This window comes from Lepidochelys kempii, chromosome 1 (genome assembly GCF_965140285.1).
Source record: "Lepidochelys kempii isolate rLepKem1 chromosome 1, rLepKem1.hap1, whole genome shotgun sequence".
Classification (NCBI taxonomy): Eukaryota; Metazoa; Chordata; order Testudines; family Cheloniidae; genus Lepidochelys; species Lepidochelys kempii.
Window position 1 is genome coordinate 221,547,596 of NC_136380.1, and position 144,179 is coordinate 221,691,774.

Sequence of the window (144,179 nt, forward strand, 5' to 3'; positions counted from 1 at the left end):
CTCCACTATGCAACCTGGGGGACTGAGGACTATACTACACAGAAGAGCATAGGAGAAGGGAGGCTGATTATGGAATGTAGAAGGAGCTGTGTTCAGAGCACAGGTGGAGAGAAATTGTACATCAACTAACAGGTAACACTGACAAGGAATATTACTTGTCTGACCATATTCAACTCAATATTAAGTTCAACACACCAAACATGAGGATTTAAAAGCATATTAGCATGTCTTAAGAGAGGACAGGAGCTAGAGTAACAGCAGAGGCGGTCAAAAAAAGCAGAGGGGAGAAATTTTGCAATACTTTTTTTGAAAATTCACCCCTTTTTCTGAAATTTCAAAAATTCACAATTTGAAATATTTTGACCAGTTCTATAGCTGGCTCTAAAACTAAAGTTTTTCATGTAAAAGTAATAAAAACATCTCCCTTTTAAATTAAAAAAAAAAGAGCTGAAATTTAAAACATTTTGACTAACTCTAAGTAATGCCTTTATCCATGCCTCCTTTCCTCTCCCACACATGCAATAAGAATTTCTGTGACAATTTGAAAGACAAGGTAGGTGAGGTAATACCGTTTACTGGACCAACGTCTGTCACAGAGAGAGAGGGAGAGAGAGAGACAAGCTTTTGAGCTTATCAGGAGCCCTTCTTCAGTTCCCAAATATTAAGATGAGCTCTGTGACTCCTCAATGCTTGGAAAATCCTCAGATGCACAGTTAGGTTTACAGCCTCTTTGTGCCACCAGAGCAGTATTGTGGGCAGGATCTGGTCCTAGGTGTTTCAAGTTGAGTTCCCAAAATTGAGATACCAAAACCACTTTTAAAAAAATCAGCTTGGATCATGTGAGTCAGCAATACTGGGCTGGCATTTCACAAAAAGTTCTCTCAAGAAATTCCAAGAACTTCTGATTTTGTCTGGAAATTCTTCAGTCTCTCTTTTAATGTTTCAGAAACCAGAAGTTACTAAATTAGAAATTTCAAATTAGAAATAAGGTATACATTTTTTAACAGTGAGGGAGATTATCCGTTGGAACAAACTAACATGGGAAATGATGGAGTCTCCCTTTCTTGATGTCTTCAAAACCAGACTAGATGCCTTCCTGGAAAATATATATGAGGGGTGGCCAAACTTACTGACCCTCTGAGCCACATACAACAATCTTCAGAAGTTCAAGAATTGGGGCACACCTGCCAGGGCTTAGGGCTCCTTCAGTCCCATTCCTGCTGAAGCCCCGAGCCCCAGCAGGCATGCCTGGCGGGGATGACGCCCCAAATCCCCCTTCCCTGCTGGGCAGAATCCAGAGTCAATGCTTGAGGGGGCAAGTGGAGTCATGTGCCACCCAGATTTTTGCCAGGATTTGCCAGGACCACTCGGTCACATGGTGCTGCCAGGTCCCCTCCCAGAATGGCAGCTGCAAAGCTGGCAAGCTGAGAGCTGTGGCCATGGGGAGAGACAGTGGCAAACACCTGGGAGCTGCAGGAAGGGGCCACTTAGGGTAAGAAGGGAGCTGTGCCTCAAGCTGTTGGGGGGCACGAACTTTTAAATTGTGCCCTCCCAGTCTCAGCAGGCACCAGTCGTCTCTGGCAGAAGCCCCTGGCCCCATTACCCTGCTGCAGGGCAGAAGCCCTGAGCGCCCCTCTCCCCTGCCCCCCATCAGTCTAGTAGGCAGAGAATGGGGGTAGGTGGGAGGGAGGGCTTCATGAGCTGCACTTTAACTGTAAAAGAGCCACCTGTGGATCACAAGCCACAGTTTGGTGACCCCTGACATTTACTATGACAATCTGGGGTGTAATCCAGACCAGTAAAGGGCCTGTGTCACCACTTGCCCTGCAACCTGCAGTGCCTCACAATGCTTTGCTGCTATAGCTCCCAACCTAGGCTCCTCACAAATAGCATGCAAGTCACACCGTGAGAGTGTGTATAGCCACAGCTCTAGTCAAGCAGTTTGGACCCCAGAAACCTGTCAGCAAACATCAGCCACAGTCTGGCTTCCAGCAGCCTTGATTATTACTTGCCGGGTGACCCCAACACACTCCCAGTCCTGGATTCCCCCCCGACCCCCAAACGTGTGTTTTGTACCATCCAGACCTCTCCTGGACAGTCCAGATATATTAGGTCGGTTGCCCCTCTAAGGGGATCAACATAAAACAGTCTGCTACCTTAACTAGAGATACCCAAACAATTCACATCATTGGGTTAGTTTTAATTAAAGAATAAAACAAGTTTAATTACTTACAAAGAGAGATTTTAAGTGAGTACAAGTAATGAGGCATTAAAGGCAGAAATGGCTACAAGAAAAATAAAGATAAAAGCCTTTCTAAACTTAAACTAGACTTGGTTCAAGGTGAAGTCCCTTGCCACATGTTTCCACTAATAATGTTGGCCAAACTTCCAGGGCAGGATCTGCTCCCAGAGTCCGACGACTGTTTTTGTCTTCTTAGGTGAAAAGAAAGAAGTGGATAGGGAGAGATAAAATGGGCCGTTTTTGCCCCTCACTTCTCCTGCCTTTGAGATGTATTTTCCTGCAAAGCAAAGTTTGTTTAATCAGTAAAGAAAGAGACATGGTGTCTGATGGTGAAAGAGGTTCCATGCTGTTTCTACTCATCTCTGTTTGCTGAAATGCAGATTGTCCTGGTTTCTGGTCTTGTCCCTCTCAGTGTCTGAGGACCCTGTTTACAATTTATATGTAAATTAATATAAACACACATTCCTTTGCCTAAGACCTGCTTGACCAGTTCTTCCCCACTGGGGTATGTGGGTTTAAATCTTTGCCAGTAACATCCTTTAAGGGGAATTCATAACTTTACATACAATGTTGCAACACACATTTCACCATGATATTATTGACCAGCAAGCTATTAGTTTTTAAATTATATCTCACAAAGCATATTTTGTACAAAGATGATTACAATAGTGTGCATGGTGTGAATACAGGTGTGCATTCCATCACAATAGTTTAGACAAACACTACTCCCTGGGTAATTCTGTGCCACTGTGGACACTCGGAATTCATGTCCCCCGCAGATTTCTTTGCTTCCCTGAAGAAAAATGACTTTCTTATGGGGAAGCAAAGGGAAGCCACAAGACAGGTCATGAGATCGTCCCCAGCAGTATGTTTCGGATGCCCAGGGCAGCTGGCAGAGAGGTAAATCACTGTGGGGCAGGACTGGGAAAAACCTGGCTGGTGACTCCTACCCTTCACTGGGCTCAGCTGCTAGTCCCAGCTGGGCTGAGGACAGGACAGGACTTCCTCTTCCCCTACACGGCATCCGGGGCTGGGTCAGACCAACCCCCAGGTTTCTCCCCAGACTTCAGGAAGCTCTGCAAGCTCCCCCCACCACCACCAGCACTTCCTGCACCCATCACTACTCAGGTACAGGGAGAGGAATCACTGTACAGGGAGCTGCTCCCCCATTTGCCTAGCCCCCCATGCATCCAGACCCCCGCTCATACCTAGACCGTCCTGCCAAGCCTCACCCCCACATCAAGAACCCTCCCTGCCAAGCCCTACCTGAATCATCCTGATAAGCCACCTGCACCCAGATCCCCACCCCACTGAGCTCCCCACACCCAGACCCCCCTGCCAAGCTCTATCCCCCCTGCAGCTAAACACCCCCACGCTGAGCCCCAACCACCTTCACCTGGACCTACCTGCAGAGACCCATTACCATTTCACCCAGAACCCCGCAACAAGCCCTTGTGCATCACAATCCCCCACACACCTGGATCCCCCACTGAGCTGCCTGCATCCAGATTGCCCCATACAGAACCCTCTCAACTCACACCTGTGTCAAAGTCAGATTCAAGGCTCACAGAATTTGTCAGACCACTCTGTTTATTAGCAAAGCGCTTTGCCAATGCACCCAGATATGTGAGCCTTGAATCTGACTTTGACAATTTGGAGGTCCCACCGAGATGGCAACCATCTTCACTGGGGCCATGTGACTCCTGACCGTTCTTAGGACGGCCGTGGCAAGCCGGCACCTGGGCATTTGGCCCGAGCAGTCCTCCGCCTGAACGGAAGGGTGCATGACCACAGTGAAGTCTACGCCATCAAACCTGTTGGTTCCCACTCTGTTTTGGTAGGGATCCCAGGATCTGACATCAGGAATCTGGTCAGGTAATTATTTCTGTGTTTTGTCCAGACTGAGGACTGTCTTGTCTCTGTGTCTATCCGTCCTCCCTGTGGTGTGTTTGAGTCTGGGCAACGTCTCCGTCCGGGGATCGGCTGACCAAAGGGTTCCTGTCCCCATGGTCTGAGTGAGTGAAATCTGCACAATCGCAGCCACACCGTGCCTTGGGTAAAACCCTTGGTATGAAAGCAAGGGCGATTGAGGCAGTAGCCTGTGGGCTCCTTTTGTGTGTTGCACTGGGCATCGCTCTGATGAACCTGACTTTCCTTCTTGTGTGATTGGTGTGTAAAGTCCTCCTGTATGGGTAACCAGATGTCTAAGTCGGGACAGTTCCCGAAAGGAACGCCGGCTCATTTTATGTATTTTAGGAAGGGTCCGGACTCCTGTAAATTTCTGGAAAAATGATCTAGGCTAACTCAGGAGAATCCCAAAATTCAGTGGCCACTGTTAGGATCTTGGGACAAAGACCGAGTGGACGTCTTAAAAGACAAACTCGGCCAACTTAAAACTAAATTGGCAAAAGGAGAGGTTGATTGTTTCATGCAGTGGTGGGAAGAGGCAAATCATAGGTGGACAGAATCAAAACTTGCCTCTCTCAAAGATTCTGGCTTCTATCCCACCAGATGCAACTCATTTTACTGTTGTTGATTTGTGCTCTGCTTTCTTTTCTGTCCCGGTTCACCCTGACTCCCAGTTCCTGTTTGCCTTTTCTTACAAGGGGCAACAGTACACATGGACCACACTGCTCCAGGGGTAAACTGAAAGCCCGTCATATTTTTCCCAAGCATTAGCCCGAGACCTTGCTGACCTTGTTTTCCCGTCCAGGTCCACACTAGTCCAATATGTAGATGATCTACTCCTCTGTTCCCCTTCATTGTCTGCCTCTGAAACTAACTCTTTAGTGCTCCTTACTGCCCTAGCAAATAAGGGTCACAAAGCTTGTCGCTCTAAACTACAACTCTGTCAAGCTTCTGTCACATACCTTGGCTTTCTCCTCTCCCAGGGTTCCCGTGCACTTTCTCCCACCCGCGTCCAAGCTATCCTTAGCTTTCTCCAACCCCGCTCCCCACGCCAGGTCCGGAAGTTTTTAGGCATGGCTGGATTTTGCAGACAATGGATTCCCCAATATGCCTCCTTTGCAAAACCTCTCCAGGAACTCACTGGATTCTCTGTGCCTGACCCCATGCCATGGCCCCCTGAGGCCAATTCTGCCTTTGTTTCCCTCAAACAGGGTTTGGCTTCTGCCCCTGCCTTAGGGCTGCCTGACTATTCTAAGCCTTTTAGCCTTTTCTGCCACAAACAATCTGGGTGTGCACTTGGAGTTCTCACTCAGATGCATGGAGAAAAGAACCGCCCAGTGGCTTATTTCTCTGCCACTTTAGACCCTGTTTCCCAAGGCTTACCACCGTGCCAGTGTGCTGTGGCTGCTGCAGAGCGCCTAGTCGAAATATCTGATTCCCTTGTTCTCCGCTCTCCTCTGACCCTCCTGGTCCCTCACTCTGTAGAAACTCTCCTGCTACAATGTAACACAGTCCACCTCTCCTCTGCCTGCCTTACCAGGTACGAACTTTTACTACTATCAGCTTCATATATCACAATAAAGCGTTGTTCTCAGTTAAACCCTGCCACTCTCCTTCCTTTGTCTAATGACGGTGATCCCCACGACTGCCTTGCAACTGTCTCCGCTGTCACTGTCCCGCGCTCTGACCTTTCTGATGTCCCTCCCCCTAACTCTGACCTTGTTTTATTTACTGATGGTTCCTGTTTTCCTTTTTTATTTACTGATAAAATAAATGGTTCCTGTTTTCCTTTAAATGGTTCCTTTAAATGGTTTCCTTTAAATGGTTCCTGTTTTCCTTTTTTATTTACTGATGGTTCCTGTTACTGATGGTTCCTGCAGGATATGCTGTAGTTTCACTCTCTGAAACCGTGGAAGCTGCGCCTTTACCTTCTGTAACCTCAGCACAAGTCGCTGAATTAGTTGCCCTCACCCGTGCCTGCTTTTTGGTGGCGGGACGCTCCGCCACCATTTACACTGACTCCCGCTACGCTTTTGGGGTTGTACATGACTTTGGTACCCTCTGGCAAACTCGGGGTTTCCTTACCTCTGCCGGTACCCCTATTAAAAATGGGCCCTACATCGCTGCCCTCCTGTATGCAGTTTTACTTCCATCTGCCCTAGCTATTGTTAAGTGCCCTGACCACTCAATGGCGGATACTAATGTTGCTCAGGATAACGCATCTGCTGATGCCTCTGCTAAACATGCTGCTGCCATAGAACCTTCCCCAGATGCATTTCTAGGTTCCCTTTCTGTTTCTATACCGCCGCCGTCCCTCACTGACCTCACCCTGCTGCAAGACTCTGTCCCAGAAACCGAGAAGGAATCCTGGCTTGCCCAAGGTTGCTCTCTACATCCCAATTCTCTTTGGCGCTCGCCTACTGGCGCCTTTGTAGCCCCCTTTTCGCTCTACCTGTCTCTGGCCGCCCTGCTACACGTGTTTCGCATGTCAGAAAGGAGGGGGTGGTCTCTGCTGTAACTAAGACAGGATGGTGGGCCCCCCATTTTAGCTCTTTTGCAGCCCGCCACTGTGCAGCCTGTACCATTTGCCAAAGCCATAATATTGGTAAACCTGTAAAAGTGGCCCAGGGCTTCCAGGGCCTGCCTCAAGCACCGTTCTTGCATTGGCAACTTGATTTTGTACAAATGCCTACGTGTCAACAATATGAATGTATATTGGTTATGGTATGTTTATTCTCTGGTTGGATTGAAGCCTTTCCTTGTCACAAGGCTGACTCACTGTCTGTTGCCAAATGTTTGTTAAATCATATTATGCCTGCCAAGGGAATTCCTGCTACTCTGTCCAGTGATCGGGGACCACTCTGTTTATTAGCAAAGCGCTTTGCCAATGCACCCAGATATGTGAGCCCCATGCAAAAGCTCAAGCTAACTTATTTATACAGATAAGCCAAAGCTAATTTAACATAAGAGACAAAAGGAAGAGAAACTGACAAATATACATACATATCTTATTTGCATACTAACATCTACCAATCTCCTAGCTCAGTAGGAGCTCTAAGTTAATTAGTTTGAGGACCCATTGTCTCACACTCCTTAATGTTTCTCTTCCTGACAACTATATTTCAACAAACCTTTCAAGCAGCATTTCTTTAATGAATTATAATTTAAATATAATTCATTCTACTTTCACACCTGTATCCCCCCACATTAAGCCCCTCCACACTTGGATCCTGCCAGCTGAGCCTGCCTGCTCACACCTGGTGCACCTGGCACAGACAGGCAGTGCACTGGGATGTTTCTGGGGCAGGCCCTGTCCTTGTGCTGTGTCAGGGTTGGGTGAAGCCTCAACGCTGAGTCTGTGTCCTTGGGCGGGGAGCTGCAGAGTGATCTCCCACCTATGTGCAGCCAGTAGCCTGTGCTCCCCAATGCCATGCTGGAGCCTTCACATTTATTTGACAAATAAAATTTGCAGCATTTTGCAGAATTTTTAATTTTTTGGTGCAGAATTTTCAATAAATGAAAAATAGCCATTTTGCTAAAGATTTTTATACACATTTTAAAAAAATTAAAAAGTCACTATTTTTAAAATAACATATTTTGGCATTTTTAACTTTTTATTTGTAGGAAACTTTTTTGAAAGGCCATTTTTTATTTTATATCTTTTTGATAAACATTTTTTGACCTGCTCTACTTACGGTCCTCCAATAGTCCATCCATCTACCATGCAACACTACCCACTGATATAGCTCCTACTGAAGGATCCAGCAATTCTGGCAGCCTTTCTGCTTCCATCCAGGCCCCCGCTGAGGTCACATTTTGCCCACTGTGGAGTAATATACTCATGGATTTTATTTTCCAAATTAGTTTTTCAGTTCTTAATTGCCAGTTAACCTCTGTCTGTCTTACTGAAATTTACCCTTCACCAATACACACATATAAATCCCAAGGAAATCAGATGGAATAGAGTCTGTTCCACTCTGCATTTTTTACCTCGGGAGAGAAACAAGGAAGCTGTTCTACACCCTTAATCATTTTTGTTATCCTTCGCTGTATCTTTTCCAATTCCAATATATCTTTTTTGAGATTGCCCTACATGCCTCAACTGGAAGGTATATACCCTACATAGCTCTCTACACATCCAAGAAATGCCTCCCCATCCACACTGATATTTTTAGCAGTGTATTGTCCCCGCTTCTGAAGCCTTTCCCTGCCTCATTGAAAGACTCCAGCTGCAGGGAAAAGCCTGGTAGGGGGTAGGCAGCAGGGAAAGGGTCCAGCAGCCAGGAGCAGCCAGAACCTTTCCTCACCGCCTACCCCCTGCCAGAACCTTTCACTGCTACATGTAGCTACACACCACAGAGTGTGTGGATGCAGCCTGCCTTTTTTACCCTACACACTGCTACAGTGTAGACAAAGTCACAGATAAAATATATGATCAAGTAAAATTGAAATCATTTCAGACTTGACTTTAACTACTTCCTTATAATGGAGAAAATCCTAATGCTAGATTGAATGAAACTGCTGGTGGATTAATCTACAATTATATTCTTATAAAGGTAAAATCAAATTTTGGCCATATAGGGCAAGATATTTCAATGGCACTCAGCATCCAACAGCTTCCAGTGTTGCACAATCAGGCCTAATGTGAACATAGTCTGAACAGTGGATAAAACAACCTGTTATCTGAAAATTATTCAGCTGAATTATTTGGTGAATATTTACTGAAAAATATTTCATCAAAATTATGTACTAAAATGTTGATGAAAATGGGAATGGCTATGAATAGCTCTTGACTGCACAGCAAACAAGTTGTTTGAGAAATGGTTTCTTTTTCCCCCCACAAAAATATGTAAAAATTCCATCTAATGACTAAAACTTTGGGGGTGGTTTTGATGAAAATCCCAGACTAATTTTGTTGTTGCTGCTGTTTTCAGCAATTGGGGCGGGGGGGAAGCTGGGATTGTTTTTCAGTTTTTAACCAAAATTGAAACATTTCCAATGTAAATGAAAAACGGCACAAATTTCAGTTTTGTCAAAAAGCTGTTTTCCATTAAAGAAAAAACAGAAAATTTTCCCCCACATCTAAAACAAGATCTAAAATTGTTGAAATTGTGCTTTTAGGAATATTATTCAGCCAGCTTCACAAGACTCCTTTACATTCAAGTAAATTCCTTTAGCTCCAGTCATTGACTGAATGATGTGTAGGGGTATTTAAGTTTGTGTGCACACCAAAGGGCTGGAAGTATCTTTAAATTAAAGTAGGTGTTGGCCTGCTTTCACTTACACATTCTTGGAGCCTTCAGCTAGTTGCTGCCCTTGCAGCAGAGGACTTCTCTGGCCTCTGGGTATATATCCAAGGGAGTCTGAACTGATGTCATGTATATAATGGAGACTTCAATGGGCTTTGGGTCAGGCCAATAATGTGCATTGCCATAATATAAACAATAATTAACAATTAATAATGGAAGAAGGGGGGAATCATTGGCTTAATGAGAAATCTACAGACTTAGGGCCTGATTCTCCCCCTACTTACACCAATTGTACACCTTTGTAACCCCCCCAACTTGAACAGGAAACATCAGACATTCTGACTTTATTGGAATCACTGCTATTTTACATCAGTGCAAGTGAAGACAGAATCAGAACATAGTGTACTTAGATTTCTAGAAAGCCTTTGACAAGGTCCTTCACCAAAGACTCTTACGTAAATTAAGTTGTCATGGACTGAGAACTGGTTAAAAGACAGGGAACAAAGGATAGGAATAAATGGTAAATTTTCTGAATGGAGCGGGGTAAAGAGTGGTAATCCCCAAGGGTCAGTCCTAGAACCAACCCTATTCAACCTATTCATACATGATCTGGAGAAAGGGGTAAACACGGAGGTGGCAAAGTTTGCAGATGACACTAAACTGCTCAAGATAGTTAAGACCAAAGCAGACTGTGAAGAACTTCAAAAAGATCTCTCAGAACTAATTGATTGGGCAACAAAAAGGCAAATGAAATTTAATATGGATAAATGTGAAGTAATGCACACTGGAAAAAATAACCCCAACTATACATACAATATGATGGGGGCTAATTTAGATACAACTAATTAGGAGAAAGATCTTGGCGTCATCGTGGATAGTTCTCTAAAGACATCCAGACAGTGTGCAGCAGCAGTCAAAAAAGCAAACGGGATGTTAGGAATCATTAAAAATGGGATAGAGAATAAGACAGAGAATATCTTATTGCCCTTATATAAATCCATGGTACGCCCACATCTTGAATACTGCATACAGATGTGGGCTCCTCATCTCAAAAAAGATAAACTGGCATTAGAAAAGGTTCAGAAAAGGGCAACTAAAATGATTAGGGGTTTGGAATGGGTCCCATATGAGGAGACATTAAAGAGGCTAGGACTTTTCAGCTTGGAAAAGAGGAGACTAAGGGGGGATATGATAGAGGTATATAAAATCATGAGTGGTGTGGAGAAAGTGAATAAGGAAAAGTTATTTATTTGTTCCCATAATATAAGAACTAGGGCCCACCAAATGAAATTAATGGGTAGCAGGTTTAAAACAAATAAAAGGAAGTTCTTCACTCAGTGCACAGTCAACCTGTGGAACTCCTTGCCTGAGGAGGTTGTGAAGGCTAGGACTATAACAAGGTTTAAAAGAGAACTGGATAAATTCATGAAGGTTAAGTCCATTAATGGCTTTTAGCCAGGATGGGTAAGGAATGGTGTCCCTAGCCTCTGTTTGTCAGAGGGTGGAGATGGATGGCAGGAGAGAGATCACTAGATCATTACCTGTTAGGTTCACTCCCTCTGGGGCATCTGGCATTGACCACTGTCAGTAGACAGGATAGTGGGCTGGATGAACCTTTGGTCTGACCCAGTATGGCCATTCTTATGTTCTTATGTTAGGTTGTGTGTGTGTGTATTCAATACAACACACACTCGGCATTGTTCTGCAGTCCTTTATGTAAGCAAAATTCCCATTGACTTCAGTGTATGAACTGAGACAACCACTAATAAGTTACAAGTTATATGCATTTTTACATAGGAGAAAACTAAGGTGTGGTGCAATTTAACGTTAATCGAAACAGCATGATTGCTGATGGCATGAAAAAATATTTCCATTTCTGAAGAGATTCAATTTACTGAATTCTTCTAAAATTTAAAAGGGAGCTGTTTGGTTTAATTGCTACAAGTTGTTGGGTTTTTTTAATCTGCAGTGGAGTTTATTAAGTACGCTGAACTTGGATTTTTATGCAAGATTTGTAACAAAATGTATGTTAAATGACTGTTATTTAATTGTTCATACAAGTCACTGTTTATTTGCTCTGTGTTACTGTTTCTGTAGCCAGTGAGATTACTTTCTAATCACATAAACTGATGTCTTAAAAACTATGTGGCACAGTAAATGTGATGAATTAAACCGTTTTGTTCCAAAGTAAATTTTGTTGCCTATTCTCAAATACAGTGGACCCAATTCTCCTCTTACACTTGGGTACAAGAAGTGTAAGTATCTCCATTGCTTTTACACTGGTGTAGACAGGGGTAGACTAGCTGCCAGCAACTGGCGCCCTAGGCAAACCATACAATCGGTGCCTCCACCCCCAAGGGCAGATCTAGGCTGAGGTTTTTGGTCAACTGGGAAACATTTTGCCCCTTTTTTCCTTTTAATGTTTTTTAAACAGGTTTTTTTTTTTAAACAGAGGCTTAATTATTCAGTTTGTCTGTCCATCCGTCTGTCCAACCAATGTTTCTGAGATCAGATAAAATAGAGATATGAAATTTTCAGAATAGATTTGTACACAACAGCTAGATGATATTTTAGTCCGATTTCAAATAAAAATGCATTAAAATGTTAATTATAATTATTATTACAAATCCAAAATCATCCATTATGCTATCCTGCTTTAACTGCTGTTACCAGCACATCCAATATAGAAAGAAATAAGAAAACTCTTCAATGAACTTTAACCTGTAGTTACAAAACATTCTGAATAAAAAACACTCTGTACTCTTAAAACATGACTTTTCTTGCTTTAAGTTTTAAAAATTCAGTCACTTGTTCTTTTAGATCCAGTTTTCCAGCTATTTCATGCTCTATTGACATTGTGACAAGTCCAACAAGTCTCTATTGCACCATTGTTGAACGCAGATATGTTTTAATCAATTTTAACTTTGAGAAGCTACGTTCCCCATGAGCAATGGAAACTGGCAAAGTTAAAAGAATGTGTAGAGCTATAAAAATGTTTGGAAAACGGTCTGAGAGTTTATTTTCACAAACAAACTTCAGTACTTCTTCAGGAGTGGAATGTTTCTTAAGTCATCTTGAAAAAGCCTGAAGCTCACTACACAAATCTGTAGTCAATGCCAACTCTGCGTTCGACATGAATTTCCGGCTATGCAACCTTGATGTACATTCGAGTTAGGTGTCACTAGCCTTGAAGCTCTTGCCGCTAGCAGATGTGTTTCATTGTGGCTGAGTTATTGCTTATCAAAATTGCGGAGTGGGTCATCTTGACCCTATGTTGCAAATTGAAAAAAATGTCGCTAAAATATTATTTATTTTGCAGTAAATAAAAGATTTGACATATTAATCTCAGAAATGTAGAGAAATGAATTATAATTCATATTCTCTCCGTACGTGCATGGGAATTGAAATAATGACATCTTCGTTATTTTATTTGTATTTGTATTTTTTTTCCATTTTTTTTATTTTATTTTTTTCCTCGAATTTGGCGCCCCATTTAACTCGGCACCCATACCTAGTTTGCCTATATGGACAGGCCACCCCTGGGTGTAGATCTATTGGACCAGATCCTCAACTGGTATAAATCAGGCTAGTTCTATTGAAGTAAATGGACATACACATGTTTATACCAGCTGAGGATCTAGCACATTTTTGCAACTGAAGTACTGTTGGTTTATTCCAAAGTAAGTGTGAGGAGAATCGGGCCCATTTTCTTCAGTGGAGTTACTCCTGGTTTACATCAGCATACATAAGAGGAGCGAGTCAGACTTGCTGTTTTTATTTAACTGTTTTGTTTGATACAAAAAGGAAAAGGTATACTTTAAGACACTGTCCTGTAACCCTTTCTCACATGAGCAAACCATTATTCATACAAAGAGCCCCACTGATTTAATAGGGCTGTTGCATTCCTTTGAGGAACCCAGGGTGTTGAGGTACCTCACCACCATCTGCATTAGCACGAGGGAGTCTTGTCTGTGCCTGCCATAGATCAGCCCCCGGAAACCACCCGCCTCTGGCAACACACACTGCTGCGCAGCCTCCACAGGCTTCGCTCTCTCTTTGCACAGGATAGCAATAGGCACACACCAGCCACAAGTCCTCCGAGCATTCCCTGTAGTATCCAGCCTCTTATCCACTGAATACTCAGGCCTAGTGTTCCCAAAAGAATAGTACATTCTAGCTTGCAAGATTCAATTCAGGATCACCACTTTGCTTAGCACCACACCACTTAGATATATTTAGAGCAAAAACAAGACGAGGTTTACTATCAACGCAGAGAGATTCAAGTGCTACTAAGAGTATTAGAAACAAATGGTTGCATATAAAACAAAACCACAACGCTTTCTAGAGACTCAGCTCAACTAGCTAACCTAGACTTCTTGTCTAAAGAAGCTTATCTCACCCAAAGTTCTTTCCAATGTTTTAAATCAACCCTGGCTGAGACACCTCTTCCATGGAGTAAACTCACTTTCCATTTACTTCCAAGATAAGGATGACACGGTGTCTTCTTTGTCCCCCAAATACACAAGAGCAAACCTTTGATGTGCACCTCAAGACAGGGTTCAGCCCACTGCTGTTTGCTTCTTCCTGTTACTTTTCTCTTTTTGAAGTTTTTACAATACTTTATTAACTTTCGGTTTAGACTGGTGAGAAAAGCCCCATTCTGAACCAGACAATATTTATATGTAAACAGCCAGATCGATAAACATTTCTTGTATGACCGAAAACCTGCTTTTCACCTTTGCTGGTGACCAGTCCCTAGACACAGATGTTAACATAATTTTGAGTGTATGAACAATACTCCTTGCATAACATTCATACATGCGTTCCACAATGACATTGATGATCAGTGTGACACTGGCTTTTATTTGAAACCTCACATGACACACTTTGGTGAACTAGAATGTACATGCCAGACTCAAGAGATCCCTGTAACCCGTATGCACGCCCCTCTGTGCCCCCTTGCCTGTTGGCACTAAGAGGTTCTAGGGTCACAAAGACTACCGGGTAGATTAAAGTTGTAGATGGTTAAATGTTGAGAGAAAGAGGATATACCTGATGCTGTACAAATATAGGACTCAGTCTCTCAATCCTTATTCATCTAATCATGTGCATAAGGACAATTTGCATGAATAAAGATTGCAGGACTGGTCTAAGAATATAGACAATATATAAAACAATAGACAATTTACATAAAAAAATACGGACAGACAGAGGAATCCATGAGATAGTAATTTAATCAGATCTAAAGAAGGACCTGGATAAGTCTGTTATTTTAATCTGGGCAAAGCTATCACTTTGGCATTCCTTATAAGTGTTCTGGAAGCATTGAAACCTGTATTAAGAAGGGTGCAAAAGAAAGCAAGTGCTGTTTGTCTGTAAACAGGGAAGCATCAAGGGCAATGACAGAGCAAGGGCTGATGCAGCTCAGAATATATAGGAGAGGGAAAGGGGATGATCTCCCTGAATTCCAGAATACAGCTGGATGCCATCAGCTTCCAAGAATCTAAACTGACCTCAGCAGATTGCAGACTTCATCTGTGAGCATCATACTGTTAGTGTAAATAGTTATAAAAAAGTCATATATTGAGATTAAGATCCCTATAAATGACTTGAAACCTTGCTCCTTTTAATAAATATTTATTATTAAGTTTGAATAGCTGAGGTTGGAAGACTGTTTCATTTACAATCTCTGTTTTCACAGACTCATAACTTTCTGAAAAATATATTTTAGGATGAAACTTTCCTTGTCAAGCCTCCATCTGAAGTCGGAGCTGAATTCCTTCAACCATTTTTGTTTGTATGTGAAAAATAAAATTTTCCTGCTGGCAAAAATATATATAGTATTTCCATAGTTTTTTTCACTTCAGTAACTCAAAAATGGCTGAAATTTGAAACCTGAACATGTCACTAGTCCTCACTGAGGTGATCATCCTTCACTAACTTGGAAAATTAATAAAGTTCTGAATGGCTTAGAGTTGTGTATGGCACATGTGCAGCACAATATTTCTCTACAATTGAGGGTTTATGCTTCTAGGTGACAATCATGCACTGACAAGTCAATGGTAAAACTTCCACTGACTTCAGTGGGTGCAGGATCCGAGCTCTCTACAGACAGCATTCTTTTGTTTATTTGCAGAAGTGTGCACATTCAGGAACCAATTCTCCTTAAGCTTATCCTAGGCACTCCTGACCCCAAGTCTCCTTATTTTACCAGAATTAGGCCAATGCTGAGTGCTTAAATCCCAACTGTAGATGCTAAGGAGATTGAGGAAACTGGTAGAATGTGTAGGATGGGAGGACTGCTTTAATGTTCAGCAGGGCTAGACAATAGGCAAACCACAGGCCAAATCTGGACCTCCAAATGCTTTTGAATGGACCCTGAAATCTTTTTATTAATTTAGTATCAGTATTATTTTTTAAATTATTTTCTCTGGAGTCTGCACCTTGACTATACTTTGACCAAGAAATTTGGATCTTGACAAAAGATAATGGACTACCCATGATGTACAGATTCTTACACCTTCCTTTCAGTTGCTTTTCCTATTACTCTTCTCTCTTCTGGCCCTTCAACATGTGACCTAAATGTCCACTGCTTAGAATATTTTACATCTTATTACTATTATTTATTAATAAATAATAAATTAATAATTATTTGTATTATCATAACATCTAGGAGCCCCAACTGTGGACCAGGAACTCACAGTGCTAGGTGCTGTTCAGACACAAAACAAAAAGCCTCTCAGATTCAGATACCAATAGACTCAGTAGACTCAATTAAAACGGAATGGATAAGGGGTATCAATTACACATGTTGAAGTCCAAGGATGACTACATTGGTATTAACACACGTTAATAAGGAGGAAGTACATCAATTTATACTGCCTTTGACTCACCTCTGAATTTGGCCCTAAATGTTTGTACCACCCACTGGTCACTTGCTAGAGGCAGGTGACTGTTTTGCCCAGGTTTATGAAACTAACTGCTGGGCTTGAGCTATTATTCAGAGAAACAAAGGAGCAGCACTGACAAACCAAAGCGAAGGTTCGAAGGAAACCTGTGTTTTTAGAAAAGCAGAGTTATTACTGCCAAAACTAACGGCAAGATTATGTGCTTCACTCACCATTATTTGCCTTCTGGGACTAAAACTAACTGTTAGAGTTTATCTAGAAAACTTGCCTAGGAAGAGAGGTTCCTAAGAGTGATCACAGAAGGCATTTCCTTAGAGATCCTTCAGACAGGGGAGGCTGCAATATTCCCTATCGATGAGGCTGCAGAATATTTGCACTACAGCTAGAGGGAGGTTCCATAGAACACCACATAAGCAATGCTCTCAGCCCCAGGCAATGTACTTAGGGTGACCAGATGTCCTGATTTTATAGAACAATCCTGATTTTTTGGGTCTTTTTCTTATATAGGCTCCTGTTACCTCCCACCCCCTGTTCTGATTTTTCACACTTGCTGTCTGGTCACTCTAAATGTACTGTGTCTTTGGTGGCATTTCTGTGGTGCAGTAATTCAGACTGATTATTGTGTGTATTATAGCCCCACAGTCATGGCTCCATATTTACAACCAAAATTCCATTCTAAACCCTATTTTTGACACATGCAACTCAATCCAATTTCTCTCTCTCTTTTCTTCTTTTGAACAGAGAATTTCTCAATATTAGGCCAGAGGATGGTTTCTGGAAAGTTTAATTTTGGCCCAGGGTGTTTCTGAGTAATTGGGCAATGGAAATGTATCTTGTTGGTAAATTGTGCAAAAACAGTGTAGGTTGTGGATTTTTTCGGCTCATTCATAATTAAAATATGTCTTGGTTTTGCTTCAGGCGTCTCCTGAACTTTGTCCATTATAAGAAAATGACATAAATTTGATTTAAAATAAAAGTGAACGCAATCTGTGGATCAAACCAACTCGTTCTAGTTATGAATCAATTGCTCCAGTGACTAAGTAATTGAATATGACTATGGTGGCAAAGTATGATTCAGTGACTTTGTGACAAATAAGACAGGCAATGTATCAATCTCAAACACATTATGCCTCAGTAGGAAAACCTCCTATTACTGCTAAATAAAGACAAATGTCTTGTGTGACAACACTTCTGTTTGCCAGAGGAGTCATCGATGCACATGGAGCTTGATGTAATAATAGTGATATGCATAATCACTTTTTGCTTTGTTCATTTTACTCTTAACTACTTAAGTAATTTAAAAAAGTTTTAATATTCACTCTACCATAACCTCAGCTAGCATAAATCAGCATAGCCTCATTGGCTTCAACAGAGCTATGCTGAGTTACATCAGCTGAGGATCTAGCCCATCCTTTTTAAACATGTACTTTTAACTTTTTTGTACATGTCTTGTTACTGACAGCTTATGTTTTATTGTACAAACTTAGGGCTACAGTCATAAAGGGACTCAGGTGCCTAAATGCCACTTTAGGTGCCTAAATCCTGGAATCAGGCTCCACTGGGATTCACAAAACTTCCCTCAGCTGCCGCCAAACCCTGTAAGCACCTAAAACTTGCTTGGGACCTGTTTTTGCAGTAAAAGTTTCCTTGGGGCCTGTCCTGAGTGCATCTGGATACCTAACCCTCAGTGTAATGCATGAACCAGGGGGAAATAGGTGTACCCCACCTAACATGCCTGTGGGGCCCGATCTGGTAAGGTACGTTCAGAGGCTTGTTCCTGGATTGGGACTCACACAAAAGAGTGGGGAGGATCACCTCCCTCATAACTTTTAGTCCAGTGGTTAGGGGACTCATGTGGGAGACCCCCAGTCCAAGTCCCCCTTCCACCTGAGGGGGAGAAGGGATTTGAAGTGGGAGCTGCCATGTGTTAGGAGGGTGGGCTATCCAGCAAGCTATGGCCTATTCTGGTATGTGGAGGGAGTCCCTCAATCTCCCCTGTTGACTAACTAAATTGAGACACATTGAAGCGTAGAGACTGGATCTCCCACATCCCGGATGAGAACTCTTACCACCAGGCTAAAGCATTGTTCTCAAGCTTTCTCACTCTCTCTGGACCAGTTACTCTAATTATTTAATCCAGTGGAACATCTTCAATAGCAGAGATTGAAGAACCCCAGCACACATGCCACCTCCAATCAGAATATCTCATAGCGGAGTAGTCATAGCACTCACCTGAGAGGTGGCAAATCCCTGTTCAAATCCCTCCTCACCCTCAAGTAGAGAGCAGACTAAAAAACGGCGTCTACCCCCTAGAATCATAGAAGTATAGGATTGGAAGGGACCTCAATAGGTCATCTAGTCCAGTCCCCTGCACTCAAGGCAGGAGTATGTGAGTACCCAAGCCACTGGACTAAAAATTATGAGGGAGGTCCTTCTCCTTCCACCCCAAAATTGTTGTAGGTGCCTAATCCCAAAATGAGAATCCCAAGCAGAGGGAGCTGCTTCCCTGGAGCCTGGACATGAACTCCCTGAGAGGGGTGGAGCTTAGGACACACTCCTCACCTGGGCATCTCCCATTGACTAGTTTAGGCAGGGGGTGGTCTTGAGTCCTGGCTTTTGTGAATCCCATTCTGAGGTGATTGCATAGGCATTATACAGACAGCCTGAACACTTAGCTCAGGCTTTGTGAAATCCAGGTGGGGTTTTTTATAGGAGCCTAAAAGTTGGGAGTGGCAAAGCTGTACCTCACCATCCTTAAACTCCTGTGAATCTAACCCATAGAACCTCGTCCTTCAAATGCTAATTGCTAAGTATAGTGCTTACCACTCCTAGTAAAATCAATGGAGCTATGCCAATTTACAAATCGCTGCCTCCTACAAACATGGTGTGGATTTGCCTGTGGTGGGTTTATTGCTTTTTGCCTGAGGAACCACGTCTCTTCTGTGCCTGTTGCTACTTTTTTTAATATAAATTATCTGCGTATTGTGAAGGAGAGTAGTGTTATTTTGCAGAGATTTGATTTTGTGTTGTTGTTCAAAGTATGTAGAGTGAAGTACCAAACTTTAGGAGGCCTATAATAGGCCCCAGGCCTGCAAAATAATAACAGTAAATAATAATCTAATACCCAGTATATATATCATGCCTTTCATCTGAGGAAGTCAAACCATTTTACAAACAGTAATGAATTAATGGAGGAATTTGTAGCCACAGGCAAACAAAACAAACAAGAAACCATCCCTTCCCTTCAGCCCACTGTTCTCTGCCGCCTGCCTAACTTCACAAAGAGTGATTCTGTGAGGGAAGTTATACGCAGCTGTTTAGTACTTGTTTCTTAGAGCTTTTGGAAACTTGGATTGTGCAGCTTCTTTAAACACAATATTTCTCTGTGCAAGCAGCAGAGCAGACCACACGGCAGGGCCAGTTCAAGCAAATGTTGGTCCTCTGAAAAGCTATTCAACAGTGCCTCCTCCACAACAGATGGCTTAATTTTCCATTGCCCTTTACCTTATGAAGCCATTTACACCCGTGCAAAGTGGGTGCAAGTCAATATGTTTCTGATTTGTTTCTGTTTTGCTCCCTCTTTGCTCTCACTTTGAATTCAGTGAAAATGGTGAATTGTCATTTTCTGCTGGAAAAAATGTTTAATGAAAAAATTCTCAACCAGCTCTACTTGCTTGTGGTTTGTAGTCCTCCTTATTCCCAGTGCATGTGTGAGAGTATTTCATACCATTGCAAAGGGGCTACCACCACAGAGTCTGTAAATATGCAGCAAAAAGTGGCTTCCAGCTTTAGTTTCTTCCAGTTTTGTGTGGCCAGCTTTAGACATGTTTGATGCTGATTTTCACAACACCTACATCTTCCACTAACTCCCAAAAGAGGCATGGCTGGAGCTGGTTGGGAGATGTATTTTATTTTCCATAAAACATTTGGAAAGAAGCCAAAAAAAATTTCATTTACATCAAAAAATTAGAATTTTCATTAAAAACCATCTTGAAAACTAAACTTTATGTATTTATAGTTGACAATCAAAAACAATTTTCCTTTGTTTTTGGTTGTCAGAAACTGAAAAATATTCAGTGCTGGGGGGACAGATGGGGGTTGTTGTTTTTTAACAAACCAAAACCAAAAAAAAGGAGAAAATCTTTTCACCAGATCAAGTAAAGGATGCTCAGGCACCTGATAAATTCAGTCTCAAGGTGTCAAAGACAGGGCACCCAGATTCAGTAGAACCTTCTGAAAATTTTGCCATGCAACGTTTGAAAATATTTGAAGGAAATGTTCAATATGGCAGTACAGTTTTCACAAAACTGTCACTCCATATCTGACCTCTCACTCCTTATCCTCAAAAGGAAACATGTACAACACCTTCAAAAGACAAGCCGGAGAGCTTACATTTCTATCTTTGCTAGATACTGAAAGCCATGGTTTTAATAAAGACACTGGATTTAGGGCTTATTACAACCATCTGTAACCAACTAACCTTTTCTGTCTTGTGACTGCAGGGTGTTAACAGTCCACTTCATCCTGAATGATCCCTTAGAATGTGTGTTAATTACTTATGCTAAACAATCTGTTCAACCTTGTATTTAGCTGGGACACTGAGTACCTTTCCCGGACCTGAAGAAGAGCTCTGTGTAGCCCAAAGTCACGTCTCTTTCACTAACTGAAGTTGGTCCAATAAAAGATATTATCTCACCCACCTCAATCATAACATGCAGGAGATTGAAGGGGAGTGGACTTTGATTCTGACTTTCACAAAATCCATTTAATTGAGTATTTACATCTATTTTCAGGAAAGCGAAGAATTAAATTAAGCTAACCAGTGGCATTGTCATAACGCCTGTATTTTTCTACCGCTAGGCCAGTACATTCTGTATTTTAATTATTGGTATGAATGCCCAGCACTGGGTAACAAACACTAGCAAAAGAGTGGAACAGGGAAACTCTTCCAAGAACAGGGAAATGCCTCTGGGTTTACTTCATGAGGAATGCCTTTCACCTTCCACACCTGTAATCCTGAGCCATACAGTAAAGGCCTGCATTATCAGCATGAAGAGGGCCACTACTATTGTTGTTAGGTTATACTTCATCACAACAAAAGAGAGGTTAGTCAGGTGAACTACATTGCCTCCGCCAACATCTGCTTTGTGAGCACAGACTTTTTCACCAAAAGATTTTCCTGATCATTTTATTGCTACTGCTGACTCCCTGCCCTGAAACCACTCATCATGCAATGAAAAGATAATGTCATTCTGCCAGCCATCAGTAAGCTGTGTTCAATTTTTTTCCTCCTTCTAAGAACACCGAAGCCTCCTGATTAGAAAGTCGTGTATGTTTCAAGCAAAAAACAGTCTTTAGATCTAAAAGTAAAATGTGTTGACTACCCCTGATCTGTCATTAAAAGGCAGACTGCATAACATGAAGGAAGTCATACCTAAAGGTAACCAAAGATAAAGATAACACTTCTTTAATTCCTCTCAAAAATATTCCTTAAGGCTCTTATTCAGCAAATACTGAAGCACGCTTCTAATGTTAAGCATGTGAGTGATTCCATTGACTGCAATGGGATTATTTGGGTGCTTAAAGTTAAGCATATGCTTGAGTGCTTTGCTGGGCTGAGGCCCCTTCCAAAAGTTTATGAAATGGCATTGTGAATTGCTAGGGAATAAAGCATTCAAACATCTCTTTTCCCCCTAACTAACAAGCCCTATTAACAAACAATGATGTCCCTGACATAATGAATTAACATTCATTCATTGACATTGAACTTGTACTAAAAGTAACAGTGAAACAAGCTGTTACAACATCCAAAGTTTACAGTAAAATTTGATGGAAAATTGTTAAAAATTCAAAATTTGGGGAGCTTTTGACCAGCTCTGGTTTGGGGATTCTCATGCTTCACTGAAAAAGTGAACTGATGAAAAATTATGCACATATTTTCCCAAAAGGTATTTCTCCAAATTCAAAGAGCCCTAACAATCAGCATTATATAAAGTATTGTACATACAAAAATAAATGTGTCTACATACCTACACACATATGCATGCAGATAGATGTATAGATGCATACATATGTGAGTACATAAATTGGCACTATTTGTCAGAAATTATATAAATTACACTCTTTGTCCCATAGGCAGAATACATGCTTTAGCCTCTGCCATCTAGTTCCATAAGCAAAAGTACATCAGAGCTGGACTTAACTGATGCCCAGAAATTGATTAACCAGAGTTTTAGAGACTGTGCTTTTTATTCATCCAGAAGTAAAACATTCTTGTATTGATTTAATTTTATTTTACCAAGCTTCCGTCAACCATATATCAAATGTGGTATTGGATAAATTTCCCTTTCTGATCATGTATCTGTCATCATAAAATTTTTATTAGCACAGCTTAAGTCATCACAATGTAGATGGACAGTGAATATATTTTTATTGCAAGATAAAGTTGTGATACAGGAAATTGCTTCCTCAATAGATAAATTTACTGTTAACAGTGATACTCCAGATTAAGTCCACCATTTTATGAGATATACCCAAGGCATTTAGCAGAGGAACACTCATTGCCATGGCAACTCATTATAACAAATTGGTTAGACAGAAATGTCTGGAACAATTATATTGTAAATTTTAACACCTGGATAAAATCCTCTAAAAACCTATTTAATTAAACAAATAGATATGGAAAGTGAAGTACAAAACTAAGCAGTCACTCCATTTTCCAAAACATGGCTGACATTTTAAAATGCTTGATTAATTTTAATTTTTTTTAATATGCTTGCTTTTATGTGGAAGCAAAAATGAAGGCCCAAAATGGCACCTTAAAAAGTGGAGGTGAGGTCAAGGCTCTTTTAAAAATAAAGGGCCAGATCCTCAGTCCTGGTAAGATCACTATGTGCCATCAAAATGGCACACAATGAGCTTAAAGCTGCCCAGAATGTGTAAGTGACTCATAGGCTGGTGTAAAGGAAGCATAGCCACCTTCATCTCAGCCACTCCTGGCCTCCCCTGTGCAGGGGACACATTGGGACTGGCTCAGGGTGGACAGGGGTGTTCCAAAAGTAGGAGGAAGTGAGGATGGAATATGACATGCTTCACCTGGTTGGCAGAAAGTGTCACGACCAAGGCTTGGATGGTCAGGCCTAGTTGTGGAAGCTGTGGCAATCAAAAGCCAGGAACAGCACCAGAGGTTAGAGTAGGAGTCAGAACCCAGAGTCAAGGATCAGAAACCAGGAGTCAGACCCAATGGTCAGAACTGGAGTCGAGAGCAAGTCAAGAGGTAGGTCCATTACTACAAGAGGCAGGGGAGTCCACCTTGTTACACGGACACTTCCTGGAACTCTTCCTGGTCTTAAATAAGGCACTTGGACCAATCGGAGCCACAAGGGAAGCTGTCAGCCTGGCTTTCTAAGGTGGTACTTCCTGTGGTGTTTATCGCCACAGGGTTTATATAATAATGTACACATAGGTGAGCAGCAGACACCACCAATTTGGTAGACTTAATGTACCTTCTCTACACACATGCAAATCCTGCATTATCTGACAGCTTTATTATGTATACTTCAAGATGAGGTATGATGTGGTGCTGTCAAGTGGTGTCATTATCATATAAATGGGATAAACAATGACACCATCAACATGTTAAAATGGCCAGTTTGAAATAGTTGCATTAACTTCTGTTAGTTTAATGGCTATGCATTATTTCAAGACATAAAATTGGATTTCTTTGTGATCTCAAAGTATCACTACAACAATCTCAAGGGTAAAACAAAATCTAGTCATACATTTGTACAGGGTTCATTGAAATGTAATAGTGCTGGTGCCATTTCCAACATTATCATCCTCATCTTGCTCATCATTACAATCTCTGTTGAGAGTTCGTGGGTTACTACAGTCTTCCTTGCCTTGGCATGCACACAGATCTGTGCAAGGAAGATTGTTCTGACTGCAGACACAGTTGATTGAGCAGGGTCCCCTACTGGTACAGCTACAAAAAAGCAATTGTGGAAGCTCAGATGCCATTGGGCCCTTTCAGAATACAGGAAGTAGTTTATCATCCACATTTTTCCCATCCAGGTTGCAATGGAGATCCAATATCTGGTTTGTCTATGTGTGAAGACATCCAAATATTTCTTTGTCAAGATGCTCTTTTGACATGCTTTTCAAAACTATGCTCATATGGTGTGAGTTCGTCCAGTGACATGTCCTTTCCGATGGCTAGACTGAGGCTCAAGCAAGTTAGGTCTGTGCTGGTCTTTTTTTTTTTTTTTTTTCTTGCTTTGGTTATACAGCACTGCTACTAACGTCCTTGCTGCAGAAATTGTGACTTGTCCATCTCTCTCTCCCAATTTGGCAAGATTTCTGAAGTGGTAAAATCCCTTTGTTTTGACAACATTAAACACAGATTTTTTTTTCCCTATATGAAATAGGGATGACACGGAGTCATATCCTGCTAACACGTGTACAGCAGGAAGTATGTTGCAGAAGTCAGCAGTGAGTGCGTCACAAATCGCACGCAAGGGTCTGAGTGACATTTGTAAGTTTTGCTGGTGTCTTTTTCAATCCACATGTTATCTATGAGTTCCATTTTTGGAAAGTTGTGAACAGCAAGAACCTGTGGTTCCTTAGACAACAAGAGATCCAAAAGCCAGACTGGCACATACTGCATACAGAAGCATCCTTGTGTCCACTTCCTGTGGAGTACTGTTGAAGTCTTGGGCTTCTTCACTAACTCTACTGGTGATGGACTTTGCAACTTCACCATTGGAAAAGCTTCCAGCAAGAAGGAGTGTTTGTGTTGGGTGTGCGCCTACACCCAGATGCATTTTGAACCACTTATTCACAGGGAATTTTACAAATGACTGCTTGTTGGATACCATGTTTAGAAACTTTTTCCCATGGAGGAACAGGGCATGCAAAAATCACCTGATATTTCTTGCATCCAACCATAGATCCTGTCTGGTGCTGTCTTTCTGCAGTTTTCACAGCATTATCTGTCGTATCTGTCAAAGATTTAGATTACAGAATTAACTTTGTCAAATCATTTTAGGATCTGCCTCAAATACTCAGCAGCCAATTCATTGAATGTGTGGAATTTGTTTCCAGCCATCACTAGTATGACAGTCATGATATCTTTGAGGTACACTGTGGTTTCTTTGTTGCATGCTCTTAGCTCATGCATTCTTTCAGTTTAAGATTCCATCTGGTGCCCTAATTCAGTTTTGTCTGTTCTTCTCATTGTTCCATTAGCATGGAAAAGTTACATGGACACAGGTCCTTTTGGGTGACTAAGAACAGTCGCCAAACATCTCTGCATCTTGCTAAGGACAGGGCTCTGCAGAAAACAAACTTCTGGGCTGATAGCTGCTGTGATTGTTCCTCCCTTGCCAGACTGAAATTTGGTCTTCTTGGCCATGTCAGCAAATGTTTTGATGCCAGATTTCTTGACTGTGCTGATGAAGCTATATGTCCTATCAGAATCAAGTGCACCTCTCACGAATCTCTCCATTTGTTCTTCACCAACATCTGCTATTTTCAGTAGAAACTCTTGTATGTTGATATTACATGCAGTCCAGTAAGTATGTCGATAAGCACTTTTGGATGTGATTCAAGGTCAAATGGCTTTGCCATATAGTTTATGACTTGGTTGGTAAGCACTGTAACATGCTCCATCACTTTTCTGTGCCAAGGCAAGGATTTGTTTGTTGACTTTTTCATCGTCACTTCTTCTTAGGCTACTTCTTTCTCTCATAGCTTTTGCATGTTCATTCAGGACATGCCTTGTGAAGGTGCATCTGTCAAGGACTGGCTTTTTTGTCAGTCCTATAATCCCTCTTCTACCCTTTGAGTCTTTGATGACAGTTTTCTCTGTTCTAATTTGTCATGGGGCAAGTGTGCCCCATCCCCTTTTGGGTTCTTATAGCCCCACGGCTAAGTCTGCCCGATCACCCTTAGTCTCTGGGTAGTGTGACCTAGGAGCCAAAGTCAATATAGCTCCCCCCCCCCCCCCGAGAGCTGTGTGGCCCAATGGCCAGAGTCAATAAGGCTGCCCTCCTCAGCAGGGCTGTGTGGCCTAGTGGCAGGAGTCAGGAAAGTGGGCTGCCACCTAGGGATGGATGGCAGCTGGGGTAGGGTGACCCGAGTCCTCCCTACTTCACCAGGTCCCAGATCAGGGCCCTGGCAGTTGCAAGTGTGCTCGCCACTGAGTCAGTGGGGATCCGACTAAAACACGCTGATGTCACCCGGAACAATGACTAGTCCCCCTGGGCTACTTCCTACCCTGTCCCTGATGCAGTGGTCCAGGCATCTCCAGGATCTCTGGGCTCCTCAGTCTGTCCAGCTCATGACAGCTCCAATCCTCCTTGGGCATCCACAGGTGCTTGGGTGCCTCTGGCTTCTGCAGTCTGAGGCTTTAGCAGCTACCAGGCTAAATCCTGCAATGTGCATCCTGCCTCCTTGATGGACAGCCCTGACTGAGCTGAGCTGCTCCCTTTTATACCTGGTTTCTAGCCCGAGCATGCCCAGCAGGGCCGAGGGGGAATGGCCTCCTGGGCCCATAGGATGGAGTTAACCCCTGCAGGATCAGTGTGGGGCAAGTGCACCACATCACACCACGTCACCCCAAATTCCATTGAAATAACCAGAAGTCTGACACACAGCAGATCCCCCAGATGCAGAGACACTGTATACATCTTCAGGAAGATTTAACATTTCAAGAATGTAGATTGGTATGCACTTGGCATAGCTGGGCCTGTTTGCAGTAAAATAGTATGGAAGCAGGTATGCTGTGTGTGCAGGTGGAGTTTCCAATCACCCTCTCACTTTGCATGGATATTTAAAAGTAGTATCTGCATGACCTCAAGAAAATGATCCCTGAACTTGAATATAGGAAGAGGGTATAACCCCATGTCTGAAATTCCTCGCTGCGGTAGCATATGCTGAGTTACAGCATGATCAAGCTCTTTAGTGATATGCTGGAAAGACTCAAATGTCTTCAGACTCAAACACCTTTTGAGTGTTAGCCAACATGTGCCAGACAAATGTTGGAACTACATGAGTACCTCCTCCCTGCTCACCCCATTTAACAAATGAATAAAGTTTCAGTGCACTCTGGGGCTCAAATGCTAGAGTCAAGCCATGTAGAGCACAGTTGAATTGCTTACCAGCAAGCATCTGATCCGCAGTACAAACTGCAAACATATCAGAATCAACAAGAAGGGACACTGGATAGGGAGGGCTCTGAGTTATTACAGAGACTTCTTTCCCAGGTGTCAGAGTAGCAGTCGTGTTAGTCTGTATCCGCAAAAAGAAAAGGAGTACTTGTGGCACCTTAGAGACTAACAAATTTATTTGAGCATAAATTTTCGTGGGCTACAGCTCTCTTCATTGGATGCATGCAGTGGAAAAATACAGTAGGGAGATTTTATATACACAGAGAACATGAAACAATGGGTGTTACCATACACACTGTAATGAGAGTGATCAGGTAAGGTGAGCTATTACCAACAGGAGAGAAAAAACCCTTTTGTAGTGATAATCCTCTCCTGCTGGTAATAGCTCACCTTACCTGATCACTCTCATTACAGCGTGTATGGTAACACCCATTGCTTCATGTTCTCTGTTGTGATGGGGCAAGGCCAGATGGCTATAGAAAAGTAATGGGAGATAGATATATTAGCTCCAGGCTAAACAAATCCCTGATACCAGGATAAGTGAAATGGCAGCTGCTCCAGGTCAATTAAGACACCTGGGGTCAATTAAGAACTTTCCAGAAGGCAGGGAGAAGGCTAGCTTGATTGGGACACCTGAAGCCAATCAGGGGCTGGCTGAAACTAGTTAAAAGCTTCCCAGTCACTCAGGTGAGTGTGCATGTCAGGAGTTGTGGGAGGAAGTTGTGCTGTTGGAGAGACTGAGGAGTACATACCATATCAGGCACAAGGAAGGAGGCCCTGAGGTAAGGGTGAAGTGGAGCTTGAGGAAGTGAGGGCTGCTGTGGGGGAAGTAGCCCAGGGAATTGTACATGTCATGTTTCTAAAAGGTCAGCTACCATAGCTGATGCTATTAGGGTCCCTGGGCTGGAGCCTGGAGTAGAGGGTGGGCCTGGGCTCCCTTCTGCCTTTGCCCCCTGATTAATCACAGAGACTGGGAGACAACAGAGAAGGATGCATGGAAGGATGTGCATGGAAGGATAACTTCTCCTCACCTCCCTCACTGGCTTATGATGAAAATGGCTCAGTAGACTGTGACCCTTGTCTCTAGAGAGAGAAGGGTTATGTGGAGGCTCACAGTGAGCCTCTGAGGCTAGCGAAATCCTCCAGGAAATGTGGGACCCACGGAGGCAAGGACAGAGCTTTGTCACACTGTGTACATAAAATCTCCCTACTGTATTTTCCACTGCATGCATCCAGTGAAGTGAGCTGTAGCTCATGAAAGCTTATGCTCAAATAAATTTGTTAGTCTCTAAGGTGCCACAAGTACTCCTTTTCTTTTTCCCTTGGTATCTGGCTGCTGGGTCTAATCCACATGGTCTAACTGATTGCCATGGCCTGCTATGTGCAGGGGGTCAAACTAAGTGATCATGATGGTCCCTTCTGACGGTAAAGTCTGAGTCTAAGAAGGTCTAGCAAACCTGCATCTCCCAAAATTTCCCAAAATATGCAAACAGCAGAGGGTGTAAAAACCACGCAGGTGAATCACACTGGTACCAAGTTTCAGAGTAACAGCCGTGTTAGTCTGTATTCGCAAAAAGAAAAGGAGGACTTGTGGCACCTTAGAGACTAACCAATTTATTAGAGCATAAGCTTTCGTGAGCTACAGCTCACTTCACTTGATAAGTAACAGCACACAGCCGCTGATCCATGATCTGAACAGCATGCTGCTGTTCTAGAGCTGCAGACATTTCAGCACTGTAGCATAGACTGTGGCCACATCAGCTGATCTGGCATACACAATAAGTGTATATGCAACTGCTGTGTAGGTACTCTTCTTTGTTGCAAGATTGTGATTGAAACCAGTCCAAAATCAAATAATCTGAATGTCAACAATATCAACATCATTTGGTACGGTAGGCCATCACGAGGTAGGAGTCTTAAAAGACATCTGGAGAGATCTCAAACAGAGTTTATTTGTAGACAAGTGTTTACTTTCTCAAGTACTTTTTCCTGGCAAGTCGGTTCTGGACACATCCTAGGTTTGTCAAATCCTGCACATTGCATAAGAGACTCTGATTGCCCAGGGAGAGTAAGTGACTTTTCTTTCTCACACATCAATGATATTTCTTGTGATGCTGGACTAATCTGCAGATTGTTCTTGAAATGCCATTTTAGCCACTGAGGGCCTGTCTTAACTACCATGCTAAATCAGCGCCACTGTGCCAATGTAGCATGTCTGCTGAAAACGCAGTACATTGACGGGAGAGCACTCTCCTGTCGCCATAATTACTCCACCTCAATGAGAGGAAGAAGCTCTCGCTGACATAGCGTGATGTAGACACCACTTTAAGTCGATGTAAGTTACGTCGCTCAGGGAGGTGGTTTTTTCACACCCCTTAGTGACATAACTTACATCGACTGAAGCGGTACAGTAGACAATCCCTGAATGGAAGGTATTCTTTCTATCAGTAGTCTCCTCATTTATGTCTATATTATCATCTCCTTCATGGATGATATTTCCACCAGCATTAAGTAGTGTAATTCCATCTGGAATCAATACACCTCCCTGAGATCATTCTACTTCAGTTTTTGCAGCACTAGTGATGAACTGCTTCAGCTCATCACAACTGATGCAGAATCCATGAAGGTGCAGTATTTCAATTAAACTGCAAGATCCAAACTCATGGTGTACCTGTGCATCAAGGCTTGTGGCGTGCAGCGGTATGATAATTCTGGAACTTTTAAAGACTATGCACTCTGCAATGGAAAGGCAACTTGTCTTCTGAAGGATGATACTCATTGCTGGTTTAATTATATGTCTCTCTATATCTGTCAACCAAAGACACTCCAGCACCAACTGGGGGATAAAAATAGCTGACCTCTGTAAACTACAATAACCTGGCCTTGGATAATATTCTGCGGCTTTTATTTTGCTTATTTCAGACCAAAGGATTGAAGCAGCATTATACACAAGCACTTACTCATTTGAAAGTTGTTCATCAGGTTCACTCACCAAAAGAACAATCACAAAATATTTGGATGACTTAGGTTCCTGCTTCAAATTACTAGCAGCTTGGATAGAGTGACTCTGGGAGCACACAATGCTAATTAGTAGAGGGCCACAACTCACATCAGGATTTACACACTCATTGTCCAAACTTACTGTTGTCATAATCTGTATCTAAAACTTGTCATGTAAAGTACCATATGCAAACTGGTGACGCTGGTCATTAATACTGTGTTATATATGTCTGGGCGATAAGAACATAAGAACAGCCACACTAGGTCAGAACAATAGTCCATCTAGCCCAGTATCCTGTCTTTCGACAGTGGTCAGTGCCAGGTCCCCCTGAGGAAATGAACAGAACAGATAATCATCAAGCAATCCATCCTCTGTTGCCCATTCCCAACTTCTGGCAAACAGAGACTAGGGACATTTCAGAGCATGGTTTTGCATCCCTGCCCAGCTTGAATAGCAGCCACTGATGGACCTATCTTCCATGAGATGTATAAATAATTATAGATGTGTGCTGGAAATATATTAGTAAAATGTATTTGGCAGGAAATGCCTTAGCCCAGCCCACCTTAGACAAAGGAATGTTTTGCCTGTGTCTCCACTTTAAATTAAGGAAGGTGAAGCCAAACACAATGAAAAATACATTTACATGTAAGGTAAACAAAGCCATCAGGCAAGCAAGTGGAGGACATGGCCACTAAACATTCATGAAGGGGGCTGGAGGCTACATTGGCAGGAAGCCTTGCTGCCTCTTGTAACAGGGAGATAGAAACAGAGGCAAAAAGCCATTTTGCTATCCGCGACCGGAAGGACAAAAAAAGAAGCCAGAAGTCTTGAAATCTGAGGATGGTGGATCTTTCAGCCAAGGAGGTTGAAGTCTCTGAGAGCTGACTCCATGTGAGAAATCTGCTTAGACAAAACGGTAATGAGTTGAAGTTATGTTTTAGTACTAGAAAGCGTGTTTTGTTGGTAACCTTTCCTATCTCTTTCACTCTTACTTGAAATCACTTACAACTGTTTTTTGTTAAGAAAAAAATATTCTTGTTTTATTGTAAACCATCTCAGTGCTGTGTATTAAACTGAAGTGCGGGTCTTCAGCTAAACTAACAGGCGTGTGTGTGTTTTGACTCTTTGGAGGCAGAAAACTTGATAACTTCTGTGAGTATCCGAAGAAGGGACTGGACACTGCAGAAAGACATCTCTGGGGAACAGGTGTTCACTGATTGTTACTTGCAAGGCAAGATTTGGACTGACAGAGCCCTGAAGAGTTTGCTGGCAAGGCAGACAAGATGGTGTGTTGGGGAGCTTGCACATTACTTAGCAGCAGTGAAGCCCTCTTCTTGAGGCAGAGCAGAAGCTCACATTTCTGGGTGACCAGAGCAAGACGTCACTCATAGCATCAGCTAATTTTATTGCACTGCATAGGACAATAGTAGACTTGCCTTGTACATGCTATGCATAGAAGGAAATTGCAGAACCCTAGTGTTTTTCTAACCTTACCTATACTTTACTCCTGGAGTAGCCTTCAGTGTCTACATCTGAAGGAATTAGGGCTGTACATCTTTGTAGCAGCTTGGACAGGGAAGGAGCCTTCTTGTGTAAAAAAAATCATTGCCTCTCTCTTCAATCAGCTGACAACATGCAGTGCCAAAGGGTAACTATTGTTGCGATATAACCAGGTGGTTTTGCTAAGGTTCATTTTACACATAGGAAGAAAGGCATGTTGAATGATAAACTGCATCCTTAGCAACCAAGTCTTCCACACATATTCTGCTCCTTTTATATAAGCAGAGTAGTGGTGACATGGAAATGATTTTACGCTCTTTTGTAGAATATAAAGCCATTCCTTTAAATAGCACTTTGGAGGGAGAGGCTAATAAGGAATATAAGCTTTCTATGCACTGATCTCTTTCTCTCTCTCTCTCTAAGTGGATCTTTCCAACACTAAACAAATTCTGGCTGTTACTGGCTAGCTGATAAGGTTAATGGAACATCAAAGCACACAACATGTCCTCAGAGTGTACAACAATAATGTGAGCCAAAAATGCCTCAGTGGCACATATTCAACACCTATTCAAGCTAATGGGAACTACACCCATGCATCAAAAGGCAGAATATGATCATTCCATAGAGGGCATGTTCCACAAACCACTTCCTCTATTGCGTAGGAGGGTTGGCAGAAAGATTCATTACAGCTCTGCAGTGTTTACAGAGCATTTCATTACATTCTTCCCCTCCTTCCCCATTTTAAGATTTGTTTAATCATTTGTATCTGTATCACTAACGGGGATTTAGGTTTCAAAATGGGCTAGAAGCCAGGGATGTAAATGGAGGGTACAATATATTGCTTCCTGAAAGATGACATTGGAGGTAGTAGGGGGATGGGAAATATGTGCTCCTGATATTCAGGCTAATTGAACACCTAGGGAAGAAGATTGATTATCCCCTGGGACAATTAGCAAACTAAGCAGTATTAAGAAAAGAGATCAAAAGAAGAGACCTTCACCAGGGTTAACGTGTCTTAGACAAGGGAGCTGGTTGAGGCTGTTCTGGGTAGGTATGCAGGAGAAGAATGTGACATACAAAGCATACGCTAAATCATATGGCAAGTGTTTGCCGCATGGTGCAGGAGAAGCAGATTGTAGCTGGGTGATGGACAAGCTGAAGCATTTAGGAACTATCAATATGGTGTGCAATTCTAAGGGATGTGTGGATTCCAAGGTGCATGGATCAGTGCGGAACACAGGTTTCTCTGATTGATTCTGCCTGTGATAACGAAACATGTCTGCAAAATATCAGCCAGCTGACAGAAGGCACCAGTCCTATTACTTAGGGAGTTGCCCGGACTCTGGGATCCTGCAGCTAGGCTAGTCTTCATCTCTCCTTATTTTGGATCCCCCTTATTTGTCTTTGTTTGATATTTTAAGAGTGTATCAAAGTCATTTAAACTATATTTACATTTATTTTTATTGTGCTATATAACACCCGAGTGTCTTGGTAGCGGTGCTTTGTAGTTATTGACTTTGTTCTATTAATTCTATTATCCCAGGAGACATGCCTCTGCTAGAGATGGGTTAGAGATATGCCAGGGCTTGGAACAAGTAACCAGCTAGCAGTCCTTCCCAACACAATGGATTCTACGGGTCAGATTCTGATCCCAGCTACAGCAGTGCAAATCCAGACCAACTCCATTGAGGTCAACAAGGCTACCTCAGAATTACACTGAATTGACTGAAAACATAAACAAGCCCTATAATTCTTATAATGGAAGACAGTTTGACAGGACAACCAGCCTAGTGGATGGGAGAAAGCAGTAGAAGCGATATATCAGGACTTTATTAAGGCTTTGACACAGTCCCACATGACAGTTTCATAAGCACATTAGGGAAATATGGTGTGAATGAAATAACTAAAGGATGAGTGCACAACTTATAACATGGGTGTTCCAACCAGCTGTGGTTGGAAAACTGTATCTGTAGGCCTGACTTGACATGACTAAAATTGCTAATTGAACATGGGGGGGTCCCAAGAGCACCAAGTGGAGTCCCGCCAGGATTTGTCATGGGTCTGTTACTATTTCATATTTTCAGTAATGACTTGGGTCATGGAGTTCAGAGTATGCTTATAAAATTTTCAGATAACACCAAGCTGGAAGGGCTTGCAAGCACTTTGGAGGACAGAATTAGAATTCAAAATTATCTGATAAATTGGAGAATTTATCTGATATCAGTAAATTGAAATTCAATAAAGACATACTACACTTACTGAAATTCAATAAAGACAAAGTATTACACTTAGGAAGTAAACATCAAATATACAACTACACAAATGAAGAATAACTGGCTAGTCAGTACTAATGCTGAAAAGTATCTGGGATTATAATGGATCACAAAGTGAATGAGTCAACAATGTGACACAGTTGCTAAAAAGGCAAATATCACTCTGGGATGTATTAACAGGCATGTGATATGTAAGACATGGGAGGTAGTTGTTCCACTGTGTTTGGCCCTGGTGAGGCCTCAGCTGAAGTATTGTATCCAGTTTTGAGCACCACACTTGTGCTGGTGACCAAAATTAGAATGTGACCAGAGGAAAGTAAGAAAAATGATAAGAAGTTTAGAAAACATGACCTATGAGGAAAGGTTGAAAACACTAGGCATGTCTAGTCTAGAGAAGAGAAACCTGCAGAGGGACCGGAGAACATATTTGAGGACTGTTCAGGGCTGTTATAAAGAGGACTGTAATTAATAGTTCTGAGAGTAGGACAAGAAATAATCATCTTAGATTGAAGCACAGGAGATTTAGGGTAAATATGAGGAAAAATGTTCTAACGATAAGGATAGATAAGAGCTGGAACAGGTTACCTGGGGAGGTTGTGAAATCCTTGTCATTGGAGGCTTTTAAGAACTGGTTAGACAAACCCATGAGGGATGGTCTAGGGGTAGGTCTACCCTTAAAACACTGCATGGATGCAGCTGTGTCACTGCAGGGTTTAAATGAAGAAGCTTCTCCCAGCGGCATAGTTAACTCATCTCCCCATGAGGCAGTAGCTGTGTCAACAGAAGAAGATCTCCTATCAACATAGTGTTACTATGTGGATTTTTCACACCCCTAACAATGTAGGTATACCAATATCAGTCAGTAGTGAAGACCTGGCCTCGATATAAGGGGTATGGATTAGATGCCCTCTCACGGTCCATTCCATCCCTACATTTCTATGATTCTATATATTTGTCTAGCAGACTCCAGCTGCTTCTTCCTCCAAGGAATAAAAGACCCCATTTAGCTGGCTATAGATATTTGTTCAGGTAGGTTTGAGCAGTCTAAGTAATTTTAGAGGTTAACTTTTATTACATGTTTTAGGAGCTCAAAAATCCAAGTTACAGTATTGTTGATCTTCTAACACCTGTTTAAAGTCTTCCATGTGTTCAATTACATGATCATTGTTTACATTTCCAATATGTTTTGCATCAGATTTTTCCAGGTTTTTATTGGTTCTGATGACTTATTGCATACAGAAGCCCCCTCCATTTTCTTTCTTCTTGTAGTTACCATCTCCTCAAAAAGTTTTGTACCAAACATTAAAGAAAGAGTGCCCATGCCATTTACCCAGCTGAGGAAATGTAATTCTTGTAGTGGGACAGAGACATGTATGTCTGTTAAAACGCTAATGTGTGGATCAGTGTAAACTCCATAAACATGTTTTAAATGTTGAAAGAGTCACTGTGGTAATATTTCTGAGACACTGATGGCTTATACTAAAATATTACTGTGGCCCCTCCTGTAATAACTCTGTGGAAGCATTTCCCTTTCTGGAACCCAGATGAGAGACATGTTCACCTGAGCTATAGAATTATGTATCAGCAGGTGAACTATGGCATTTAGTTTTCCAGGTTCCAGTGTCTTTCTATAGTTTTCCAATAATAGAGAAGCAGAAGGTAGTAACTTTAGATGTATTTAATTAAATGAAGTCTAATATGCTAGGAGTTCACTAAGATAATAGGGGAAACTCAGATCTCAGGCAAGGATACACACGAGAGTTCTAGACAGTAATGTACAGCTCTTCTGTCCAGTCTCATACAACTGCGATTTCTAAATATCTAAGATTTCCTCCCAATTGTTTTTTGTCCCTTATAAAGTGCTTTGGCCCTAAAAGGTTGGTTTTGTTTTGACAAGCAGTAAAGCTCCTAAGAGCTTTGTCAAACTGAACACCAGGGATAGCTCAGTGGTTTGAGCATTGGCCTGCTAAACCGAGGGTTGTGAGCTCAGTCCTTGAGGTGGCCATTTGGGGATTGGTCCTGCTTTGAGTAGGGGGTTGGACTAGATGACCTCCTGAGGTCCCTTCCAATTCTAGGAAACCAAGTCTAAAAATAAACCCTTGAATTTTCAACCCTTTGACATTTATTTTTGTCCAAATTTGGATAAAATGTTTATACTGACGTAGGCCCATGATGTACCACTGCAGCTCAGTCACAGAAGGAGGACACAGTGCATCAATGGAGATGTAGTTCAACCAGGAAGCAAAGGTGCACATGGGAGAATGGGGTTGTGAGGGACATGGAACTACCATTCACATGAGACATGTGGTAGCCAAGGTGAACAATGAGATAAAGGTCAACCCAACCCACTTCAGTTCAGCTTGTCAACCTGAAGTGTAACATTTTGTTTCAGTTTGACTCAAAACAAAAATATTTTTTCAGATGTTCCCAAGGGAAAATTCTGCCCAAAATCAATATTTTCTGGAAGAAAATTTCAATGTTGACCAAACCCCATTTTCCATGAGGAAAAATGTTTTGTTTGAAACCCTACTCTGAACCTGTTGAGGTTTGCCCATCCTTTGACACATCAAGTGCTCCTCGGAAGGATTCTCTACATTTATCAAGTCCCACTGTGCTCTATGCTCTCTAGGGAGAATGCCAGAATAAAGCTGATATCTAGAAAGCATAGGGAAGGTTGCAACTCACCTCCAACCATCTCATTAGATAGGAAAAACTGCACAAGGAAAGGCTAAGAGATCAGGTACCATACACCTACTCAGAGAGCACAGACCCAGATATTATGTGCCCAGTTCTGCAAACCCTAATCAAGTGAGTAGTCATGTTGATGTCCATCTGACTATTCATGCAAGTAAGGAATACCCTCATCAACAATGGTTTGCAAGTAATTTCACAGATTCTGTGATTCTCTAAACATGTGGTGGATCTCTTAAGAGCACTATTCCTGTTGAAGATCACTCCTTACAGCATAAAGCATTTACTATTGCTATGCTCAGTTTAGTTTTAAAATGTTCTAAGTAATGGAGTTTTCACCATTTCCCAAGACTACTCCAGAGTCAATAGATCTCACTCACTGTAAGAAGCTTTCCCTAATATTTAACCTAAACTTTCCTTCTCTTAGTTCACCTCTACTTATAGCCCCAAGACACCCTAAATTATTTGTTTTAAGGTCTCATGCTCTTCTTCCCTGCTACTTGGGGGATAGGGTGAGAGGGATGGGCTGTTTCCCACAGATCCTGGTTGGAGGCTGCCATGCGGGGCAATGTTTCTTCTGCAGCATGCTCTACCTTCTCCACTAGACTCTAGGCAAGGGTTCTTAAGTCAGGGAGATGACTGGGCCAGGGGATGGCCAGTCTTAGTGGTGCATTTCCCTTGCCCCGGACCAACAGGGGACAAAGCAGCATAAGTTATTGAAGTATGAGTCTATGGACTTAGTACCCCTGGTTCCCTGAGATCACCTCATGTGATGGCAGAGACTAACGGAAGGGGTTAAGAGTTTCCCTGGAGCAGCAAATGTAGGAAAAGATACCTTCAGCTCACCAAATGTCACCTTTGACAATGGTTTGTCCCAAATGGAAGGGACCCAGGGCATCAAAGTGGCATAAGAAGCTCAGTCTGAGATAACTTGAAAATGAAAACCTCCTCTGGGCCACGCCAGCATGGCCAGTGAAGATGGGACCTTGAGGACGGGACTCAGAGTGCCCGGGCAGGAACCTGCTCCTTTAATTGCCAGAAACATGAAGAACTGGGTCCAAGGAATGGAACATTGTATTGTTTAACTTAGTATTCAGTTTTGACTTGGCCTTGAATTACTAACTTACAACGACTTCTTAGAAAGGAAAGTCTTTCCTTCATACTAATATGCAGTAGCATTCCTGGAAGGGAGCCAGTGTGTCAATTTAAGCACCTTCTTGAAGTGCAATGGACTGTGGTATTTCCAAGTCACAATGTTAGTCTGAGTCTTTCAGAAATGTGTGCCAAAGTTTCTTCATTGAAAATAATGCCTCACATTACACATATCATCCTTACATTGGCACTTAGCTCCTTCTGGGGCAATGACATCTCAGTTTTACCCTTCATTCTTGTCTCCCATTTCTGAGCCTCACCAAAAAAAAAAATGCTGTGGAAAAAAACCATCTTGTTTAAAATGTGAAATTCTCATGTTCTACGTTATTAAACAGCAAAAAGACAATGGCACATATCTGGGGAATTTTAATACCAATTTTTCAAAAGCTGGCTTCCATTTTTGTGCATGCAAATTGTAGACATAACTTTTCACCCAAAAGTATTTGTGGTGCAATTTAGATCACATAGCTGTCCAAGGGCCCCGCTCTGCAAATACTTATCCATGCAAGTAACTTTACTTGTTTGAGCAATTCCAATGAAAACAATGGAGGCTTTGGCTGAGTATGACAAAACTAGTTCGGTAGGATTTATTATGAGTAAAGTTACTCAGGTACATAACTGTTTGTAAGATTTGACCCTAAGCTATTGCTTTACACCCACAAATCAGGTACTTAAACATTTAGACAACTACAATGCAACCGCAATTATATCGGTGAATAGCCCAGTGGTTAGCCTAGGAGATGGGAGACCCAAGTTCAATTCCCTGCTTTATCTCAGACTTCCTATGTCACTTAGCTGCTCTGTGAATCAGTACCCCATGTGTAAAACAGGGATAACGATACTGTTACCTGAAATTGGGCCAGCTAGTAAGCTTAGGGAGGACTAATGACCCACCAGAGTTTGGCAGAAAGCAGCACGTTTATTATTCTGATAGCTAAGCTCAAAAGAAAAGGGTGTGGGGGGGTCACACTCACACTCGCATACTCACGCTCCCAGGACAGGCGCGGCACTGGAGATGTCAGGATCCTTCGAGGTAAGTGTTCCACAGCGCAGCAATGGATGTGATGAAGGTAAGTCTTCCCAAGGCACAGTGGAATGCAACGCAGCAGACCACTCGCCAGGTGGTCCGGGCGAAGGGCCTTCACAGGAGGTACAAGCTTATGAGTGCAACTCTTGAGCACATGGCCACTTCCCCTTTTAAGGACCTGCTCCGCACGGCCTGCGACTAGAGATGACTTAGCCGCATCTAGTTGGTCACACGCCACCTCAGGCAGTGTCCATGCATTGGGTGTGTGAGCGCTGCCTAATTAGAGTCCCAGACACCTTGTCTACCTGGGAGCTCTTTTGATCTTCCAGCTGTTCAACCAGCCCATTCATCCCACAAGCATTCCATGAGGGAGGGGGAGGGGAAAAGCCACTTCACAGGTATTCAAAGAGGGAGAGGAGACAAAAGTGTGGGGGGAGTGTAACAGACCTTTTGAGCATAGAGGTTATTCATAGCATAGTCATACAGAGCATACGGATCACTGCTGCTCCTACAACAGATACTTCCCTATCTCCTAGAGCAGTGCTTCTCAAGCTATCTGATGTGGGGGACCGGCAATCTTTTTTTCCAATGTGCGTGCAGACCGGCAGTCGATGGCTCGCAGACCGGCACCGGTCCATGGACCGCCACTTTGAGTAGCACTGTCCTAGGGGCCCTGCAAAGATAAATACATTAAGATCATGAAGTGCTTTGAGAGCTACTGATGAAAAGTGTTATGTCAGAGCCAGGTATTTCATGGGAATAAAAATGTATTAAAATTTTTTAACTCTAATCTAAACCATCCTCACTTTTGGTTCTGTAAAAACAAAGCCTAACTGAAGAGGTTTTAGCAAAACCTAAATCAACACAATCCTTGCTCGCCCAAGACAGAGACAAAGCAAAACAGATCTTTTGTCCTACCCTTCCATCCCAAACTTTGGTGATTATTAAATGGCAAAAAAACTTACATTAAACAGAGAGCTAACGTTGCTTGGTGGTATGTTGATCCCTTGCAGAATACTGAGATGAGCAAAACAAAGTTCTGAAAACCAGGAAATGCACAGTTAAAGTTGCCCATGCAACCTTACTCAAACCTCTTTCAGCAATGCCCCCAACACACCCCATTAACACACATACCTTTACTCTGCCAACCCCACAACTGTTGAAATGTACACGTTCTTCACCCCTTTTATAACCCACTCCTTCTCACCCACAGGATTTCATCTAACACTATAAGGGGACAAAAAAAGGTTGTCCATGCCAGCATCCCTCTACAAGCAATGCCTCAATATGCACAGAACACCTATTCAAACTGGCCCTTGGCAGTGTAACATCCAGGAGATTCCAGATCCTGGTGCATACAGACATACACGTAGCCAATTCCCCAGAAACAATACCATACATGTGCAATTTAAGAATCACATCACAGCCTTTTACAGCTCCCTTACATTTACTCGCAGGATACTATCTCAACCCACACTTTCACTTAATCCTTAAAGCTTTAGAATTCTCTCATATTCCACCTCACTGCTAACAATACCCTGCGTAATAAAGGCCCTATGCCCTGCTACTGACATAACCTACACAATTCTCTGTTGAAATGATACACACTGAATCCTGAAGGTGCATGCAGCTCTTGTCTTTGCTCACACAGACGAGGACACAAAATATGGGTCTCCTAATATCAGAGAAATTGTTACTTACTGTAACTGGTTCTTCGAGACGTGATGCAGACGTGTATTCCACTTCGGTGTGTTTGCACACCCACTACCCCAGCGCCAGAGAAATTTGCCTAAGGCTGCCCATAGAGGGACAGCATATGGGCCTTATGGCTGCAGCCCCTCCCCTGGCTACATGAGGTGGAACCAACCCAAACCCTCCCCAGTTCCTTTGCATTGAATGCCTGGAAATGAGACTTCGATGCAAAGGGGATGTTAACATACATCTGCATTGCATGTCAAAGAATCACAGCTACAGTAATTAATCCGGCCTTAAAGCAGATGCAGTGGTTTATTCCACATAGATGACTGACACGCAGTAACCCCCCAGCCAGGAGGTGGGGGATCAGAGTCAAACAAGGACTGAAGGACCGATCTACCCAACGTTTGCATCCACCCTGGAAGAAGTGCTCATGATGTAATCATTTGTGACCTTGTGTATCCATGACCACATAGCAGCCCCGCAAACGTCCAATATGGAAACGTCTCTGAGGAACACTATGGACATTGCTTGAGCCCTCATAGAAGCAGGTCACATACACTGCAGGGAGTAGCCAAAGCTATTTCATATGCAGTTTTGATGCAGGATGTTATCCATTTGGAGACTGTCTGCAAAGAGACCGTTTGACCCTTCATGCGATCTGGATAGAATACAAATGAGGCAAAGCATGAAACAGTTTAGTCCTGTCTCTATAAAAAGATAGACATTGCCTGATATCTAATGTATGGGGACTCTGTTCCTCTGAAGATGAATGTGGCTTAGGAAAGAACATAGGTAAATAGACTGCATGGTTCAAATGAAACTGAGAAACTACTTTAGACAAAAAATTTGGATGTGGTCAGTCACTTTGTCTTTGGAGAACTGTATATAAGGAGGCTCTGCCATCCGAGCCTATAACTCACCCACTTCCTTTGAGGATGTTCTTGCTACCAGGAACACAGTTTTCTGACATAAAAGTGAAAAGGACAAGATGCCAGGGGCTTGATCAGGGGTCCCATTAAGGTCACTAGGATGGTGTTAAGGTCCCACAGAGGAACTGCCTCTTGAACTGGAGGATTAGATTAAGGAGCCCTTTTCAGAATCTTGCTACCATGGCATTTGAGAAGACTGATCTTCCCTGAATGAGGGGGATGAAATGCCAATATCACTGCCAAATGGATTAAACTCAAACCCCAGTGACTGAAGGTGCAGTGGGTACTCCAAAATGTTCTGGATAGATGCCAGTGTTGGTTGGATTCTGCAGGGTAATGACCACACTGAAAATTGCTTCCGTTTTATTGAATAGGCCATCCTGATGGAGGGTTTTCTCCTGTTTAGGAGGGCTTGGACAGTCACTGAAGATTGCTCTTCATCCTCAATCAGCCATGCAGCAGCCATGTCAGAAGATGCAGGGAGCTGAGAGCAGAATGCAATATGCAGCCTTGGTTTCGAGTGAGTAAGTTGGGATAGGGAGGAAGAGATATGGGAGGATGAACAGACCGTGTAAGAAAGTTAGAAAACCAGCACTGTCTCGGCCAAACCAGGGCAATAAGCATGATTTTAGCCCAATCTGCCTTGAGCTTGAGGATGACCTGAGGATGATCAGGATTGACTGCCAGCTGACGTGGTGAGTGTTGGACAGGGAGCTGGGACTGAGGGCCCCCTTGAGAGGGGAAGAGAGATGACATTTCCTGTTGTCCCTTGAAGCAAACAGGTAAATCATCAGGATGCTACTGAAGGACACTTGAAGATGTCCTTCAAGATGTGAAGATGACCTGGAGGACACTATCTTCAGGGACTATTAATGACTCAGGGAAAAATGCCAGCTGAGATGGTCCACAAGCTTATTCTACCCCCGGGCAAGTGAACCGCTATCGGACTAATGTTGTCCTCGATATAGAACTGCCACAGCCTGATCACCTGTAGGCAGCGCAACCTGGAGCGTTCCTCCCTTGTTTGTGCACATAGTATCTCTCAGTGGTGTTGTCGGTAAGTAAGAGACTCAGTGGTTCACAGATATGGTCCCAAAACGCTTGACGTGCTTTGTAGATGGTCTGAAGCTCCAGCATGTTGATATGAAGCGAGGCCTCCTGCACTGACAACAGTCCCTGTACTTTCAGTGCCCCCAGGTGCACTCCACTATGCATCAGAAAGGCATCAGTAACAACTGACCTGTTTGGCAAGGGCCGGGCAAAGGGAATGCCTTGGCAAACATTCTCTGGACATACCAACCACTGCAAGGAGTCCAGAACCAGTGGAGGAAAACAAACCAGTCTGTCTAGAGGGTGAAGAGTGAGACAGTAAACCATCCTGAGACACATTTGAAGGGGATGAAGGTGCAACCCTGCAAACTGAACCACATGTGTGCAAGCGAACATGTGTCCCAAGAGCCTCAGTCGTGAAAGGCTAAGACTGAGGCAAAGGTGGTGAATTGTCTGAAAATGGTCATGCAGCAGAAACATCTTCGAAATAGTGGAATTTGACAGGGCCCCAGTGAATGTGATTTTCTGAATGGGAGCCAATGTCAACTTCCTGCTATTTAGGTTGAGATCCAGATGGTTGAGCAAGGAAACAGTGGTGCCAACATGACCAAGAACTTCCTTTCTGGATCTGCCCCTCAGTAACCAGTCATCAAGATATGGTAATATGTGAATTCCTTTCTTCCTGAGATACACCATAACAATGACCATGCATTTGGTAAAAACCCGGGAGGCAGAAGAGATTCTGAATGGCAGCACTGTGTACTGAAAGTAGCACTCCACCATGACAAATTGAAGGAATTTCTGTGGCTTGACAAAATTGCCAAATGAAAGTAGGCATCATAGAATCATAGAATATCAGAGTTGGAAGGGACCTCTGGTGGTCATCTAGTCCAAACCCCTGCCCAGCCTGAAGGTCCAAAGCAGCAAACCAGTCGTTCTGAGACAATGCAGGGAGAAGAGTCGATAGAGTGTTCATTTGGAACCTCATGTACCTCAGAGATTTGTTGAGGCCACAAAGGTCAAGGATGGGTCTTAGCCCTCACTTGGATTTGGGTACCAGAAAGTACTGGGAGTAAAAGCCATGACCCCCATGTTCCAGTGGAACCTCCTCCACAGCTTCCAAAGCCAGTAGAGATTGGAGCTGTATCTCATGAGGAGGTCCCTGAAAAGGGATCGGGGGAGAGTGGGGAGGAGGTGTGGAGAGGAACTGGATAGCATAACCTGATCTGATGATGCTTGAGACCCAGCTGTAAGTGGTGACTGAGCCTCAAGCATTCTGAAAGCATGCCAGCCTGTCCTCTAAGGGGGGAATGAGGTGCAATAACAATCAGTGCTTTGGACCAAGGAGTCAAAATGGGCACTTGAGAGATACCAGGGAGAGTGTGTGTAGACTGGCCAAACCCTGAGTCCAACTGTTTTCTTCTGTGGCATCTATGCCACTTTTTAAGTAGTCCCACTGCCTCAGAGGAGGGAAAGACTAGCCAAACATGCACTGTGAACGATACGGTTGCTGATGTTGCTGCTGAACACCACAGTGGTACCTCTGAACTGCCAGTATGTACGCTCCCAAGGACCACAGGTTAGCCCTGGAGTGCTTGAAGGACTGCAGTATCTCATCAGCCTTGTCCGAGAATAGAGTTTGGCCACCGAAGGGCAAATCCTCTATGGTTTGCTGGACATCAGGGGCAATACCAGAATTTTGCAGCCAGAAATCCCTACTCAGGGTGACCACAAGGACCATCACCCAGGCTAAAGTGTCTGCAATGTCTAGCACTGACTGCAAGGACATTTTAGCGACCAAGCATCCCTCAGTGACAAATGCCCGAAATTCATCTTGTGAAGTCTTGGGCAACTGGTCTGCAAACTTTGACATAGTTGTCCAGTTAACAAAAGTTGTACTCGGACAGCAAGGCTTGCTGGTTAGCAATTCATATGGGTAAGGAAGAGGAGGTGTAAACTTTCCTGCCCATGAGGTTTAATCATTTAGAGTCCCTATCCTTTGGGGTGGACTTTAACCTGATCTGCCAGGCTCATTCACCACAGTTACAACAAGGGAATTTGGGGTCAGAGGGGAGTAAAACCCCTCAAAATCCCTGCATGGGAATGAAATAGCTCTTTCCTATGTGCTTAGCCACAGGAGGCACCGAAGCCAGCATGGTCCAGAGGGCCTTAGCTGGTTCATCATTGATAGGGAGGGTGACTCTCCCAGGGGCGAACAGCTGCAGGATATCCACTAAATATGTGGATGTTCTCTTGCAAGAACTCCACTTGGATACCCAGGGAAGCAGCTACACATCACACAAGGTCTTGATACACCTTAAAATCTTCCAGTACTGAAGGGAGGGATGAACCAGGCAGCATGGAATTGTCCGCAGACTAAGATGATGCCCTTAACTGACCTAAAGACAGATTCTGTTCCAGGACTGATCGAGCCAGACCCAGGAGAAGGATCGCCAGTGCCTGGGCCTGCGACAGATCAACAGTCCCTGCCAAAATCCTGGCTGGCGATTGCATCTTTGAATGAGATGAAGAGTGGGACCTCCGTAACTGAGAAGCATCCCAAAGGTTCCATGGAGGCTACTGCCATGGATAAGGCATTGGTGGCCAGTAGGCGCTGGGCTAAGGGTCTCCATCCTGACTACAAGATGAGCACCAATCCCAGTACCTTTAATGGTGCATCAGTGGCCCCTGATGCTGGTCAGGTGATGGAGAGTAGGAGGATGATGACCCTAACTCAGATGCTGAGGAGCCTCAGGATCCTGAGGATAAAGGTGGAGCAAGGTCAGAGGAAGCAAGTTACCAGTCTGACTCCTCCGTCGCGCAGAACGAGGCAGGAAGGGGCACTGCCAATGGAAGCGACACCATTGGTACTGAGCATGTCAGTGCTGGAAGCAGCGTCAATCCCGAAGTCAGCAGTGGTACTGGAAGGTCTGACGGTACCAACTTTGAGGGTGGGGAAAGCTGCCACAGTAACATTTGCAGTGCCAACTGCAGCAGTACTGAGGAGATGCCTGGTACTGAGGGCCCATCCCAGTACTAGCCCTGCTTCCACAACCTGTGGAAGGGGAACATCAGGGTGTGGTGCTGGCAGACCCAAGAGTCCAGCAGCTCGTTCAGTTGACAGGGCAATAGATGATGCAGCCCTGGAAAAATCCTGGATCAAAGGAGAGGTCGAGACGCAAAGGCAGAGGAGGTTTGTAGCTGCCTGGTATGCTGCCAACATGGGAAGGGGGGGCAAGGTAAAAGGTTTGGGGACCACTGCCCTAACCCCCAACCCCCCTCACCTAAGCATCAAAACACTCTCACCTCCCCTACCACTCGTCCCCATTTAGCTTTTGCCCCATAGCATCCATCCCCCTATTCCACCCTCTCCACCCCCTAAATACCTCTTCACTCCCAGTAAGCGCATGTCTAATTCCCCACCCCCACCCCTCACACAAAGAGTTTGGGAGTGCAGTGTGGTTGAGTGCACTGGCGGGGCTGGGGGGGTGCATGAGGGTTGGGTGCAGGGTTCAGGTGCACTAGCAGAGTTGAGTGGTGTCATGCCTACAGCATGAAGGCAGCAGAAGGAAACTGGTTACTTGTAAGTAACTGATGAACCCCTTGGGCAAATGACCCCAAATTTAGATCACTAACGCTAAGGCCCCTACGTAGCACACCAAATTTCAAAGCAATTTTGTTAACTGTTTGGATTCTAGAGCACTTACAAGAGTCAAGCTTTAAAGCATATAAAAAACAGCCGGAATGGAAACCCTCTAGCTGCTTTTCTGTTTGGCGCATGTGCAGTGTAAAAATATATATTTTTTTTCTTAAAAACTGTTCTAAATGTGAGTCCCCCAAAGATTTAGTGGGTGCCATGCATTACCTTGGGTAAAACTCGGCATTGAGTTTACCTGCTACCATGGGTAAAAAATGACCACTTGAGATCATTTTGATCCACATCACATTGATAGGTTGATCTCTAGCTCTGGGCAAAACAAAACAAAAGCAAACAAACTTTTTTTTAAAATGGCTTTTTGCGGGGGAGGGGACTTATATGGCTCAAATGACTCCAAATTTGGGTCACTAATCCTACCCTACGCCCTCCTGCGGCACTCAAATTTCAAAGAAATCCATCAACCATGTCGATTTTAGGGGACTTAGAAAGGTCGACCTTTAAAGTGAAGTCATGTTGCAACCTTAAATAAAGTGGTGTGGCAGAGCCACTATAATGATCTAATAAACTTTTGATTCAAACCAGAACACCCAATAGGATCAAGCCCTGCAGCATATACACCGGGGAACACTTCATCCAACAATGAAAGACAGCCATCTCTGGGCTGAACGTGGTCGCTTAAAAAGAGTGCAGGGTGACAATACTCGATATTTCAGACAGAGAGTTACAAATATTTTAACTCAGATGAATTTAAGGTTAGGCAAGTAGAATTTATCCAGAATGCTGGGACCAATCCTTCTATGCTTGTGAAAAGTAACATGGTTTTATTATTCTATAAAGTACTAACACCTCAGGTTTACATGTTACACAGTCTGAAAAATGAGACACTCATTAGCACAATGCTGCATATCTCCATGCTCGGATACTGTTTCCGAACTGACCAAGGGATTATTGTCACCTATTACTGACATACTTACGAAAGAAAGAACAGCATTAGGGAAGAAAAAAGTTCAGCAATATAAAGTTGTGATAGCTATATAAGCACACTTTAGAAAGGGAAACGCCATTTAATCCATAAAATTAAACAAGACACAATCTGGAGGGTTTGTAAAAACACACATGGGGCTTCTGAGATTAGGAAGGTGGCTGGGTTTTTCTGTGTTTATCAGTACAGTATTTTTATAGAGCTGATCTGGTTTTGGTGGGTTTTTTTTCTATTCCGAAATATTTTTACAGTGTATGGAGGACCAAATTCTGTACTGGGAAGTGCATGTACAGCTCCAGCACAATCTGACTTTAGATCATATTACATATATATTGTTTTAGTTTGTATTTAAACACACCTACATATACACAGACTATATATATGCATAACTCAGCTCTTCAGCTGCCTCTCTTGACAGAGTTTTAAAAAAAATCTATATCGATGGGGTGTTCAAGCTGCTGAATTCGAAGCTCTGTAATCAAGACAATCATGTTTTTTCTAATGCACCACAATCTTTTTGCTTTAAAAATTTACTTTGTAAATGCACACATTTTCTCTAGTTACACCACAGCTGCTCGTTGTCTCTTCATTGTGTTTTTTAAATCCAGGCTTAGTAGGCTTCTGTAATTGGTTTGTTTTCTTTAAGAAGAAACAAACATACTAAAGGGCCAGATCCTCAAGTGTTATAAATCAGCATATTAGACTGAGTGAAGATTTGGCTCAGAGCATTTACTAGGTGTTCTCTCTTTAAGCCAGGTCTGGAAAGAATAGACACAACTGGATTCATTTCAGCTTTGGGTAGATCTACTCTGCATCTAGGAGCGTGCTTCCCAATGAGGGTAGACAGACACATACTAGTTGTATTAGAGCTAGCACACTGAAAAATAGCAGTAAACCTGGGGTAGCATGGACAGCAACTTCGGCTAGGCCCCTAAGTACAAAGCAGCCCAGACCCTCCGAGTATGTATATAGGTAGCTAGCCAGAGTCACAGCCCATGCTACTCCCAGCTACTGCTATTGTTAGCAGAGGTACAGCCTCTGTCTACTCCCGCTGGGAAGCAAGCTCCCAGATGCAGTGTATGAATACACTTTGAGCGTCACATGTAGTGAAGGAAATGGCACCAGGTTATGCTGAGAAAATATAAAGGAAAATACTTCAAGAGGATTCTCAAGAACAAGTGCTCAAGTACCAAAACAAATTACTTTCACTTTCCACAAAATTCTAACCGGTGAGTTTACTGTTCACAGGAACAGCAAATGCTAAGCTAGTGGGTGAGAATATTCACAGAAAGTGAATTCTGAACCCACAAATACAAGTATTGGCACCATAATCTGCTTCCAAGAGTTCCGCTTATTCAGCTGAGGAGCAGAAACAATGCCCCGTGAGCTATGAATCCAGGCTCAGCTAAGCAAAACAGCACAGTTCAGCTTTTGAGACCTAAAGATGGAGAAGGAACTGCTCATGAACAATCCAGAGGTCATTCACAGAACATATTCGCTGCATAATTTTGATTAAACAATAAATCTGAAAAAAGCATAAGATACTAATTAACAATTTGTGATCAGAAAAACCTGCTAAATTCAAATAACTTATTCACTCATGCACACAAGGGCCCACAGCCAGCCTTAGGGGTGGGCCACCCGGGTATCTGCCCGGGGCGCCATAGTCAAGGGGGTGCCATGTGGCAGTGAAGGTGTGTGTGCTGCTGGTGTAGAGTCAGAAACTGCTCCCGACTGGCAGGGGAGCCCAGATTTCTCCCTGCTTCCTCCTGCCGGAGGAACATGGGAGGCAAGCAGTGATGCACAGATACTGCTCTCGCCCTCAACGTTCCTCTGCACCCCCTAGGGGGCTGCCAGGAGGGCCGGAGTGAGGAGCAACACCAAGCACTCCGTGCATCCAGCTCACTTTCCCCTCCTGGGCTGGACTGTGAGGCAAGCGTCAGGAGCTGCTGCTCTCCTGCCCTGCACTTACGCAGCCCAGGTTGGGAAAGTTATCTGGATGCAGGGAGCCCTGACATTGTTCCTCTCTTCCCCCCTCACGGCCCCCAAGGGGTACACAGAAGAGCAGCAATGGCGGGGAGGGAACAAGCAGCAACGCCAGCTGCTCCGTGCATTAGAGTTGCCAACTTTCTAATTGCACAAAACCAAACACCCTTACCCTGCCCCCTGACCCACTCCTTCTCTGAGGCCCCACCCCCCCACTCACTCCATTCCCCCTCCCTCTGTCACTCATTTTCACCGGGCTGGGGCTAAGGGTTGGGGTGCAGGAGGGGTTGAGGGCTTCTGCTGGGGGTGTTGGCTCTGGGGTGGGGCCAGAAATGAGGGGTGTAGGAGGGGGTTTCGAGCTGGGGGTGGACCGAGGGGTTCAGAGTGTGGAAGGCGACTCTGGGCTGAGGCAGGGGTTTGGGGTACAGGGTGCGGGCTCCAGACCAGAAGGGAGCTTGGGTGTGGGAGGGGGCTCAGGGCTAGGGCAGGGGTTGAGGGCTCTGGGTGGCAATCTGCTCCATCCAAATGATTGCAGCAGATTGCACATCACCCCTCATGCACAAGGAGCAGTCTCAGAGAGTTTCCTGCTCAGGCTGTGCTACAAATGCCACTATCTGGTCCAAAGGGCCAAAATCTGCTCTCAGTTACACTGGTGAATAATGCCAGAATAACACCACTAACTTCAGTGGAATGCTGCTGGATTTACACCAGTAGAAATGAATGCTGGTTTTGCTCCAGAAAGATTTTTGGTTTTACATGCTAGTCATTTAATTCTTTGTTCAGTTTTTACTAGTATGGGACATGATCCTGTATGGTGCTAAACCCTTTCACTAGAATTAAGGGCTTGATTGTGATCTCCCTTACCCTGCTCTTTCACCAGTGCAAATCCATGGACTACAATAGAGATACTCCTGATTTGCACCAACATCAGGCAAGAAAGTGAGATGTTCAGCATCTTCAGCTCTGAGGATTAAGCCAGTATTTGTTTAAGAGAAACTGACATGGGGCTGAAAAGTTTGAGCAGTGGTTACATAAGCCACTGATCTGCTTCAATTTCCTTCTCACGTGCCAACAACAACAGGGAAATTTGCTTTCGGAATCAAACCTGTAAATGAAAACAGTAAATGAATTCAAGCAGCACTCAATGAACAGGACTCCTGCCAGATTCAAGGCAGTATATGCGTTCACTCATTGTCATTTGCACAGCAGCCAGATTAAGTCTGTCTCTGTTATTTAGTGAAATTCTGACATGCTACACAGAAATGAGGAGAACATTTTCAGAGCTTTGGTGTGGTTTTTGACTATATCTCCACTCCCATCCACTCCTTCACCATCCACTCTATTATCTTTCTCCTCTCCCCCTTCTTCCTGTCTTTCATCAACTCTTCCCATCTCCTTACTCAGTTGAATTCTATCACCTTAAAAGATAAGGATGAGCCAAGCTTGAAACACTTTGGCAGATGTGGGACGCTTGCACTAAAACTGCCCAGACTGTGTTCTGGGGTTCAAAAGTGTACTTAATTCCACCACTTTTCAACAGGAGGGGATGGATAACCCAGTGGTTTGAATGCTAATCTGGGATTTTGGAGACTCAGGTTCAATTCCTTGCTCTGTCCCAGCCTTCCTGTAGGACTTGGGAAAGACATTTAGGCACATAAAGATGCAGATAGGCACCTAGTAGGATTTTGAAAGTGCCTAATTCTTTTAAGTATGAGGTCTTGAGTGTAGTATAAATGTGCAGGGAGATTAGATTAACTTTTGGGATTAGACTAAGAAGTACAAATATTTTAACATATTTTGTGAGTATAACATACTACATATATGCAATTTACATTTATTTAATTGCATACTACACTAACTAGATAAAGAGACCTAAATATAGGGAAAGAAACTAGAGTGAAAGAATAAATGGTAAATTAAAGTGAATATATCTGAACAAGTGTATCAAAAACTAGTGGTATATCTAATTTCAAAAAATTATGTTCTCTCTACAAATCTGCTAGTAATTCCATTTGCTTTATCAGATTTTTGTAGATGTTACAAAATGCTAGTACCAGCTGTCATGCATATAATCAGAAAGGAGGAGTTAAGAAAAGAGCATTTTCAATGCTTTAAAGATCTTGTGGGAGAGCCGGTGGAAAAAAAACAAACAGAATTTCTGTCCCACAGGAAATTCCAATAGTTTGATATTTGAATTAGGAAAAACAATAAATATCAAATATTTTCATTAAATGGAATATTAAATTGATTTGGAAATGTCGTTTGACATTTTCCATAACAATGAAATGTTTTGATATTCCTTAGTCAAAATGTTTAGTTTTGGTTTGTTAAACCAAATCAAAATACTTCTCTTCAGTTTAATACAAATTATTAATCTGTCCCCATCTGAGCTTCTGCTTTGCTTCATGGGAGTTCAGGTTCCTCAGGCTCCCATTCTCCTGTGCGGGCTAGAATCCCCATTTAGACTACATCTTCCAGGCTGCACCTTGATCACGTGATTTCCACAACCTGCCACTGTGGTTTAACTGGGATGGAGATGCCAGTTCATCCTGGGAGATGTAGTCCATCCAGGAAGACTAGAGAGAAGAATGGTGACCTGAGGCATTTGAATTACAACTTCCTTGAGGCAATGACACATCTCAGACAGACACAGATTAACAACAAAGCGACCCCCCCATTTTGTTTTTATTTGGGTTGACAAACCAAAGTATTTCAATTCAGGGACAATCAAACCTAAAACAAAATATTTCATTTTGATTTTCCCCAATGGAAAACCAAAAAAATTTCAACAAAAAACAGAATTTTCTGGCAGAAAACACCAACCACCCCCATTTCAGTGGAAGATTCCCAACCAGCTCTACTTTCAGCCTGATTTTCATTTACCCTAAAGCACCGGTTCTCAAACTTATTTGATCATGCCCCCTTTTGTTGTGTCTGTAGAAGTTTACGCCCCTCCCTCATGCCACACAAGTACATATACCAATAAAAACAATTTTAAAAAAGTCAACATGCAACTCACTAAATATTAAAAAACCAGTAAGGCATTGATTCAGACAGAGCCATTTAAGTCTATAGCATGTAGCTCTCCAGCCACCCAGCTCTGAAGGCAGCGCCACTCCCAGCAGCAGCGCAGAAGTAAGGGTGGCAATGCCATACCATGCCACCCTTACTTTTGCACTGCTGCTGGCATCGGTGCTGCCTTCGGAGCTGGCTGCTTAGTCAGTAGCTGCTGCTCTCCACTCTGCCGCCTCAAGCTTTCCCGATTGAGAGCCTTACACCACTCTGCCAGTGAAGAGGGGCTTTAAAGTGGGCATAAATTATGTTTACATTCATTTTAAAGCCCCTTTACGCTGGCACAATGGTGTAAAGTGGCTTAATGTAAGTGAGAACCGGGCACTTAGAAGCCAACCTTGGAAAGCAGAGAGAGTTTCTGAAGCGCCTGTTAATCTGATAAAGAGAATATATTGCTGATCTTGCAAGGAACAAACGGGAGTTAAAAGCATCAATCTGCACACACAATAGACACACTCATGAGGGTTTTTCATAGCTATAGCTAATGGAAAGGAAAGGCTTATTTACTTTTCAAATCTTTTCTTGGACAATCCAAACCAAGAGCAGTGACATTTCTCAGCAGAACTGCCGCTCCCTCCAGTGTGGGATTACAATGTTTACCTCCTCAGGGACTGAAGAGAAGCCCTCCCATTGCTACTGTTATGCCAGCCCCTAATTCTCAATGTTAGTCTTGCCTGCCTGGTGTATGACATCAGCAGACTCAAGGGAGCTGTGGAAAACTCATCAATTTGGCTCTTTGCATCAGGAAAACAAAGCTGGAACACTTCACCATACTTTCAAATGAGAGTAACTGATCCCTGGATCGCCTCTAATAAGGCTGCCCTTGTTTTCTGCAATTCATTGATCCCAAGGCCAGAAAGGAACATCGTTATAGGGTTGACAGTCCTCCAGGATTATCCTGAAGTCTCCAGGAATTAAAGATTAATCTTTAATTAAAGATTATGTCATGTGATGAAACCCCCAGGAATACATCCAACCAAAATGGGCAACCCTAAATTGTGATCACCCGGTCTGACCTCCTGTATAACACGGGCTATAGAACTTCCCCAAAATAATTCCTAGAAAATGTCCTTTAGAAAAACATCCAGTCTTGATTTAAAAATCTATTAAGGGAAGGCCCATCCTTGGAATGATCTATAGTTTGTCCAGGGCTTTTATAATGTTTACATCTTCTGTATGCAGTAATCAAGAGGAGAAGTGCTAGTACCACATACAACTCTCATTTACACTAGAAACCATACTTTAGTTCAGTGGAGCCCAGTCTGCTGCTATTGATTTCAATGGTAAAATACCCAAGGCCTATTCTCCATTGTCTTTCTCCATGTTTAGTCATTTTCACCAGTGTGCAGTGCACGTACAATGCTGTAGTTCTGATGTGGTGGTGTTTTACAGCCTCTTTGCACTAGTGTGAATGAATACACATGGTACAAAGCAGTAGGCGTATCATAAGTCTAGATTGACCAAGAGCAGAATGTAGCTCATATTCTTCACAATTCACTTGCTGTCATCAACATGGGCAAAGAAAGGTTGCGGAAAGGTAGGTGGACTATACACCAAGTTGTATATTTTCATCAAAGTAATTTTGACATAAATGGCTTTTCACCAAAACTGAATTTTTGATGGCAAACTTCATTTGATAAAATTTTCCATTTTGGGGGGAAAATGTACACTGAGCATTTTTACCAGAATCTGAAATTCTTTTTACCACAAGATGTTTTCAAAACACATTTCTTAAGCCAAAATGCAAACAAGTTTTCAAAAACCAAAAACATTTTTCAATTTTCTGTTTTTCATAAACAAAAAACAAACCTGCTTTTAATGGAAATATTAACTAAAATGGAAAAAAGGATTTTTCAACCAGCTCTACTGTATCATGATATAAATGAAGACATCTACTGAAATCCTGACGTTATATGGAAAACCCCATCAACAGATGCTTAACATTAACTTGATAATACAGCTGCAAGCAATCATGCTTCCATGTCACATCTGGGTTCTGGACACACATTTCTGAGCACAAAGGATGATCATTTAAAACCCAATTGTGGCTGTTAGTCACTGACCTAAGTAGGAGGTGGTGTGGAACTGCACCACCCTGAAGCAACTCCAGAAGGGACTGGACACCTAGCCAGAATGGGTGGAGGAACAGGGTCATGGCCCCACCTCCTCCCTCTTCCCTTTTGGATGATTTGCACTGCCAACATGCACAAAGGGAGCAATCTCTGTGTTCTTCTAAATGCAGGGACTTGTTGTCCTGGTCCTTTTGGAAACTTCTAATGTCCCACCCCTCACCCACTGAGAGTACTCTGCTCTCCCAGCCAAGAACTAGGGACAATCTGGCCCTTATTGGGTGGGTGATGTGTTAAGGTCTTGATTCTGACCACATATTGTGCATAATTGGTATACATGACCCCATACATGCATAGCACCAAAAGGTGAAATTCTCTATGAATCTGAGACATTAACATCAGCCTGTGCACCGAACGGTTGCTGCCATGGGACACTGCAGCTTTTTAGAAATGAGTTACTGTAGGTCATGTAGGCGTATCCAGTTAATCTGTTCTGGAAGATGAAAGTGAGCCATAAACGAAGTAACATTCGGGAGATTTCAGCCATAGGCACTAATTACGTGCACACTCTTGCCTGAAACAATCATACGTGGAGCACTGTATGTTCTATATTCCCGCGGAAACAAACAACCCTCTTCCCACCAATGCAGCTGCATCGCTGTAGCACTCAGTGAGGACACTACCTATACCAATGGCAGACCTTCTCCGGTCGGCATAGGTACTCCACCACCCCGAGAGGCAGTAGCTACGTCGACAAGAGAAGCCCACCTGTCAACGTAACGTGGGTATAAATGTGTCGCTCAGGGGGTGTAGATTTTCCACACCCCAGAGCGATATTATACCAACATAACTCTGTAGTGTAGACCCAGGCTCTCATGCAAAACCCAGCATTCACATAGATTTGTACCTCCCCTTTGTGGAATTTGTGCCACCATCCCTTCTTTTCCACTCCCCACCCCCACAAATGTATCATATAGAGCCACATTTTTTTCATCTGTAACAGTGAGACTTAAGCTCTTCCCACTTACACTCTTGTAAATCTGGGGTAACTCCACTGAAGTTAATGGAATCACTTTCACGTAAAGCAGGTGTAAGTGGGAAGAGGGGCAGAGCCACTATAGTTGAAAAATTAGTCCAAGGATAATTTCATAAAAATTCTTTTGATGTTTTTCATTTTATTTAGCTGAGTCAGAACACCATCCCTAAGAAGACACATTGGAAGAAGCATGACAGTTGTCCTGAAAACTTGAGCGGTGACACGTGGCAATTCCTCTCTGTGCAGGGAAAGTCACGTTGCATGTTTTTTCCCCAAGCACAGCTTACCTTAGAGGATGCTTCACAGCATAAAAGTCAGAGCGTGGGGGAGCACTGAGAGGAAGACCACGTGCTACAAGATCTTTCAGTTCTAGCTGCTAAATCTGGCAGGGCATTCCTAGGAGGGGCCCTCAAGTAATGTATGCCTTATACTACAAGTGTTGTCAGGTAAACCATCCTTAACTCCTATATTTCACACCATTATGTAAATTAAAGATGCACTCCTTTGGCTTATACCCACATGACTATTTCCACTGATGTCAATGGAAAGTCACATGAGTAAGGGCTGCAGGGCTGAATCCTGCCTTTATAATACACTTCTAGATTTCCAAACCCATGGCACTGTTTTCAAAATAACCAAGTGAGGTGGTGGGGCGGGGGGATGAGTAGGGGAACTCTAAGATGGATAAATGTCAGGCAAAGCTTGACATGTACACAATAACCCTATGGTATGACAACGTGAGGGGCCCCATAAAGTTTTCCATTGTTATTTGGTTTGGAAAACTTGTATGACTCATACATTGGGCTTTGCCACTTCTGAGCAATGTATGACCATCCCTATCTTGTTGTAATAAGCACTCTGTAGCACTCCACACATCAGAGTTTCTCCCTCTCCTTCCTCACAGGATACTAACCTCAGTTACTATTCTGGTCCTTGTTATGCTTGATAAAGAAATGGCTAGATTGCACGACTGGAATGAGGCACATGACAGACAACAAAATATGTGAGTAGAAGCCTTCACGTGGTCATAAGTGTGGGTGAAACAGTGACCATATTTAGCAGAGATCTGCCACAACCAACTAACAGAGCAGTAATCAGCATGAGCAAAGAGATACATTGTTCAGGGTTACAGTTAGATTATAAACTTAAAGTGGGTAAGAACTACATCTTGTGCAGCGCCAAGCACAGTCGTTATTCAATAGTAAGTAATAAAAATACACTGGCTTTTTCCAGTAATTCTCCTTTTTCACATAAAAATCAGAATCAAGCAGTAAATCTTTGTAATTTCAATCACTTTTTAGCAACCCTGGTAGAAAATACTATCGTTTAGATTGAGACGGGTGCTGCCATTCTAAATTCCTCTTTCTTATTGCTTCTAATTTTCTTTGACAAGTTTACCTTTGAGCTGAAACTTCACATACTTGGTCTCCATCCAAATAAATTTGGGAGGATGTCAGAGGTGGATTTTGAGGAAAAATTGGTTCAGCTGGTTTTTAGTGAAATAACTGTGGAAACAAAAATACCTTGTCAATTTAAGTGGTTCCTTTTTTTTTTTTTTGACCGCTGTTAAGCAAGGTACTTGGGCACATGCTTAACTTTAAGCACTTGATCAGTCCCATTGACTTCATGTGTTTCAGGAACTGGGCAATGTTCCTGCAAGCCCTCTGCCCATGGAAGTCCTATTGAAATCAGTACATTTTGCATGTGGCTGGCTTGTAGGATTGATATGTATGGCTAGGGCCAGCACACTTGCTAAGTTTCAATTTTTTAAAATTGTAGGGTCAAATCATGGGATCACTGATTTAACTGGGAGTAGAATTTGGCCCATAATAATTTAAACTTATAGTTTATAAACTTTAAACTTATAATAATTTAAACTGTGCATATGCAGTAGTTGTAGCAGATCTTTCCGTTCTGAAATTCGATCTGCACTGTGTATGCTGCCCCTTCCCCAGCATATGGGATTTCACATGAAAGCTTTTGCAGAATTCAAAAGCCAAAGCAAGCAGTTTGCCAGCAGAGTCAGTTAAGCAAAATGTGTAAATATACAATTAATATTACAGGCCTGGATCCCACAAGCATTTACTACAGGATATGTCATTCAGTACTGGGAGTTGTCCCATTGACTTCAAATGATTGACTCCTTGCATTAAACAAGTGGCATTGACGGTATTCAGGATCAAGATTCAGTCTACTCTAACATACATAATTTAATGCAAAAAAGGTGAATAGATTATGAAAAATTCCATTGCCCAGCTGCAGTTCCACTTTTACCCCAACTCGTCTGCTACTCGCAAAGACTATTTAAATGCCACAGTTTGGGGTGATATTGTTTTACTTAGTATTTTTATTGTTTCTCCCCCTGCCTCTTCTCTCTCCCTCTTTTTTTTTAAAAAAAGGATATTACAAACCCAACTACCACACTAATTCAACATTAAAGCTGAAACTGTAAACACACCAAAGTCAGGAAATTATAACGCTTAGACTTCCCTGAATCTGGAGCAACATTACATTTGTCACATTACACAAGTGCACTAATCATGTTGATGATTGTTTATGCCTCTAAAAACAACATGGACAGTTCAGGCAATGTCGCCAAGTTAGCAAAGCTTTGGGAATCTTAGCTCTGGAATTTCCTGATTTTGAAGTGAGCTGTAGCTCACAAAACCTTATGCTCAAATAAATTGGTTTGTCTCTAAGGTGCCACAAGTCCTCCTTTTCTTTTTGCGAATACAGACTAACACAGCTGCTACTCTGAAACCTGATTTTTTGTGTTTAGGTTCTTAAACTTAAAATCACACTGAGGTAATGTTTTGCATTTCATTCTTTTAAACTTTCCTGACAAATACTGGGATTCCATTAGATTTTACAATCTAAACAGGATTAGATCTGATCAGCCGTTGTACATGAAACCACCAAGGACCAACTACTTACTGGAGGAAGTGGTGTTAGTATTTCAGTAAGCAGAACTGCCATAGGTAGCTTTTCAGTAGGTAGCATGAAGTCACTGCTGATCTAGTCCCCAAGCATGGTGGCTCAAAATCAAGCCGTAGATATTTCAGCAAACTTCTCAGTTGGATTTCAATGAGGAATTCTGCATTAAAATCAAGGCCACAATGTTAGGGGATATTGTGCTACTGGAAGTACTATCTTTCAGGTAAGATGTATGTAATATCTGACTCTGAGTCTTCTAGACTACCTTGGGTGATTAAAAATGTATAAATTCCAATTTATGTAGGTACTTTTGCCTGTTTGAATTCTTCCTGCCCTTTTAATTGAATAGTTTTCTTCCTTATTTTCTACTGTTACATTACTGGAAGTCTACAGGTAGCATTATTGCAGATAATGCTCATGCGGGGTGGGGGGAGCGGTGCTGAAAATTAAAGTGTAGACACACCTTGTGTCTACATATTCAGTCCTGGTGTGAATGGACACAACTCCAAACACATTAGTGAGCTTACAACACTTTAAAATAAATTCTAGGATTTACTTTAAAACAATCTCACCCGATTCTGCACCACCACCACTTTTCCTAGCTGTAAAAAAAAACCAGTCTCATTTTCACGCCACAGAAAAATTTTTACTGAGTGTCTTTTTGTTTACTTCACAGAGTTTTCCAAGTGATGTTGATGTTTGAAAGAAAAAAAGTCTCCTGAACGTAAAGTTTTTACTTAAACAAATTGACTAGTAAAAGGAAGAAAAAAAATAAGTTAAGGCAATATGGAAAAATAGGGAGATACCATTTGTTTTCTCTTACTTCTGGATCAAAACTACCTTTTAATAAAATGGCTCATTAAATGTACTGCAACACATTGCCGTTGCAGCTTGTTGTTTTTGTCAGTGTGTATCAATGCCACCATGGAAACACCACAGGCTTGCTGAAATACATGTAGCATACACAGGAACACAGATCTGTCCGCACCTTTCCGTTTCTATTCAGCATTTCAACCACAGAGTGGAGCTAGTGCAAAAGCTAACAGTTAGTGGGCAAACCCTAATTCCCTCCTTTCCTAGTCACCCGAGATATAGGTAAACCCAATGAAATATTGGCTTTACCTATCCTTTTATTTACTAAAGTGCATCTCACATGTGTATAAATGTCATAATAAATATACTGTTTTACTGTGTAATTTACCGTGTAATACACAAATTAAATAGCTAGAGACACACACATCTACAGAAACTATTTTAAAACATAAGTGTTTGAAGGCTCACCCAGGCCTAAAAGGAACAGATCAATGCTTTAGTCATCAGCACAATTTAAAACCACAAAATAAATATCATACTTTCTTTCCGTGGCATGTATGTAGTAATATTTGTAAGTCTTCAAAGTAATCTCACTGATATTTTAAGGACTGAATAGAGTATCCGTTTAATAAAGTATTACCCTGTCAGTACTTCTGACATGATGGTTACCTTTAAAACAAATCAATCGTTTTCACAGGTAACCATTCTACTCTTTCACTTTATTAGCAACAGTTTTACATAATATTGAAAGCTGTAGAAGAGCCACTTGTAATTCTAAGGATTATGGTGAAAATGTAGAACAAATGAAGATAAACACTTGCAAAGGTGGATAGAAAAATATGTCAGGAGCAGTTTTGAACCCTTTAAGGGAAAGTCTGGGAAACTGAAAGTAATGAACATATCTTCGCTTTCTCTAGCTGTGAAAATGAATACCCCGTCTACAATGCTTTTTACAGAGCACACATATTTGGCAAGATTAAGGTGTCACATCTCAAATTACAAGGCGTGTTGTTGGCATGCAGACACAAGTACAGAGCAAAACCCCTCAAGTTGTGCACAATGCATGGTTCTGGTTGGTTTACCTCCCATCAGAGGTAGCCAGCCCCTCCATGCAGAAATCATTTACTTGTAGTCTACTTGTTTCCCTTCTTTTTCCTGGACTGGCTGCAATAGCGAAGTTCCCGGCTCTGGGCTGTCTTCAGAACCTTAACCCTTTGACTGCTGCTGCTGGAGCATAGTACTGGCCTGCCACAGGAAATATTTGTATTGCTGGCTATTCAGGAGATTTAAAAGGCACCCAGGTCTGACTGCACTGTGTGTATGAGGGGGAAGAGAATTTACATCTGACTCCACTTTTTTTTTTTTTTTTTAGAGCCTTTGTAACAAAAAGTCTTGATGGAAGTTCTGCAGACAGGGAGAGTGTGAAGAAGAAAACACGTTACAGTTGCTCAGCCTTTAAGCTACCTGTGGATTGTGAGAGCAGCAAGTTTTAGCAGAATATTCTTAGGAAGCATTGGTGGAAGACTGCACTTTTTCCTTCTGAGCCAGGGCATTCAGATGCGACAATCAGCTCAGGCAGTGATGATGATATAAGGCAGGTACACTGTGTATAGTACAGAGGTCCGCAATGGTGGTATTTTACGGATGATGATAGTCATATTTTTTTAAAAGTCAACTTTTCAATTGACAGCTGAAAATAGATCCCTAAAACGTGACAAACCTCCAGCTAGATTTAAAGGTTCAAAGGGAGCTAGAAAGATGTTCTGAGGGCATGGGAGGTGAAATCACACTATACAAAACAAGGTGGAAACTAGTTGGGGTAAATAATGAAATCATATAAAACACATCATCACACAGAACTGAGATTCTTGAAGGAAATGTCTTCCCCAGAAGAGCGCGCACCCCATACAAACGGGTTCTGTGTGCCCCCTTGATTGTGGTTATGACTTGCTCAAATTATACTTGAATCAAACAGAAAAGAAAGATGACATAAGCATTTAAATTTAGAGAGAGACTATTAGAGGCACGCAGCTAAAATTATCAACGATCGCTGTGAGCGATCACTCCAAATAAAAAAAAGTTTGGAAACCAGTCACTGCTGACGGCTGATGAACTTTCCATGGTTTTGGCACCCCCAGTCCTTTTCTTAATGGGCTAATCTAGAAATCAAAACGTGAGTAATATCTGCCCACGAATCCACCCCTGGGTTCTCTTCTTACAAACGAATATTGCTTCCAAATTGGGGAGGACGGGGGGGCACTTGGCTAACAAAAATGCTAACGGACCAACCAACCCAGCAGGTTTAAAATTCGGAGTTATTTTTTTTTTAAAAAGGGGGGGGGGGGAGAGAAAGGCTTATTAGAATGTACTTCCTTCTGCTTTTCTTATTCACCTGTTTTATGTGCCCTTTAATGACTCCTGAACGTGGGTAAGAATAGCAACACATGTAAACAGTTTGACCAGGGTGTGTGAGCGCTGGAGAGAGGGTGGACCATTATAGACATTGGGGCTGTAAAATACTTGTCTTCTGAGAATCGTGTTTAGAAAGAGATGTTTATGATTTAACAAAGGAATTCTGTGAAGAGTTCCCTGGTGCGGACACTGTTCTTAAGAATAGGAGGAGATCCTGGTAGGGGGGGGATAAAATGATCAACAGGTCTTTTAAATGGTGCTTCTTTAAAACACACACACGGGGGGGTACCTTTATGGGGGGCTTGTTCGTTTGCAAATAAAAAAAGGGGGGGGGGGGCTTCACTCGCCGGCTTTCCCAACCAGGCAGCGTTACTGGAAAGGGTAGGTAGAGAAGGCAGAGTGTGGCAATAAAGGGGTTAATCCGCAGAGCACGGAGCCATCTGGCTGAGCTGGTTTGTTATAATCGAGCAGATTATGTTCACGGGACTCAGAGTTTAAGGCTCCTCTCCCATAGAGCAACTCTGCCCAGCCCAAGCAAACCAGCTTTGGGACTTTGAATGAACATATTTACATCAACCTCTCTCTTCATGTCGACTTCTCTGGAAACATTCACACAGATGCCATGGTTACTCCTACCACGGTAAGGGAAATATGACATTTTCTAATAGGGTCGTGGGGCGGGGGGAGAGAAGAGGGGTTCTTTAAAAACCTGAAAAGGGGGGGTCGTCTCTTTGAAAGATCTGTCCCAACCTCTGGAGCCTGTCTCGGTGCGTTCACCCCCAGATCTTTCTTTAGTCTGGAGACTCCACTCTCGCTGTTCTCCACCGCCTGCAGCTCAGGGTCCGCTGCAGGGAAGCAGCCCGGGGGGGCGGGGGGATAATATAAGGTGCTAAAGGAATCCGATTTAAGAGGCAAAAGCAAAGACGACTCGCGGCTTTATTTTAAGAGGGAAGCCAGCACCTTCAGCTATAACAAAAGCGTTGCAAAGCCTGAGCAGGGAATGCAAGAATCAGCTTCAGCACACTTGCCCCGGGGGAAAGTTAGAGGCCCTGAGCGGCAGCGTCAGACCCCCCCGCAGTTTCTAGACCTCGTAACTAACTTCCCTGGCGCTTTTTCTTGTGCCAGACACAGAGCGCCCATGCATGACCTTTTAAAACTACCCCCACGTTCCCTTCAAACCCAACAGCTCCCTTCTCTGGAGGGGACCGGAGATCAAAGGGTTATCTGCGTCTAGGTGAACCGACGGATTCGCGTGGAGTTGGCAGGGCTGGGACCCTGCTCCGACACTGTGCGAGTCCCAGGCTCTGGAAAGCGCCTTCTAGGAATGCAGCAGGCAGCCCCACGCGCGCGGAAAGGGGAATGAAAGCGGCTTCTCAGCCAAACAGCTGAACCGAAGCTTAGAAAGTCAGTTACTGACCTGGGGGGGGGGGGTATTTTGGGGTGGGGACCCAACAGCTCTTAGCCAAGGGATAGTGTGTGTGTGAGTGAGGGGGTGTCCTCGGCTGGTTCAGATAGTTCTCCAATCCGTTCGTAATCCTTCGTTAAAGCAAGCATTTGCCTCCCCTCTGGCTCCCTAAATGCGCCCTACCTCGAGGGAGGAATGGCTGGGGTCGAATTAGGCTACTACGCGGGCCGTGCCTGATTCCCCTATTGCAAACCCGTGACTGAGAGACGAGAAGAGGGCTTCCTTTTCCAGAGACGGGGATGTGCGAGGTGGGCTCCGCTCCCTTCCTCGAAGCGCTCCGAGAAAGCCCCCCCTTTGCTGCTCGGCTGGTGCGAAGCGTGCACCCGGCCTGGGAAGTTTGCCCTCGCGCTGTGCCCACCGACAAGTGCCCTGACAAAAGACAGGCCTCCCAGGCTCAGCCACGCCTGCTCTTGTGTACAAGAAAGTGACAGGCTGCAACTCCTGCCAGAGGGGTCAGCAACAGCCGACGTACAACAACCCCAGCCCCCCGCTTGTGGCCCAATGGACAAAAGCAGCCGACAGGCCGGCGCGCGAGGAGTGAGTCCAGCTGCCTGGAGGAGGAAGGCTGGTCTGGGATACACACGTGCCCGTATCAGGAGCTCTGGGTGTGCGAGAGAAAGGAGGCGAGGGGGAGGGAGGCTAGGTATGAATGGGAGGAGTGTGTAGGGAAGCGGGGGTGTATCAGTGGGGCTAGGGAGGGGGTGCTGTGGCGTGGTAGGCTGTTGAGGTTAGGGATGTGTTTTTTTTTTTGTTTTTTTGCTGGGGGGATTAAGTGGTGTGTGTGTGTGTGTGTAAAGGGGAAAGATCAGGGGTGTGGGGGTGTGAAAGGATTGTGCCAGAGGAGAGGGAAGGCTGTGTGTGTTTGGTACACATGACAGGTGAAGGGTGCCAGGGGGAACGCAGCTGGGTGAGTGGTTGGAAATCAGGGGTGTGTTTGGGGGACCGCAAGGGGAAGTAAACACGTAGGAGGGAGAGAGGAGAAAGGGTGTGGACTGGGGATAGGGTTGGGGGTGGTGTGAAGTTGTTGGGGGGGATGTAGGGGTGGGGGGGATGGGAGGTTCTGTAGTGGAGGCATAGGATGAATGGGTGGAGGGGGAAGGGCACAAGGCTGTTTGTTTGGGGAGGACAGGCAGCTAAGGAATGCCTGTGTGGGGTCTAAAATGAGGCCTGTAGGATTCTGTTGGGGGGGGGGGTCTGTGTATGGAAGGTAGGGGCCCTGTGGAAGCAGAGAGCACCTCAGGGAGTGGGGGCTGGAGAGGAAAGGGTATGCAGGGCGGGGATGGTGGGTGAGTGTGGGGGAAGATCAAGGGAACTGCAAAGGTGTATGGGGAGGGAAGAGACTGAAGTGTGCAGAGCAGGTGGCCAGGGGTTGTGGGTGAGGGAGGTCAGGAGGCTGGTGGAGCCAGGAAAAGTTCTCATGTGTAGCTGGGAGGCAGGGTTGAAGTAAAAGGTGCGAGTGGGGATTGGAAGGGGGGGTGGGTGAGCTAATGGGGATGAAGTGTGAAGGGAGGGTAAAGATGGGGTGGGGTTTGAGGAATGTGGATGTAGATGGAAGGATGAGGGATGAAAAGAGGGTGTAGATGGGAGGGAAATGCATGGGGTTCATGTGAAGGGTAGGTGAGCGGCACAAACACAAGGCATAGTTTTAGAAGCGAGATGGGGTGTGGAAGTGAGAAACATTGTGAGAGGAGGGAGAACAAAGTGCAGGGGTGTATAAAGTTGTGGGGGTGTAAGGAGTGAGGTAATGGGTGTGGGGTGCAGAAGGGGCTTAGGCAGAAGAGGAAAAAAAGATGCATGTTTGTGGGAGGTAGGAAGCATATATGGGAGAAAGTAAGGCACATGGGGGCAAAGTGTGATGAAAGGGACAGCAATAGAGTTGTATGTGTTGGGGGAGGTCAGTGTGAATTCAGGGCTGGGTAAGGAGAGTGTGATTGTCTGAAGGGGGATGGAGGTATAAGGTGTGGGTGCGATGAGAGAAAGAGGGGGTGAGGGAAAGGGAACAGTACATTAGCAGAGAAAGGGGCTATAATTATGTATTGACACTATGTAAGGTGTGGGGAGCAGAGGGAGTGGGAGGGCTGGTTATGTGGAGGGATAATAAGGGTATATGTCTGAGGGGAGTCAGGAGTGGGAGGAGAGTGTGTGGTATTATGGGAAGGCAAGGGGTGTTGGTAGGGGCATAGATTACATGCAGAGGAAGAGGAAAGGGGATGTTGGAAATAGTTAAGGAGTTAGTGATGAGGAAGCCGGTATATCTGTGTGAGGGGTTCAGGAATATGGTTGTGTCTTTGGGAAGTATGGGGGGATGGTGACAGGTTATGTCATGAGAGTGGGGAAGGGCATTATGGGTGTTTATGAGTGAAGGAAACGGCTACTCAAGGATGAATAAGTAAGTAGTGGGGAGGGAAGAGGGTCAGGATGTGTGAGGATGCATGGATAGCGTGGGGGGTTTGTGGGAGTAGGCAAGTAAGGAGAGCTATGGGGTGGATGGAGTGTGTGTGGTGAGGAATAGGAATGAGTGTGTTGGGGGGGTCTGGTCTAAATGCAGGACAGTATGGATGTAGGTATGAAGGATGTTGTGTAAAAGGGTGTGGGAGGTTACATATGCATGAATGACAGTGTGAGTAGTTTTGGATGTCAGTTTGGTGTAGTGGAGAGGGTATGGGAAGGGTAGATGAATTCTTGTTGCAGGTGGACGCAAGTGATGGGGGGGGATTGGTAGACGTGGTTACTGTTTGTGAATTGGGTTAGGGATGTGTGGGTCCATGGGGGTTGTGTGGGAGGTGGTGTTTAGATTATCAGCAGAGAGCTTTAGAGGGAATTGTGTGTTGGGGTAGGGAGACAGTAGTAAGTTTGGGGACATGCAGTAGATGAGCTGTGTGTAAGAGCCTGTGATTATTGAGGGGCTTGTTTCTGGGCAAACGTTATAAAGGTGTGTGTGAGCAATGCTGTTTGTATGTGTATTGGGGAGGCTATTGGGAGACTGACGTGTGTGATGGGGTTGCAACAGGTCTGAACGTGGGGTCTGGTTGTGTTGGAACAAGGGGGTTGAGAGGCAGTACAGGTGTTAGAATGGGGTTAGAAGTTGTGTTTTTGTAAAGGGAGGAGGGAGAGGTGGCTAAATTGAATAGGAGTGTGAGAGGCTGTATGTATGTGTGAGGGCAGAGAAATGTGGGGGAGAAAGGTGAATTGCAAAGGTGAAGAGCACCATCTCGGTGTACCTGAAGGAAGAGCATCTGGCTGAAGTTGAAGACTGAGGCAATGCTGAAGGCAAGAGGGAAACACTGAGGAAGTCTTTTCTCCATAACAATCCTATCCATTTGAGGCATGTGTTCTCAGATTGTTAAATTGATCTGCAGACTTGGGGTCCTCTTAGGCACTGTGCTATGCTTGTATACACTGATAACCACAGTGAAAAATGCTGCCCACTTCCATCTGCAGCTGGTCAGAAGATTGAGTCTGGTATGATCAGGCAAAGATGTGGCTACTGTGATCGGCTCAAACGCAACACCACAGCTCGAATATTGCAGTTCTGTGGGCCAGGACCTCAGCAAGCATTGAAGACAATGTAGTTTTGCTGACTTGCACCAGCTGAGAATCTGGCCCATTATAACCAGGAATCCCCATGTTCTGCAAAAGCCCTAGCAACTTCAGGGCTCAGCAAGCCCACTTGGTAAGCAACAAAGCATGCCAAGAAAACATCATCCTAATTCAATACTATCTGTACTGATTCTCCACTGAACGCGGAGTCCAACTCAGGATCCTTTTCCGAATTTTTCAAATCCATGCATGGAATTGGTTCTAGCTACCTAATAGACCATTTCCCTCTGTGTGTGATCACAAACTCCCATGATCGTTACATCCCACTGGAACAATGAAGCACTTGACCAACAGAGGGAGACTCATGACCACAGGAGACAGACACTCCATAGGAACTGTGCCAAGACTATGGAACTCATCGCCAGATGAAATAAGAATGACTACAAGTGTGCTGAGCCCACAGCTTAGTCCAAACAATCCCACATTAATACTCTTACTTATACCAAAGCTCATGCTTTATATTCCATAATATTAAAAAAAAACAGCAGCAAACAAATCCATAAGCCTGCCAGAACGGAAGGGAAACACATTGGTTGCAGAGGTGCAGTTGGTGCTGGAGTTTCAGGGGCATACAGGAAGGTGTGGGACTTTAGGGGCAAGAGCATGGGGATACGTATTAGCTTTGGCAAACTTCATACACAATCCTGACAACAAAGCTATTGAAATCTATATTTGCAAAGAGTGGAGGATATTATTTTCTGTGGGGACGTCTGTGTCCATGATGACTAAGGGTTATATGACAGGTTTCAGAGGAACAGCCGTGTTAGTCTGTATTCGCAAAAAGAAAAGGAGTACTTGTGGCACCTTAGAGACTAACCAATTTATTTGAGCATGAGCTTTCGTGAGCTACAGCTCACTTCATCAGATGTTTACCGTGGAAACTGCAGCAGACTTTATATACACACAGAAATCATGAAACAATACCTCCTCCCACCCCACTGTCCTGCTGGTAATAGCTTATCTAAAGTGATCAACAGGTGGGCCATTTCCAGCACAAATCCAGAAAACCTGGATTTGTGCTGGAAATGGCCCACCTGTTGATCACTTTAGATAAGCTATTACCAGCAGGACAGTGGGGTGGGAGGAGGTATTGTTTCATGATTTCTGTGTGTATATAAAGTCTGCTGCAGTTTCCACGGTAAACATCTGATGAAGTGAGCTGTAGCTCACGAAAGCTCATGCTCAAATAAATTGGTTAGTCTCTAAGGTGCCACAAGTACTCCTTTTCTTTAAGGGTTATATGTTTCCCTTTCTGTGACTGTTAGAGGAGAGGTAAGGGGAGTAATAGTTTGCGGCAGCAGAGGTGTGTGGATAACAAGGACTGTGGTGTAGAGGAGGGGGTTTTGTGTGGGAGGTGTCTATCCACCTATGGTTGTAGGTCTGTCAGTGCAGGATGTGGAATTAGGTGGGGGGGAAGGGAGGGGAGGGGAAATGTGTGAAGAGTGGGTGGTAGGATGTATATATGGCATAGCTGGGGTGTCGAGAATTTGTTGGGTGTTGGAAGGAATGTATAAAGCTAGACTGAGAGAGAGATAGACACGGCCTTGTGAATACTGCCTCTAGTGTGGTGCTGTACTTCCCAATGAGAAGCCCCAGGAAAGATTGAATGTATGGTGCCACTTTTGTCATCTCTCCCCAGGCACAAATAGTACAACCTACTTCCACTGATGCAGTTAGCCTGCTGTGTGGGCCACTGCAGTAGTGGGGGTGGTGCCAGAGTTCTGCCTTCTCCCTATCCATTGTGTTCTTCTGGGGCATATGATACCTCAAGGGGGGGGTGTCCTTGTACTCCTTTGCCGCACCCCCTCCACACTCAGTTTCCCAAGCACACTCACCTGTGGTTTCCCAGTCTGCTCTATAGTGAGGGATTGGGAGTTTTGTGTACAGTGGAGGTGTGTATAAATGGTAGGGGGTTGATGTGGGTGTATATACTTGTATATAGTAAGGTGATGTCATCTGGAGCTCAAATACAATCAATCAATCAATTCCATCTCAGGGTTATAGAAAGAGATGGCAGTTCATCTCATGTGTTTCCAGAACAAGGCAATCTTCAAAGCACTGTAAACAGTTTCTGTGCATCAGCTAAGTGCTTTGGTCTAACCATCACCTTAAGCAAGATAGCAATAAATGTCACAGCCATCAGCTGGTCATTCACACCCTTTGAACAATAAGTTCCTCTACTGTGGATTTGTCTAAACTACAGATTTTGCACTTGTTACTCATGTTAGCCAAGTTAATAAATTTGGACAATCCACAAATATTTGTTCCTAGGCAGAGCCTTAGGGTAAACCACACATGTTTGTGGAATGTCTAGATTAGCATTTCCAAAGCTGGTAGTTAGATCAAGTTAATTGGCAATCAGTTAATTCAGGTTACAACAGAAGCAAAACATCTAGCATAGGTATACCCTGAAGGGCTTGTCTACGCTTGAAAGTAAATATGGATTAACGTAGGGTGTGCATTTAAACAATAGCTATTCTGGAATAACTCCATGTATAGACAAACCCTAAAATCGAGTCCTCTCCAACAGACTGACCATCACTCATGAGGTGAATGACCAAATTCACAAGACTAGCAGTTCCTTTGATCTGTTGAGATGCAGGATTTGGAATGCATGAGGATTCAGCTCCAAACCAAGATCAGATTTTATCTTCCTGCTTTTGCAGCTATGATATATGGGCCTCATAACAATGGCTCACAAATCTATTGGCTACATTAAATCAATGCTTCCAAAGTACTATCCTTAGGATAAATGTTCAGGACCACGAAGCACTGAAGTTTTTGATAATGTTGGCATCAAAGCTGCAGTAACAAAGGTAAAAATGAGACATACAAGCTATGCCACCAACCGGCCTGATGAAAATAAAATAAATAAAATAATACTTTATAGCCAGCCAAACCAAGAAAGATGCATCCAAAGGAGAAGGGCAGAAGAAATGCTTCAGACACATTTTGGAAGAATCTAAATGCATGCAGGGTTAATTTGTTTCATCCTGTGGAATATACTGCATGTAAGAGAGCTACATGGAGAATACTGGAGCACCAAGAAGCAGGCAACAGTGCCCAGTGACACCTTTGAACCAACAGAAACCTCACCCTACATGGTGGCACTGAACCTGCCAAGAGTACAGTTATGGAGGGGTGGATGTGTGTTTATGTAGAGAAGTACACATAATCTCATGGTAGATGCAAGACACCTATATGTTTGTGCAGGGTATATTTGTTAGGATCTTGTACGTGTGATTATAGAAGAGACCTATTAAGTTAATCTGCTGGATCTCCTATTCACAATGTAGCATTGTATTCTCAAGCACTTTCGTACAGTCATGTTTTAAATGACTGTTTCCATCACCTCCTTTGGAGTCAATTCCACAATTTAAATCTCAAGTTATGGAATTTCCTGATTCAGCTTATATTTGCTTGTCCTCCTAGTTAAATCTTCCTTAACCCTAAACACCTCCTCTCCCTCATTGGTGTTTACAATTTTCAAATACTTGTGCCCAGTTGTCTCCCTTAGCTGTCCACACTTAGTCATTGTTTGGCTATGTTATATAGTACATATTTAATTTTTTCTTACAAGTTATTCCTTCCAACTTTTAATCATTCTTGTTACTCTTCTATGAAGTCCCTCCAGTTTATCCCCATCTTTCTGGCACTGAGGTGTCCAAAAATGAAGGCAGTATTTCAGTTGTGCCAGAGATGGTGGACTTCTTTCAACTCTTTGTTCCATGAAATGTTGCATCTGCATGTCGCTGTAAACCACATTTGATTGATTTTTTTTTTTTACTACTCCCATATCACACTGGAAATACATATCTAATTTATTGCCCCATGTCATGCCTAGGTCTTTCAGCATTACTGCTTTCCAGCTTTCTCCCTTGCATTTAATCTTTGTGCTTCACATTAATTTTCCCCAGATGTATTAGCTTTGATATTTCTACTCTGAATCTTTTACTTTCTGCCCATTTTTCTAACCTTTCTAGAGCCCATTGTATTCTTTCCCTCATGGTGTTTGCAACACATCTCCGTTTAGTATGGTCTATAAATTGAACTACATGCTGTTTGTCCCACTTCTTCCACATCATTTAATGATACTATTAAAAAAACAGGTCTAACCCTGATCCCTGTGGTACCCCACCAGACACCTCCCCACCTTGATAATCACTGTTTATAATTGCTATTGGTTTCCTACCCTTCATCCAGTTTTCAATCCAGGTATGTTTTGGAGAAGATAGGAGGCATGTATCTGAACAGAAAATGTTTGGGGCAGGTGCCTGTGTGTGACTGGGAAAATGTTGTATTTTATTACTTTCACCTCCTCTTCTCTGGGCTTCCTGACACCCTCTTTGCCTCTCTAGTTCACATGAGCACTGCCACTAAAATGTCTTCATTTGTTGCTCTGACAGAATCATTGTTCCTCTTTGAATTTCTGCACGGCATCAAGATCAAGCTTCTTATTACTTTTAAAGCTCTGAATAACTCTGCCAATCATGCAAGCCTCATCTTGCTATTTGTCAGCTTCTCTCACAAATATTCCTATGCCTTTTCCATGCTGTCACCTATGCATCACATTCCCTTCCTGAGCACATTCGAGAAACCCTACAAGATGCATTCAAGTCTCTCCTGAACACCCATGGCTGCTGTGACACTTATGGGGAAACTGGCTAACTTATACTGACAACTATATAAGGAATAATTGGGAGTAATTTATATATTCTATTTCAAAAGAGAGAATATCCTGTGTAAATTTAACAGTTTATAATAAAGATGCTGGCAAATGACACTTCAACCACTCTACTAGAGATTCGATAAGAAAACAACTGTAACCTTGGTGATCACTCTACTTAAAGGACTATCTGAAAGAATAGTAATGAAGGATACTCCTGGAAAATAATAATTTTCATCTTTAGGCTCTAGAACACTGAAATTGATTAATCTTTGTACAATATTATTCTATTACAAGAGCTAGAGTTCAAAAGAGTGACTTGATACTCCAGGTTTTTCTTTTGATTAATTGTATTTATTGGTCAATACTTAAAGTTCTCCCATAGGTATAGATAAGAACTCACTTTCAAGGAATTAAGAAGCAAAACATTTTGTTGGATGAGCATATGAAAAGTAAAACTTCTTGATGTAGCTAGATGTGTGAGGGCATCAGAATTGCTAGGATTTATAATGTCTATAGCGATACTCCAGTGACTTTATCATAAACTTACAGAAAATAAAAAGTAGCATTATATAAAAGCTCTTCAGCACCAATCTGAGAATGCTACTAAGAAGAAGTCATCTACCAAATTTGGGAACCTGGTGTTCTTAGGCTCCAACAAATATGGGATGGGATTTTCAAAAGCACTCTGCATTGGCCTAACTCTGCTTCCACTGAAGTCAGTGGAAGTTTTACTATTGTCATCAATGGGAGCAGTTAGGCTAATGCTGACTGCTTTTGAAAATTCCACCCACGTTGTCAGTATATCTGTTACATTCCCACAAATGAAGGGTTACATTCCCCATTTATACAAAGTAGAGTTCCTGGTTTTCTTCAGTCATGCCTGGTGGGTGTCTTTAGCTCCCAAACATATCCCGGAATTCTTTGTCATCTGCAGCAGCATTTCAAAGAAGTTCTGCCTTGCCTGATCAAAGGACTTTGAGCCATTGTGGTGGAGTGTGGAGGAAGTAGAAAGGTGATGTGGTATGTGTGTATTGTGCATTTGGGAAATGGGTTTTGTCTGCCTCTGATAATGCAGGGTGTCAAATAGGATTGCCAGGTGTTCGTTTTTTTTTTACCTGAAAGTCTGGTCAAAAGGGGACCTGTACTGTCTGGTCAGATGTACTGACCGGACACCAAAAGTCCAGTTACTGTCAGGGAGAGGCAGGCATTAGGTCATCAACCTGTGCCAGCCTCTGCTCAGATGGGGCCACCTCCTACCTGCATCTCCTGAGCAGACAAGCTCCGCATCAGGGGCTGCAGCTCCTGTCCCAGCCCCAGAGATCCAGGGCGGGAGGGTAGTGGAGAGGATCGAGTAACAAGGAAGGGGAAATTGGACATCCATCAGTCCACTGAAATTATTCCACAGACTCTTATCCACTTAACTATCTTAGGGTTATATATGGCTACCTATCACTCTGGTGCATTAGTACTTTCCTTGTAAAAATCAGTAACAATAGCAAAGTCCTTAGTAGACTTCATGGAGACTTCACACATCTCTCTTTTGGGGGCAAAAAACCACTGTGCTTGGGTAGGGTTTTGGGGACTGATTATTTAGATGTTAATTTACTCTTTTTAAGGGGCTGGGATGATGGTAGAGGGTTTTGGAGTAGAAAGGGGTATCAATATTAGGAGTATCGCCCTTATAGCAGAAAGATCTTTTTCAAGAGGAAGGCTTTGCTGTGTCTCCTAAAGATGATCAAGGCTCTGGATTTGCCCAATATCCTCTTGGAGTGTGTTCTGTAGTCAGATCTAGTAGATCTTGCCAAGGGTATGGCTACACCACAGCGGCCCAACTACCGTGCTGCAGCTGTGCTGCTGTAGTGTAGACACTACCCACAACAATGAAAGGGGTTTTTCAATCCGTGTAATTCATCTACTTCCCCGGTAGCAAGGTTGTCAGAAGAATTTTTCTGTTGACCTGGCTGTGTCTACATCAGGGGTTAGGTTGACTTAACTATGTTGTACAGGGCATGAGTTCCCTCCATCCCACACCCCCCAGTCCTGAGCAACATAGCTAGGTCAATCTAATTTTTAGATGTAGACCAGGCCCAAGAATAGACTAGACAAGGTCAGACTGTGCTTTCAAGGCACTCCCTTGAGTAGAAGGCCGTGTGAAACTTCATGGCTTCACAAGGAGCTCAGGGAGGCAATATCCCTCACTGCTGTGTGCTGCATTTACAAGCAGTGCATACGCTGCACTTCACTTAGGATACAACAGCCTGCTCCCCTCCTTTCCCCATTGAGGCAGGAGGTCCCTATGCTCCTCAAAGTGGAGGGACTGAAACTGTACTTGGTCCTTGAGCAGGGTGTGTAAGGGAAGGGGAAGTTTTTTGTATCCTCTCTCCACCCCATGCGAGGGCCATTCATAGCTTAAACCATTCAAATATTTGTACAAGCCAGCTGTGTAGATTGAGTTATTTTATTCTTTATTGCTCTCTGCATTCTGTCCAGATTAGCTATTACTTTTTGGTAATGCTGGCAGGCTTCTAGAATTGAAAGCCGCATTTCAGGGGGTGAAGGCACCAAAGCCTAAAGGGCAGGGGTGCTCCTTCTTAGCCCTCCTCCTCCCCACTGTCCCCAGCCCCCTATCTTTTTTTCATCACCTGAACATACAACTGCCAAAAATTTAGGCAATACCTAACTTCAGCAGGTTTGATTCTGATCTCACTTAGACTGGTGTAACCCTGCTGACTACAATGGAGTTACTCCTCAGTCATACCACAGTGATAGCAGAATCAAGCCCTTTGTCTTTAAAGCACACACTAACACAAGTCACGCAATTAGATTAATACATTTCATACATACATTTTAACTCTGAATTCATGAATGTGTATCCAAATCTGAAATTGCCAAATTTCAACTGATAATTCTGCTAAGACCTATGTACAATTATATGCCACCAAATCATACTGCACATTCCTATCTAATTTACTCTGATCAGGGTGGGTGGTGTTTTGTTTTGTTTTTTTTAAATCATTTACTGCTTTTGCAAGTGTGTCTATCTGTGTGATGGACTGTTACTTTCATCCGCTGGGTCACCATCTGGATTTTCTTTTGTAAATCCTAGAATATGAAACCAGCCATTTTACCTCCCAAATTAAGACCAATAACTATGGATACTATCACATTTCATTTTAGTCTTCCTCAGGAATGAGTCTGGCAAAAAATCCCTTCAAAGCTCAAAGAGCCTTTTCAAAAATAAATTCCTTAGATATTTTAATGTCTTTAAAAAATGTTATAAGACAAGGAAATTCTGTAATGTAGAAATGCTATGCTAAGGGTGGAATTGTCAAATGTGTTCTGAATTGTCTTAACTTTGCTCCCACTGAAGTCAATGGTAAAATTTCCATTGATTTCAAGTGGAGCAGAGTTATGTTAATGGTGAGTGCTTTTGGAAAAAAAAAATCCACTCCAAATATTCAATTGCATTGCAGGCTTTAAAAATTATATATTACATAGTAACTTTCTTAGGTTACATAGGGAAAGTAAACAAACCATTCAGACCTTACAGTTTCCATTACAAGAGGCTTGCTTTCTTTGGTACTTTCTATACTACATTTATGACTGTGATAGGGATCCCAGTTACAACACAGTAACTGTGTCCCAGCTTTTTTATTATTTATTATTAAAGTGTGACCCTAACTGCCCCTTGATGCCAGCTGGCAAAGGACACACTGGAAAACACTGTTGTCAGAATATCTAGCCAAACAGTTTCTTGTAAGGTGTATTAAAAATTGGCAACACTCTTGTCATGAATATCATTGTGTGGTGTATATGTAGGTTGTGTATGAAGAGTTAAGAACATATTTCCAGCACACACACAACAGGTTTTGGAGGCAGTGGATACATAAGTCTACCCAAGCCAGGCAATGTTGTTTAGCCTGTGTCTCCAATGCAGATTGAGCAAGGTGAGGCCAAAGACAATGAAAGCACATTTACATCTAAGGTAAACAAAGTGATTATGCGAATTGAAAAAGCAAACAGACCAAAAGATGAGAGAGAGACAGCATGGTGTCTACACTCCAGCAGAGAAGAGGAACTTTGTCTGGGTTTACTTTGGAAATAATACATTTCAAAGGTTTATTGGACAATAAGAAGGGGGAGAGAACCCCTTAGTTATCCATCATGACGGAACATAGGGAACAGCACCTTCTGGCTGTTGTTTTTAACAGGATGAATCTCCTGCCCATGGTTCATTTATACCAAATGTGTTCCTACTTTGATTGCCATCTATAATACAGTGGCTACCATCTGAACAACACCATGTGGCCAAAGGTCACTCTGTGGCACCCTGTGTTTGTTTCCCCCTCTTCAATGGTACCGGAGATCCATCTCATTCTCCCCTTTTATCAGAGACCAATCCAAGTGCCCGTATTCTCCAGCATGTGTGACATGGCAGGGCTTCTCCCAAGTTTAACAAGCACTCACTGCCTTGCTCAATCTCCTTTAAACAGGGTTATTTGTCCAAGCATAAGCATATATCCAACAAAAACAGTTCCTCAGCTCACCCTTAGTCCTAGGGTTTCACAGCCTCCCCTCCAGGGGGTCTCCGGTAGTCCTGCTTCTTGTAGTTTCCCAGTTCCAGTAAGCTCCCTTGTTGCAGCAAGTTTTCATTCAGCCAGCTCTGTTCCCTTTCTGGAACACAGGCCCCAGGACTACCTCTCGCTTGTTCCAGGGAGCCATCACCAGCGTTAGCTCAACTCCTCTGTGGTTCCCATCCCCAAGCACAGCCTGCCCCAATTCCACTCTACCTGTCCTCTGACAGGTCTTTATAGCCCAAGGTGTAGCCCTGCCCATTTTCATTGGCTCAGCTGGGCCCATCTGCTCTCACACAGGAGAGCTGGGTATGGCCTACTCCATGGGGACAAACTACCCTGTGACACCATCCAACAATGGGGAGGAAGAAAAGATTCTTAAGCAACTAAGCATCTTCTGGGATGGGGATGAAAGAGAGCATGCCATGCCCCAACCTCTTGCCCCCTGAAATACTTAACTATTAATCAAAATGGAATTTCCTAAAATTGAAAAAGCACATTTTAAAAGTTAGATTACAACCCTCATCCTACACACAAAACAGCTGTCTGAAGTACGCTCCTATACAGAAAGTCGTCCTCTTTATTTATTTTAAATATAGGACCTCTGTATTCTTCAATAGCATTCAGCTACATAGGGCAAGTAGGATTTTAAAGCTGACACCTGCAGCTGGTGCCTGATCTCAGAAGCAGGAACATTACCTACCACACAGCGAGAATGGGAACATATGAATCTAGTACCATCTGTGAACTGAATTAAACATCCAGTTCACTTCCTTTTCCAGATTATTAATGAAGTTTTTAACACCACCGATCCCTCCAGTATTCCCTTCCAGAGAAGTCCACCCACACCGTAAAGTTGTTCAGTTTAGTTGCTACAGAATCAGAATAATGAATCCACAGTTAAGATTGTGACAGATTTCTTTCAAGTATTATTTTGACATCTTTCCCCTCCCCACCAACCCATACACGCAGGCCTTGTCTAAATGGGAAAGTTCTTTTTTTAGTATAACCTCATGTCTGAATTTAAATCAATGTAGTTATACCAGTCTGATCCCCATGCAGACACTCTTACTCTGGTATAAGATAAACTGAAAAGGCTCTCTTATGTTACTTGGGGAGTGGTATAAGCTATATTGGGGGGGGGGGGAAGTATTCTTATCAGAATAAAGGGGAGGGGGAATATACTGGTAAAACTATCATGGTATTACTGATAACACTTCAAATGTAAAGAAGGCCACAAATTTTCTGGAAAAAGCTCCTTTCCCCACACACTTTCTTTTGTGTGGTCCATGTTCATGGAGAAGATTTTATTGTATTTATTTGTTTAGAGCAGTTGGACATCAATCAGGCAGAAGTGGTGGTGATGGTTGGGTGTTGGGGGAGTTGAGAAACTTTGGAAAAGTGGCGGTTCTTCACTCTTCAAAATTCTTGTGACATCTGTTTGCCCAATTGTAGTTAAAAGAAGGCTCTGGGTTGGCTTCTCTTTAATATTTCTGTTACGCACATGTGATTGATTTGCTCTTCAGTTTCTATTTCTCGCTATGTGTTACAGTTTCTGGTATAGAATGAGACACTTCACTATGGCATAGACCAAGAATGTAAAAGCTGTGGACCCTGGATCAAACAGTGTTCTCATTCAACACCTGTGCAACCCCCCAGAACTCAACAGGGCATCCTGGGGGAATCTGGCCTCCCTCTGGGTCTTGCCACTGGAAGAGGGGGATCCATATGTGCTAAAATGGCTGACTTCCTTGTTGCTGTAGCAATCCCTAAGTGGTTCCTGAATCTATTAACGGGAGGTGGCATCATGTTCCTACCTTCCCTCTCCCTGTGCTAGCACAACTCCCCTTCTGGCTGACACAACAGGGATTTAGCCAGGGTCTTTCAGACCAGAAGTATGAGATTCTACAGCTTTAGTTAAAGAGCCAAGGCTCTGTAGGTTGGGGCTGTAACAACTCATAAGGTCTGTGGAGCAGCAGAGAGAGACAACCTGTCATACACCAGTAGGTTACATGGATGACACTAGCCTTCCAGAGGAGCAAGGGGCAAGAAACGCATGCCCTTTACTGCAGCCAAAGGTAGGGGCTTTGAGATTCCTATCCCCTCAGCAATGAGGAAGGGAGGGTAGACTAGCTTGGCCCACTGTCAGGAGGCAGAAGAAAGGAGATGAAAAAAGAACGGAAAACATCTGTCACATGAACAAAGGAAACAGAAAATATTGCAAATGGAGTGTAGTTTTGTGGGCAAGTCTAGGCATCCAAAAGGAGATAGCACTAGCTGGAAGGGTAGGTTACAGCATCAGATGCCTAAAGGCCATGTCGTATGACTGTCTACCTAACAGGGAAGATTTAAGCTTCATATAAAAAATAGGTGAGGGTCTCCAACTTACAGGTAAAAAGGTGGATAGTGATACTTGGCAGGGTTAGGATTGATGATACTTGAAAGAAACTCTGGAGTCTGTCTATTGACTTTAACAGAAGCTGGCTTAGACCCTTGGTTTGTTTCTGTGCTTTTTAAATTACAATCTATTAACTTTATTTTAAGGGGCCATATATTTTCAGTCTGAACTCTCACTTCACCAAGTTTTCAAGAGGTTTTTTTGGTCTGGAAATTTATCACTGTTCTTTGTTTATGGTCCATCAGCCAATTTTCTATCCATATGATAATGTTTATATCCAAACCAATTTGAATTCCTTTTTCAAGGAAGTTTTCATGAAACACTATGTCAAATACTTTGCTAAAATACAGACACTTTATATTTAATACACTCCCTTTGTTCTTTAGTGTTATAATTCTGTCCCAAGAAAACCCAATCTAGTTTATCTAGAATGGCTTTTTTCTATATTCTTTTGTTCAGACTTCTGTTATCTTTTGGGTATTTACAGATTATCTTCCCCCTTTATATTTTTTCAGTTAATATACTAAGGATTGAACTAGTTGGATGAAATCCTGACTCAGTTCAAGTCAATAGCAAAAATCCCATTGATATCAATGGGGCCAAGAGCTCACCCCTTGTGTGAGGATTCCCAACATTATACTATTTTCCTTTTTCTGAAGATCTGTACCTTGTGTGTGTTTGTGTACGTTTGTTTTCCAATTCTCTGATACATCCACAGTATTCAGTGCTGTTTTCATGACATCTGAAAAGTCTCTGATGTTGCACCAGAGTAATTTGGAAAAGAGAAATGATCTTTTAGATAGATTTAACAAGAAGGTCCAGTCTGACATGGCAGAATATCTATTTCCTCATTAGAGCTGAACAACTAGGGCATACAGTTTTCCACCAAAATTGTTTTGGTTGTATTAAATACCCCTTTATGGCTCCTTTCCATGAATATTCTTTCAAGCACATCTACTGGCATGCCTTGCAGCCTAGTTAATTTGAAAGGAATATTGAAAACTAACTTTGAATTTGTAAAAGTGAGTATTTGCAGTGGAACCCTGTTTTTTTTAAACATTACACTTCATCGAATCAGGAAACAGACATATCACACGTGGCCAATGTGCTCCATTAAAATCAACCAATACAGCTTGAACTTTGAAAATCAAGCCGTAACAATGAAGTGTCCAGGAACGAGCTCCAGCCCAAAGTTTTATTTGCTGGGGTTTCTTGGCTTAAGCCTGAAGAAAGCCACATAGGGCACATACCCTAAGGCTTCAGGAGTGTCTTTACTTGCCTAAACCGTGCCTCATCATCTACACTGCTCTTTTTACCCATGCTAGGTGGGCATTTAGTATACATGCTCTACATAGAACCATAAGGAGTGTGCAGTGTAGACATGCCCTTGGAATAAGAAATACACTCGAGAAAAATCACAATCTGCTCATGGAAAATTCAGAGGCTGAAATTTAGCCATGTGCAGAGGATCACCAGTCTGCCTAGATACCATTTAAGTTTAATCTGTTATTTTGAGTGCTTAAATAGTGCTGAGGCCTTTTGGTGGCCCTCTGCACAGGGGTCACTTTAACCTAGGAGGAACAAAGAAATGAAACTCATTGATTACATTCCTTTTAATGAATTATTTGCTCCGTTCTCTTCATCAGAATGCTCTGTGATGTCCCGGATGCCATTAAATCAGTGCTGTGCATAACACCAGCACCATTAAAATTGTGCAAACGCCCATGAAAAATAACTTGTTTTCCATGGTCTTTGATGTAGGTGGTCTACCAAAGGGAGGGAGGAGCCTAATCAGTGGGAAACAGGAAATCCTTAAACAAATTTGGAGTTGCCTGCTGAGTTAGGAGTGTTGCCAGGCACAGATCCCTCTGTCTGGGTCTAAAAACAAGACTGAATCCAAACCTCTTCAAATTTCAGCCGGGGGTGGGGAGGTTTAAGAGGCCAATTCTAACCCAAACGTTTTGGTTCTGGCTCAGACACAAAAGTGCTTCTCATAAAAGATTTCAACCCAGGATGGTAGAACTCTTGAAGGGTTGCAGCATTGTCAAATCCAAATATAAATCTGAAAATCTAAATTTTAATCCATGTCCTCTATAGCTAGGAAGTACACAAAGCATTGACGGGCGCTGCTGAAGTTTAGCAGGCTGTCTTCCCTCTCAACAAGTTGTGCTACTGTCTGTCAGTGGCGAACATGCAAAGTACATTCAGTTGTACGCATTCAGTAGTACCCACAGGTTTTCCGAACTGTTTGAGCTAAGCGCTTGTATTTTTCTCTTCCAGGACTCCATTAACTGTCTAAGTAGCTGTATAGCACTGCAACCGTGAAGATGTTCGAGGCTTTGCATTACTGTCCTGCATATCTCCATTCATGTACAATAAATTCAGGCATTTTTAGGATCATCAGATATTACAAGCTGCTCTTACAGTAGTTAAAATATTTCATTTGCCTTTAAATTGTTCTGTCCCTATCGGCAATGGGCTTAGTTTCAGTTGTTTTCATAGGTTTGGCTCGTAAGTATTGGATGCTTGCCTAGTTGGGAAATTGCATTTCCATTTCCAACACCTGCTCTGTGCTAGACTTTTATGAGAGGATAAACAGTTCTCTGTAATGAGGAAACACTTTAGCATTGAAGTTGCTACCTGAGACATAATTGTTACTGTTTAATATTTGGTATACGCTCATGCAAATTTTGCCCTTCCTTCTAGGCTATTTTTATTTGGTGGTATTCTTGAATGATGTCTTTCAGCTTCTTATTACAGTTAAAGTGTAACTGAGTTCCTGTCTACTCTGTGTGGACATTAAAGATTGTATAGTGCTTTTTAAAAGGGTGAGTGAGGTTTTCTTGGCCAGAATTTCCCTTCCCCCTCTTTCTGTGCAGCATACATAGTGGTTGCTGTTCTCCAATGCAAAGATGGCTGCATTTACATGGTGCTTTTTGTATACTTGTTGCAAAGTTCTTTGGGATCCCTATGAATAAAAGGTGCTAAACAAACAAAACATTAATTGAATAATTATGTGAAAATACATGCAATTATTTATGGAGATTTGAAACCAGATATATATTTTGTTAGTTCTTTTTTAAATCTGGATGATGATTATTTAAATAAGACAGACATATTTAGGGTTTCTAAGTTTATTTAGTGCTTGACTGACAAAACCTGGATTTTTGTTTATGCCCAACATGGGAACAGAATTTTGGTTCCCATATTCTGTCCTCCATCAATATGTATCAAGCTCTGACTAACAGGGACAACTTCTAGGAGTTAAGAGCAGAATTCAGTGTCTACTGCTTCTCCAAAGCTCCTCCGTGCCAGTTTTTTCTAGAGATTCCTATGAGGAGCACAATTAATACAGGTGTGGATATGATGTTTGTCACTGTCTTTCTAAGAAATGCACTCAGATCACCAACTCACCAAACAGCACCTTAATGGTAACTTCTTTCCATAACTATCAAACTGGGCTGAATTTGAATTCCTAAGCTGTAGGTGAAAGGCTATGGGGCAGATTCTCCAGGAAGCACAGCACAAAGAGAGGTAGGGCAATGATGGTTTTAAATCCCCTTTGAGCCACCCTGCGGTAACTGCAGCTCCAACATGTGGCAGCTTCTCATGGCTGCCTACAAACTGCACTGGAGCCCAGAATCACATTGGCATTGAGCACACCCCAACCGAGCCATCCCGGCCCTTCCCACAACACTGGGCCTGCAAGGGATCAATGTATGGATACTTATATTAGCTCTGTGCTGCTCCTGCACAAAGGGAGTTCTCCCTGTGCTGCTGTTACTCCATTGTGGTCCATATATGGCACTGGAGTGGCACATATGAGCCAGGGTGGGCGCCAGAACCAAGCCCTAGCTCTCATTTTCATTTCCAATAGCATAAGTCATCCAGTTGTCTAAACCTATTGAGGTTTAATTCATTTTAGAAGTGTTACTCATTTATCTCTATTTATTTCACAGCCTCATGTTCATTGCTCTGAGAGAATTGTGGTCTGTCACTGCAACATCAGGCTTTATTTACTATACTTTCCTTTCACACATTGAAGAATGTTTGCGTTGGTTCCACCTGCCTGGTTTAGGGCAATGCCTATTATGAATATTCAATTTGCTGTCCTTAACCTACTAGGTTGTTTGCCCAGCCATTGGATTTAGAGCTGGACAGTTACATATAACTTGTGGGTGCATGTTTTGAGACATTTCAGGTTGTGTTGTCTACTAGCCTGATCCCGCAAACTCACAGTCACATAAGAAATCCCTTCCTCAATCACCTGAGTAACTCCATTGTCTTCAAAAGGACAAAGATTAAGTCAATGGGATTACAGTGTGAGTAAGGGCCTCACAAACTTGCTCTAATGGTTTCAAATTAAGACTCTCCTTGTTTACATAAAGCCTAGATTGTAAGATCCACATGGTAGGGACGGTCTTCACCCACGTAAAGTGCTTTTCCTACCTGTGGATACACTAATGTCTAAGTATAAGGCTGGAGTAATCAATTATATACAGGTTTGATATATCCTCCTTGTTGCAGCCTGGCTGGGCTTCCCCTCAGGACACTGTCAGTAATATCTGACCAGGGCCTGGCAAAGTCTGTTATCTTTCCTATTCTGTTTCCTGCATGGAGCTGGACAACCTTGACATTGACCACCAGGTTCTCAGCCCACTCTTATTGCTCTCTTGATCAAAGAGACTGTTAGAAACACAGGTATAAATTCTGCCCTAACCTGTGCCCATGCTTCACCATTGGCAGAACTTGGTCCAAGGATACTGAAAGCTGGCTGGGCTGGTCTTTAGAATTTCTTCAGAAAGTAGATAAGTATGCTTGGGCACTAATGAGACTAAAGATAACACTAAATTCCTTCATGCATTGGTTCAGGTTGTTCTCTGCTATGGAAGGGGTAATAATACTTAGCTCATATAGCATTTTTCTTGACCCTATCACCGAACAAAGATTCACTAATTAATCTTCACAGCTCAGGGGGGTAGGGAAGTGTTAATATCCACATTTTACAGGTGGGGACAACTGAGGCACAGAGTTAAAATGATTTGCCCAAAGGCCACACAGCAAGGGATGAATCCTGCTGAAGTCAATGGAATTGTTGTCATTGATTTCAAAGGGAGAAGAACCAGGTCCCATGTCAGTAGCAGAACCAGGATTAGAGCTCAGCTTCCCAACTGCCAAACCCAGGCAAAATATACCCTTGGGCGGAGAACAAGCTGGAAGTATAGGTACCTCTGAAGCCTCACAATAGCACTTGGGAAGCCTTATGCTGGCCTTCTGCACAGGGGTGAAATATACCTACTCTGCTTATTCCTCCAGGCCATGTTAACCTGGATTTTGTACCAGTTTCTCACACATGTATTCATCAGTATCCAAACTGACACATTAACCTTTTCTCAGGGACTTGCATAAATCTACTCTCATGTCCAAAATCAGATAAACAAATTATTTGAACGATACAAAAATAAATATACTGGATATTGATAAGAACAAACAAGTGAATATTCAACAGACACAAAAACACATTGTGCTTAGAGCTTGATTTATAGGTTTAAAACAGAGTCCAAAGGCTAATGCGGAGAGTCTTGAAAGTTGTATGTGCAGCATCACCACTGAAAAATGAAACATTGTTCCCATTTAGTTAAGCTAAACGAATATCTTAAGTGGGTTATGAATTACTGAGACACACTCATTCCAAAGAAAAGTCAAATGAAAAATCAAGTCACTGCAGCCTTTTAAGTCAGGAATCAGTGAGACCAACACATGCTTTTATCATCACACTAGAAGCTTGTCCAAGATAATACAAAGTAAATTATTTCGGTATATTTAAAAGTAGAGGACTTCCCTGAGCACCGCATTACAAAGGCCCCACAGTCCTGCAAACTGCCTCAGCTCCCAAGGGAGTCAGTGGATATTTAACACTTGCAGCATCAGGCCCATTAATTTCACTCGCAGGTGAGGCCACTCAGTACCCAGCAGGATTGGGCTGTAGCTGGAGAAGCAAATGTAAAATACAGGGTGGTTTTTGTTTGGTGGTTTTTTTCCTCACTGAAGCAAATGGAAAGGTAGCACAGAGAAGGTTCTAAAACAATAATCAAAGGCTGTACACAGTTTCCAATTTAAACTATGAAAACCTGATCCAAAGTCCACTGAAGTCAATGTGACCGTTGGAGACAGATTACGACTAGATGCGACTGTTGGAGACAGATTACTTGAGTAGGACTAAGGGTCTTTGAATATGAGGGATCCAGTGCTGGTCACCTTGCTCATGTGAATAGCTCTAGTGAGCAGCAGTTGAGCCCTGGGAGTTATTTCCTGTCTTCTACATGGATCAGACTGGGCAGATTTGCCTGTTGGAGAAATTGCCAGATCCTCATTCTCCTTCATAATACTCGGTGTTCATCCAATAGGCCCATGTCTTGAAGTATATTACACCATCTTTTTAACTTAGTCTGGGGTTGGCCTGGCTGTCCTGCCTCCAGGAGCACAGTCAGAGAGGCCCCTTTCCCCTAATCCCTTTTGGGGGTACTCAGTATATATACCCACCTGCCAATTTTTTGTTCCAGAGAAGCAGGCACTGGAAACTCAGACAAGAGTCCAACTCCTCTGGGCCTTTCAAGTTTTAAAAGTGTGTGGACTTTCCATACCAGAGTACAAGAGAAAACTGAATTCCAATTCTCTACCAAGACTGAGGATTTTATACCTAGACTATCGAGTGTAAACCCCCAGAATTGTTTTAATAGCTAAAGCATGGGGTGAGGGTAACTTCCAGTCAGCTGAAGCCCTGACACACTCTTGGTTGCTTCTGTTCTCAGGAACTTTTCTGAGAAAGTGAGTCCTTACTGCTTTTTCATACCCATTTGTACAAGCCTGAACATTGCTGTTGCTATTCCAGGTAACTGGCTTTTGTGGGTCCCCATAGAAGGAATTGGGTATTGGGGGCATTTACCAGGACTCTGGCCAATGCTGAACTACTGCCAGGAGCCTCAGATGTAAGACCCTTGAAAGCTTTGGCTCATGGTATTTTCTGCCCCTAGTGCAATTTCCTACTAGACCACTGATGCTCCCAGGAAGGGATTGGGTGCTACTGCTGTACGTCTCTTGACCTGAACTGGATAACTAGAGAAACTAAGGATGACACCACAGTGGAGGTGAGGTTGATGGAAGTTATGAGGCTGTACATGCTATGCTGGCTGGTGAAGTTAAGGTGCTCGGTGAGGTATGAAGTATTACTGGGATGGAGTGTTTACAGGAAAAATCCCACAGCTCATATCTGTACTATATATTTAAAAACTCCTGGAACTTCATTTTACAGGGGAGTTGATTAATGGCTATGCTGCATTTCAGCTCAGAACGTACTGCACTTACTCTACTGGAACTGAGCAAGACAGACTAGCCAAATACGAACTCGACTGTGATTTAAAGGTGGCTCTTTGCATAAAGGCATTTGCTTTGGGGCTCTGCTTGTTGTATGCATATAGTAGACGACACAGCTGTAAAGATGGACCTCCTAGGAGACTTTTTTTTTTTTTTTTTTTTAAGTCAGAAGCATTTTTTCCACGGATACCTATATGATGAATAATCTGAAGGGCACCTGAAAATACTACCTTTCCCCTTCACATTTATCATCTTTTCAAACCCATGAGTGACACGTAAATGTCAAAATATGGTTTCTCCTGATTATGCTATGTGTAGTTATGTTGCAACACCCACTGTACGTTCTAGGGACATAGCTAAATGCTGCTGTCCCCTTTTAAAAAAAAATCACACAGTGGTATGTGAGATTAGCACTGTGTCTCCCCTATTTAGGGGAGTAGACATCTGTGGTTATGGTTGGCAAATGCTGACTTTTTAATTGCTTTTACTATATCATAATCAACACCAACAATTTCATTCAGCTGAGGCTGGAGTCACTTCATTAAGTACAAATTCTTACAGCTATTAAGACTCATGAGGAGCAATTGATGTCCATAATCTCTGGGTTTGTGAAGTGGAAGAAAACACTACTTAACTGAAGGCACAAAAAGAGATGATAAAATTGAAGGATTTTACACTCTGCCTGCGGATTATCGATTGTAAAGCCCCCAAATTATGAGAAAACTGAAGGTTTCTCACAGAGAAAGTTGTAAGGCCCTTAAGGTTGTAATCTTTACAGCACAGCAGTGCACAGTCTGTGAACTGGAGATAGTGGGAAATAATTGTAAAAAATGTGACCTGTGTTAGAGCCAAGAGAGGGCATGCAAGGAAAGGATCTCTATAACATTGTGTCTACATTGTTATAATCCACTTTTCTGAACAAAAATGTGTTTATCATTGCAGATCATGAAAGGTTCCAGAAAACAGCACTTAAATTTACATCCCTTCTAAATCTCCATAAGATCAAGCAGCCAAATCCATTCCATCTCATACTCTTAACTTTTATATCAGTCTGATTCAAAGACCAAGTTATGTGTTAAATTTGGAAACACTATGGTTTCCCTTCTTCAAAGGGAAAGGAAAAATGGTATTCCAGATAGCATGGGCAGCACAAGAAGAAAATATATTGTTATGGAAAACTGAATTTGCTACTAGAAATTGATATCACTGTATTGTTCTGGCCAAGCTTTTCTTGATAGCTGATAATTTTTTAAAAGGGTTGCAATGATGCTAAATTACTTAGCTGCCCTAGTCCAAGAAAAATGAAGTGTTGGAGAGTCAGTGCAGTTCAGATGATTACGTTATTGAAATCTAGTGTTCTTGACAAGAAAATAATCTTTAGTTTGTTTATAATGAAAATGTTACTGATTGTTCTGACTGCATCCATTTGGCTAAATGCCCTTTATTGTTCAAGTCTAAATTATTATGTATGGGTGACTAGCACAATACATTTATGGAAGGTTGCTTCCCTTTTTGCTGTGTCTGTATTCACTGGATTGCTTTGATACTTTTATCTTCTTCAATTAATTCTACCTTTCTTCTGTTCTTACTTTCTTTGGGTTTGACTCTTGTAGATTTAAGATTTTACAAGGGGTGATGGTGCTTTCTTCTCTCTCTGTGCACTATTTTGATCAGTCAATATGGATGCTGATTATATTAAATTAAAATAAACAATTTAAAACACAAAGGACCAGATCCTAACTTGGTGTATATCAGGGTAGCCCTACTGAAGTCAATGAAGTCCTTTTAGTCACTTTTATACCAGCTGAGAATTTGGTCCTAAAGTGGGGGTCCACGCAATCTTCACATCTTAAAAAAATAAGTAGACTCCCGGTCAAGAATTTTTCACTAAAATGGTTTTTCAATGGAAAACTTCCATTTTATCAATTTTCAATGCACTGATGAAAATATTAATATTTAATTTTGGTTTGTTGAACCAAATTGAAAAGCTGTTTCAAATCAGTTTAACATTAAACTCCATGATGCTGTGTTGCCTTTTGGGGGGGGGGTCATGCTTCCTGTTCCCGTTTTTGGGCCCCCACTATTCCCTACTGGACAGGCTGTGTGGTCAGACTACATCTCCAATGATGCAAGATGTGATCTCCCTTTGACTGACCTGCATGGTGCATCATGGGAGTCATGTGACTAACACATCATGGGAGATGGAGAAAGGGAAATGAAGTTTAATGTTCGACTAATTCAAAAAGAGGCATTTCAATTTGGCTCAACACACTGAAATGAAGCATTTTGATATTTTCTATCCACAACATTTAAGCATTTTTTGTTCTGTGACATCCCCAACGTGGGATGAAAAAAAGGGAGAAATATTAGAATTACCTGTGGGATGGAAATTCCTATTTTCTCTCCACCCTAAAAAATGAAAGGAAGTTACACGTGCTTGCACTTCCTGGAAATAGTTCTACAGGAAAGACAGGACATGCTGCTTAAGAGCTTGATATTAGCCTGGCCCCAGAGGCCAGCTTTGAGAAAGGGCCCCAGAGGCTGTATTGAGGAGCCCAGAGGTACCACCAGCTGAAGCTGCCACTGAAGAACCATGGAGAGAGACTACCAGGTGTGCCTTGGCAACCTCCGAATACGCGCAGCCAGTTTAACTGACGCGCAGTGACCAATCACGTTTATTTTGAATACAATCATCGCTATCATATCCATAGACTCTGGGGGGTGGCAAGTCAATCGCCCTTGTTCTGCTCACCTCTCTCCACTCTAAGCTGTCGGTGAGAATTCTCACATTGGCAGAGGCAGCTGCTCCTCTTCTCATTTCTCAGTCCACTCTCTTTCCTTTAATTGCCGAAGACAGCCTCTTTGCTCACAGAGTGCCCCTCAGGACTCCCTAGCATGCAGTAGGAGTGTGGCAATTGTTACATCCTTCTGAGTGTGCTCCTTTTCACAGTCAGCTGAAATAGCCAGTGCAATGGGGTAGGAGGCCAGGATTCATCTTCCCCTCCCCCACCCCCCCAAAAGGGGTGAGGAGGAAATGCTAACAGCAGTTCTAGGCAGTGTAATAACTGAGACTGGCCCTGCAGTGGGGAACTACAAAAAAAGGTAGGTGAAGCCTGGTGTCTCGCTCCCAACTGTGCACATTTACACAGCAGCCGGTCATAACCTGTCCATGAATGTGAAATAAGGAGTAGTCCCCAGTTTCAGTTCTGGAACAGAAAATGAATAAAGAAAGTGTCAGGCCACCAACTGCTGTGACAGAGCAACTTGATACTTTGATGATGTAGTATGTGTGAGGGGAGGGGGGGTGTCTTAAAACCTACCATTTTCTTCTCTGGCTCAGTGCTTCCCTTGTCCTTCCCCACCTGCCTCTCACTCCTCAGTTCTTCTACTATCATTGTCCCTTAATAATAGGTCTGGTCAAAAGATTTTTTTTTTCCAAAACACATTTTGGTGAAAAATAGTCTCCTCTCCCCCCCCCCCCCCAGCCTTTTTTTTTAAGAAGTCTTTCAAATTTGTCCAGTTTTTCAATAGAAAAATACCAAACAAAAATTGGTTTTCATTTTCCTTCCCCATTTCTCTCCATTTTTCTTCCTTTTCTCATGTCAAAATGGAAAAAAGAATCAAAGGGGGAGGGAAGAAGGCAAAGAGGGACAAAAAAGGAAACAAATGGGGGGGTCATTTTTCCATCAAAAATGGAAATTTGGAAGTTAAAGAATTTTTTTTCAAAAAATTTCCATCCAAAGAACTGACTGTTTCTCAACTCACCCTACTTATAACCTCTTCTCCTTCTAACATAAAAGATACAGGGATTTTTGTTTTGTAAGATCCTAGCTGTGCACCGTTGTGAATGGTTGCAAAACTCGGACATCAGCAAATGGTCAGATTCCCAGGGAGGTAACATACTCATGGAGACAGTACGGCGAGGAACCTGTAGTTCTAATTAGAACTCCCTGAAAAAAAGTGTGTGTTGATGTTGAGGCTCAGGAAAAAAAATTGGAGGACTGCACAAATGGGATGAAAGGGAAGGAAAACAACGGTAATTTAAATAGCTGACAGTTTACAGATATGTTCTCTTTAACATGGGTACCTTTCAAGGTATCATTGAGGTAGGAACAGCCTATTTGAAAGAAACAGCAACCAGAGTTGAGCCTCAAGGGTTGGGTGAATGTTGCATGCATAAGAGTATCTACAGGACTTCATGCTGGATACTTAACCTATCTGGGAACTGGTGTTCCTTTCTGTCTTGAATGTTGTCATGTCTGGAAGCATCATGCCCCGAAGGGAGAGGCAGCAGCAAATGACCTCACTATTTAACATTTTCTGATTCCCAGAACTAACATCTCTTAGTCACAGTGCTTACAGAAATGATGTAAAGAGATGATGGTCCCCAGTGTTTGGCATAGATGTGGGTAATGGGATTTAGGGGATAACAGACTCTAGTCTCCAATATCTGACATACAGTATCACTGAGTACATGGAGGATTATGGAATACCAAAGAGATCCTGTATTTTCATCTTGACCCATTAAGTAATTTATTCCTTAAGCTTCCCTTAGGTGTTTCTCACAGCGCTGGGGGCCTGATTCAACTGCCACCAAAGACAATGGAAAAAAACTCACATGGACTTTCTTGGGTGTTGGATCAGGCCCTAAATGTGCTATATCATAGAACATGTAAAATATTTACACAGAGACCTAAAAATACCTAAAGACAAAATGAACAGAGTCCATGGAAACTCCTGAGTTGCAAATCTTTCTGCATATACTATACATGTCGTATGGCCCATGAGTTCAGCCTTCACGGAACAGGCCAGGTGTATCCTCAGAGTCACAAAAGGGACTAAAAGACATGCAGCATCATTAATGCTAGTTATCTCTGGTTTCCTGGGTCAATGGATGGCAGAGAGTAACAAGAAGAATGTGGTTCTGGGACCAGCAACACTATCGCAACTTAACTCCTTTCTTATGAGGTAACTCACTGCACTGTGTCCATTTTCCAGGAGATTTTTTTTTCCTGCTAGCAAAATGTAACTCTAGCTAGGTAAGTAAGACAGGAGAGCAACCCTTTGCCATTTCTTTCTTGGAATTTGGGATGCAAATCTGATGTTTATGGAAAGGGAAACTGACTGCAGTACATTCGAGCAACCTCTACACTTTGGCCTATAAAACGGTTTACTATTTTTTTTTTTTAATAAACTCTGTGGCAGACAGTTTTCCAAAACTCCACATACTAACATTCCCAAGGGATGCTACGCTTTGGCTAGTTTGAGAATATCCTACCAGATTATACTTTTCCACAATGCTAAATTACAAAAGCAAATTCCACCTTTGGCAAACTACGTGGTGATGGAAAGAGCAGGACGTCCCTAAGATGCCACATTTAGAACGTAATGGAAGAGCTCTCCAACCACCTTGCTGTCTGGTTTAGGTGTCAGGACTATTTATAAATGTCAAACCATGCTACAGAGACTTCCTTAGAAGAGGATATCCCAAACTATGGTCCATGGAATACTTGTCAGTAGTCTGTAGAGATGTCTGGTCACGTGGGTGAGACTTTCAAAGCCATTCAGGGGATTTTGACACTCAGAATTGGGTAGTGTTAGGCAGCTTCAAAAATTCCAGCCCTAGTGTTAGTTCTCTTTGTTTCCAGCTGCTACATTTCATTAAGTACTTTCCTGAGTTTTCCATGTCAGCAATCACTGTGGTTGCCATGCCAGGATGTAATGAGCAGTGATCTATGAAGCCATCTCCCTATTAAGAGCTGGATTACACAAACTTTCCCCTAAATAACAAAAAGAGTGAATTAATAGATTCAGTTGTTCATGCATATGTGTGTGTGGAGACTTATTTAGTATTAACAGGGGCATATTTAAATTTAGCTTAAGTTGATTCCTTACCAATTTATATTAATGACAGAAATAAACATGTCCAAACAAGGGGTTTGCACCAATTAGCTAAATCCATTTTTAACCTGCTTTAGTTAAATCAGTGCCACTTGTGTGTGTGTGTGTAGACAAGCTATTATGTGGTCCACGATACTAGTAGTGAAATAGTTCCTTATGTTGGCATTTAAATGGTCATAATACCTCTCAGAGTAATTGTTTCAAGCTATCTGTAGCCCAAGGGCTTGTCTACACTGGGATTTTAGCTCCTGCTACAGTTACACCAATATAGCTGCATCGATGCAAACCCCTTACCATACGTATGCTGCACCAATGAAAACAGTGACTTGCAGAGGCATGGCTTACCCTGATTTGAAATGAGTGGCACAAATACCAATCATTTTTTACACTTGTGCAACATGTCTAAGGAAGTGGCTTTCACTGGTGCAGCTCAAACTGCCATTACAGTATTGGTTTACGTATGGATCACAAGCTGAAGGTTTTCTTCACAGCCGTAAGAGCTTGGATTCTAGAACACAAGATGGCAACCACCACGAAATGGGTCTTCAACCTGACTAGTTCATATCACCAGATACAAAATATTTATTGTGCATGCGCAAAGGCAAGCACAGAATCTTAGGTCTTAGAGCTGGCTCTCTCTGTCTTAGGTACTTGTATGGCACCTGTTACTGTAGTTTCTAAATGCTTCACAATCTTTAATATATTTTTCCTCACAACACCCTGTGAGGTAGCAAAGTGCTATTATCCTCATAGTACAGATAAATTAAGTGACTTGCCCAAGGTCACAGAGAAAGTCTGTGACTGAGCAGAGAACTGAACCTAGGTTTCTCAAGTCTCAAACTAGTGTCCTAACCACTGGGCCATCCTTCCTCTCTGATAGAATACCGAGAGAAAATCCTGTGAGTTATTTTGTGACTAGTCATGTGTCAGCTTGATCCAACCATGTTTGAGGCACTTAGCATTCACAAAGCTTTGAAACTGAATACATGTATTCAATCACAGTTGTGTGCGTTCCGCATAGAATGAATATTTTTGACTCACTATCCATCTGTGTGCCAGATTCTGAACCTTGAATTCTGAAGATTAAATGCCAATAGAAGATGTTTCCCAATTCATCCATTTGTGAAATTTGTCAAATATTTTCAAAGACCACATAAACTTGCAGACAATAGGATTGGTTCACAAATGCTTTGTAAAACCAGCTTTTGTATGTGTATACAATCTGCTCTATTTGGTATGCAGTTATAATTATTTGTACCACATTAGCATCTAGTGGCCTTAATCAAGATCACTGCTCTATTGTGTCAGAGCACTGTACAGATTATAAAACAAGATTTAACACCTGGGCTAAGAACATAAGTCAGCATGTGGGAAGGTGTATCAATAGTACAAGGATGTTTTAGTAGGGCCTAGATAAGTAATAAGCCATCCAGTACCAGTAAACACAATAATGAGCTGTGCATGCAGCAGTGCCCACTTGCATTCTACTTTATATAGAGATCCAAAAAAAGTTATCAACATTCTAGAGCCTTAACAGGAATTGGAAGTGGGAGGGGGAGAGTTTTCATAGATCCATAGATTCCAAGGCCAGAAGGGACCATTTGTGAGCATCTAGTCTGACTTCCTGTATAACACAGGCCATAGAACTTCCTCAAAATTATTCCTAGGGCAGATCTTCCAGAAAAACAGCCAATTTTGATTTAACAATTGTCAGTAATGAAGAATCCATCATGACCCTTGGTAAATTGTCCCAAGGATTAATTACTCTCACTGTTAAAAAGTTCTCATAAGGAAATGAAGATGCAAGTCTTTGACCTGGCGGACACTGGTTAAAATCAAGTGCAACTGGCACCAAGACATAAAATAGGAATGCTTCACACATGCTAATACATAGTGCTCTGTCCTTAATATATTTCAACTTATAGTGCACTGGAGCATTTTTGTTTGTTTTTGTTAAATACAAGTAGATATACACCTAGCAGCTGTGAAATGTCTAAGGGCTTGTCTACATTACCCACTGGATCGATGAGCAGTGATCGATCCAGTGGGGGTTGACTTATTGCGTCTAGTCTAGACGCGATAAATTGACCGCCAAAGCTCTCTCCCATCAACTGCAGTACTCCACCGGAGCAAGAGGCGCAGGTGTAGTCAACAGGGGAGCATGAGCTGTCGACTTACCACAGTGAAGACACCGTGGTAAGTAGATCTAAATACGTAGCTGAAGTTGCGTAACTTAGATTGATTCCCCCCCCCCCAGTGTAGACCAGGTCTAAGTCTATTAGTATAATGAGCGAGATTCACAGTTGGTGTAAATTGGGATAGGATCACTGAAGTATATGGAGTTATGCTGATTTACACCAGCTGAATGCCTGATCCCCTTTAAACCTTGATATCCTATTTGGATGTGGAATTTGGGTCAGTGGTTATTTCTCTAGTTTTCCTGTACATTAAGGGCCAGGTCCTGAGATTATATGAACCAGAGTAATTCCATTGCAGTCAATAGAGCTGCATCAATTTATGCCAGCTAAGGATCTGGTTCTGAAAATCAAATCCTAGACCCACTGAAGTCATGGGAAAATCCTCACTCTTATATTTCAGACTATCAGCAAAACTTTCTTCTTCTATTATTCGCCAACTTCCAGGTTGCTCCATTTCTTTGTCTTCTCACCATGATTCACTGTACTATTTCAGTCTTTAAATATTTGCAACTTCTTTTTTTAGGGTTGCCAACTCTTGCAATTTTTGTGTGTCTTAATATTTGATGATTTTCTTAAGACTGCAACTCGTAGAGTCTTGTGATGACAGGAGACTCAGCTTTCGGGTTTTACACTTAAAAAAAAAAAGTTTGTAGGTGGCCTGGCTGCAAAGAAAAGTCTGTGTCAATTCTTGAGTCAAGTGCAGCCCAAAAGGCTCAGAAAAACAGAAGGCCAATAAAAAACACACCCAAAAATCTCTTGTTTCTTAAAACCTCATGATTTTTAAGCCAATCTCATAATTTGGGGGCCCAACACAGATTTTTGAACTCTTGGAGTTGACAATATCTCAAGTCTTTGGGACTCTCCCCCTTCTCCCTTTGTCATTTAAATATTTCAGAACCCCTCTCCTCTTCATAACACCACATGTTCAAATGCCTGGCAACTCTAAAAGAAACTTCAAATAATTGGTTTTCGACTGGAACACCCGGTTGAAAAGGGACCCTGGCGGGTCCGGTTGGCGGCGGTAAGGCAGGCTCCCTGCGGCTCCTGGATGCGGCCAGCATGTCTGGCTCCTAGGGCAGGCAGAGGGGCAGCCAGGGGGCTCCATGCGCTTCTGGCACCCCAAGCACCAGCTCTGGAGCTCCCATTGGCCGGGAACCATGGCCAATGGGAGCTGCGGGGGCGATGCCTGCAGGCAGACATGCTGTCCGCTTCCAGGCGCTGTCTGAGATAAGTCACCCAGCCAGAGCCCACACCCTGAACCCCCTGCCAGACCCCAACCCCTGCCCTAGCCCTGAGCCCCCTCCTGCACCCAAACCCCCTCCCAAAGCCCACACTCCCTTCTGTACCCCAACCCTCTGCCCCAGGCCTGAGCCCCCTCCTGCACCCCAAACCCCTCATCCCTGGCCCCACCCCAGAGCCCACACACTGAGCTCCTAGCCTGCACCCACACACACACCTAACCCCCTGCCCACCCCAGAGCCCCCTCCCACACCTTAAAACCCCTCACATTTGTGACCTCTTCCCGGAGCCTGCAGCTCCAGCCAAGCTGGATCCCTCACCCTCTCCCGCACCCCAACCCCTTACCCCAGTCCGGTGAAAGTGAATGAGAGTGGGGGGACAGTGAGAGAAGGAGGGTGGGGGAATGGAGTGAGTGGGGGGGGCCCTCAGAGAAGAGGCAGGTCCTCAGGGCAGGGCGAGGGTGTTCAGTTTGTGCAATTAGAAAGTTGGCAACCCTAGTTTCTTCAGTCTTTTGCAAGATTTATTCGCCAATGATTTCACTTTACCCAGGAGCCATCACTTAATGACTGCTTAGTTGTTTGCTATTTATTGTTCTTTTCCACTCTCTATACAATTGTATTCTAGCCTATGGATTCCTATACAACCTTCATCACCATAGTATCTGAGCGCCTTCCAGTTGTACGATAAAGTGGTATGACTAATATTTGTGACACAGAGTTTGTTCTTCCTCTCCCCAGAGGGAGAATGGTACATACAGTGGAATGTTTTGTTTTAGTGGGTGGTTATTTTTGCTTGTTTTGTTTTTATTGTACACATTGCTATGTGCTTATATTAGAGATGGCAGGTCAAAGATGTGTGCCTTGCACTTGCCTTAGACCAGCCCCTGAGACAGCTGTCTCCTACATAGAAAAGCTTTCCCTTTCGAGTAGATAAGTTTCATTGTGCCTAAGGAGCAAAGTTGTCAACCCTGCTGTTCCCCTCAAACCCAGACCTTTGAATTAGAAGTACTGTATAGATAAACAAGTATAGTTGATTGGAGTAAGATTGAGGCAGAAGCCATTTCTGCAAGATTCACTATAGTTTTTTACACTAGTTATTACATAGTTTGAACTGCAGTGAAATGGCTAAACCAAAACCCTGAATCCCAATACTTTGACTTTAGATTTAAAAATCTAGGATTTTGCTGCTTGATCCCTTTTCTATAAGGGCCAGATCTCCAGCCCAGACTCAGGAATCTAAGGTGTACACTATTCCCAGACACCACAGATAAGAGTATTTGAGGGCAGGTTCCGGAGGATAACAAGATGTCTGCTCCACCCTGACAGGGACAACCAAAAATAGAGCACACATACTCCTCCTGCTACCAGTCTAGCTCCTTCTATATGCCCTTGATCACACTGCCCCAGTACCAAGACATTCCCTGCATTATTGCCATAACGTTTTGGTGGCAGACAAAAATTCAGAACAGTCAGTATATATAAACCACTTCAGTAGGCAGACTGAGTACAGCTGTCCTTCCCGCCCTGTAAATTAGTTCAATTAAAGATCCGTGTCCTCCATGCACATCTCCAGCTGTAGCGTGTGTTACTTGGGAGTTCCTTTGCGGGGGAGGTGGAAGGAATCTCTCTCACCGGTCCATACAGTGGGGCCATTCCGTGGCTGCTATTCCAACCTTAAGAAGCTATTTACACTGCGGTGCTTGGCAGATAGGAACTTCTTCCGCAGCAGTGTGTGGGATAGTTGGTGGGAAATACGAATGCTAGTTTGAGGCTTGCAAATAGTGCCTATCTGGATCTAAACCCTCCTATGGAAGGAGGGTGCAACTGTGGAGTAGTAAATCCCTGAGGCTACAGTAGTGGCAATGGAGCATAAGACGGAAGGATCCTGCCCCATCTCTGATCCCTGAACTCCTAGCCTGCACATGGTCCATCTTTTCAATGTTTTTACTCTACAGATTGAGTACAGATATTCTGAACTTTAGCTGTGATGTTTGGGGCTTGTCTACACTCAGAAATCCCAGAAATTTAACTTAAATCTGTTTATTTCAATTCTTGCTCTGCCACAGACTTCCCATAGGGCCTTGGGCAAGTCACTTAGTCCTTCTGTGCCTCAGCTCCTCATCTGTGCAAGGGGGATAATAGCACTTCCCTACCTCACAGGAGTGTTGCAAGGGTAAATACATTACAGATTGTGAGGCACTCAGACACTACAGTGATGGGGACCAGATACATACCTTAGATAGTTAGGTAAACCAGTACAACTTTTGCATGAGGACTTATATCAGTTTAAAACTGATTGTAACGGTTTATCTTTCACCTGTAGATTTACCAGTGCAAACTAGACATTGGTAAAATTAAGCCACAATTAAATCAGCTAGATAACAGAAAAGAATTCTGGCTGTAAATACTGCACTGGTCGTTCAGCACTGAACAGGAGGTGCACACAGAGGGTTTAATGCTTCTCTCAATCACACTGGGTTTATGCCAGTTTAATTCCATTGATCCCACTGGAGTTTCCTCACTGTTTGTACCAGTATAACTGAGAGAAGTGTGAGGCCCAGAGGACAGCAGGGATCTATGGTGAGAATAAAGCATTAGACAGTTGTGTTTCTCTTCACTGCCTGGGCAGTTTTCTAGTGAATAACTTGTACCTCACAACAAGGAGCAATAACAATTATGCTGTTGATTTACAGATGTTCAATGCAATTTTAGAATAAAAAGGAATAAATGCCTCAGAGAAAAGTCATGTTGTATGCAAAGGAGAGAAAAAATGCATTGGAAGCCACTATTAAGTGACACCCTCCCCCCTCCTTTTGGCATTTACCCCAAAGTGAAGCAGTTGTGGGGGGAAAACAACAACAATAGGCTTCTGTGTTGCATTACTCTAAAAATGCACTTGAATGAAAGCAAATAGTATCATAATGAGCTAAGTCAGAGAGCAGTGTTCAATTAGCTGTAGAACTTAAAGGAGTTTATAATAGCAGCTCTTATAAAGAAAGACCCCGTTGGGATTTGTCATGGAAAAGAGGAGAATGTGTGGTAAGTTAAATGCCATTTATAAAATGGGAGAGTCTGATCAAACTGATCCAGATTAGTCCTTCACAGTGGTAAAACCTTAAAATTAGGACATGGGGATAAAAAGAGGGTTTAGTCTAAACTATTTCATGCAAAGGGTATTCAACATATGGAATATGTTACCCAGAAGAGTAACTGAAGCAAGGAGGACTAATGTTTTCAAGAGGGAAAAGGACAAGGAACTACATAAGAAAATTTCAAGCTTCAAAGGGATATTAGTCAGATTTTTGCTAAAGAGTATCCGACCCATTTCTGGGTGGTGTGCAGGAAGGGGGGGGTCTGAGGGAAATTTTGTGCTGATCATGGATTTGTTGTTGTTCCTCCATAGATTGGCAACAGGGAGTGTCTTTTTTTTTTGCATTTTGCCTTGTTGTTTCATGACAGTATTTTTGCCCTTCTGCGGTACAATGAACAACTAATAACATTTTAAGAACTTTACATTTTGTTGTAAAAATATTCTAACATATAGGGCCAAATTCTGGAGTCCTTACTCATTTCATTCTCCCCAGTTGATTGTACTGGAAGTTTTAGGAGAGAAAAGATTTTCAAAAGGAGGTGGGTGCCTAGTTCTTTTCCACACTTGTGCAAACATCACCCTAAATAAAGAAGCCCTCAGGGCTGAGTCCATGCACTGCAGATGATGGCAGATTTGTCATCAGGACAGAGCATGTTACAATTTATAACAATGCTGCTGACTGTATCCTGCTACGTATGAGTCTATTACTCAAGTTTGTATGCATAAGAACCACAGGACTAAAGCATGGCGAAAAAATTTGGCAAACGCCATTTTTCAGAGAAAAATGCAAATTTGTGTCAAATTCACTGAACTATTTCATTACAAAACAAAAAAAAATCAGCAAAAAATCAAAATATTTAGTTTCAACATTTTTAAAGGACACATTTTGATTCAAAACAATGTATTAATTTGAAATTTACTTCAATTTCATAAAACAAAGTTTAAAAAGGTAAAACTCCAACAAACTGAAATATTTTATTTCGGTTCAAATAAAACACTTTGTTCAACCCATGAATTTTTTCAACTTTCTGGTTGGTTCACCACAAAAATTTTAAAATTTGTTTTGTGTTGACACACAACTTCCCCCCCACAATTTTTTTAGAATAGCCAGCAAATCAAAAAAACAGTTATTTGCCTAGTTTGACTCAGGATCAGTCTTCTGCTATACTGAAGGGTATAGATGGCTGTGTTATTATTGGATTACTCCCTGTCCAATGATACACTGTTATGTGAATATGTAAAGAGACTGATAAAGCTAAAGTAAACAGTAAAATGAGAAAAGCAAAAATGGCCCAAAACCACAACCTCTAATCCAAACCCCTTCTAACTCCAGGAGTATTCAGATTCAAATCCCAGGATCTTAAATGACCCCTATCATTTTGCTCCTAAGTCGCATTCAAAATGGGAAAGGGCCTAACTTTTACATCTAGCTTTTATGAATTTTTTTCTGCATGGGGGAGAGCATGCAAGATATCAGGAGAAGCCACGGCTTTGGAGGTGTTTTCATAAAAATAGTTTGAGAGATTTTGGCATATCTAATCCCAACCTTCAGTCTAATCTCAATTTATTCTCTAGCCTAGTGGCTCTCAAGCTTTCCAGACTGCTGTACCCCTGTCAAAGGGAGTTTTGTGTATCCCCAAGTTTCACTTCACTTAAAAACTACTTGCTTACAAAATCAGACCTAAAAATACAAACGTGTCACAGCACACTGTTACTAAAAAATTGCTGACTCTCATTTTTGCCACATAATTATAAAATAAATCAATTGTAATATAAATATTGTACTTACATTTCAGTGTCTGGTATAAACAAGTCAGTCTGTATGAAATTTTAGTTTGTACTGACCCCACTAGCGCTTTTTATGTAGCCTGTTGTAAAACTAGGCAAATATCTAGATGAGTTGATGCACCCGCTGGAAGACCCCTGCATGGTTGAGAACCACTGCTCTAGCCCAAACCTTGAAAACCATTCTAAAACCTAATCTCAATCTGAGGACCAGTTCCTGGGTCAATTGCTAGGAAGGAGAACAAAACAAAAAACGTTGAGCTAGAGGTTCTCTTCTGTTTCTAAGACTTCTCATACAGAACACCTATATGCTTTTTTATTAGGTGAAGAATCTATTTTGAAAATCAGGTACAGATGTTTTGGTCATGGAGCGCTCATTTCATAGGCAACTGTCAATCCACTGGATCAAGGGGTAGCATAAGAGGTCTAATCAGGTGCCTGATGAATTTGCTTATAGTTGACACGCCAAATTCAAGAGCAACACAGCTTGTTAACAAATTTCATAGATCCATGTGTTGTCTGAATTGGAGTCCAAGATTACAGCAGTCTGCTTTCTTCTCTCTTTAACTGGAGTGTATTAATAAAAATAAGAGAAATTAGTCCATTTTCTCATTAAGTTAGATATTTCCTCCTGCTATGTAACTGAAAAACATTTGGGTTAACACTTGTGGTGGCTCCAAGGTTCAGATCCAAAACGTATCAAAGTTTGGGGGAAAGGGAAGAAGTGTTGGGATCGGAGATCTTAGTTCAGGCCCATGTGTAGAACACATCAAATCAGGAAGGAACCACAGTGTCCTCTATGACTACATTGCCCAGTAACTTGCAAACATTTCTCTCATTCCACCTTCTCAGGTCCAAGATACCAGTTATGTTCTATACGAGTCAATTTCTGTTCCCAGTTGCACCAGGGTAAATCAGGAGTAACACCACTGAAGTCATTAGAGTTATGCTGAGTCTACATCAATGTAATTGAGAGCAGAATACATCATGTTTTTTTTTAAATTCTTTCAGGTTATTTTCAGTCATGGTGATCATAAGCATTAATGCCTGACCCATTCCCTTTTGGGTTCCCTCAGAACATGTCACCAGCACTAACAGTAGTCTAATGGAAATCTGACAAGCTCAGACAATAGGCCACGTTATAATTTCAATTATAAGCAAGTAACTCTTAAAGTCACTTGGTTTGTGTGTGAATGAAAACAGAATTTGACCCAAGATCTTTGATTTCAAGTGTTGTATGTAACCCATGCCTACTTGGTATGGCACTCTGTCCCCCTTTGGTGGTGGCTTGGCCACCTGGAGATTGATGAGCCTGCTACAGCCTTGGCTAAGAGTTGGGTGTTTTAGGTCAGGTAGCAGATACCCATGCATTAAGATCCAAAAGTCACAGGTTCAATCCCAACTACGAATGGGCCACCCAGAGCTGTTGGTGCCCCTTGCAAATGGGAGAAAATGTCCCATTTTCTTCTTCTTTTTTCAGTAGTCCCAATATGTGCCTCTAAAATTCCTTATCTTGTCTAAGTATCTCCAGCACAAATGTGTTCCACGTAAACCAAACCTCTGCCTATGCACCACAGTCCGGTGGCATTTAGAGAATATTTTTTAATTGCATCCATGTTGGGTTGTCATGTTCTTCTCTTCTCTTCACTCACCTAATTCTTAGTCCAATCTACATTCAAACCACAAACCCTGTCCCCATTTGTACTGTAACTATGGGGGCGGGGGAGAGGGAGCTCAATCATATGGTATAGGAGGACACATTAAATTCTTGAGGTGTGGTGTGCTTTTGAACCTTAGCTTTTTAACAGTTTTCCAAGAGGGCATGTGAGCTCTTTTCCAAATGTGTATATTCTTCCCCTCAGTGATAGCCACTGCAAAAAGCTGCCTTCCCCTCAACGGAAGCCCTACACTCTTGCTTGCAGCTCAGTAAACTGCTTAAGCTTCCCGTTGTCAAATAAGTCTGAAAAGTTATTATCCCCCTTGCATCCAATTATCTCAGGATGTTAAGTGACCTCTCACCTTCTCTAAAGAGTTTGCCCATCTGTACGCCTCCCAGAAGTTCCTAAGGATGTGATTGCTTTGCTCTGTTTTTACACTGGGGTCTCCTCCATATTTTCTAGAAGCAGGTTACGCTTAGGTTAGGAAACAGATTACCTACTTTCAGAGGTTTCAGTGAATACTGTTCCAGCTTTCTAGCACTGGTAGTGTTGTGGTATTTTAACAGGGCCCTTTATTCTCCATCTACATGGATTATATTTGCTGGGTGAAACTCCACAACAAACATCTTCAGAGAGCTAGACTGTCATAGCCCTTATTCACTGGAAGAAAAGAGAATAAACCTCTCCATCCCCTCCTGTTACTCCCTAGCTCAGCCTGCTCACATCCTGATTTTGGCTGCAGCGGAGAGATCAGGGCTGCTCACCCAATATCCTCACTATGGATGTGTCTCCACTGAATGCAGGAGTTGTGACTGCAGCATACATAGATGTAACCCAAGCTAGTTTAGATACCAAGAGCCGTAAAGCTGCTGGAACACAGTTCACTGCATGGTCTAGCTAGAGGGACCAGATGTCCTGGATTTTATAGGGGCAGTCCAGATATTTGGGGCTTATTTGTCTTATATAGGTGCCTATTACCCTTCCCCCGTCCCAGTTTTTCACGCTTGCTCTCTGGCCACCCTAGGTCTAGCCCCACCCACTCAGGACACTCAAGCAGCTGCTGTGGCTTCACTGCTATTGTCACTCGAGCTAACTTCGCTCTAACTCAATGAAAGCTAGCTCAGGTATGTCTATGTGCCCGGAGAGCAAGTGGGTGGAGAGCGGTGGTAGAGAGAGGGGGAATGCGAGGAGCCCTAGCTTCATCCCACTTCCCTTACTCACTGGCAAGAGCAGCTGGCTGGGAGCAGGGGAGAGTAAGCTTCTCCATGGAAAGAGATGAAGTCACTTACTCTTTCACCAGAGCAGAAGGGGAGCAGGGGAGGAACAGTGAATCTGAATCAATTTATTTTCTGGGCTTCTCCTGGGGTGATGCAGCTGTGTGTGGCCCTTACTCAGGCCACATTGTAGGGTTATGCTGTAGTCCAAAATGAGTATGCTTCATTCCCACTTCCTGCAGGACAACAGCACTTTGATTATTTTAATCAGGGATTTCTACTGAGCACATTAAAATCTAAGATTTGGCTCACCCCACCTGAAAAAATAAAACATCTGATTTTTTTTCTTGCTAAAAGGGGAAAGCAAATGAAGTGCATTACACCTGAATTACATTGATCCTCTACTATTACAGCCTGTTGCCAAGTCATTCTCAATTTCAGAAGACATCTGAGATCATCAAATATGATTTACCCCTAGATGCCTTGCAATATATTTTCTCGACACCTTTTCATCTCTTCCCCCCAACACTTCATCTTTTAGGGACCCAAATAAATAACGCAAGTAATAATTTAGACAGAGATAGACGCATTTCTGATTTGACCTGTTAACTTTAGAGTTTGCTTGGTACAGCATGAGATTGGAGGGGGAGGGCAATAGCTAGGAACCAGGAAGAGGAAGGATGGTCTAGTGGTTACGGCCATCCCTTAGAACTAGGGTGACCTAGGTTCCCTTCCCTGCTCTGCCACAGACTTCAAGTTTGGCCAAGTTACATAGGGCTTGTCTACACATACTGGAGGGTTGATGTTGCGGTGAATGATGCATCAGTGGTCGATTTAGCGGGTCTAATGAAGACCCACTAAATCGACCATGATCGCTCTCCCATCAACTTCTACACTCCACAGAATGGAGAAAAGTAGGGGGAGTCGACAGGAGAGCGTCTCCCGTCGACATCGCGTAGTGTGGACTCTGCGGTAAGTGGATCTAAGCTATTAATGTAACTCAAATTGCTTAGCTTAGATCGACTTTCATGCATAGTCAAGACAAGGTCTTAGTCTCTGTGCCTCAAATTCCCCAGGAATACCATCACTCACCTATCTCACAGGGGTGTTGTGAGGATAAATACATTGAAAATTGGGAAGTGCTCAAACAGTATGGTGATGGGGGCCACGTAAGTGCCTACAATGGTTCTGGGGCCTCTCCCAGGGCTGATACAATTTAGCACTGCTCCTGGGTATACCTAACAGAGTTCCATCATGCTTCTTTCTTCACCTGACATGCCCCTAAGCTGCGGAGGAGAAGGTAGAGGCACAGGCCCCAGCTATGGCACAGATGCACCAACAGGGAGTTTACATACACCATTAGAATTTGTTGCTGGGTATTTGCAGCTGGATCATGGCCCCTTTTGTGCTCCTGAAGTAGTGCACAGGGGCCATAACCCGATGGAAAAATCCAACCATGATATCCATCTGGATAACATTCCAGAATATAATTGGGGAATACAGCTCATTGAGTTCTGTGCAGAAGTGGTCAAATAAACAAAACAGCACATTTTACACATGAGTTATTATAGCATGAAAGAGCTCTGTCAAATATTGGAATGTAATGTTTTCCATAATGCATCAGCCTATGGACCTAATCCTACAGTGATCTCCAATCTGACACCAGAGTCCTTCCCAGATTTTGTGTGTCCAATCCTGCCTCCAGCAGTGGTGAACACCTGATGATTCATAAGAAAATGAACACCCCTCTGCCACTGCCCATATAAGAGAGGAATTATTTAAGGAAACAAGCTCAGTACCAATGTGTACACAAGAACAAACGGATAGAAACTGGTCATTGGGAAGTTAGACTTGAAATTAGACAAAGGTTTCTAACCATCAGAGGAGTGAAGTTCTGTAACAGCCTTCCAAGGGAACCAGTGGGGGCAGAAGACCTATCTGGCTTTAAGATTAAACTCGATAAGCTTATGGAGGAGATGGTATGATGGGATAACATGATTTTGGCAATTAATTGATCTTTAACTATTCATGGTAAATAGGCCCAATGGCCTGTGATGGGATGTTAGATGGGGTGGGATCTGAGTTACTACAGAGAATTCTTTCCTGTGTATCTGGCTGGTGAATTTTGCCCACATGCTCAGGATTCAGCTGATCGCCATATTTGGGGTCGGGAAGGAATTTTCCTCCAGGGCAGATTGGAAGAGGCCCTGGGGGTTTTTCGCCTTCCTTTGTAGCATGGGGCACAGCTCACTTGCTGGAGGATTCTCTGCTCCTTGAAGTCTTTAAACCAGGATTTGAGGACTTCAATAGCTCAGACATAGGTGAGAGGTTTTTCGCAGGAGTTATTGGGTGAGATTCTGTGGCCTGTGTTGTGCAGGAGGTCAGACTAGATGATCATAATGGTCCCTTCTGACCTTCGTATCTATGAATCTATGCAGTAACTCTTGTGGTGATCAGCTGTCAGTGGGATTCCTCCATTAAATTTATAAAGCATGTATATGAAGGGCTGAAGAGAGCTGAGCATGAATTACTCTGAAGTCCTTTCTTCTAGTTCCAGTTCCCTGGTTCCTCCTTCACATCCACACACTCAGCTGTATAATTATAGTGAGCTTCATAAGTAGCATTGCTTTGTTCCACAGTAGCTAAAAAGCATTGCCAGTTACCCGATTGCTTAAGAGGAGATAAATTCCTCGTTTAAACCAGTTGCAATGTATCTAATTTGCCTACCACCTAGACCCACTGCCGATACTGTTCAAAGCCTATTTTCTTCTAATATCTAGCTATTAGTATATGCTGCCAGACATATCAGATAGCCCACATTCTGAAATTATTCCTTCAAATACTTTTAGTGATGAGGAAGAAGGAAATGTGAATTGGCATCAAGATGGCACTTGTATTAAGATATAAGTAAAAGTATGATGATTTTGATGTTAGTGTGAGATTTGCAAAAGCAAGGTGGTTTTTGGTTTAGTCTCATGTTATAACTGGCAAAAGTGCAACAATTGCATAGGTATAATAAGGATGCAAAGATCATGCTCCGAGTTTACGTGCATGAGTTTGTTTCTCCATGATGCTGAGCATTCTGAACCCAATCCAGCAAAGCACTTAAGCATGTGCTTAACTGAAAGCACAGGAGTAGTCCCTTGGAACTTAACAGAATTTTATACTGGAAATTTTATGCAAAGGTACATATACTACCGAATTCAAAGGTAAAGTTCTGTTTTTAAAGACAACAAAACATGGAGAGTAGCCAAAGTAATTTGAACAGCCTTAAAACTCATGGCAACACTACACACACAGCTAGTAATGTGGGCTAAGGGTGTGATTTTTTTTTTTATGACGTTTCTATACCAGCAAAAGTCCTAGTGGAGACAGTTATACTGGCTAAAAGGTCCTTTTGCTGGTATAGCTTATTTCATTTGGGGAACTGGTACGAGCTATGCCAGTAGCGTAACTGTGTCTACACAAGGGCTTGTGCTGGTATAAGCTGTCTCCCCACTAGGAACATTTGATGGTATAACGAAACCAGCAAACTTTTTCTAGTGGAGCCCAGGCTTTTCTGTTATTGGTAGGAACAGGCAATCTCCAGTCTCACACCTAGAAAAGCACTTGTACTTACTTTATCAGATGGGGCCATACAGCAATAAGTTCACAAGACTTGGATTCATTTTTGATAAGTCCTGTAGAAGTAGTTATTTAAGCCCGTCAAGATTTCTTGATTTCAGAAAAGCTACTACATTTGTGTAATTATTTTTTTTTTTTTGGCAGAAGGGACTAAATATTTACAGCAGTATGCTCACTGGCGTTATTTATGTTTCTCTGTATGGCCTTGATTCAACTTTATGCACTTTATGTGCAGCAGAATCGGCATCTAACTCTGATTCATTGTAATCACAGTCTCCTTTGTCCTTACTGTGAAAGAGCCTTTTCCAAAACTCACTGAATTCAATAGGAGTCTGACCAGTGACTATTATGGTGTTTGGATCAGGCCCCAAGTCCTGTAGTGAGAGCTCTGGCCTTAGTTGTTTTTGTATCTGTATATATATATTGGAGCTGTGTGTCAAACAAGACTCTTCTGTTTGGAGGCATGTGTACCTTCAGGGAAAACAGAGAAGAGAGTTCTCTCTTTTTGATTCACAAAGTAGCCAAGTGCATCTTTCTGTGTGGCTCTGAAGAAGCCAGGAGCCATGGGACCTTGGAAAGCAAACACAAGTGCAGTTTGGATTTAAATTAAATGTAGCTCCCCCAACATGTATTTTGTACAATGACCTGTCACGGTTGCAGTCCTGGTGCTCAGTGAAGCACAAAGACAGCTGCCTTAATGTTCCCCCATGGGTGAACATCACCCCAGAGGGATGAAGAAGAGATAGGACAATGGCTTTGCCCCTCACTGTGCATCAGTCAATGGAGCAGTTCCGGTGCAGCAGAGGGGGTATCAGTACACCACCTAATGTCGTGGTCCCCAAACTTTTCCACAGTCATGCCCTTCCCCCATCCCTAACTATGCTTCACCCTGGAAGCGGGGCCATGGCTCTCGGGGGTGGGGGGGACAGGGGTAAAGGGGCAAAGGCTGAAGCCAGGTCTGGGGCCAGGAGGGAGCTGCAACCAGGGGCTGAGCCTGCAGGCAGGGCTGGAACCAGGGCTGGGAGCAGAGCTGCGGCTGGGGGCCAAAGCTGGGAGCAGGGCTGGGGCCGGGGCCAGGGCCAGGGCCAGGGCCGAGAGCAGAGCTGTGCCCAGGGGCCAAAGCTGGGGGTGGGGCTGGGGTTGGGAGCAAAGCTGCAGCCAGATTGTGGTCTGGGGCCAGGGCTGGGAGCAGAGCTGCGGCTGGGGGCCAAAGCTGGAAGCAGGGCTGGGGCCAGGGCCGAGAGCAGAGCTGTACCCGGGGGCCAAAGCTGGGGGCGGGGCTGGGAGCAAAGCTGAAGCCAGATTGTGGTCTGGGGCCAGGCACAGAGCTGGGAGTTGGAGTCAGAGTCTGCTGGGAGCAGAACTGGGGTGGAGTGGGGCTGAGTGGTGCTCCCTCCCTGCCCCCATGGGGACTGCCCCAGGCCCCACCATGTCCCCCCAAACATTCCTCCATGCCCCCATAGGGGAGCATGCCCCACAGTTTTAGGACCACTGGCCTAATAGGAGTGGAAGGAGAAATTCTCCAGTGGCAGTACAGCTCCCTGCCACCAGGCTGTACCTGAAAGACACGTTTGAGGCCGATAAGATGAAGAGTAAAACATTCTAATAAGAGCACCCCCTAATTTTGGGAGTCACATGTAAAATAAACCATTATGTTCTTTAGAAATCATATTAGAGCTAGTCAGAAAATCCTTTTTTTTTTTCTTTGAAGAAAATTTTGTGGGAGAAATCCCAGTTCAAAATTTGAGAAAAATATTTCAGGGTTTTCTGCAGAAATTTTTGTTTCATTTCAATTCTAAACAACATTTGTTATGGTTTCCTCGTGCTCTCCCAGTCTGTCTGTATCCAACTGTTCTCGCTGGTCTTATACTTAGTTTCTAAGTTTTTGGTGGCAGGAACCATAATTTTATTCTGTTTGTACAGCACCTAGCACAATGGGGTCCTGCTCCATGACTGGGGCAACTTGGCACTGCGATAATACAAAATATAATAATTCTGAAATGAAATCAAATATACCAATTGCAAAACAAAGTGTGAAAACAATTTCTCTCACATGCGCACAATTTATTTTTACTGTCCCACCACTCCCGTTTTTCAGAGGTGAAAGTGAAAAAGCTCAAAAGGGGGGGCAATACCCAAAAATTAAAGATCGTAAAAAAAAGTTCTCTTCCATTTCCAAAAACCAAAACAAAATCTACATTTTAAGTCAAATCCAAGCAAAAAAAGGTCATTACATTCTGAAATGTCAACTTGAAACAAAAATTTTCATTTTGAATTCTCTGACTGGAAAATCTAAAAGCATCATACAAATAGGCAACATCTTCCAACAGAAACTTGCAGTGCTGATGAAGCTCCATGTTCCAATGGAAACATTTTGGTGTAGAAACTTTTGATCAGCTCTAAGATTCTAATTATCATCAGTATGGTAGCAGAGGGGCAGGACCCTGATTGTTCATGTGTCCTTAACTGCATTTCCCCTTCTCCCACTGCTCTAACAACTTGTCAAAGGCACCAGTATCAAATGGAACAACAAATTAAAACAAATTTAGTCTTTGACTAATGTCATTTCTCATTTTAACAAATCAAAAATAATTAGAAAAATGATTTAAGGGAGAACAACATTTAAAAACAAATAAAACCAAACCATTTCACCCAAATGCGTTTCCCAATTCCTTAAGACCTGGGCCTTGAACTTTCCTGAAGAATTCTACTCTGAAATAAAGATTGTGTCTGAAATTTCAAGAGGATTGGTTTGTGTTCAGCAAAATAATGGGGCATGGGCAGAAGTAAACTTCAGATGGAAGACTGGTCTCAACCTTAATTATGGGGAGATTAAGCCTTCAAAGCAAACCAATCTCAGTTGAAACCAAGAGGAACTGCAACTATTGCCTGATTTTGATGCAAAACCATTAGTTGAGCCAGACTAGGTTCAGGTTTACTTGGAAAGTTTGTGAACCTTTACAAAACTGTTCAACAAACTTAGATGGAGTTTCAAGACTAATGAAACATGAAACCATGCCTCTTTTGTGTGGCTTTGGTTTTGTTACGAACATCTTGTACAACTCAAAAACTTCTTATTCTTGATAATCAGCCTTAACTTCCCTTTCCTTAGTTTAATCCCATTTCTCCTGATTACACCCTTTTCCACCACTCTTAAAAAAAAAAAAAACCCCTCTCTCTCACTGGTGCTTTCCATTGGGTTATCATGACCTCGTGCCCTTTGTCACCACATCGCCAAATCATAGAGATTTACTTCTTTGACCTTTCTTCCAAAGCCTGTCCCGCAAGCCCTAAATTAATTTTTGGTGGTCTTCCATCCTCCTCCTATGCTATGGCAACATCCTTCTGCCCTTAGAATTGCATGCAATGTTCTATATGCCTTCCAATGCTATAGAGCAGTGTGTTTAAACCTCTGGTCTACGGAGTCCGCAGACTGTCTAAGATTTCCAAAGGGATCCACACCTCCATTTGAAATTTTTTAAGGGGCCGCAAATCAAAAAAGGTTGAAAACCACTGCTATAGAAAGACCGTCCCTTCTCTGCTCTCTAGTAGGATGCTTCTGCATAAACAGCTCAAATAAACATTGGATTTCTTTGCCATTATTTCCCATTTTAAGTTCACATCTATGTTTCTGTCCAGTATTTAGATTTATTAAATATTGTGCCTCACCAAGGCTTTATATCCCTTCTAGGTCTGGTTAGGCATTGCTGCTTTCGAAGTTTCTCTTTCCCACTGAATAGCTTTGTTTAGGATTATTATTCCCCTGGTGTACGAGCTTGCAATTTCTAGTTTGACTCATTTTGTTATTTTCTGCCAATTTTTCTAACCTCTTCAGGTCCCCAGCAGAGATTGTATTTCTCTCTGCTCACTGGTGTTTGCATCCCCTCCCCATTCAGCTGCAAATGTAATTAATTTTCTCTTTGACCCTTCTGCCATTAAAGCTCATTAATGAAAAGGTTACAAATTAGGCCTAATACTAGAGCTGCTTGAACTATCTGCAGTGAACAATTTGAAGCATTTGACCATTTTTCCATTTGAAAATGACCTTGGGGGGTGAGGATGTGCAGGCTAGGTTCTCTGTTGGTGTAAACTTAGCATAGGTTCCATGCAGGCAATAGAGATATTCTTATTTACACCACCTCAGGATCTGGCCCTTAGATTTTTACAGGTGTGGATGGTGCTCAGAATTATGTAGTGAATGAGATACCTGGAAATATTTCAGCTTCTGGGCACTTGCAAACTATTTGCCACAACTACTGCTTTAAGTATTTGCCGGGCTTAATTAGCTACTTGACTGGTAACTTAAGTCACATGGTATCGTTTCTGCTTCCTCAGTAGATGATGGACTGTCTACACATTTAGCATGCTAATCACTTGACCACTTAGCTCCCAAACTCTCAAAGAGCTTCCAAGGTAGTCTTTGAGGATAAGGCAGTAGACTAAGATTTGGGAAATCTGGCTTCAGCTTCCAGCTCTGCCCCAGACTTCCTGTGTGACCTTGGGCAAGTCGTTTAATTTCTTTATGCCTCAGTTCCACCCTTTGTAAAAGGGGGGAAATAGCATTTTGCTTCCTCATGGGAATGTTGTGTGGCTGAACCTATAAATGTGTGTGTATTAGAAAGATATTAATGGGATGAGAGCCATATATGTACCTAGATAGAAGAAGATTGCACAAACATTTCCATTCTGAATACTCAGGTAAATACACGTCGTAACAATGCCATAAATGCCATTAAAGAATGGGGAGAAAGATACCTCTACATACTGAGCAGAGACACATCTCTATTCTTCTTCTTCAGGTAGCCCACTTACATTACAGGGGACTAACATTCCTCCCCCGACATCCATGTCCTCTTTCTAGGTTAACAACAAATGGCCATGGTGTGTATTTCTCAAACCAAATTTCACTCTCCAGGCTTAGCATCATCAATCCTTCCTTTGAGGGATGAAAAGAAAAGGGAGGCCAGGAGGGAAGGAAGCAAAAGGAGTCCTTTCAAAAATGAATGTTTCCTACTTTTTTTTGTAATCAGCATGTCATAAGAAAAATATTAATTATAATACTTTGTGTTTATAACACCTTTTGTCCAAGAATTTCAAAGCAATTTATGAACGGTACGTAAGCCTCACCCCAATCCTCATTTTGCAGATGCGGAAACTAAGGAATGGAGATCATGATTTGCCCAAGGTCACCCAACAAATCAGTAACACAGCTAAATAGAACTGCGGAGTCCTGACTCACAGTCCTTACACCTAACACCATCGACACAACAAAGTGAGTCAATGGAGAACCAGGCTACAGCAATCTTATAGGCCTAGACAGACAGGGCTTATGTATCAAGCCATGAAAATGACAAATTAAAATAAGTCACAACTGGAAAGGACCTGGTAGGTGATGGAAGTGTTCTGATTTCTGAATTTGATTATAAACCTGGGGATAGAGCTAGCATGGTTGATATTGCACCGGACGTTGATAGTAAGTATCTCACAGGGACTGCTGAAGGAAACTGGGGAGTGCTGAGTTCCTATAGGAAGGTGCTGAGTACCCTGAACTCCTAATGAAGTCAGTGAATGGTTGAAGGTACAGAGCCAAAACCAAATAGAACTACCTTTACATAAGGTGCAAAAAGCAACCCACATTCCAAGAGATGATAGAATCATGGGACTGGAAGGGACCTCGAGAGGTCATCTAGTCCAGTCCTCTGCACTCATGTCAGGACTAAGTATTATCTAGACCATTCCTGACCTGCTCTTAAAAATCTCCAATGATGGAGATTCCACAACCTCTCTAGGGAATTTATTCCAGGGCTAAACTACCCTGACAGGAAGTTTTTCCTAATGTCCAACCTAAACCTCCTTTGCTGTAATTTAAGCCCATTGCTTCTTGTCCTATCCTCAGAGGTTAAGAAGAACAATTCTTCTCCCTCCTCCTTGTAACAACCTTTTATGTGCTTGAAAACTATTATCACATCCCCTCTCACTCTTCTGTTTTCCAGACTAAACAAACCCAATATTTTCAATCTTCCCTCATAGGTCATGTTTTCTAGACCTTTAATCATTTTTGTTGCTCTTCTCTGGACTTTCTCCAGCTTGTCCACATCTTTCCTGAAATGTGGTGCTCAAAACTGGACACAATACTCCAGTTGAGGCCTAATCAGTGCGGAGTAGAGTGGAACAATTACTTCTCGTGTCTTGCTTACAACACTCCTGCTAATACATCCCAGAATGATGTTTCCTTTTTTTTTCCAACAGCGTTACACTGTTGACTCATATTAAGCTTGTGATCCACTATGACCCCCAGATCCCTTTCTGCAGTACTCCTTCCTAGGCAGTCATTTCCCATTTTGATGAGCTAAGCATCTGAAGAATTGGTGTTAAGTTCTCTGTTGGCAATGGTCAGGTATATCTGAGGTGGTCATGTTTCTATCTATTAGAAGATGCTCTTGCTAAAGATTAATTTAAAATATGGCTGTGCATGCCCTTATGGTCTGCTGTGTCTGAAATGAACAGACAGAAATAAAGTTATACTTGCCATTTTTAACCATTCTGAAATCAGTTTATTCCAATTTATTAACACAAAACTGTCACCACATGGAAACATTTTACCATTCAGTGAAGCTTTAGAAAAGGCTTGAGTGACCATTTGACAAGATACAATCAACAAATCAGAGTGGCCCCACAGACTCATCATGAGCACAGATTGCAGATTCAGGAGACCTTCATTTTCCCTCTCCCCCTCCTCCCCACCATGCTGTTGACTCAGTGTGCTACCCTGGGCAAGTCACTTAGGACAAAATTGTCAGAAGTGCCTAAGTGACCAAGAAGGTGGTTGTTTTAGAGCGCTGGGAAAGAAAATGTGCCACGACCACACAAGCCACGTTAAAGCGCTGCCAGACTAGCCCTTAAACTGATATAGCTTAATGGGGTAACTTACATTAGTAAACTAACCCAGGTGTCACAGCTGACCTCAGCTAATGTGGCAGCTCATGAAGACAAACTGATCTCACGTAGCCCTGGCCCAAACCATTTAGGGCTTTCTAGTTGGAAATAAAACAAAAAATCTTGAATTGCACATGGAAGCAAATAGGAGAACCATACAACTGTCAGGGAACAAGTTCAATATGCTGCCTAGGGCTAATATCAAAGAGGCGAGCAGACATTATCAACCAGCTGTAGCTTCTGAGTGATCTAAGGCTATAGCTACACTTACGGAAGTGTGTGGAACATAGGTGTAACCCACCCACCTTCTGGGTGTGGTGTTCTGTCCCATCTAGTGGCACCGAGACCACTTTAAAGAGAGATAAAACGAGTCTGCTCTACAGTCTTAGCTAAGAGCCGGTTGGCTTTTAGCTCATGCAGTAGAGGCTCATGCACTAAGCTCCAGAGGTCCCAGGTTCAATCCCACCTGCCGACAACCGGGATCTGTCGGCGTTACATTGGCACTATGCATGCAGCTACATGCCGCAACGAAAGCCAGGCTGCATCCACATTTGTCACTGCAGGATAGTGACATGCAGCAGGGAAAAGCTCTGGCAGCGGGGAAAGGCTCTGGCAGTGAGGAAGACACACTGAAAATAGCGGTGTAGATGTGGGAGGCATTGCTTGGGCATGTCGAGAGCAGGCTGGGTATATCTCATGGGGGTTCAGGCAGGTAGGGAACTCTTTTCTATTCTACCCATCTAAGCTGTGCCTACATGGCCATTTACTCCCAGGTGAGCTAGGCAGGCGGTGACTGTATGCTATACAAAGCTGCAAGTGTAGATGTACCCAAAAATATCCTGCCTGTGATACTGTCTCAAGTATGCTCTGAGTGCTGGATCTGATGTCTAGCCTTATAACTACAAGTCAGGAGTAGGATTTTCTGCAAAAGCTACTCATGAGGTCCTGACCCTTTACTTTTCGCTGTCCAGCTTATGCAGAGCATCCACCTTCACTTTTCCCACATTATCAACTATTTCCAAGATGTAGGTTTTGTTAGCGACCACTTGCAAGTTATTACATGCAACTATATATTTGCATGGGTATATTTGGAGCAGTTGACTGGAGCACAGCATTAGCTTCGGTGACCATTATGCTGACCTTTCTGCTGGGGCACAGCGGTAGCCCCCCTGAGTGCTGTGTTAAACCTGCTGAGCAACGCGTTATGAAATGTTGGTTGTTCAAATGATTTACTTAGCAAGACCAAGTGCTGCATGCCATGGGTCTTTTACACAGTGTGTCATTTGTACTCTGAGATCCATATACACTGAAGGTCATTTTTATTTGAAAAGCAATAAGCATTTGACTGGTTTTTATTTTACACACACACAGAGCATAACTTTGCTGCAAGCAACAGAGTTTAGGTTTAGGTGAACTCATACGGTAACAAAGATAAGAATGGAGAAAACACATTTCTTGTCCATAAAAGGACAGATCACCACATTCACAGAGGGCAACTCTGATCTTGCTGCAGTTCCAAAGAACAAAGTAGGAAATTCAGAATTGCTAAATGAGTTATATATGAGTTTCATTATAACTGTTCAGAGACTGCCTTTGAAGTTCTTGCTGTGTGTTTTCCCCAGTTTAACTGTTTCAAAGTTGACCAATGGCACTTATTTGTACAGCAGTATGTGTAATTCAAATTAAAACAACCACTTCACTTATGGATCAGCTCAAACACTGTGTCATGGCCACTATATAACTTGTATTTAGCTTAGGCACTCTGGTTACATTCCCCAGACCTGAAGAAGAGCTCTGTGAAGTTGGCCCAATAAAATATATGACCTCACCTATCTTGTCATATGTGGTATCCATTTGGAGGTGCATGCATGATTCTTGAAAAAAGTGCTCTCTGATCTTATACTTATAAATGCTAGTCGCAGACACTGCAGTGTTCTGGGTAATTGCTTGTTGATTGTTTTGAATTATTTTTATAAGCACTGAATATTATTAGAATATCATTTTTTAGTACAATTGGAGTTGCAGTTATCTTAGGCTAAAATGTCCAAAGTTGGATGCCTAAAGTTACACACCTAGGCCAAGATTTAAAGCAATGGGTACCTAGCATTTATGACAGCTTCAGAAAGCTCAACACTTTTGAAATTGTAAACATGTAGCCATGTGTTCAGTTAAAGACACACAAAAAGTCAACCCAGAACAGATCCCTAACAGAAAGCATGATATTGCACACACAGTTCTCCCCCTGCAAAGGGGTTGAGAGAAAAACTGAAACCGTTATGACAGATATGAGTCACATCTCTTAACGTGCTGCTGGAGGACACTCAGATACTTGGGTGGTATAAGAACCCCCATAGAATTACGCAGTTGCTGAACCATGGGTAGGGACCTCGTTTTTAAACTCTTGTTCCTTAAGCTATATGTAGGCTTCCTAACAAACACCACCATTTTCAGAGAGGGTGAGCCCCTCACTCCTCCCATTGAAGTCAAATTTTAGCCCACTTTGTGCAGAATGTAGAATCAACTATGAAAGAACACACAGCTCAGATGCCCTGTGAATCCATCTATAGTTCATACTCGCCTTGTACAGGGCAAATGATGGCTTTCCAAAAATAAAGGATAAGAAACCTCTCATCCCTGACTGTTTCGCTGTCTCTGGGCTATGTGCTCCTATATCAAAAGCCATCTGTACAGAGGGAGGAACAGCACTGTGGGCTGAACCACTGCTACTGTTTTTATTCCCCAGCGCACGGCGGTCTAGCGGATACAGCACTTCCTGAGACTCGGGCGATCTGGATTCTATTTCCAGCTCTGCCACTGATCTGATGAGTGACATTGGGCAGATCACTTCCCCCTCTCTGTGCCTCAGTTTCCCCATATGTAAAAAGGGGATTGATGGCACTGACCTTTTTTAAGCACTTTCAGGCCTACTGATACACAATGCTATGTAGCAGTGAGGTATTGTTTCCATATTGCTCCCGAGTAAATTCTGATCTCCCCTCCCCCACGTATATCTAGTGGTCAGGCCAATCCTGAAGAAAACCGATTATACAGTGGCTTATTCAAATGGTCTCCAATTAGTATTAAAATTATTTTTCAACAGGCTTGTTCAAATGGTTATTCATTTATAGAGCTGAAACTTTAAGCTTGCTCAGTCCATGAAGTCTTGTACCGACAGAGTCAATGACACTAATGGAGTTTCCTCAGTTTACACCACCAATGAATTTAACCCAACACCCCCTCTCAGTGCTAGCCTGCATAATCTCAGTTCTTAGTACGAGGTGTGTCTGCTAAAAGGATTGTGGAAAAATGACCCAGCCTACAGTTTGTGCCATGCTTTCCAGGTGGAGGGGACATGTCTTTGTAGAGAGAGGAACTTAAGACTTGTCTACACCAGTGGTTCTCAACCTGTCGTCCACGGACCCCATCTAAGGGGTCTGCAAAAGACTGACTGAAAACGGACTGAATGGAATTCAACTATATGTACAGACAATAGATTTCCTAAAGGGTCCACCCCTCCATTCATAATTTCCAGAGGGGTTCACACCTATATTTGAAATTGTTTAGGGGTCTGCAAATGAAAAAAGATTGAGAATCACTGGTTTACACTGCCCTGCAGTTCAGACGACGGGGCATGTGAATAGCAGTGCACATCAAAATGTTGCACTGTAACTCTCCTGTTTGGAAGCTGCAGATATGAACTGAGAGGTTCCTACTTCACCTTAATGCAGTCTGGTTTGAAGAAGACTACATTAGTGCAAACTATGAACCTTTTTAGTTCACACTGCCCGTGTCCACATAGGAGAGTTATAGAATGGCAGGCACTTTGGCGTGCACTGCCCTCTCAGTCCTAACTGTGGGGCAGTGTAGACATGCCGTATGGTCATACTAACCTAGCTCTCTCTGTGAAAATCAAAAAATAAAATCATCCTGCCTGAAAAGTGGATGAAATGTAGATGGAACTAATAATAAAGGGTCACCCATATTATTTCATAAAATGTAATTAAATATTTGGAATAGCTTGTAACAAACACATGGTCTAGCTTCGTCTACACAGACTAACATCTGTCAGACACGTTAAAAAAAATCAGGACTATCCTACTGCATCCAGTAATTCTTATTTCATTGGCTCTAAGTTAACTCTGTGTTTCTTTTCAGATCTTACAGGTGAACAAGGTGATGTCCATCTTGTTTTATGTGATATTTCTTGCTTATCTTCGTGGCATCCAATCTACCAACATGGATCAAAGGAGTCTGCCAGAAGAGTCGATACATTCTCTCATTATTAAACTCATTCAGGCAGACATTTTGAAAAACAAACTCGCCAAGCAGATGGTAGATATCAAGGAAAACTATCAAAACACTATGCAGAAAACAGAGTCTCAGCAGGACGTGGATGGAGTTGAAAATGTGAAATCAGACTTCCAGCCAGTGATCCCAATGGATGCAGAACTATTAAGGCAACAGAAACGCTACAGTTCTCCCCGGGTCCTCTTGAGTGACAATACCCCATTGGAACCTCCACCTTTGTATCTTATGGAAGATTATATTGGAAATTCTGTAGTGGTGAACAGAACCTCCAGGAGGAAAAGGTATGCAGAACATAAGAGCCATCGAGGGGAATATTCTGTATGTGACAGTGAAAGTTTATGGGTTACGGACAAATCATCGGCTATCGACATTAGAGGACACCAGGTAACAGTGCTAGGAGAAATTAAAACAGGCAACTCTCCCGTCAAACAATATTTTTACGAAACAAGGTGTAAAGCAGCCAAACCGGTAAAAAATGGCTGCCGTGGCATTGATGATAAACACTGGAACTCCCAGTGCAAAACATCCCAAACGTATGTAAGAGCACTGACTTCGGAAAACAATAAACTCGTAGGCTGGCGATGGATAAGAATAGACACATCTTGCGTGTGTGCGTTGTCGAGAAAAATAGGACGAACATAAGTCTGCATTTCTTTGCTATATAAATTATTACTTTAAATTATATGATATGCATGTAGCATATAAATGTTTATATGGTTTTATATATTATAAGTTGACCTTATTTATTAAACTTCAGCAAACCTACAGTATATAAGCTTTCTCTCTCAATAAATAGGAGTAAAATGGCATGTGCCTCAGCTGTGGGCAGCTGCAGTTTTATTAGAATATGTTTGTGACTCTGCTTAGCAGCAGCATACCATAATCTTACTGTAAAATCTGTGTAACGTCAGTATTTTTCATTCAGTATTGTCAAGCCAGTGACTGTCATTTAGTAAACTTGTTAAAAATCAGATAAATGTCAAGAGTTGTGTACCCATTTCTATCCCCTGCTATATATTTTCACAAGACAAAGTAGGCGAGGGAATAGATTTTATTGGAGCAACTTCTGCTAGTGGAAAAAAAGACAAGCTTTCGAGCTACACAGAGTTCTTCTTCAGGCCCAGACCTGAAGAAGAACTCTGTGTATGTCAAAAGCTTCTCCCTTTCACCAACAGAAGTTGCTCCAATAAAACGTATTCCTCACCCAACTTGTCTCTCTAATATCCTGGGACCAACACAGCAGCAACAACACTGCAAACCACATATATTTTCATATTTAATTAAAAGTGTTAATTTCTCACCACTGAAAGGAAAACAACATGGCCTACAGCTAACATTAACATTCCAGCCACTGACTAGCTGTAAAATACGTTTTCTGTATGTCATGCCAGTTTTGCCACTACAATTACTGTTGTTTTTCCTCTGTTAGCATTCCAGAACTGCTGCTAATAACCCAGCAATTTTACTTTAGGTTTTTGAAGCACATTTGTTTTGTAACTGGTTTTTAATGCTGCCAATTCCTTTTAGAAGTAATAGGAAAAAATCTAAAATATTTGTAACAGAACCTTACCAATGCCAAGAAGCAATCTAAGTGGATCATTAATATAATATATAAAAGATGATTTCTTTAGAGTATACTATTTATTGTGATCAGGTTCCTCCTCTCCAATAATCTGTTAACTCTGCTGCATCGTTACATTGTTTCTATCTGCCTGGGGTTTTTAAATTAGAAACAAAACCGTTGGTGTCTTAACTTTAAAAGAAACTTGGGTTTAGAGTTCTAGGAAAGAAGAATACAATCTTGGAGTGGATGTCAAAGCTGCACTTTCATTCAAAGCTGCAGTGCTGGTCAGCATCAATTGCCGATTTTTCATGGAGAAAAACATCTGTAGAAATGCTCAGCAAACCTGGTATTTTATGGAGGATCGTTGAAGAATTACTGTTTTCTGTGTGGCATGCGATTAAGAATCAGGTTCTCAAGTAGGCAATAGTTAAAATGAACCTGCAGTGTCATACAGACGAGTTAACACTTACAAAAAAAAATAAATGGACCGCTGTATACCTCACACAGACATTTCTAAATTCTGTGCACAAAACTTGTTCTATTCTTTGCATTATTATGTAGAAGCAACATAAATATGCATTGAGCAAAAACTTTAGCCATTGTAAAATGGAGCAGCTCCATGGAAGACAGTGTAAACCACATTATACCATATAATGGACCAGACTTTACTTTCATTAAAGCATATGGAAGTTTAGTCACTGACATCAATGGTCTGTGCAAGATTAAGCTCCCTATATTATCTATATCAGGTTGGATCTTAAGAATAACACAACCAGAGTCAGAAACTGCCCCCAATTTAATAGACATCACAATTGCAATGTACCACATTTAAATTGTTAAACGAGCACTCTCTCCTTTGCATTCAACTTTCATAAATTAAAAAAAAAAAAGAGCCACAGCACCAAAACAGTAGGTGGCCTGATGGCTTTGTACCTATATCTTTTCACCACTGGAGAACCAGGTTCAAATCCTCAATAAGTCACAAGAGGAAATGAATTGGGTGGTCTCTCTAATCCCCTATGGACAGTGTAACACATCATAAAAACACTGCAGAACTGGTCCAGATTGCTCATGAGGCCAAGGATTGAGATAGCTGTAAGCCAGGATTGGAATACACCAGCAGGACTGTGTGAGGATGATTGTATACAGAACCTGACAGCATTAGGTGTGGCTCCCACTAGACCCCTGATCTTACAAGGTGCAAAAAACTCTCAGGTCCCTAGTCAGGTTGCTCAGTACCTCACAGGAGGCATCCAGCACTTTGCAGGATTAAACCCTAAATTCACCTTTCTCTCCTCAAGCAATAATAGAGGTTCTGTACCACGATGATCATTAAAGTGTAGAATCTGGTTTATATAGTGAGAAAGTCATGGCTTGTCTATGAGACCAGTTAGCGCACAGCAAGTTGGGGTATAAATGAACAGTGCACTAGCCTGCGAGCACAAACATCTGTGTAGACCCCGCTGCTGGTCAACTAAAAGTTCTTCTGTGCACTTTGATCTACTCCCATTTCAAAGTGAGGGTGATCAAAGGGCACTATAGAACTTTTAGTGCACAGTAGCAGGGTCCATATCAATGGTTAGTGTGTGGCAAGCTACTGCAAGGTAGGTGTATACCCCAGCTTGCTGTGTGCTAACTGTTCATCTAGACAAGCCCTCCATATCTCATAGAGGTGGTTGTAATCCCCCCCTCTCTTTGGAGAATTCCAATGAAAAAAAATAAACAGTCATTTTTACTGAAATTTTCAGTGCAAAATTTTGACTTTTCATTGAAAAAACCCAAAGCAATTGTTTTTCAGTTTTCTGCCAAAAAAATTCTGTTTCCCACTGAAAAAGGGGGAAAATGTTAAGGAAAGCAGATGCTTTCAATGAACACTTGCATTTAATCAAATCCCCGATTTTCCATTTAATAAAAAGAAAACTTTTGATGGAAAATTTTCAGCCAGTTCTGGTAGCTAAGCTATTCAGAGACAAGCAGGCAGCCTTACATTCAGGGATCTTGGCACTTCAGCATCCAGTGTATGTCTATATCTATGCGCTAAATTAAGTAGTGTAATTAACTGAGCTTGTTAGACACTGCTACTTACTTGAAAAGACTCGTCATTTCCATTTACTTTAGTGAGTCTGTTGCCATTAACAGGGTAGCTTCTGCTCTCAGGAACACTAGTGTAAATCCACAGTAATTCCACTGAAATCAACAGAGACACGGTAATTCTACTGAAGTCAGATTTACACCAATGTAATTAACATCAGAATCTGGCCCAAAACCTTCACTTCAGCTTTTTGAAAATAAGGAGACTTAACCCTTGAGAAAACCATTTTCTATTTTCTCATGTAAATCATGTAATTAGAACTGGCACCAGGACTCTAGCTTTATCAGTGTATGGAGTGTTTTGCAAGTGGAAAAAGAAAGTTGCAAAGAAAATGTGCGGTATAGTGCTGATCATCTGAAATGTATTACATGACAAACAAACATGGTGCATAAGGTTATTAGATTGACTGCCTCATTCCCACCTTTGTATAACAATGAAAAGAAGTGTTACCCTTAGGCTCTGATCCAACTCCTACTAAAGTCAATGCAACAATTGCCATTGATTTCAAAGGAAACTGGATCGGGCCCTGAGTGAAGAAAAGCTACACATCTCAACAATGCTGTAGTGTAATTGTATGTGTCGGTTACATGTTTTTTTAAATCCTGTGTGTAAGATTTCCTGTGTATATTTCACAGCAGGTAAGCATACAAAGCCTGTGCTAAATGCGTAGGGTCTGATCCTGCACAGTCACTGTAGTCAGGGAGAGTTCCGTTTGCTATTGACTTCAGTGGTGGCTCAAGGAGGTCTGGAGTTCTCTAGCCAACTTCTTTGTATCAATTGCTTAAATGAAATAAGTAGCCCAGCAGTACTTGGTAAATTTGGGCCTTTTTAAACTCGCTCCCATTAGGCAGCTAACTGTCAATATTGTTTCCCCAATATTTTATGTTATAAATACATAATTTTGTTGCAAAAACGATTGGCTCATACACTGGGTTTGCCTATCTGTGTCAAACTGTGTTTTCTCCAATTTTTTCTTGTTCTTTTACAGACCATTTGGTAATTGTAAAAAATGCTCCACTGAGGTTTTGGGAAACCATCTGCATTTATTTTATCACCTTTGAACATGTGTTCAGGAATGAAGTCTGTGTAGCCAGTTTACGGCTACCTAGAGATTTGCGCTGCTACACCAGGAAGAAACATCGACTGGGCTGTACAGTGTGTGTGCTCAAAAACACTCTCAATATCCTGTTATTTCAATGCATTAGCAATCTGAGTTTGTCACTCAAATATACGTTAAAAGAAAAGGAGTACTCGTGGCACCTTAGAGACTAACCAATTTATTTGAGCATGAGCTTTCGTGAGCTACAGCTACGAAAGCTCATGCTCAAATAAATTGGTTAGTCTCTAAGGTGCCACAAGTCCTCCTTTTCTTTTTGCGAATACAGACTAACACGGCTGTTACTCTGAAACCTGTCAAATATACGTTGCATATCTGCAGACAATACATAACAGGAAACAAGTTTGATTTGGAGTTCCAGAATTAAGCATTTAATGATAATGACCTTGCTTTTTTGACCTTTCAGCAAATACATTTTTACAACAAACTGAAATGTATAACTATCCATTTAGTTTAATAGAAACATTGTGGCAAAAATCAATGGGATTCTGTGTTCCCCACGCTCAGGACGCGTATGTAATTCATCATGCATGTGGCGGGGGAGAACAGGCCCTGCAGCTTGTGAGAAGTGAAGAGAAGTGTGCTGGGTCAGAGCCGGTTTTAAGTATGGAGGGGTTGTTTTCCAAAATGCTTTGCCTGTATTTTGTTACAGCAGATGGCAGAATGATGAAGCAAGCACAGATGTGATGTAAAAAAAAGTCAACCAGCACCACTAACAAAACCTTTCTTAGGAGGGTCTGCGATTTGCTACTGCTGTAGGCACGAGGAGTTGTTTTAACCAGGTTGTTACCTAGTTCTGCAATGACATCGCCTGTTAAATTATTTCAATAAATTTTCCTTTTTTGCCACAGAGGTTCTCTGGATATTGTCAAATTAGCAAGTTAAAAATATTTTTTTATAATCTTTAGCTGCTTTGGTATCACTGATAAGCTGTATGTTTAGAAAGGTAATGCTTTACATGAAGGTTCCCAAATTACCATGAGGGCCAGATCCTCCAATAGGCACGGCCATTTTGAGTCACATCACTGCCAGATTCTGAGAGCATCACCCCGGTGCAAGGAGAATCTTCCAGTGGCGACAAGCTAGCACACCAGCTCCTACGCTCCCACCTACCTGCTGCTGCCATAATAGAGGTCATGGCTGGAGGAAAGGCTCAGAGTGGGACACCCTATGCTGAACAGAACACTGGCTGCCATTTTGGCCCTGTGAACCTATTATAGCCGTCTGATTAAGTCAGAGCATGTTCAGGCTGTTCTTTCTTATACCTAGGAACTGGCTCTGTGTACAGTGGCCTCAGGATCAAAAGAGGGCAAAAATAAGCCTTAGACAATCATTAGTTCCATTAGTTGTCTTGCACTGTGTGTTCCTCAGCTGTAGACAAGGCTCTCCCCCTGAGTACTCTGTCCAAAGGCTGAGATGCAGAGTCAGACTTTTGACCAAGGGATAGTGGGCAGTTCCCAGGAACTGAGCAGACAGCCAATCTGTAGCTCTTGTCAGGACAAAGGGGAAGGTACCAGAGGCTGAGGCAGTTCAGAGTATTTAAATCAGAGGAAAGATGGTTTTACGGAGAAGACACAGAAGTGGGGTCAGGAGACAAGACCAGGGATCTGTTGTTGGGTCTGCCACAGAGTCACTGTGACACCTTCGACAAGTCATTTCACTCAATACTTTTAAAAATGCCCTCAAATTGTGGGTGTCCACATTGTTATAGCTAGGACCTGAATTCCACCTCTCCAAATGAAGGTGAAAAGAGAGAGAGCGCACGCACATCTGAAAGTTTGTACCTCAACCTCAGTGCCTCAGCTTCCCAATCTGTAAAATAGGGAATAATAATTATGATACTTACCTACCTCACCTGGGGAGTTGTGAGGCTTTCTCCACTGTTTGCAAACTACATTAAGCTCCTCTGATGGAAAACGCTGGTATTATTTGGAGGGGCTGAGGTAGCTTGGAAACATGGTAGATCTGAGTTTTCTTCTATTAGGGTGGAGGTGAGAAGGGACTTGCTACTAGAAGTGGAAGTCTGAGCTGGAAGGGAGGCGTGTTACAGGTGGTGTAGGTAGGGGTGGGAAGGGGTTGGGTCTGTTTTGAGAAGGGTAATCATTCAGAAAATCCCTGTTCATTACCTCAATATAGTATACTCATTCCCTGTATTTGAAGGGTTCATTAAATACCATTGGATTTTTTGACACCCTGAAGAATTCAAAATGAAAATTAACCACAGTATTATAGATATTAATTGACACAATATGCTGATTAGGAAATAATCATAAGTTTCTGAACATATGTTGCCTTGGTTATAACCCTCATGCAGCCCAATTGCCAACACTGGGCTCCAAAAGATGTGAGGGCAGAATTTGGACCACAATGTACTAAACCTAAATTGAATGCATACTGGTGAGCCTAAGTTGGAAGCATTATCCATCACCTGAAACCAACCAAACTTTTGACATCAGTTCTATCAAACTTGTCCGTTATTCTATCTAATTCAAGGGATCTATGAAAATATTTAAATATATTTTGAACAGTCTGATTTGACCAGTGTGCATATATCTAGCAGCAATTTACAAAAGAAGAAAATGTAAATAGAAATATGCAGTAAAGTACTGTGTCTAGCAGTGTAAATAACTTCTATTGATTCTTATTTATGTTCTCAGTGTCTGAGAAGGGTCTAAGATCTATATTTTAATACAAATTTGGTTTTTGTTTTACACACGGTATTTTGTATAATAAGCACCTCAACTTACTGCTTGTAGATGTTTGCGGTGTGTAATCTCAATGAAAAATGTAGCAGAAGTATGGTTCTAAACTAGCGTGGAAATGTAAAAATTACAATGTCCCACCTCTGTATAGTAGTTAGTTAAACCCAGATGTGTGAAAAGTGACAGAATCTGCTTCCCAGGTTCAGAGATTAAATGTGGTTTAAAATATTGAGTGGCAGCTTTTGTCAAGTTATTACCAAATATCTTAATTCAGATTCATATGAGAAACCACCCAGCATTCAGGTGAATCATGCTTTTCTATCTTTGTGTAGCTCAAATCTACTAAACGCAAGCCCTGTTAAACTGAAAAGATGGAAGTTTGGTCTAATCTCTACTGTCCTTGGTGCATGTGCATAACTCCTGTTTATGGGCCAGATTGAGCCCCCTAAATCCTTGTCCTTGGTGCAATGAAAGAAACTTCCAGGAGAGGATTTCCTCCTTTCTGTGTGGAAGGGGAGCTCAGACACCTCCATTGCATTGTCCACTCCAGAACACTACAGAGGCCTCTCTATGCAATCCTGAGAGGAGGTGGCAATTAGCTGGCTGGAGGGAGGAGTAGGCAAGGAAGGGATGGGGATGTCACCCCGAAGCCCTTTAGAAATTATACCAAAAAAACAAGAGAGAGACTGGAGTGGCATTATCTTTCTGCATAATCCACTGGGGGGGATCTCAGGACCTGACTTAGAGGCACAAAGCCTCTATGCCTATGGCTTCCCATGGATTCCTGGAGATCCACCAGGTCTGGTGTCAGCCACTGGGGCTTTCTTCATGCAGGGGTGGGGTGGGAAAACCCATGGGATGGCTCTCTAAGAGGGAGTCTTTGTGCAGATATTCTCCTCCAAAGCTCCCTCCCTTTCCACAGGAGGGGATGACCTGGACACCCGAGAGATGATAAACATCTAAGTTCCTATTGAAGTGAATAGGAAATGTGGGTGCTTCCACATTAATGTGTTCGGGGCTCTTCACAGGGACATTAGGATGTTGTAGGACATCAGTGAGACAGAAAATAAATAATAAATTTTCTTTCATTGGATTTATTCACTGATCCATTTTCCCTTCATGTTCCTTCTTGCAACAACTGAAATGTATTGCGAAAAGATGCAATGAGTTTCTATGGCCTGGAACATGCTAGGGGATCCGTGGGGGGGGGGGGGGCAGGAGAGGGGACTTCCTACATGAATACCCCCCAGCACATGTGAAGGGTGTGAGGGGCTCACCAACCTCCATGGCATGATCCTCTCTCTCTCTCTAGATGATATGGAAGCTCTCTGCAAAGACTGGAATCAGCCTGTGGTGAAAGATTGGGCTAGGATGGGACAATTGCACTACACACATCACCCTCCTAGCAACCAACAAGGGATATGCTGAGAAGCTAATACAGCCTGAGGCAAACCTCTCACAGAATCACTGGGAAAGCTCAACAAGGGGAACATCACAGGATTTTCCTGCCCACTGTCCTCCACCGATGGATTCTGTGAGGAAAAGGGTCCACGCGATCAATGGCATAGTCATCCCTCATTTTGTAAATGGAGTTAAATGAGTATGAAGTCCATATTGTAACAATTTGGGTTGCTCAGCAGGAAACGAAGGTGTGAACCAGAAAGAAGGAGGGAGTTAAAGTAAACTGATGGCAAAAGCAGATGTTGCTCAACCTTCTCATGTTAACACTTCAGTTGTACCTGTTGCATGTGTGGGACCGAGTGGGTGAGCTGATGTGAGCTACAGACATGTAGGAAATGTTTAAATCTCCAGTATTATTTTAGAAAAAAAGATGTAGTTTAATTCTGATCTTTCGCAGGCTTAACACTTCAATCAAGTTTGTTTGAATTTACACCACTGTAAGAGATCAGAATCATGCCCACAAGATTTAAAAGCTACTGGCTAAAATTGTGTTGGATCAGGCTCCCATTTTCTGTGAGCAGGACACTTTAGAGCTCCAAATAGCTGCTGCCTATATAGTTATATGACAAATATGGCCTTTATTATATTACATCATAGTTTGACATAGATTACAGGGCACTTACAGTCCTGCCCTGTAGCAGCCTTAAACTCCATCCTTCCTGCATGAAGGGAATGGCAGTTTTAGAGGAACTCACTGGAATTCAGTAAAGACAGGTGGTATCTTAAAGCAACAGGAATGCAGATGCATGGGTAGCTCAATATTTTAAAATGGTGCCATCTTGCATGGTAATTAAGGGCTCAGTTCCTTGCTCAGTCAAAACTCCCATTGACCTGGAATTAACTTCACTGGGACTAGTTTTGTCTGAGTAAGAACTTCAGGTGAGGTTTTCAAAAGAGCTCAGCATCTAGCAGTTCCCGTAATGGGAGCTGCTTGGTGCTGAGTACTTTTAAAAATCTGGTCCCTAGAATCTGGGTCTTAAAATGTGTAGCTAAGGCATGGGTGGCCAAACTTTTTGGCCTGCGGGCCACATCAGGGTTCTGAAACTGTATGGAGGGCAGGGGTAGTGTATTAAATTGCTCCCCGTAGGAATGTGCTACTTACGGTGTACTAACTACTGCCAGTCCTGGTGCTTCATAAGCAGCACATTCCTACGGGGAGCAATTTAATACCCTACACCCAGCAGCTCTCGCAGCCGCACTGCCTGGCAGATGCTCGCAGCCCCGCCGCCCAGAGTGCTGGTGGCACAGCGAGCTGAGGCTTTGGGGGAGGGAGGACAGCAGGGGAGGGGCTGGGGGCTAGCCTCCATGGCCGGGAGCTCAAGGGCCAGGCAGGACGGTCCCACAGGCTGTAGTTTGCCCACCTCTCAGCTAAGGCATTGTCTACATGGGGACACTCAGGAAAGTTAAGATGTATTAAAAGACAGGGAACAAAGGGTAGGAATAAATGGTAACTTTTCAGAATGGAGAGGGGTAACTAGTGGTGTTCCCCAAGGGTCAGTCCTAGGACCAATCCTTTTCAGCTTATTCATAAATGATCTGGAGAAAGGGGTAAACAGGGAGGTGGCAAAGTTTGCAGATGATACTAAACTGCTCAAGATAGTTAAGACCAAAGCAAACTGTGAAGAACTTCAAAAAGATCTCACAAAACTAAGTGATTGGGCAACAAAATGGCAAATGAAATGTAATGTGGATAAATGTAAAGTAATGCACATTGGCAAAAATAACCCCAACTATACATACAATATGATGGGGGCTAATTTAGCTACAACTAATCACGAATTGAAGTGGGCTGTAGCCCACAAAAGCTTATGCTCTAATAAATTTGTTAGTCTCTAAGGTGCCACAAGTACTCCTGTTCTAATCAGGAAAGAAATCTTGGAGTCATTGTGAATAGTTCTCTGAAGACATCCACACAGTGTGCAATGGCAGTCAAAGAAGCAAACAGGATGTTGGGAATCATTTAAAAAGGGATAGAGAATAAAATGGAGAATATCTTATTGCCCTTATATAAATCCATGGGACGCCCACATCTTGAATACTGCGTACAGATGTGGTCTCCTCATCTCAAAAAAGATATACTGGCATTAGAAAAGGTTCAGAGAAGGGCAACTAAAATGATTATGGGTTTGGAACGGGTCCCATATGAGGAGAGATTAAAGAGGCTAGAACTTTTCAACTTGGAAAAGAGGAGACTAAGGGGGGATATGATAGAGATCTATAAAATCATGAGTGGTGTGGAAAAAGTGAATAAGGAAAAGTTATTAACCAGTTCCCATAATATAAGAACTAGGAGCCACCAAATGAAATTAAAGGGTAGCAGGTTTAAAACACATAAAAGGGAGTCCTTCACACAGCGCACAGTCAACCTGTGGAACTCCTTGCCTGAGGAGGTTGTGAAGGCTAGGACTATAACAGGGTTTAAAAGAGAACTAGATAAATTCATGGAGGTTAAGTCCATTAATGGCTATTAGCCAGGATGGGTAAGGAATGGTGTCCCTAGCCTCTGTTTGTCAGAGGGTGGAGATGGGTGGCAGGAGAGAGATCATTTGATCATTACCTCTTAGGTTCACTCCCTCTGGGGCACCTGGCATTGTCCACTGTCGACAGACAGGATACTGGGCTGGATGGACCTTTGGTCTGACCCAGTATGGCCATTCTTATGTTCTTATTAACTAAAAGTGGGAAGTTAAAATACATTAACCCGTGTGGATATTCTCATTCAGAAGTGGCCTTAGTTTGCTGTAGCATAATCCTCAGCAAACTGTGGCCTGTTTACTTCTCAATGAAAGCATCCACTCAGGGACTTAAAGGGCTTTCACTTCACACCTTCATCTAATTAATCTTACATTTCCTGTGTAGACAAGCCCTTAGTGTAATTAGAATCATAACTGTAGTAACTTAAGACTACACTGACATTCTATTAGAGAGACAAGGTGGGTGAGGTAATATCTTTTATTGGACCAACTTCTGTTGGTGCGTGAAAGATAATACTTAACCCACCTTGTCTCTCTAATACCCTGGGACTGACATGGCTACAACAACACTGAAATTCTATTCTATTTCTTGTCACGAATAATCACAAACACTTCAGAAATTCACTCAGTTTCATTTCCCAAAATAAAGGGCCTATATCTATCCTAAGTTACCCTTTCTGGCATGGATTGGTTTGCAAGTCAAGGCACAATTCTGTCCTTACATGCTTAGCAAAACCTTCCAAGGCCTCTTTCTTTCCCCCCTCTTCCTCCCTCATGTCACTAAATTCTTCACAAGCTCCAGAGTATTTGCTGTGTCCCTAGGCAAAGTGGAAAGTACTTGCCTTCTCCAGTGCATTAAACAATCCCTAAATATTTTAATACCCCAGGCAACTGTCTGATATGCAGGGGTAGTCGGGCAGGCTCTGTTGGGGAAGAATCAGAGCACAAGAGATGAATACAACAGCCAGCCCAGCAGATGCCTCAAAAAATGGAATTCAGCAAAGGTAAATGTGCCAGGGCTGAGGAAGACTTACCCAAAACAGCTTTAAACTTACAGAAGTGCTGCTTGGATTTGACGTTTGCACTTGTTCTTATTTTTACTCAGAAGGGTTTACCCCTCCCTGCTTATTACCTTGTAAAACCAGTTCTCTTGCTATGAAAGTAAAGAATAATTGCTTTAGCTGAAGTTCTACTGTCAGGGAGATTCTCATGCATAAGATGTTCACTGGATCTCTGCATGTGGTCAGGGCAACACCACTCCTAACAAATTCTTCAGGTAAACCTGTATTCCCACTCTGTGCATCTGGCTGTGGGAGTGGTTTATAGACCTCTTCTTCAGAAACACACAATCAGGGTTTAGCTGAGAGCTAGTCCCATGGTACAGGTTACATTTAAGTGAATTTAACTCATTCAAACTTCCTTGCTTTCTTGATAATAAGTGTACGCCCTGATCCAGCAAAACACTTGAGCACATGCTCAACTTTAAGCATGTGAGTACTTCTATTGAACTTGGTAGGATTACGCATGTGTTTAAAGTTAAGCACACGCGTAAGTGCTTTGCTGGATAAGGGCCACAGAATTGGGTTCCTTAGTGATTTTGTCGTTGGAAATGATAGCCATGCACTTAAAAGTGGGAGGCGTGGGGAAAGCAAATGTAGCAGCCATCCAGTAAGTCTGATTTTGATTTCTAGAGAAAATAATGGAACAAATAATCTGTGAACAATTAAGACCTGATCCAAAACCCATGAAAGCCAATGAAAGAGCTCCATTAAATTTCCAGTGGGCCCTGGATCATGCCCTTAGGTGATAATTGAACATGGTTAATACACACCCTGGATTTATAGCATAAAGAAAAGAATAAGCCAGATAAAAACAATCATCTTTTTTTCAAATCAAAGTACAAAATTAACAGAGAAAGTAACATCTGGAGTGCAGTCAGCGTTAGACAGCACTTCACAAAATCTTACTTGGAAAAGTCATTCAAATAGACTCAGCTATGCACAATGTCAGCTGGACTGGAAAATGGAGGAAGAAATAAGAATAAGAGGTAACGATAACTGGAAATGTGTTGAAACGAAGGGAGGAAGGTTCAGAGACTAGCATTAGACATGGGGTAACATTTCCAAAAGTGCCTATGATACTTAGGTGCCTGAGGTCAGGGCTACCCTAGGAGAGCTCCCAGTATAGTATAGAATCATAGAATATTAGGGTTGGAAGGGACCTCAGGAGGTCATCTAGTCCAACCCCCTGCTCAAAGCAGGACCAATCCCCGACTAAATCATCCCAGCCAGGGCTTTGTCAAGCCTGACCTTAAAAACGTCTAGGGAAGGAGATTCCACCACCTCCCTAGGTAACGCATTCCAGTGTTTCACCACCCTCCTAGTGAAAAAGTTTTTCCTAATATCCAACCTCAATCTCCCCCACTGCAACTTGAGACCATTACTCCTTGTTCTGTCATCTGCCACCACTGAACAGTCTAGAGCCATCCTCTTTGGAACCCCCTTTCAGGTAGTTGAAAGCAGCTATCAAATCCCCCCTCATTCTTCTCTTCTGAAGACTAAACATCCCCAGTTCCCTCAGCCTCTCCTCATAAGTCATGTGTTCCAGTCCCCTAATCATTTTTGTTGCCCTCCGCTGGACTCTTTCCAATTTTTCCACATCCTTCTTGTGGTGTGGGGCCCAAAACTGGACACAGTACTCCAGATGAGGCCTCACCAGTGTCGAATAGAGGGGAACGATCACGTCCCTCGATCTGCTCGCTATGCCCCTACTTATACATCCCAAAATGCCATTGGCCTTCTTGGCAACAAGGGCACACTGTTGACTCACATCCAGCTTCTCATCCACTGTAACCCCTAGGTCCTTTTGTGCAGAACTGTTGCCGAGCCATTTGGTCCATAGTCTGTAGCGGTGCATTGGATTCTTCCGTCCTAAGTGCAGGACTCTGCACTTGTTCTTGTTGAACCTCATCAGATTTCTTTTGGCCCATTCCTCTAATTTGTCTAGGTCCCTCTGTATCCTATCCCTACCCTCCAGTGTATCTACCACTCCTCCCAGTTTAGTGTCATCTGCAAACTTGCTGAGGGTGCAATCCACACCATACTATAGCACTATACTATATTAGTAAAGCACTCCCAGTGTTGATGCAGCTTACATCAGCAAAACCCTGCTTTGCAAGTATAGATTGTTCTAGCCCTGACCTGAGCAAAATAAGGTTATGTTGACACTAGGAGCACTTTACCAATATAGAACGACTGGTGTACTAGAATGGCAAAGTGGACTCATCTATACTGACAAAGCTGTACTTGGTACCAGTATAGTATAATCACCCTCACGAGTGAAACAAGCTACACTGGTAACAGCACATTGGCCAGCATAACTACGTCATACACTACAGCTATATTAGTCAGGGGGTACACCTCTTCACATCACTGATAGCCCTGCTGGCAGAAGTAGACCTGGCTAGAGTCCTATTTTCAAAAGTGAATTAAAAATCAATGGGACTTAGTTTAAGTGCCTAAGGGTTCCAGCAGGTGGGCTCAGAGCACACCTAACTCACACAAAAGACAGCTAAGGGGCAAAAACGAGAAGTCCTTGTAGCACCTTAGAGACTAACACATTTATTTGGGCATAAGCTTTCACGGGCTATCACCCACTTCACCAGATGCATGGAGTGGAAAATACAGTAGGCAGGTATAAATACACAGAACATGAGAAGATGGTATTTGCCATACCGAGTGGGGGATCAGTGCTAACAAGGCCAATTCAATTAGGGTGGATGTGGCCTATTTCCAACAGTAGACAAGGGGTGAATATCAACAGAGGGAAAATTACTTTTTGTAGTGCTAACAATCCAATTCATGGTGGATGTGGCCCATTCACAACAGTTGACAAGAAGGTGTGAGTATCAACAGATGGAAAATTACTTTTTGTAGTGACCCAGCCACTTCCAGTCTTTATTCAGGCCTAATTTGATTGTGTCAAGTTTGCAAATTAATTCCAGTTCTGCAGTTTCTCATTGAAGTCTGTTTTTGAAGGGGTTTTTTTTTTTATTATAGAATGGCTACTTTTAAGTCTGTTATTGAGTGTCCAGGGAGACTGAAGTACTCTCCTACTCGTTTTTGAATGTTACAATTCTTGACGTCTGATTTGTGTCCATTTATTCTTTTGCGCAGAGACTGTCCAGTTTGGCCAACGTGGCAGAGGGGCATTGCTGGCACACGATGGCATATATCACATTGGTGGATGTGCAGGTGAACGAGCCTTTGATAGTGTGGCTGATGTTATTAGGCCCTGTGATGGTGTCCCCTGAATAGATATGTGGGCACAGTTGGCAACGGGCTTTGTTGCAAGGATAGGTTCCTGGGTTAGTGGTTCTGTTGTGTGGTGTGTAATTGCTGGGGAGTATTTGCTTCAGGTTGGGGGGCTGTCTATAAGCAAGGACTGGCCTGTCTAATAAGGTCTGTGAGAGTGAGGGCTCGTCCTTCAGGATAGGTTGTAGATCCTTGATGATGCGCTGGAGAGGTTTTAGTTGGGGGCTATAGGTGATGGCTGGTGGCATTCTGTTACTTTCTTTGTTGAGCCTGTCCTGTAGTAGGTGACTTCTGAGTACCCTTCTGGCTCTGTCAATCTGTTTCTTCACTTCCCCAGGTGGGTATTGTAGTTTTAAGAACCCTTGATAAAGATCCTGTAGGTGTTTGTCTCTGCCTGAGGGACTGGAGCAAATGCAGTTGTATCTTAGGGCTTGGCTGTAGACAATGGATCATGTGATATGGTCAGGGTGAAATCTGGAGGCATGTAGGTAAGTATAGTCGTCAGTAGGTTTCTGGTATAGGGTGGTGTTTATGTGACCCTCGCTTATTTGCACAGTAGTGTCCAGGAAGTGAATCTCTTGTGTGGACTGGTCCAGGCTGAGGTTGATGGTGGGGTGGAAATTGTTGAAATCCTGGTGGAATTCCTCAAGGGCCTCCTTCCCATGGGTCCAGATGATGAAGATGTCATCAATATAGCACAAATAGAATAGGGGCACTAGGGGACAAGAGCTGAGGAAGCGTTATTCTGAGTCAGCCATTAAAATGTTGGCATACTGTGGGGCCATGCGGGTACTCACAGCAGTGCCACTGACTTGAAGGTATAAATCTTCCCCAAACCTGAAATAGTGGTGGGTGAGGACAAAGGGGCAAGCAGCTCTGGAAGAGTGTCTGTCCCCCCAAATAGCCACTAGCCCAATGGTTAGGGGCATTCACCTAAGGTGTGGGAGACCTGTTTCCAAATCCTCACTCTGCCCGATTTGGAGCAAGGACTTGAACCCAGGTTTCCTACCTATGACAATGCCCTAACCACTGGACTCTAATGTATGCTGGCGTGGGTCAATCTCTCCAGCTGAAGCTGTTCCAATGAGTATAAATAGTGAAGTATTCATTGGGATAAAGAGAAAGTTTGACTTTTTGACTCTGAGGGCCAGTGGATATAGCCCCAAGTCATTTTTGAAAATAGGACTTGGGTACCTAAGTCACTCAGGTGCTTTGGAAAATTTTACCTCTGACCTCATTTAACGTTTGCAGGGTTGTATCTTAAAAGAATGATGTGCATCAGCTCTTGCATGCTGTGATTAAAGCAGATTGAAACAGAAAGGGGAGCTCTTGCTGCACCAGCCAAGGAAGGGGAGCCATGAGAAGAACTGTTCCCCCAAACCTGGGAGAGGGAAGCACAGTTCCTCCTCCTCCTCTCTCATTACTTTAACCCCTGGTTGTATGCAATATATTCCCATTCTCTGCCCATTATATTTTGGGCCAGATTATGCTGGCACCTACAGAGGTGCACAGGCAAGGTAGGGGAACAAGGAGCCAGGCACAGAGGTGAGTACATTCTTTCCCACCTCATGGGTTGTGTAGTAGCTGCGTTCCCCAGAAGTTCCAAGAGGCATGGTGGGAGAAATATAGTCAGTATTTCATATGCTACATGTTAGGCAACAACAAAACAGTGCTCCATTCTTATTAAACTAAAATGCCTCTTTATTAAAGTTACTGTTTACAGAGCGACTACAACTACAGTTGTATGCAGACTGACTTCCTGGTGCTTCTTCCAAACTTTCCCCTCCTGCAACTTGTGCTCCCCTCTCCAAATTCCACGCAAGTAGCTACAGCCAGCTGCTCAGTGCTCCTAAATCTCCTTTGTGTTCCTCTGGGAACAAAAAGGAGATTTAAAGTGGACATAAATGGAAGGCTGAACATTCCCCCTGCATTGGGAATCCTTGGCTAGCATTTGAGCTGGCTCCCCACCTCCAGTCTCCTGCGTAAAAGCTGCCTCCCCTCTGATTTTCTCTCCATGTAGTAAGGGGTGCACTCAGGCCAAAACTGAGCAGGAAACAGAGAAGGCTGCAGAGCATGGGGATCTGTCTGTGCAGCATTGACTCCATGGAACGTTGTGTATAGGAGGGGCCCTAAGAAAGGGGATCTAAAGCAATCCCAGGATTCCTTAAGTCAGATTCCACAGCTATGGCAAATAGTCACTGCACAGAATGCCTCAGAGACCCTCTGTGGGGTGCTGCTGTCTATATTAAATGTAATGTGTGCCCGCCTCTGTTTTGCCTGCAGTCAGTCCAGTGCACATGGGCTATGCGGGCTTTTATTTATTTATTTATTTATTTTTAAAAAGGCCAGGTGCGCCTCATACCTGCAATACTTTGCTCCTAATCAACCAGAGATCTGGTAGTTGTTGCTTCTGCCAGTGGAGCTCTGCTACTGATTCCTACAGGCAGTAAAGCAGAGATTTTGTCTCTTATTTACATGGTATTTGGGGTCACCTACTGATATTGCATAGGAGTTCTTCTCCCTACAGAATGGAGAATTCACAATAGAGAACCTCAGTACACTGCCATTGGGGGAATGGTCTAATAATTCTGTTCCATCTCTAAATTCCACACTTGCTCAGGAGAGGCTACAACAAGAGACTCAAGGAAGTTTCAAGCCCCTTCCAAATGTCATACGCAAGATGCTGGGGACAACCACTTACCCTGCCCTGTCTCACATGGCCAGCGTGCCAAATTCAAACGGCTTTGCACTTGTGATAGTAAAGAGTTTGGGCTATTTCCTATTCTCATCCTCCTGTTTTGCTTCTGCCGAATTTTTGACTTTAAATGCTACTTCATATCATCTTACCTGTCAGGATGGATGAAATAGCCTTTATAATGGAGCCCAACCAGTGTTAAAAGAAAAGGCCTAACACTTGTGATTGTCATTACACCCACATGCTGATATAAAAAAGGTATAATCACGTCGTAGTGTAACATTCTTTTTCCTCCCCCATCCCCCTATTTATTTTTCTCCTCCTCACACCCATGTCATGTTGAGGTGCAAGGCAGGGGCACAGCAAGGTATATGTGGTTAAAACAGAGATAAGGGCTTTATTAGTGTTAACCAGAGGGGAAACAGAAGGGTCCACACGAATATGTTAACATTAAGTGCCGCTTAGCACAGTGGCAAGCTATCTCTGAAGCCACCAGAAGCTGCCTACTTCCCATAAGCAAGCAACTTATGCTTAAATGGGAGCTGTGCTCTTTTGGAAACCTGGCTAGAGATTACTACTGCCACATAGAAATGGGGGTGGGGAAGGGAAGCTAGCCAATGTAAATGGAAGAATCATTACTTGTATGGCATTGATTGACAAGTATTGTTAATAAAAAGAAAAGAAAATGACAGAGAGACAAACAATATTCCAAGTTCCCACTGAAGATACTTCTTTCAATTGTGCTCTGATTCTAAACCTCCACCAACACTTCCACCACTGGAATGAAACCTGAGCCTCCTGGAAGCAGACGGGTTTCATTATACAATTTCCAGGCTCTTCTCTCAAATGACATTTTCTCTATCTTTTTCATCTTTCACTTTACATGACAACAGAGTCCCATTTATTCAGTAGGTCGGAGGGAAGACAACACTGCAATATACTCTACCTTGTCTAGCATTGCCACTTATAACTTTGTCTGGACCATGAGCTGGGTCAAGCATCACTCTGCGCACTTCACAGTTCTTTATATAACTTTGGCCACATAAAATAAACTATGAGAACTGGGCAGTTTTTCATGACCCCCCACGCCCACCCCACCCCCTTTTTTTTTTTTTAAGTGAAGAATGCAGATTTGGGTCAACTGAAACAATTCATTAATTGGAGTTGAGTTCATAAAATTTGTTTCATTGGGGAAAAAAAAATCAGAAACATTGAAACAGTTTCAGCATTTCCAGAACCTTTCGACTTTTTGGTTTGGAATGACACCTCGTTTTGGAATTTCTCTCAATTTTGTTTAGAAAAAACATTCAAAAATGTTTTTAAAAGCTCAAAATCTAAATCAAACGTTTCATTTTGGGATGACCAAAATGTCTTCGGAAAAACAAAACGAATGTTTTGGGACATTTCCGTGCACCACTAATTTCACAATATTTTTATTGTGGGTTGATCCAAATCTAATTCGCCCTTCTCCAATTTTTCAGACCCAAACTGAATATTCAGTTATTTGCAGAGCCCTAATAACCACATCAGCAGCCAAAAGAGGCTGTATTTATTACAATAGATTTGCAGTATTGCCAATGCTATGCCTTCAAAATTCATGAGTCAGGACCCCCCCCCCCCCAATCATGAGATTAAAAGATAATAATAAATGTGGTTTTCCTTTTATTTCCCTTCTAATGTTGGGAAATGTTCACATTTCCAAGCATTCCTCTGCAGCCATGAGGGCTAGAAATTTACTTTTTTTAAAAAAAAAGAGCTGAGATTCTCATGTAATAAGAGAATTCCAAGAACTGGAATTTTAAGAAAATCCCCAAAATTGCCAGACACACGATAAAATCATGAGTTATCAATAGAAAGCTTGCTTTGCTGCAGTGTGGCCTCATGAATAGAGCACTGAACTGGGACCCATGAGACTTGGATTCTATTCCCTGCTCTGCTGCTGGGTGACCTGGGCAAGTCACTGCATTGTTCCCAGCTGTAAAACGGAGAAAATGACACTAACTTCCTAGGCTTCAGAGACGCTCCACAGCTACTATTGTAGCTTTTGGACCACAGCAGTCTCGGCAGCTGCTAGGCCCAATTTACCTAGGAAGGTTTGGCCAGTGGATCTGCATAAACCCTACTTTGACCCAGGTACACTAGGGTAGAGGGAAGCACAGTACCACAGTGACAAGGGTTGCAATGCTCTCTGGATTCCCCACATTGTGCCCCCACAACACTCAACTCAGTAGAGTCTCACCAGTTCAGCTGTATTCAGAGCCTTCCATGGTCCTTATGTGGGCTGGAGGGTTTGGCCCTACTATATTGTACCTAGACATTCCAGTTAGTTCGAACAAAATCGTCAGGAGCAGGCAGGATGGAGCTAACACTCAGGCTGGATTGTCTCAGTGAAGAGTATCTCCCGGTCATTTGCAGTAAAGTTATGTACAGGGAAAGCAAAGTTCACTGACCAGAAACTGGAAAAGGCAGCATGGCAGGCAGACAGCCAGCGTATGAAGGAAATGGCAGTCATGAGGAAAGAAGTCAAATAAAGGGAACAGAGTGTGATTAATTCAGACCTTGGACGGGAGGCCATGGAGGGTGCTTCACCTTTCTCTCTCCTGACAGAATCATACCTGCCTGCGAGTACAGTGAGGCACTTTAAAAGAAAGATGATAAGCTGGCCATGACACAATCAACCATTTTTTGGCTGGGCAGCAAACTGGATAAGCTAGCAAGCAGATGGACCAACCTTGAGGAATAGTTGAGGCCAACAAGCCGAGGGCCACACACGTAGATCAAATGGGGAAACTTTAATGGAAAAGACATTTTGCAGGTTAAAAATATAATAACACATTAACCCGTAAGCCATAAAGTAACAGCTGGAGAATGGGGCCGGAGAAGGGGGGTTGTCTCCCTCAGCTGCCAGTGAAAGGTGGCTGAATGGAAAGATACAGTCTGCTTGATCGAAAATTGGCTCCCATGGGCTGTAAGCCAGGGCACTTGTGAGGACCTGTTTTATGTGGAGTAAGCTAACCACATTCTACTGAGATGGCTAAACAATTCTGCTCCACATACAAATGTAACAGTCTTCACAGAAAGATGAAATATTGCAGACATTTCAAAAGGATCTCTCAGTATATTGACCTTGATCCCATAACTCAAGCCAAACGGTAGGAACGCAGCACATTGAAACAAACTTTGCTGGAACTGGAAGCAAAGACATCTCTTTTGTACCAAATGAAACTTTGTATAAGGCAAGATCTGAGACTATGAGCCCAAGAAAAAGCTTCCCACAACACTGATCATGAAAGGCTGAAGAATCTAGGGAAGAGGAAGAAAGCAGCCTCTGTAATTAAGGCGAGTTGGAGTAAAAGCAACAGACCACCCCACCATCAAATTCTGCACCCATTGGCAACCACACAATGCAGCTACATCCAAGTTCTACTGTAAATTACACCCATGCAACTCCAGTCACTTGCACTGATGGAAGTGAAAGCAAAATTTGGCCCTACGGCTTATGATGGCTGTGAACGTAATGATCCACCCAATGCAGGGCCTGGGCACATGAAACATGCTGTGATTCACGTAGATTACACAACACTTGTTCTGCACGTTCTTGGTTTGAAAGTACAATTGAGGCAATGGGGAAAACTGTTGTCACCTTAAAGTTTGACTTACTGCATATGGTTATAATAAGGGGCTGACTGTTCATATCTCAACTGCACATCTGCCTGAGCGAAAGGGTGGGAGCTGCCCTGAAAAATGTAGAGAACGAGGCAGGCCACCAGCGTATTGTTGCTGTGCTGCCAGGGGAGCCATTAACAGCTCCTGCCTCTCTTGCACTCTTCTAGTGAGTCCCATTCTCTACCATCCCAGAAGAGAAGCCAACAGTACCATCTGCCTCTCTGCAATCTTCCTTCTACCAGCCCAGCACTCCCATTGTGACTGCAGCAGCAGCCATGTGGGGAAAAATGCTGGCTATAGGTGGAAAAAAATGAAGACGCCCACAGCTGTTCATTTAACAAACTTACCAGCTCCTGCAGCTTCTAGAAGTGTCATGAAAAACAGTGGGACTAGGTGTCATAAATATAAAGGGAAGGATAACCACCTTTCTGTATACAGTGCTATAAAATCCCTCCTGGCCAGAGGCAAAACCCTTTCACCTGTAAAGGGTTAAGAAGAGATGCTAACCTGGCTGGCATCTGACCCAAAGGACCAATGAGGAGACAAGATACTTTCAAATCTTGGGGGGAGGAAGGCTTTTGTTTGTGCTCTTTGTTTACGTGTTTTTTCTCTCTTGGGACTGAGAGAGGCCAGACAGAAATCCATCTTCTCCAGCCCATCCTAATCCAAGTTTCCAATGTTGCAACCAGTATAGGTAAGCCAGGCAAGGCGGATTAGTTTATCTTTTGTTTTATGTGAATTTTCCCCGTGTTAAGAGGGAGGTTTATTCTCATTTTCTGTAACTTTAAGGTTTTGCCCAGAGGGGGATCCTCTGTGTTTTGAATCTGAATACCCTGTAAAGTATTTTCCATCCTGATTTTACACAGATGATTTTTACCTTTCTTTTTTTAAAATAAAATCCTTCTTTTAAGAACCTGACTGATTTTTCCATTGTTCCAAGATCCAGGGGTTTGGGTCTTTGATGATTTTGTAACCAATTGATTAGGATATTATTCTCAAGCCTCCCCAGGAAAGGGGGTGTAGGGCTTGGGGGGAAGACGTCTCCAAGTGGGCTCTTTCCCTGTTCTTTGTTTAAAACGCTTGGTGGTGGCAGCATACTGTTCAAGGCCAAAGCAAAGTTTGTACTTTGGGGAAATTTTTAACCTCAGCTGGTAAGAATAAGCTTAGGAGGTCTTTCATGCGGGTCCCCCCATCTGTACCCTAGAGTGGGGAAGGAACCCTGACACTAGGATGACCAGATGTCCCAATATTAGGGGGTTTGTCTTATATACACAACTATACCTTCCCTCCCAGAAAAAAAGTGTCCCAATTTTTCCCACTTGCTATTTGGTCAGCCTAAGTGGGACTGCCATCTTGTAGAGCTTAGGAGTCACCAGATTCTCATTATAATACACTTACATTCAATTTATAAACTTTGGAATTTGTATGATGGAAATTAAGCTTTCAATTTCAGTGTTCTCTGCCTTTTTTGTTTTGTTTATTTATTTAAGATTTTACTTCAACGAATAATCATCTGTTTAGTGGCATCATGCTACACTTTGGGACCCCACTCATTTGTGTGCATTTACATCCTGTTCTCCCCCCACCCAGTTTAACAGATTTTAAGGCTAGCAAGAACCACTGTGATCATCTAGTCTGACCTCCTGCATAATACAGCCCATAGACCTTCACCTAGTAATTCCTGTATCAAGCCCATAACTTCTGTTTGAGCTATAGCACATCTTGCAGAAAGACATCCCAATCTTTGATCACCTTCAGCTGTTACCACTGCTTTATTTAATCCAGGAATACTCTGAAACAGTCAGAAAAAGATTCAATTTACTTATACAAGGGGCTTGTCTTGCACCTGTTTTAAGTACATATCAACAACAGAAATAAAACAAGGGGCGATCTTCAAAAAGAGAAAGCAAAAATACTGCAAGCTAGTGCAGGAGATGGAGGCCAAGGAAGAGTTTTTAAGCAGTATGATTTGGAACAGACCCTGCTTTTCATTACTGGCTAAAGAATAGAGACAATTTTGCAAGACTATGGACATATTTTAATCTTAGGAAATGATGTATGACAGCATTTTTACCCTGATCAGACACAAAGGAAAAGATAGATTGTACTGTTGGATGAACTGTCTTAAGTCACATGTGTGAGAATCAGCAATAAGAAAGGGAAAGCTGGGGAAAACCATAACAGGTACTTACCAGTTGGAAGACAGAGAATGCAGCAAGTAGTCACCAGTTGCAAAATGGCCTCTCTAGAGCTGGAGCTGTTTGGCTCTGCCAAATTTAAAGGGCCAGCCTTACAAAGGCATGCTGGGAAAACAGTGTATATAAGAGGGCAAATCCCCACAAGGAAGATTCAAGCCCTGGTGCTTAACTTTAAGCATGTAAGTGGTCTCAACTATTCATGTGTATAAAATTAAGCAAGAGCATAAGTTTCTGCAGGATTGGGGCCTTACAATGGTCAAGGAGGTGACCAAGGAAAATGATGCTCTGGCATCATTCTTAGCACTGCAATATCACAATGTGAATCTGCAATGATCCTAGTAACGTCTCTTTATGCTGAGATGCTGGGGTCACTGTATACAACAAATACAATACCAAAACACAAGAAAAAAATCATAATTAAAACAGCCCACTTAAAACCTCAAACAGCTGTAATGCACGTTTGTTATAGCAATTTCCCATTTGTTAATATATTTGTAAATATTTAAAACTTCATTCTAATGTTTCCATTTCTTTAACCGTGGGTGTCTCTTTGTGACTTGCTCATGGTATTACCTATAGAGGGCACTTAGTATAATCAAAGGAGTACAGGATAGATCAAGGTAAAGCCACTGCAATTGCTGTTTTACATCTAGCCATTGTTTTTCCTGCATAAATTGGTCATAGAAACACACCTTATTATACTATGTCAATTTCCATGATGGGTGATCTGTATGTATCAGTGGATAGGGCATCGGAATCAGGGGGCCTATGCTTTCTTCCTAACCCTGCCATTGACTTACCATGTGACCTTGAGTAAGCTAGCGACTCTGTGCCTCAGTTTCCCCATCTTTATAGTGAGGACAATGACACATCCATCTTTTGTAAAGGTCGTTGAGTTCTGTGGATGAAAAGCAGGACCAGTGTTAAGTATTACTTTTATGATATTATTGGGGTGGGAGAAGATTTTCGAAAGCACAAATGGCAGTGAGGTGCCTAACTCCCATTGACATCCTGTGAGAGATAGGCACCTCACTGCCATTTCTCTTTTGAAAATGCCCAGCTAGTTTCTGCTCTTGAAGTGGCCCTGCTGCAGAAAGCCAGACAGACAACAGTCCCCAGTGGTGCCAACGCTTAAACACACATGTCCTTTTTTTCATGTACGTAGTAATCCATTGACTTCAGCGGGACTATTCCCCTATGTAAAATTATGCATGTATTTAAATATTTACAGGATCAGGGCCTTCATTTTTTATATAGATTTTTCTTTTCACAGTTAAAAGACAAAGGTGTTGATGAGATCTTGGTTCCTTCCTTAATACCACTGTTTTCTCTCTACCCACTCAGTTTATTCTGTACTCTTAGCCTTTCCCTGGCCCACTAGGAATAATCCTCTTCTCCCTTTCAAACCAGCAAAATTGGGTATTATGGAAGCATGTTGTCTGCTGAAGATATTTTACAGTGTGAAAAATTCATTAAAAACTTCCCGCCCAAATAAAACACTATACAGTCAATAACCTGGAATGGGAGAAAACACATAAACCCCTGATTGCATCCAGGCAAAGGAGTCTGTGTCTTTCTTTTCAGATTCTTAGTACCAGAGGGATTGCTCTGCAAGGTTCATTTACCACAATATCTTTCAGGAAACAAGGTGATCCTTCACCATTATTTGAAATGTCCAGAAGTAGTAAGGGACAGATTCTAATCTTAGTTAGACCAGTACAAATCCAGAGTAACTCCACTGACTTCAAAGGAATTACTTCACGTTTCTGGCAGTGGAGGTGAGCTCAGACTCTGTCCGCAACAATTCCCGGGCATTTCCACTTTGCATTTTGTGTCGCACTTTGGGTCCTTGCATTTTTACAATGTGCCATTAGTATGATTGATGACATGTTATTAACATGGCATGAAATGTTGCCAGATGTAACCTAACATTGGAATTTGTAATGACTGTTGTGGGCCTGATTCCACTCTCACTTGCAGCAGTGTCAGTCTGGAGTAGCAACAATGCAGTCCGTGAAGTCACACTGACACAAAATCAGAACAGTCCAATGGGCTAAATTGTGCTTTCAGTTACAGCCACAAAATGCCATCCATCTAAATGGGGTT

General features: G+C 42.7%; 1 protein-coding gene across 1 annotated transcript; it reads left to right on the forward strand.

The window, feature by feature from the left end:
- The first annotated feature begins 62,252 nt into the window (after positions 1–62,252).
- On the forward strand, positions 62,253–118,591 carry NTF3 (neurotrophin 3). Its single transcript, XM_073329523.1, has 2 exons — positions 62,253–62,398; positions 117,639–118,591. Exons 1-2 carry the CDS (start codon positions 62,381–62,383, stop codon positions 118,431–118,433), a joined length of 813 nt encoding a protein of 270 aa, XP_073185624.1. The 5' UTR covers positions 62,253–62,380; the 3' UTR covers positions 118,434–118,591.
- Positions 118,592–144,179: the final 25,588 nt, after the last annotated feature.